Source organism: Python bivittatus, unplaced genomic scaffold (genome assembly GCF_059951505.1).
Source record: "Python bivittatus isolate LINGU-HERP-01145 unplaced genomic scaffold, Pbiv_v1 ctg000330_np1212, whole genome shotgun sequence".
NCBI lineage: Eukaryota > Metazoa > Chordata > Lepidosauria > Squamata > Pythonidae > Python > Python bivittatus.
The window spans coordinates 11,740,141-11,884,319 of NW_028277058.1; the positions used below are offsets into that span (position 1 = coordinate 11,740,141).

At 37.0% G+C, this 144,179-nt stretch overlaps 1 protein-coding gene across 4 annotated transcripts; it reads right to left on the reverse strand.

Annotated features, from left to right (window-relative positions):
• Positions 1-33,350: 33,350 nt before the first annotated feature.
• MDFIC (MyoD family inhibitor domain containing) lies at positions 33,351-101,233 on the reverse strand. Of its 4 annotated transcripts, none has more exons than XM_088141711.1 (5): positions 101,090-101,233; positions 100,632-100,766; positions 82,360-82,491; positions 52,532-52,798; positions 33,351-44,556 (listed from the first exon to the last, which is right to left on the reverse strand). In XM_088141711.1, exons 2-5 carry the CDS (start codon positions 100,723-100,725, stop codon positions 44,315-44,317), a joined length of 735 nt encoding a protein of 244 aa, XP_087997837.1. In that variant the 5' UTR covers positions 100,726-100,766; positions 101,090-101,233; the 3' UTR covers positions 33,351-44,314. The 4 variants fall into 4 exon arrangements, with proteins under 4 accessions (XP_087997837.1, XP_087997835.1, XP_087997836.1 ...); XM_088141709.1 differs by having other exon boundaries at positions 101,057-101,208; XM_088141710.1 differs by lacking the exon at positions 101,090-101,233 and adding an exon at positions 100,940-101,065.
• Positions 101,234-144,179: the final 42,946 nt, after the last annotated feature.

Genomic DNA, 144,179 nt, shown 5'->3' on the forward strand with positions numbered 1-144,179 from the left:
CAGTGCCCCCAATTCCTAATCTTAGCAGACAGTCATGAAACATAGCAATTAATGCTACTGAATGCTACTGAGAGGTCCAGAAGGACCAGGAAGGGTACCAGATCCAAATGTATTAACCATTGTGACAATACTCATACTGAACTTACTCCAGCTAAATATGTGTAAGAATGCAAAAAAAAAAAAAAAAGCCTCTTAAATATATATATTTGTCTTCACTGGCATCCTCAAACCACATTACTAATATAAGACCTATGCACTTAATTAGCTTTGGCCTGGGGACTGGACTATGTGAGAAGGGTGGGCATGTGACACTTCCAGATGTTGGCAAAACTTACTGGGACTTATAGTTCAACAGTATCTTGAAAAGCCACCCATCCAAAGCTACATCAGAAATAAATAAAATATTCACTATACAGACTTCAAATAACAGCAGCCTAAATAATGAGGTATATATCTCACCTCTGCCACACAGAGAGCCATTGGATACATTCATTGTCATACAATATAAAACAAAACTGCAGCCAACCTGAATATCCATTGAGTTCAATTGGTATGAAATACTGAGTTTTCATTGAAAAAAGACTGATGATCATGGAAGTGCCATGAAGCATTAAGTGCCTCTACTTTTCAAATAGGGACTTCTAGAGAACAAAAACTCTTCAAAAAATACCATTTAATAAAAGCGTGTGAGAAGATGTCAACGGACTTGACAAAGTTTCAACTATTTTGTTTCCCAGTATAGTTATCAATAGGAAGCTGACAATTGCATTATTGCTATTTACATATTGGTTCTGTGCTGGCAAGAATTTACATAATGTATTGTGGCTCTATGCTCTAGGGATTTACATTGTAACATATTGGTGCTTAATGAACTCTGAAAAAATTGATTTTCCACAGAGTAAATTAAGGAATGCATTATAGCTGTTAAAGCAATCTTAAGGGAAATCTGAGGCTTCCACTGCAGCACCATGCTTAGTAAGTAATAAATTACATGTTATACTTATTTGCCTTAATTCATGCTAATTTTGTCCAATTAATGTATCACAGTAATTCAGAAGCCTGTCACAGGAGAGCTAATTATTTATTGGATTTTTGTGTTTGGCTCCCTAGGAGTCTGCTAGCAAACAAACTTATGAACGTCTTTCCATTTGGGCCATGGTGACATTCTTATGTCTTATTAGGAAGAAAAGTTCTGTTCTTCAAAATGTGAGCCATTATTCACTCAAGATACCATCTCTTTGTTGTTCAGTCGTAACAGCAAGAACATTCTCCTGTTCTACAAAGGATATGATGCAATGTATTCCTTTTCCAACCAATTCTTTCCTTCATGTATCTAAATCACAATGTACAATATGATCATCAGAAGCTTGAACCTAATTTGCAGAATTTGACAGGCTCGGAAGGAGGGCTGAGCAACGGGATCATAGCTCAGTGGTTGTATGCATGCTTTCTACCAAGATGGACTCACATTCAACCTCTACCATCTCCATTTACCTAGGACCTCAGGTAGCAGGTGATGTGAACATCTTGTATTCTTCTTCTGGTAAAAAGCAGAGCGAAAAATTCTTTCCTTCTGTTTAATCCATCCTTCTTTTCATCATAACTTATATATGGGTCTTTACATGTTATTAGCTGCAGGAAATTAAAAGAAAACCCTCACAAACAATATATATTGGCTCGACAGAAGGAGATTCTTAACTGTGGCAGCATTTTAATTTGAAGGAAAAAGGAAAAGGGATGAATTATTTATGAGATTAATTTGTGTAGTTCATACCTATAAATAAGACGCCAGCTGCTAAATAATTTGCACCGAGTGATAATATGCAGACATCAGAGCGAAAGCAATGAAAGATTTGCCAGCTGTGAGGGACTCCACACTATTTGTTTCTAGCTTCTGATGCACAATGTTTACATAAACTCGTGGCTATTCCATAAGCATATCTTACTGCTGCTTTTTTTCCAAGGAGAGCAGAACCCTTGCCAGATGATTAGCACTTTGTGCTCCTATTTGATAGAAGAACCCATGTTTCTTTAAATCTATAATGCAATATGATGTTACCAGCAAGCTACAGAACTCCTGTGATTCAGCTTCACACAATATGATGTGTGTAATGGATAACCTAATGTAAAGTTAATGTAAAGGGGATAACTTAACTATAGGAAATAGGGTTCAGGAAATAGGTTTCTAAATGATACCCTCACACACACTTACCATTTTCCTATCACTTGGCAGTGATCTGTCCTTGCCTAGAGGCAAATAAATACTTGAAAGTTCAACAAATGTCTGTGAGCAATATAGTGTCTTTATATTTACAACATATCTCATAGTCTCATTTAAAAAGAAACTGTCAAATACTTCAGAGTTTGGGGTGTTGTTTAATACTTTCCATTTCTTGAAATGGTCCTAAAGCCTGGAAAGGTTTCTCTCGCATTTGGCAAATGTTTGTCTCTTAGTGATTTTTCTTCCATATCTGCTTATGTCAATGATTTATAGTATGTCGGGGGCAGTGGCTCAAGACTTAAAAGACCTAGAGCTCCCTGTAAGCCCAAATAAAATTCATGGAAATTGAACAAAACAATGGCATGCTCCCTTCTCATCTAGGATTGGATTTACACTGGCATCTGCAAATCACATTTTCATTTGGATGGCCAGAAAAGATCCCTGTGCACAAGGAATGACAATGAGTAAGCTATTGGCCATGTTGCCCCAAATTTTGGGTAACTTCAGTCCCAACCCAGCTGCTAGAGGTTGGGGAATGCTGGGTAGGCCACTGCAAGCATGTGACTTCCATTGGCACAATGGGTGTCACAAGGGACAGTCAGACAGTGCGAATTGCATGATGTGGTCCAGTGTTTTTCAGACTTAGCACCTTTCCCAAAATTCGCCAGTCCACACATCTTAAAGTTGCCAAGGTTGAGAAACACTGATATAGTCTGCAGTCCAGGCAGTTACGTCAGAATGATTGCAGACTGTTCCTAACCCGCTTCTGAAGATGAGCAACATTGGAGAGTGAAAATACTGCAGTGCAGAAAAGCCAACCAAATGCTAATCTGGAGTGGCCATTGGTCTCACATCAAGGAACCCTTCTTAAATCTCTTATGAAACTCTAAGAAAGTACAGGGACATGTTCTTAGCCTATTCCCAGTCCCTAATAAATTACCCGCATAATTTCACCCTCTTGACCACATCTTCTCTTTTCTCCCTGAACTATTTGCACGGGCTGCCTCCAAAATGATCGCATTGAAAGAAGAAAGGACAAGCTACAATTTCTATTTTATTCTATTACATTGGCAGTTCTACCATTCTTGTTCTTTTAATAACAGTCATTTTTCATGCTTAATATTATTTATAATTTGGTGCAAGTGAGGAACACACACACACATGCATATATTTTAAAGAAATAAGCAGAAGGTTTTAAAATGCACTGATGTCAAAAGGGAAAATGGCACAAGGGCTAGAAAAAGTAAACATTAATTTTGGAGTGAGTGGAACATGCCTTAATAGGTCTGGCAAGAATAGTGGAAAACATCCTTCACTCACAATGTTCTTATTTTCTTTGCTAACATGGCTTAATTTGTGCCAGGATTAATAGGGCAAAAGTAAGTTATAGGAATTGTAGGCAACATTTCCATACGTCTACCACCACCATGTCCTTATAAACTACAGCAGGTCACTGGGGAGACAGATCAATATAATGTGTGTTATAGCTGACATCAAAAAGAATAGACATATCACAGGAAAAGCTCAATCTATTAAAAAATTTAAAGCACTATCCTAGCAATTGTTATTCAAAGCCTTCCTGTGCAATTGTGTTCTTTTTTGATGGTGAAACCATAGGCTTAATTCTGCAGCCTTTCAAAAAAGGTAACACATGCAGCTTTGGCTCTCTAAATGACTGCTTTATAAATCTTCAAGGAAGCAGAATTAGGAAATTCACTGACCTAAAATGCAGAAATTCAGGAAACTTTTCAAAATCTCCATTTCTAAATGAAAGTAAAAGTGTGTGTGGGCGGGGGGAGGGGGAGGAGAATACAGAGAGCTGCCATAGTTTATAATGGTAGGAAATTTTGCCAGCCAGCCAAAGGCAAGATCAGGCAGGAACAGGTTCCTGCATAAAGGAAGAGAATAGGCAGGCTCAATTCAGGGAGTAATGCTGAGGCAAAGACGATACAATGTCCATCCCATTTCATATATAAAAGTAAATTATGCTGGCAGATTACTCTTTCTTCAGTACAGGCTGCAAAACAGAATTCTCCACTGAGCATGATGCAGCATAGCTAACGGAGAGGTCACAGAAAGGTTGAATTGCATGTAGCTCCTGATTTTTGGTAAATATTGCTGGCCCAACTTTTACTACCTGAAGCAAGTGCTTCTCCTTGCATGATGGTATGGCCAGCCTGGAAGAATGGCATAATAGAATGAGTGGGGGAGAGATAAATGCTGGCTGAGTTGCCTATTGCTCAGCTTCATTTCTCTCTTAGGGGAAAAAAACCCCAGGGAATTGTCTCTCTCTCCCCCCCTCTCCTTTGGTAGTCTTTTCTTACAGAAAAGAGCAAGGGAAAGAATTCTTAAACTATATGCTTTTGCTCCAAGTTGCTGGGAAACATTACTGAGCCAGTGCTATTGCTCTCACATCCTGTTCGTTGATACACTAGAGGCAGTTTGCTGCCTGGCGTGGGAAAAGACCACTGGATTAATCCAGCAGGGCTCCACTTAATGTTCCCAAAGCTTTACAACAAGGAGGGTAGGGAGCTGGGGAGTTAGACAGTTATCTGGGTTGGGATGTATGTTTTTAGGCCAGGAGAGGTTTTTTCCATGGGGGAAGAGAGGTAGCAGTTATCCTCTCAAAAGAAATCTACAGATTAATTTTTGAAAGGGTTGTTAACATGCTTTGGGCTTCTCTAAGAGGCAAAGTCAAGCAGAGATAACATGGAAAAGCAGATGGAGATAGAGGAAGTGAGTAAACCCACGCACAATGATGGGTTTGCAGGCTCATCTGTCAGTTCTATTAAAGGTCAAAGCACAGATCAGAAAGGAGAGCTCACCTGAACCAGTTCTTAGCCTGTTCACTCTTCAGACTAAGATCAATTTGTTTTTTTCTTAGTGTTGGTGAATCCAGCCAATTGCAGATCATGGTTTAAAGAGCCATGGCTTAATGCAATGTTTGTCTTTTCTTATGGCATTCTTTAAGGAGTTGGTAATGCTTCAGCATGTTAATAGACGAGCACAATAGCAGCAACATTTTTTTTCTTTCTTTCTTTCTTTCTTTCTTTCTTTCTTTCTTTCTTTATTTCTTTCTTTCTTTCTTTCTTTCTCTCCCTCCTTCCCTCCCTCCCTCCCTCCTTCCTTCCTTCCTTCCTTCCTTCCTTCCTTCCTTCCTTCCTTCCTTCCTTCCTTCCTTCCTTCCTTCCTTCCAAATGGGGGACTCTGGGCAGCACACAATTCATTAAAACAATAAATAAATATACAATTACATAAAACCTAAAACCTGTACAAAACAATTACTAAAAAAGAAAGAGTCCAGGAGGCCGATGGTTCAGAGCAGCAAACACCAGGCCTCTAAGGGGCTAGCCATCCCCACACTTGATGTCTTTGCTTTTTTCATTAACAGAATACTACTTTAGACTCTTAGGGGAGAACCCTAGGTGCCCTTACTTGGGAGAAATTCATTACAACTGAGCAAACAGTATCTTTTGTATATTTTATTTCTGCATCTGTGTCTTCTTTGTTGCTGCCTGCTAGGTGTTAGCTTTCCCAGTATGGTAAGCTAGACTTGGAAGATTTACACATATACTCCAGAAGAGGACAATAGTAAACCAATTCTAAGTTGTTTCCAAGAAAATTACATGGATATGTCCATGAGGTCATCAAGCACTGAGATGATCTTAAAGATTTTTATTCATTTTGTTGTGACCTAATTTGAACAAAAAAAAAAGTGTGACATAAGTAGTAGTTATACAAGATATACAAGATATATGTTATACAAGATATATGTTCTGATGAATGCTTTAGACATTTGTTCTTGAAACTTAGTTTTAATTATGATAAATATGGAAACTATATTTCTCTATCTGCTATAGATACAGCAAAACAGACCTCAATGAATATATTTACAGGCTTGATTTTTTGTATGTTTTTCCTACATGAAAATAATAGTTGACATTACATTTTATTTAAAAAGTTACAGAATGATGCTGGAATAATAGCTTCAAATACATGGATTCCAATTCAAATAGGATCAAGAGCCAAGAACAAAGCTGCTTTCTCTGCTAGAAAAAAAAACAGCATGGCCATTATACAATGTCACTATAGATTTCAATCTGGATCCTAATAGATGTTTGATGTAATCCAAAACATTTTTCATCTTCCCCACAGATGTCCATTTTGTACATTAAGTATTCCTCAATCTACATTCCACAACATTCATTTTCTATAGCACTTCATTTGGAAACTTTATCTGAATTGCGAAACCTAGAAAGAACTCTTTAAAAAAACTGAAAAACTAGTTTACTTGTTTCTCAGCCTACAGCTTCTTTTCATTGGGAATATCTGCTGCACTCAACAGAATTAGCTGGTTACCATCACCTGCATCTTCTGCAAACCTCTCAGGCAGGACATGTACACATTTCATGTCCTTTTACAGTGTGGCTCATTTGGAGAAAAAAGCAAGAGAATTTGTTTCAGATGTACTGTTTCCCTTTCACAGAAACCTTCCAGTTGACTATAATTATTTTTTAAAATTATAGAAGTCAAAAGGGAATTGGAAATCAGGGAGGATAGAAACTTATATATACACATTTCAGAGTGGCATAAGTATTTTTAATTAATTGCATGAGATGGTCAACATAGCAAACTCTTTAATTTTTTAAAAGAATCAAGTTTGAAGCCATTTGAAATTGAAGATACCTACATTGCCTATTACCTAAGATAGGCTGAACAAAAGACTAATCAGACTGGATATCACTTGCAACTAAAACTGCTTGAAAGTATATTAGAAATGGATACTGATGTTTTTTAATATTTTATTTTATTTTAATCTCTTATACTGGTCATTGCTTGGCACTATTTTGTGATTTTGGTATATAAGAACCATTTCAGTAATTCTAATATGTCGGGGCGGAGGCAGGGATTTAGGAATGAGAATTGTTAATGTAATGTAAAGTAATGTAATGTTGTTGATCAACATTTACTTTACGAAGGATGTGCTTCAGATCAGCCAAATCCAGAATCAAATTGGGCCACCTCTGAAAGACTGTATGACTTTCTCTCTCAAAAACAAAAGGGAAAAAAAAAAAGCTTTTTTACCCCTCTGGAATTTTTTCTGACCCAAACTAAACCCGAACCTTTACAATTTTGGGGGAGCAATTAGGCAGCAGGAAAAGGGAAGGCTGAAAAATTGTTCCATATATGGAAAAATAGCTGAACGGAGAAAGGGGAAGAAGAGAGTTGAAGGACTGACAAGTTTACCTTCTAATTAAGTAGAATTGTTTATGAAGCCAGGTGTAGGAAAAGTTTCACAGCTGGAAGCAAAACTTCCTGAAAAATGCAATCTAATTTTGACAGATAATCCAAAAAGTATAGGCAATTTTATTTTTAAAAAAATTAAATGAGCCTGGTATTTTCCCCCCTCAAATGTGACAGGTTTTACTCCTCAGAAAGGTCTATTGACTTGAATTCAATTTGTGACCACTGCTGGATTCCTCATGACAGTCATAAAAGCAGGTTACACTTAATAAGATCCATCATCTGAGTGATCTGCTCCAGGAGCGTAAAGTCTGACATGGTTTGCGTAAAGGAAACTTGGTTGGGAGCTAGGTAGGACCATTTAGGCCCAGTTGCTCACACTAGAGACTGTCAGGAGCAGAGACAGAAAGCAGAAAAGAAAGAAGCATGACTATCATCACTAAGCATTTCAGCTACCTTACCAAGCCTAATGTGCAATAGGACAAGGGGTTGGAGTGTGTATCTGCAGTTGGGTGAAAGCTACAGGTTGGAGATTCTGCTGGTGCACCATGCACCCTGCTGCCTGAACTTTTAGAACTGATCTTGGTGATAGCGCTGCTGCTGCTGCTGCTGCTGCTGCTCTTCCTCCTCTGGTAACATTGACCAAGGTATTCTTTCTGGTCTTCAGACTTAGGTTTCAGATGATAGTATCAGGGGGATTTCTGCTCTTGTCTATGGCCTTTAGGGTAAGGGTGGCACACAGTCTGATTCTGTTCCCCAAATTATTTTGCAACTTTATTAGGCTCAGGTTTGTGGGATTGGATGTCATCTCTACATGGATGATATCCAGATATTATGTTCATTAGGCTGGTGAGCTCCCTGATTGATTCGTGTGTGGACAGATTTTTGTCTGGATGAAGTATAACAGACTGAAACTGAATTGAGACACATCTGAGGGTCAGGACAGGCCTCAAATTGAGAAAATCTTCCCTGTCCCTTCCTATTCTTCCCTTAAAAGATCAAATCCATGGTTTGGGGATGATTCTAGACCTTGTAATGTCCCCAAGGGCTCAGTGTGGTGGCTAGGAACAACAACTGAGAATGATCTAACAGCCCTGCCCCTTTTCTATACACTGGTTACCTTCCAGTTATGCTAGTGCAATGGCATACAAAAGGAAGCCCTTGAAGGAGGTATGAAATATAGCAAGAGGACTCTGTTTGGGATATCCTAGAGGGAGCTTAAGTTTCACAGGTTTCCAGTTACTACCATGCCTCCTGCTTGAAGGAACAGCTCTGTAAGCCATGCAACGCAGATAAAGACCTTCTACAGATGCTGCACTGGAAGGAGAGTCACATAGTCTCAGCTTTTCAGTGATGTTGCCAACACTCTGGAATTCCATCTCCCAGTTTGTCCAGACAGTTTTTTCTTTACTATGCCTTAAGAAAAATCAGATAGAAAGATAGAAAGATAGAAAGATAGAAAGATAGAAAGAAAGAAAGAAAGAGAAAGAAAGAAAGAAAGAAAGAAAGAGAAAGAAAGAAAGAAAGAAAGAAAGAAAGAAAGAAAGAAAGAAAGAAAGAAAGAAAGAAAGAAAGAAAGAAAGAAAGAAAGAAAGAAAGAAAGAAAGAAAGAAGATGGATGGATGGATGGATGGATGGATGGATATATAAATATATGTATTTATATCAATGTGAAACTGAAGTTGAAAAGAAATAGTCTTTCTCTTTCCTTTTCTGAATGCTAGCTCAAAAGCAACAAATAAGCAAAAAACATCTTTTTTCTTAGCTGCCTGGCAATGCCACTTAGGAAAATGAGGCAAAGAATTGGATAAACAGGAGCAAAGACTCAAATAGCATTGACAGAATAATGAGACTGGTTGGAAATACACCGCACTGAAAACCTATGTGGTAGAGTACTCCAGTCTGTACCAGGAAGACTCACATTCAAGTTTACCCTGAGTTACTGAAGCTCACCGTGTGATTCTGGGCCAGTCCCAAAGGTGTTGTTATTGTGTGGAAAAACTGCAAGAGGGAGTGATACATATGCTATACTGTGCTCCTGAGGGAAAGGTAGAATATAACTCTAACAACTAAACAAATGATTTAATAAGGAAGTTTCTCCTTTTTTTCACAACTTTGAAGAAGCTGGCAGCAGAAGCACATTGTACAAAATGCTGGTTTTCTGTAAAAAAAAAAAAAAAAAAAAGCTCTTTCCCTCCTCTTCAGATCTCCAAAGCAGTTTTTCAAAAGGACTTATGGAAACTGTCACAATATTGTGTTTCCCAACTGCATATTGCCATTATAAGTAATAGGGCAGAGCCACATATGGTCACGTTCAACTGGGAACCACAAGTGACACTACAACTTAATTGCATCTCTGGTGCACTGACTGAACCAAGGAATGCTGAGTTTCTTGGCATATACCTTTGTGAATTGTGAATCCATCTCAAACTGGATTCAACGAGGGATGAAGCGCTGCTATGATTTCTGCTATAATTCTATGTCTGCCTACCCTTTAATGTTAACTGTTTCTGAGAAGAGATCTTAAAACAGGAGAATAGGTCTTCTAATGTAAGAATATTTAAGAAATCCAATGGCAGCAAAATGATGCTCCAAATCTCAATGGTTTAAGTATTTGGCTTCTTGATATTGTATACAACCAACATTTTAAAAAATCCTTACCTGGGCTTGTGAATTTTTTTTTTTCTTTGAGGCAAAGGACACTATAGAATTTCCCTCCACTCCACTCCACATACAGGGCCTCACTGTAATGGAAGCTGAATCTAACGTCAACACTGGCAAATGGAATAAGGCCTGCGATCTGTTCTGAGAATATCATACTAGTGTAAAGGGTAAAGAACAGGCCATGTGGCACACAAAACTTTGTTCTTCAACTGAGGAAGGGCACAGAAGAATCAGTTGGGCACACTAAGGCACATAAAGATCAGTTGGGAAAGCTGTCAGTATCTTTCTGCAGGATTTGCCAGTTGCCCCGATCCTTACCTCCCAACCTGTTTATATGCAGTAACACATACATCATGCTATATAGGTAGGGTGACCAGATTTTTAGGACAAACCTGAAAAAGGGGCAAATCTGAAAGAGGTTCATAAGGATAAAACATTGTTTATGTTGATAACTTTGCAAAGGGGGAAAAAAAGAGTAAGAACTTTAAAAAATGGATATTCTAATAAAAATATCTAAAATAAAGGACTGTCCCTTATAATAAAGGATGTATTGTCACTGCATACATATAATCCATTACCTGGATGGTAGGCATCCAGATAAGGTGTGCCATTTTCAGCTTTTCTCCTTCTACCTGGACAAAGCAACATGCAAAGTTAAGCAATCGCCATCTTATCCCTGAGTTCTCTGAAATGGAAAGCATAAACTCTCATCTTCAGCTGTTCAAGCTTTCTGCTGGATAGTTTTATATTCACACTGGCCATATTAAGGTCTGCTAGCTTGTAGAGGCATGGCTTGCTAACTACAGTGTGACCAAATATAAAAATACCATCTTAGTTATCACTTGCTATATGAAAATTGAGGACATCAAGAGCAGCAGTAGAAAATGACTTGAAGACTCAACCTCCTCCCCACCCTGCTGTGTCTCTGTCACATTTTGGCAGAAGAGAATGGCATATTCAACCATCCTGCACACACTGAAATCAGTGAACCTTTATTTCAAGAAGAAACAACATGAACAACTCTGGGAAATATATCCATGCAGACATACAGATTTAAAAAGAAAAACAAGCCCATTGTTCTGAAAAGTTAGAAGAACAACTTGAAATCTCCTGAATGTTTTATGCAACATTGTGCGACTTGACTTGGTTTGGTCAGAATTAAAATAGTAATGATCTCAATCCGAAAAATGTTGTTTGTACAAAATGACAATGACCAGAACTACTCTGAAAAAAATTTAAAAATTACTAACCTGTGGGCAGGGAGAATAAATCTTAGCTATATCTCTTGTAGCTATATCTGTCCTCTAATAGAGGAACATAATAAATTGCAGTAGAGTGAGTAAGACCATCAATCCATCCAGGCCAATATTGTCAACACAGGCTGGACTCCTCTCTTTAGGGCAGGGTTTCTCAATCTTATCAACTTTAAGATGGGTCAACTTCAACTCCCAGAATTCCTCAGCCAGCATGCTGGCTGGGGAATTCTGGGAGTTGAAGTCCACCCATCTTATAGTTGATAAGGTTGAGAAACACTGCTCTAGGGAGACAGAACTTTTCCCTGCCTTATCTAGAGATGTCAAAAACTGAATTTATCACTTTCTGCATGCATAGAATATGCTGTATCTGCTGAGTCTCTCTTATCAGCACAAACAAAACCTATATAGTACAAGTTTAAAAAATATCCATCTACGTGCTACTTCAAAACAGGCTATAGCTGAATGAAAGGAATGAAAACATGAGGTGAAACATCTGTTGGCTTCTGAATCAGGATGGGCTAGTCAGCAACCACATTTCTGAGTTGACAAAGCATCTTCTCTACAGAATGACCTAGTCTATACATTTGGCTAAGCCAACCATGGTCAAACAATGGCTTACTGAATAAACTACAATTTGCCAGGTTTACAAAGCAATACAAATCATAAACTATGATTTATTATGGCTTAGCATGATGTGTGAACCCAGTTGTTCTTAAGTTCTTAATATCTATAGGAACGTATGGGGGGAAATATCATTAGAAAGACAAAGTGCCTAGGTGTGAGGGGGAAGTCAAAAGGCACTTGTGTTTACAAATATTCCTAGAATGAAATGCATTGGCATAACTATCCAGATGGCATTGAGAATCTCACTATTACTGCCCAACCTTTGCAACCTGAGTAAATATTGACTAGGTTCATATGACATACCTAACCATGGTTTATTGAATTAATCAAATTTTCAATATTTACAGTTTCATTGAACTGCACTGCCATTTTTCATTTAAACCCAGTGAATGAACTGCACCGCTCCTTTAAATAAAACCCAAGTTTTCTTGACCTATGGGAAACCCTGTTGAAGGCTTCCCTTAAGAATCCTGCCAAGGAAGCACAAATGACCCATTTAATACATGCCTGCGCTAAATCTGAATTTTCAATAGACAAGACATTATGTTCATTTAGTTTCTTATCATTACCAAAGAGATCAGTATTCATGAGAGACACAGATGGTGTTTCCACAGCTGTTTTGGAAGGGAAATATAGGAAAACCTCTTATGAAACTGAAACTGTCCTTGTGACATGGGTGCCATAGAAACCACAGCCCATGTTCTTCTGTATTGTCAGTTTTACAGGGACATTTGCCACCAGTTGATTACTGCTCTTTTATTTAAATTTCCGGGGCACTCCAATAATTTTTATTTGTATTATCTGTTCAACAATCAAGATAAATTTATTTCTGTAAAAGTAGCAAAATTCTGCTACCTTATGTGTAAGCTTTGCCCACAAATGGTCACCAACAGTTATTGATGTTAGGGGATAATTTTGCTTTGTTTGTATTATTGAATGTGTTTTTATTGGTCAATGACCAAATAAAGTTTCTGTTTGTCTGTCAGATGGCGTTTGGAAGTACAGTAAAATTGTTTCAATCCAGCCATGCTACAGACAGAGCCTGGATAGCACATTTTAGATCAAAACAACCTAACTTTAGCAGCTTCCATTCATTCATTGAGTTGCAATTATTTGTTGTTCATAGCAACTTGAAAATGCATTCCTTCCAAAAGCGTAACAGATTTTCACAAGGGACAACAACAACAAAAAACCCATAGAATGGGTTGGTTAGGATAAGGATGATTTGAGTGATTCTAGAACACAAGAGGGCCTGAAAGAAAAGTACTGCAGGGGGAACTAAAAGTAAGTGCAACTAGTCACTTAAAGAGATGTGAAATTCTCTTTCTCCACATAAGTGTTCCACAAAGGAGTATTCTGTTTTATCTACAGAACACAGTATTTACATGTTTTACAACTTGAGTTACCATAACAACAGGTCCTGTTCTTGAATTGCTGCACCAATATTTTCCCGAGAAGATGCTTTAAAAGACAATGTGTGAAATGTCATACAGAATAGCACTAAATGAAGTGCAACATAGAAAGCATAGAAATAAAAGTCATGGGCTTTTTTTAAGCAGAAGATTTCCATTAAATACAACAAAACCTTTTTACCATTTCTATTTCACATGCAAATTAATTTGTCGAGAGAGTATTTCATGAACATGGGAAGAATATAAATGGGTACAGGAAGAGTCTACTTACAACTACTTTGCTATCTGGCTCTGATGAAATCAAATCATCATCTGTATCAGATTTTTATTTAATCAATTAAGCTTGGCAATAGTTCTCACTCCCCTAGACAAGAACAAATGCTACATTTACCAACCATCCTTCTCTCTAAATGATATATAGAATCAGATCTATGCTGTTGTTGACTGTATGAAAAGAGAATTGGACTTGAAGCTGGATCAGAGTCAAGACATCTGCAGAATCTGAAGAGTTTATCAAAATGTTGACAATGTTGTTGCAATACAAGCTCTACCGCTTATGTACATGGGCCGATGTCATACCCACATACAAAAGGGGCAGACCTTCAATAGCAAGCACAAATAACTAGGGAGATGGTGAGCATCCCTGCTTTGTGCTCCTAGTTTTGGCAAATGATTCAGTATTCCAGAGGTTTATCTGGATCATTGCAAAGGAGTTACCATATATTTAAGAATGCTAATTTGAAAATGTTCCACCAATGTACTCAAGTAGGGTCATTGTAGTCAATCAAAGGCCTAAAAATATATATAAGATAAGAATGGCTAAGAGAGTTAGTATGTTTACTATAATGCAGACAATTCAGAATGCAATGAATCTGCAATCTATCTGCTTTTAATAAATCCTGCTCGGTCAGAGTTTATATACTGTCATGAAAGAATTTAGTCTTCTTGCCAGACAAGTGATGAAAATCTTTAAATCATGATTAAGCAAAGCTATAGGATGATAAGATTCTATCAGTTCTTTATCTTTATTTGGCTATGATTCTGGAATTAAACTCCCTCTTAAGATGGAGATAAAAAGAGTCACTAAATTGGGATTAAGAAATTGAACCTCTGTTAGATGTAACCAGCTTGTAAAAGGCCTCTTAATCAACAAAGCTGAACATAAAATCAGGCTCTATGCAGATGACATAGCCCTAATGTTAGCAGACGCTATCTATGCAGTTCCTAAATTACAAGAGGAAACTTGGCAAAATTTGGCAAAATTTGAGGCTATGGCAGGATTAAAAATAAACTTCTCAAAATCTGAATTGTTATGTTCTAGACTCGAGCCAAAACCCCAGCATAAACATTTAAAACTCCTTGGTTATCCAAAAATCACCCCCCCCCCCCGGCAAAAAAACACACACACACCAATATTTGGGAGTCAGAATTTCAGAATTCTCAGCTTGGTAAATTGAACTTTGCCCTTATAATAAAATCTGTTAAAATGAAAATCAGAAAATGGGATAATATCAAGTTATTATTGTTCAGAAGAATCACCACCACTAAGATGTTTTACTTCCCAAATTATTATTTTTATTTCAAGTTTTACCAATTTCTTTATCTTTGCTAATGCTCAGACAATGGCAAAAATTATTTCTTAACTTTATATTTGCTGGGACAAGATTGTGGCCTTGTAAAAGAAAGCATTAAATTTAAAACATCAAACCAGGGTGGGTTTGGAACTCCAAATTTATCTTTTTTATTATGAGGCTTTCCACTTACAAAATACTGTATTGTTATTAACAGAGATTGAACCAAAATCTGAAATGGAGGCCCGAGAACAATACTGCAGCGATATTAAAAATTTCTTATTTCTACCAGACACTGTTAAAAGGTTTAAAACCAATGACAATCCTTTTTGGAGTACTAATTTTAAAATCAAAATAAAATGGCTATAAACCTTAGCTCCTCCTTGTTCTCCTCTTATTATTATTTTTAGCCATCCTAAATTCCCTACATTCACTACTATATTTTATAAACCAAAGATTAATCAGAAATGATGCATACTGAAGGATTTCTATCATTCTGGTAAACTTACCAGGGTTGATAATTATTGAGTTAACTTCTTCAAAATATACTTGGCTACTTCATTTATAGATTATTTTCCTCTTAATTTAGAAATAAAAACTCAAGCAAACAGACCATTGACAAACTTTGAAGGAGTAGTATTGAATCTTTGAGACTCATCTAATTTCTAAAATACTGTATATAATCTTATCATGGACAAACATACCAGCCTCTAATTGGCTCAAAAATGGCTTGGGAAAAGGATTTCCAACAAGAGATAAAGAATCAAGAGTGGAATAAAATATGGAAATGGAAACCAGTGTCATCATCTTCAGTCCAAATTAAATATTCTTAAATTGTTCCACAGATGGTATATGACTCCTTATAAACTAGTATACATGAACAAAAACGGCCACTGTTTTCATTACTTGTCCCTCAGACATATAATCTGGGGCATATAATCTACCTTCACTGAAATAATTATAATTTATGATCATAAGGCTAACATTTGGGGAGCTGGTAACCAGAAAAATAAACCTAGAACTCCAACCTTTGCTATTTACTTATTTATTTAGTTGGTGAATTTATACGGCTTCCCATCTTAACTGAATAACTCTGAGCAGCTAACAAAGCATAAACAAAAACACAATATAAAACCTACAGGCAACACCAATTTAAAGAATCATCAAGGCTGGTTATATACTATCTGCCAGCATAAAACAGTCATTAACAACCTAGGCCCAATATCTGGGAGAAAAGCCAGGTCTTCAAGAGTTGGGCCATCTCAATCTCAGGAGGGAGGCTATTCCATAGAGCAGGTGCTGCAACAGGCAAGGCACACCTTCTGGGTCCCACTAGGTGACTTTGTTTTCCAGAATCATATGAGATTTGTGTAAAGACTCTCCTGGCCATGGCTGCCACCCGTTCCTTGAGCAGAAGCTTAATTCTGTCTTCATAAGCCATGTTCACTAGTAAAATGACCCTCATGAGATATGAGACCAGGAGTCTGTGAGTTCTAGGCCTCCCTTAGGCATGAAAGCCAGCTGGGTGACTTTGGTCCAGTCCATCTATCTCAGCCCAACCCACCTCACAGGAGTATTGTTGTGGAGAAAATAGGAGGCAGGAGCATTAGGCACTTTTGCTGCCTTGAGTTAACCAAAATATATATTTTTTAAAAAAGCAGGATAAAATAATAATAATAATAATAATAATAATAAATAATAATAATAATAATAATAATATTAATAATTTTATACCAAACCATACTTGCTGAGCTCATACATCATACTAACCCGTCATATGCTTTAATTATGGTTTACAGAACAAGTCATAGTGCCATGATTCACATATAACAAAAGGTAATTTTTTAAAAAAAACCTGTACCCCTGGTGACTACACAGATGCATCCATACAATTTTCTTGACAACAATACGGCTAACAACAGTAGTTTTCCATCAGCTTCAACTTCAGTACTGCTCAGACATGACCCTATCTTGGCTTTTTCAAGATCAACCAAGGTCAGCTAGATGCTGCCACCTGCTATGACCTTCCCATATCACCCCACCATAAATCAAAGTTTGCAGACCAGAATGTCTGTAAACCCAAACCCTTTCTCGTGGCCTAACTGATCTGCTGTTCTGAAATATGTACATTTTCCTCAGTATTCTGCTTAGCATGACAAGTAGAATACTAAGTAATCCTTGTAATTATATGGTATTTTAGGACTGAAATAATGTGAGAATGCAAAGCGTTGGTTGCAATGTTACAGAGAAAAACTACAGGATTTCCTGGATATGGGAAATTTATGGCACTTCACAAAATAATACACTTATTCTGTACTTACTTCTGCACTATAACATCAGTATTCCTGGTAGGGCTGTGCAGCTCTTCAGATTCCGTGACTTTTGAACCTTGAGTGGGTGGGGGCATAAATATCACCTGTCTAATACCTCTTAAACCATAGGCATCTTTTCCCAGAATCAGAGGCTGTGGAGGGAGGCTGCTCTGGTAGAGATGCAGCTTCTAAAAGGAATTGCGGACCACTGTTGTGTTTGCACTTCCATATGTTTTGAAACACCTTTTTTGCTTTTAATTCTGAAGCACTGCATCAGCCTAATCCTTAATGCCAGACAGCACTTCTTAAAATGAGAAAGGTTGAGTCTGACATAGTTTTACCATCACTCCTGAAACCAAACCTTGTAGTTCCTAACAAAATGTCTATGCCAAATAGTTTCATTTGACAATAGAAAGGCTTTTGCTCCTTCAAGGTCTCAAACCTTGGAAGAAAAAACAATTTCCAGAGATTAAAACCAGCTGTTTATGCTTATTTATTTATTTATGCAGGTGGCATGAGTGGTCCTTATGCAGTCAAACAGTGTTTCCAATCAAAGATCCAAGTACTGTTTGCATCTTCATGATTGAATGGAGACCCACCAAAAATAAATTGTGAGATTCTATTTTTATGTTACTGCTTTGCCTTCCTTTGTATTGTTTTATTCTGTAGTTCTCTGCTGAGATCTCTGCTTTTTAAACAAGGTATTTTATTCTTAGCCGTATTTTATTGGACTGTCAACTAGAACTGGCATCCTTCTTTCGATGGATTTTTTAAACTTAGATATATCTTGCTCTAACATGATACTTTAATAATGTTGCCAATCCTCTGATAAGTTGTTCACAGCTGATATTTAGCCCCAGTACCTAAAGCTTGAGAATCCACATTGATTCCCTTCATGTTCAGCCAGATCCATGAATATTAAGTTGTGCTTGCCCCAAAGCAAAAGTATATTCACTAAGATACTTGCTGAGATCATGAGTCTCCGTGCCCCATTTTTAAAACAAAGGCATTAATAAGGAAGCAGAGGAAAAAGTAAGACATTCAAAAACAAGGAAAATGAAAATTCAGTATTTTTGTATTGTGGTTAATGATGAGAAGTCATGCTTCAAAGAATCCTACTCTGAATTACCCTGAATAATGCAAAAAGAGCAGTATTTACAAGGCCGATAAAGAATTAGCTCTTCCTAGTTACATTTTGTGATGAAACTGGAAAGCTACAGTAACAGCTCAAGAAATATTTGTAACGTGGTAAAAGCCTTCATGTAATGCCAGCTAATATATGGATATACCTACCATCCATGGTCAGTGGACAGGTCTTTAGGTCACAAAGCTGTATCAGATTACAGATATCTGGACAAGAAAGAAGTGATTCAGACCTTTAGATTTGTGATTTTTCTTGTCTTACCATCAAAATATTTGTAATAAGGTCAAATAACATGTAACACAAGGGCTAGTTTCACACACTTCACTAAGCCACCAGCTGTTTTTATCATGATTTAAACAGTGTCCTGGTTTCCATATAAGGCTATGATATAAACTATGATATCAACTACAAACTAAATATGCTGTGTTAAGTGGGTTAACACAACAAACTAAGCCAAAGTTCATTTTCACTTCATACAATGGATAAACCGAGTCTCCAGTCTGTCACAACATTCTATGTCCATTAAACAAAGAAATCTACCAGCAATTGAGGGAAGTCCAACCAGGATTGGGGTTGTGGCATATACTTCCTCACATAATATTGGTTCTGAACAATATTCTTTAGCTAGTAGGGTGCACCAGTTAAGATGCTGGTCTAGGTGCAGGAAGATCCAGGTTCCAGTCCACCTTTAACCACAGATTTTCACCTTGTCACCTACTTCACAGATTGTCATTGTGAGGAAAAATAGAAGAACTCTTTGCGCACTGCCTTGAGTTCTTGATTGAAAAGCAGAATATAAATATAATAAACACTAATGCAAAATATAATATGCTTTCACACCCAATTGAAAGTGGCATGAAATCTATCAGCCACACATTGCCAGAATTGAATCTGCCAATCTGGATTAGTTGTCTAGGAGAACCTTCTAAGATTTCTCCACCCCCAGAAGTGAAGGGGGGTGGGGGGGTTGGAAATTAACCAGATGATAGGATTTCTCCATGGTAGCCCCTGTTCTCTGCAATAACCTCTCCACATTAGTTTATTCAGCCTCTACACTCCTAATATTTTGTATGCAATTAAAATTTATATTATTCCAGTGAACCTTCAGCACTTGCCAATTCAATTACAAATTTGTTTGTTCTGGTAGATTTCAGTTTATATAGCATATGTAAAAACAACAGAATAAAGAACTCTCCAAAAACTCAACAAGAAATGGTTCTTGAACGAGCGATTATTCCTGAGTGAACTAGTTGTGGCAATAGTATTGAAGTGGAAAAGCACTAAAAGGTGTGGAGGAGTACTATGCTAGGATTGGTGAAGCTTTATGGGAAGTTATGAAAGGAGATGAAAACGGTAGTACTTAACAGCCATCACGCAAAATGGGATGCATACATGATGGCTTTCAACCTCACTCTTCTTGAAATCAAACCTAGTCTGGCCAACTAGACTTTGAGTTGGATTATGTATAGGCATGCGCTGTGTGTGAATGAAGAATGAGTCAGTTTTTAGTGAACAGTAAAGTTGTAAATCTGCATTTGTTTCCACATGTCCTCAGCTGATCAATAAATAAGAACAAACAACAAATAGCTGTGGAAGCTTATGAACCTCCATCTGACAGTAATCATCTGCATCATTCAAGCACAGGAAGAAAAGAATTACATTTTGGGGGATTGCAGAACAGCTAGAATAGCTGCTTGCAAAACCTGCTGGAGGATTCAAGAGGGAGACATTTCAAGAGCAGATTATTTTTCTGATTATGATTGGGCCAATTTATGAACCACAAAATTGTGTGATAACCGTGGAAGCTGGATTAAAAGTCCAGATACACTCTATTTCTAGAAAGGCTGGAAGCAGGACTCTCATACTATTGTTCTTAGTTATGCCAACTCCAATCCTCTAAAAGGTATAGTCGTTATGACTATAGCTTTTTGAGAACTGTATCCTCCACAAATTTACCTAACTCTTTACAAAACCATCTAAATTGGCAGCCACAAGATCATCCATAATTTAACATGTGTTCAATGAAGCAATACTTCCTTTGGTCTGTTCTGAACGTCCCAACATCCAGCTGATCTGGTGAACCCTTTGAGGCCAATACTGGGTAAAATTGTAGAACAGATTATTAAGCAATTGGTTCATAAACTTTTAGAAAAAAAGTTTCTTAGCATCAGCTAGCATGAGTTTATCAAAAATAAGTAATGACAAACCATCTTTTAGAAGAGAATATGTGTAGCTCAGGGTTGAACTGTGGAGTCCTTGGGGTACTCTGAGCTTGGTTGTTTTCTTGCAAGCATTTCACTACCTGGCTAAATAACATCTTCAGGGCTAGAATGGAATTCTAGATGTTACCTAGCCAGGTAACAAAACATTTGCAAGAAAACAATCAAGCTCAGAGAACCCCAAAGACTCCACAAACCATCTTTTTGATAGAGTGACCTGTTTAGTTGAGCATAGGAATGTGGTGAACACAATGTATCATGACTTCAGCAAACATTCAACAAAATGTGGGTTTGACTACCTTTTCCCTGTTGGCTTAGTCAAGGCTTGGCATGAGTCAAGACCAGGAATCCAATAAACAAACAACAAATCCAAAGGAACAGACAAGAGATACAGGGAGGTGGAATCCAGAGTTCAAAGCATGGCACAAGGTAAACATGACAGAGCTGAAACTGTAAAAGTTGTGCTCAGCATTTTCTCTCAGGGAGGGAAGCCAATAAACCAGCCATGCTGAGCCACCACCCAGATGCACAGCTGAAGTACATTACTCATTAGAGTCTACTCTCCTGCCAGCCTGCTTTCTTGGCCAATGCATCTGACCTGCAGAGCTCAGCCCTCTGCTGTTGTATCTTTAACACACGCTTCTGCTTGGGACTGGGTGGGTGAACCTCAGCATCTGAAAGGCTGTCAGTGGGTGCAGATCATCAGTCCTGGGGGCTTGCTGGATCTGCCTCAGCCAGAGTGGAGTTACTGGTTTCAACATTGCTGGAATAACCTCCTCAAGACTATTATCCCTAGAAGGCCCTGGTTCTATTACCTCCTCATCAGAAGAAGAGCCCAGCAGGGCCATAATGCTATCATCAGATGGATACAGAGCTGGCTGAACAAATATACCCAACAAGTATGCATCAGTGGTTCCAAGGGAAGTGTAGAGTGATGTATCCCAAGGCTCTGTTCTAGTCTTCTGAATTGAAGGAGCAAGGGACAATTGCTTGGATTAGGGGTTAAAAAATGATTCAACAAGCTGGAGCAATTGGCAGAAACCAGCAAGATAAATGACAATGGGTACAAATATAAGGTCCTTCATTTGATAGGAAAATTCAAAAGGCGTAATGGGGGAGATTATATTGGGCAGCAATACATGCAAAAAGAATGTGTGGATCAGCAGCTGAACATGAGCCAATAGTGTGATGCAGCTATAAAAAAAGGCAAATACAATCCTAGGCTGCACCAATAGCAGTACAGTGTCAAAATAAGAGAAGTCATTATTCCTCTCTATTCTGCTTTGGTTAGATCACACCTGGAACACTGCATTCAATTCTGGGCACTGCATTTTAAAAAAGAGATTGACAAACAAGACAGGTCTAGAGGAGAGCTACCAAGGTGATAAGGTGCCTGGAAGGAAAACCTCCAAGAAATTGTTGGAGTTGTTGGGTATGTTCAACCTAGAAAAGATAAGGGAGTGCAGGCAGACACAATAGCTGTCTTTAAATATTCTTTTATTTATTTATTTATTTATTTTTTATTCTGAACATTTTTATTTATTTTATAACATTTAAGGAACATAATAAATGACTGCATAAAGAAAAAAGAGTACTTGAAGAATTGTTCTATAGAAAAGAGGGAACAGAATCGTTGACAGTTGTTTCAGAAGACAGAACAAAATGCATTTAAATTATAAGAAAGCAGATTTCATTTGAACATTAGAAGTCTCCTAATGCTAAAAGCCATTCAACAATGGTACCAACTACCTCATGAGGTGATGGATCCTCCTTCACTGAACATGTTTAAGTAGATACTGGGATGATGTAGCAATGGATCCCTGCCCTAAGAGGTTGATCTATAACAGTTGGCTGGCTGGGGAATTCTGGGAGTTGAAATCCACACATCTTCAGGTGGCCAAGGTTGAGAAACACCAATCTATAAAGTCCCTTCCAACCCTTGATTTCTATGAATCTATGAAAATGTTCTTCATAAGGATTTATATGGTTGCTCTTTTCAGCACCTTCTTTTCTACAATATTGAAGGTGAAGCAGCCAAGGCAGGTCTGATGACCTCCCCATCATTGAGCTATGGTCTGCATGAGTCCCAGTCAACACTGGCCTTCCTCTCTTTAGGACTCTCACCTGCTTTAAGAATGCCAGAGAACTTAAAAGGATATCCAACACCTGCATGCAAATTTATTTAAGGGACTTGACTCACTATTGCATGTGATCTTCAAACCTGAGAAGGATCATCACCTCTGCCTTGAAGGCTAACAGTAGGATCCTGTGACAAAAATGAACCTTGGAGATGGGATATTTGTTAACTTTTCCTCTTCTGGGTAGTTCCTGGCACTTCAAAAATTGCCAAAATCATACAGCTAAATTTTGTGGAAGAGAAGCTATGTATTCACAAAGGCCTTTGTGTGGGATCACAATTGACCCTCCCTTCTTCCTGCAGCCCTCTGCACTCTATCCTTACTGGTCAGGACAGTGTCATAATGCCCTGAAGAGGTATGCAGGGGGAGGGGGGCAGGATGGCATAGCATTGTATGCTGACAGCTCTATGTCCATCAATGAATGGTTTGAAATTATGGAAAAAATGAAATACATGTGACTAGCACAATAATAATGCAGCAAAACAAAATGCCTGGCAATTAAGGCAGAAATCAGTCCAATAGTAAAATTATTGCATATATTTCGGTCATCCTCACTCCATTAATTATATGGAAATTATACTGGCTTTGTAATTACTAGGGATGATGGACAAATTTGTTTTGGTGCACTTTTTGTGTGAATTTGCAGTTTCTAAACTGGGATATATTTGCATGCTGAAAGTCACAGTTTTAAACATATTGCAGCCCCGTTTGCAAATAAAGAACTGAAATAAAGTGTTACATCGGGGAGGGAAAATAACCTGAAAAAATATGTATGTTAGTAACATGCAGCATATGAAACAATTAGCAGCACTGTCCAGCCTACTCATTGGTTTAGAATTATCATGATGCATAGACAAACTAAACCAGTATTAGTCATTTATCAAGGCAGGAAATATTCCCATTCTAGTTTATAAAATGCAATTGCATAATATTATTGCTACGCTATGTTTGTAATTACATCACTTACATGCATTAAATGGTTCCCATAGTTGCTCTCTAGGAAATAATAAATTGCTTAATTTTAAGAGAGACCCATCTCATTAAGATAATTTAAGAGATGCAACAGCATGACACAATTCATAATTTTTAACTCAGATTTTTATATTAAACTAAACAGAGCCCTGCTATGCTTGTTGTAGTAAATACTCCAACAGGAAAGAGCAGCACATAAAGAATTCCCTGCAGGTGATCTGGAAGCCATCACAGAAATAGCTCAAATTATTTTCCAAAGTTCATTGCTGTTGAGATGCAAGTTATCTTAATATATTTCATACTATTGCAACAACAGAACACTAGCATTGCATCCATTTCTAAATCATGCCATTTCAACACAGCATTCAGGAGAACAATTAGACCACATTGTTCTTGGACTTTAAACAGCACTCAAATTTGCCTACATAAACGCCCACAGTTGATATCAAATATATATTTTAAAATTGTGAACCCATAATATATTTTGGTCTTATCAGTAATAGGCTGGCATCTGCTACTTGAACTGGATCATCTTATCAGTGAAATCCTCAAATTATACCTGATTCAGCTAGGGGGCATTAATCTGGTTATTTTTTTTCCCCTATCTTCTAGCTCACAAAAAATACCATTATTCAGTGGCCTCGTTCACCCCCAATGTTAAACTATGATTTATCATTAAGAGGAAGAACTGCTCCTGTCTCCTTTGCTAGAATGGCCATGGGAGGTGTTAGGAACTGTTATTTCCATTTTTGATTAACCACAGCTTTTCATCCATTTAAAGAGTAGAGTAGTTGAGGTTAAACTTAATTAACAATGATAGAAACAAAGGAACTTCAGAATATAGTTATGAAGCTGGCCTGTTTTAATAACTCAGGGCTAAGATTAATCACCACTTAGAGGTTCAAATGTAGAGGTAATCCTCATTTAGTGACCATGATTGGAACTGCCAACTCAGTTGTTAAGCAAAGCAGTTGCTAAGTGAAACCATGACTGTGCTTATGATCTTACTTCAGTTTTCCTTTGCTTTACAGACCTGCGAAGGTCATAAGTGCAAGGACTGGTTGCAAAGTTATCTTTTCATCACTGTCATAACTACAAATGGTTGCTAAAAGAAGCAGTCGTTAAATGAGGACTACCTGTAATGTTAAACTGCAGTTAATCAATGGAACAAGAAGCTTCTAAAGGTTTAGCATTATATGTGAACCTAGCCACTGTGTTAGGGTGGCAGAATTGGTTCTAACTTTAAATATGTTCTGTACAATGAAATTATTTTAGCATTACAACTGCTAACATAAACAGATTCAAGCATTCAGATAAAAGAACAAATGTACCCTGTGTTTTACTACTGAAATATAAGGTAAACAATGTAAGGAAAGCTAAAATCCCCAAACTGTTTAGAACTATATTAGATCAAAATGAATTGCTGATGCTTTAGGGTCACTTCAGGAACATAATGGTGGGGTTGAGAAGAAAAGAATCTCAAAAATAATAATGGGTCTTATTTTGCAGTATCGAAGAATGAAAATAGAAAAAGAATGGAGGAAATGCATTAATTATTGTCCCCAGTGTAGATATATTAATTATCAAGAAAGACTCAGTTAAAATGCAGAAGACAAAGCAGATAGGCTACAGCAGACAAAACATGTCTATTTTTTTTTTATCATCTGACAAAATTAGACTGTTATCGCTTTTTTCCTCCCTGACACACAGTCTTCTAGAAAAGCATGTGAACATGCTCCTAGACAAGTGAGGGAGAGTATTACACAAGGACCTAAGCAAACTATAAAACGATCAAAGGCTGCTTCAATATCATAATGTATAACTATAATGGGAAAGTAGACAAGATGATAAAAAGAAGCAGATGGCTTTGAAATGCAAGTCTGGAAGGGGGGAAAGCTACACTCACAGGATTTTCAAATAAGAACTTGAAATAATAGTGTTTTTTTCACAAGAGCATCTGAGGAAGCAAACATGATATTGGAAAGCTTTTAAACAAGAGACCTGTGTCCTTCTGAGAAACTACCAGAACTCTTACATGGAATCCAGATTATTCAGTTATGAACAGAACAACAGAACAGAGATATAGAGTATCAAGTAGAAACCCATTACAGAAAGGGCATTTAAGTTAATTCAAGTTGCAGGTTGATTAAAATTATGACACAAATAAAAGGTGATGTCCCTATGCAATGGCAGCAAAAATGGAAAAATTAAGAATACTGAGTGTATGATAAATGACAACAAAAAGAAAAGCTCAGCTTTTCCCAAGCAACTTAGGTGGACTTGGGGCCATATTTAATACTTGACGCACGAGAATCATTTATTTAAAACATTTATATCTCCCTTGTCCTCCATGCTTAGCTAAAAATACCCCACCACATAGCCTAAATAAAATGATATGCTGTCCATGTTTATAATGCTCTAAACAACTTAGCACTTGCTTCTGAGTGACACTGCTTGAAATTGCCCTACAAGAGCTAAACCTCTAAGCCAACTCAAAATCTCATAAAAAGCATTGCACAAGAACATTGGCACATCTCATGTGTGCTGACATAAAATTCAGAAACATATATAAGAGTTCAAAACGGGGAAGGCTAGGTATATTGGCCATGCTCCTTCCCACAAAACATGCCCATTCTACTCCAATTATCCCAATTTTCTTTACACAAGAACTGGAATTGAGGTTATGGGGCAAGCATACATGGGGGATGCAGAGGATATAGGAAGTAAAGGTCCCTTCCCCCTCTCTGTTTTGAACCCTCCTCTATTCAAAGGGAAGCACGAAGAAGGTTCTAATGAATAGTAGTCGCTAGATTACTAACTATAAGCATTTGTATGGGACTTACTTCTTCAACTCTTAACAACTATAAAGGTTACAGTTTTATTTCTAAACACAATTCATGCAAGATGGATTTTTATCCCATGTTAAGGTTCAATATGACTTCAATTTTCCTTGTTTATACTGAACAGTGCCCTGATAATTTTATTTAAAAGCAGAGTAGAACATCTGATGAAGTTAGGCTGAAGAATCAAGGGACTCCATTATGCCCAGCCGATGACCTTTGCAGAGAAAAGGGGAAGAGATATAGAGAGAAGACTGGCAATAGCCTAACTAACTAGGACAAGGAAGTTGGACCACAAGGATGAAGCAAGAATCTGCCCAGCAACAGGAATATGGTGGGAAAATAAAATAATAAGCAAAGGGATGTGAGGGGGAAGATTCTACAAAACTGCTATCTTCCCCAATTCCCTGATCAGAGCATTGCCAGGCTGACTGAGGGATAGAATACCTGTATGTGTTGTGTGAATGATTTGAGGTGCATGTGAAGGGAATGTTTCAACTTTGAGTAAAGGACACCAATAACACTTCATTGTTTCTGAATCTCAGTGCCTGGTATTGCTTGCTATAGAAGATTGAGTCACCTATCTGGAGACTGGCAGTCGCTCCTCCATATCAGTGAGGTGCAACCTGTTAACCCAATTATATGAGAAAGCAAGGGCCATCTCATTAGAGCTGAATTCCCATGTAACATTTTTAAACAAGTAATCCACAACAGATTTTGCTTGAAAGATGCAAATTTCCCGTCCTATAGCTATCTTACCAATCTATACCTGGAAGGGCAGCAGAAACTGAAGTACTCCAATATAGGAGGATACCATTTAATGGCTAAATCTTTTTGACATCAGCCAAGTCTGGCTGCATTGTATAAATTCCTGTGTTTGTCAGTGACACAGACAAACATTTCAAATATTAGGAAAGGTAAATGAAAAGAAGGCTATAATGAACATTGACATTTGGGCAAACAACACATTTATTTTTCTTTCTTCAATTTATTAGAAAGAAGGATAAAACTCTGCCAGCAGGTACGAATCTTTCCTGTTTTAAACATAGCCATTCTCACCAGGTATTCCTTTTCTTTGAGCTTATACAAATAGATTTTGGTTTTGTTATTATAATTGTAGGGTTTTGTCCGCTGGTAGCGTGGTGTCTTCTTGCACAACTTAGTAAGATATCCTTGAACTAGAAATAGAAAAACACTAAGAAAATCTGACAGCCTAGGGAAGGTGATACTGTTCTGAACATTTAAAAGATCGAATACAACCATAGCAGCAAAAGTAGAAAAGCCAGTTCACAGAAATTCCCAAATTAAACATTAGATACTCCTGTCATTTTCAACTGTGACAACTGACCCAAAAACATGTAGACTTGTGTGAATTACTGTTATAAATTGAAGAAATGTTTACTGAGATACTTTGACATCAGACAACAAAAAATAATAGATCTCAAGACCAATCAAGGGAATAATTCTGTCCTTGAATCATGATTTTGTATAATAGACCATCTCCATATATGATGAACAAAGCTGCTAAATATGCAGAAGCAATCTGCCACTGCATAAGGAGGTCATTGATTATAAAGAAAGCTTTTGATTTAAATAGAGATGTATTCCAATGACTCAAGGTGTATGTCATTGAAAAGCCCTAAAATAAACATGAAATGAGGTCCTCTGATGCACTGAAAATAAAGAGAAAAAATACTAGTATAAAAGAAAAAATACAAGGAAAAATAGGTTGACTATGTGTGCCTGAATGCATGAGTGTTCTTCAATTTAATTTCAAGCTAAAAGAAGAAATAGCATCTCCAAATAATTTCTGAAGATGGTGACTTGAAAAGTAAAGATATTGAAAAGGAAATGGACGACCATGTCATGTGTCAGATAACAGAAATTAACCAAGAATTCACCCCCAAAAGGATAAAATATAGAGAACCCAAAGGTACGCTTAGGCACTCTCTTCCATGTACGCAGCAAACACTTTAAGAAAGGAGGATGTTTCCTTTCCTATTAATCCCAACTCTCACACCAATGACTTCATAGGGCAGACCAACAAGCAGCCACATGTTCTGTATTAGTGTGAAAAGGCCTACATGTCTGAAGATGGCATAAGAAGTTGTATACAGGGCTCCCAGAAGTGAGGCTAGGGGGCACCTTTTTGATAGGATCTTTCCATGGTATATTTAGTATTTGAACAGACCTTAAGAATAGACTAGAGATAGTATATCTAATGTGTTAGCCATACATCTGATTCCCATTCCCCTTAGAGATAAGCAACGTTATGCAAAGTGTGAGCAGCACTAAACAAAAGAAATTAAAGGCGGTAGTAAGATGGGAAAAAAAGGCTAAATACAGTTTACACTCTCAGCATTCACTAAACCTCTCCATTTCTTTCTATTCTTGAAAATGATCCTTCTTCTACCATGTCCATACACTGCTTCATGTAGATGATTTCATCAGCTTCATCCAGGCATGACTTTTTTGGTCCTCTCCTGCTCCTACACCATATCACTATTCCTTTATATATTTGTTTTATGATTCAGTACTTATTCATTTTCCTTATGTGACAGAACCATTTCAAAGGACATCTTTCATACTGATCACTCATTTTCGTATTCCATTCAGAGAAAGGGAACTTGTATTAGCAATCCAAGATTGCAAATCTGCAGTCATGTTGTCTTTCCAACAACGAACAGCAATCTTTTTTTTTCTTTTTTCTTTTGCTGCCCTTCCTGCTAAATAGGGGGTTATGATTCACCATGTAATGGTATATAATTTTTTTTGCAAATAACGCAAAGGGAAATTCCCATCTTTAAACTATATTAAATCTTTTAACACCAACATTTACCTTTACGTTTCTCCTGAAATGCCCAACTCTTTCATATAACAAAATGGGCAGAAATACACTAACCCAGAGCCAGTGTCATTTTTATGATGATCAATTGTTCTTTGTACCGGACCACATACTATTCACTATCTTTCTGCCTGCATTTGCATGTCTGAAAATTTCCCCGTCAATTTCCCCACCTTTAGTAAACATTCTTCCAAGATACACAAATTCATCTACTTGCTATAACTTACAATCATTCTCTCAATTTTTTTCTATTAAACGCAATGACTCTAGTTTTTTTATGCTTTAATTTTCAGATACATACTCCTTGGTGCATCATACAAGATAACATTCATTACAAATCATTTGAATCCTCATCCAACTACATGCCATTGTCTGCAACAAAAGTACAAACACATTCACATTTCCAGTCAACACACCTCTACTGTAATCACAAGGCATTCATAAATACATTAAAAAACTAAGATATCACACAAGCTTGATGTTGAACCATAGCCCTAGCCAATAAACATGCCATTTATTCTCATCTACTTTACTTTCATCCTTATACCACATTCAGAAACCAATCTTCAATGTCATAATTGCACAAAACATTCTATAATATCATGCTTTTTCTGTAAAGCACTAAATACGCAATAAACTTTCTTTCTTCATTCATGCAAGTTCAGTGACCTAAGCAAAAAGTTGGTCTGGCTATCCCCTACCCAGCATAAAGCTGCAATGTACTTTCCAAATTTTGCTTAGTTTCCTCTCACACATTTTTCCAACTCCACTTGAAGCCTTACCATTTTTCAACATTCACACTGGATTTATGACTTTATTTTCTCAATGTTTTCTGGGACACTAACATTCATAGCATTCACCCTATAACATATGGCTCTAAAATATTCCTCCTACTATTCCCTTGCTTCTCAATAATTTCATAATTGTTATTCTTTTCCCATTCACTCTGCTAGAATTTCCTTCTATAGTCTTTTCCAGCTAATTCCAAAAATTTTTAAATTTCTATCAAAATTACTATGCAGTTTCTCTGCCTTTTTAAATCTTACCTTAGCTTCATTCTTCTCTCTATATATACATATATTCAATATCTTTACCTTATCGGGGTTCTTTGCAGCAGCTGTTCTTTTACATGCATTTTCCCCCTCATCCATAGCCTCTTTCACTTCATTATTCCACCAAACGTATTTTCTACACTTTCCATTGCTGTATCTCCACACATTCCTGTGGTACTTTGTGACATATTTCTTCTTACTATTTCAAGAAGATTCCACATAATCTTTTCTTGTATCCACTTTCCATTCATTCTGTCATGAATTGAGTTCATCTGTCTTACTTCTTCATATAGAGTTCATACTTCTCTTCCTGTAGTCATTCCACCTCCATTCTAGTGGCTTCCATTTCTTTCTTTTCATTCATGTCCATTTTGCCCAAGAATCGTTCTTGTTAATATATACGTATACATATAAACATACATATGCATGCACATTATAATATAAACAGAGACATCTTTAAAATGCAGTACAAAAATATTCATTGGAGTGCTATTAATAAAATGCAGACTGAAATAAAAATCTTCAGAGGCTTCATAAAAATGCATTCTGAGGAATTTGTCCAAACCTCTGAAAATGAATTGCAGACACTGAGGCACTGCTAAGAATACTCTGTTGATTCACAGATGTGGTAATCCAACTTCTCTTAAAGTAATATCTGGGCTTGAACACGTTCATAATCATATGAGATTGTTCCTTGAAAATTCAATATATGTATATTTTTACAGAGAATTGCAAAACCTCCCACTATACTAAATTGTTTATAGATAATTTAGAAGAATTATTCTAAGTCTTCGACAATACAATTATTCTTTAAGTTCAGGCAGCCTGAGTTGTCATCTATTATTTCATTTGCAAGAATGAATTTGCATCTAAAAAAAAAGAGGTACACAAGCTTTGACTATCACACTTGGAGCTCCCTGGCTGTATTAGCTCTTCCACCTACTTTTTTTTTTAAAGCAGAATAAGAATCCCTATGCACTGAAAATCTACAGAGCAAACTCTGCCCTTTGTTTGTTAATTCAACTTGATGCCCTAGTTTCTCAATTCTCTTGAACAGGATAAAATGCACTTAGAGTAGTTGATTTAACCTGTCAGGCTGAAGGGTATGTAACATGTGTATCAGCTCTAATTCAATTGTTGAAAAGTAAGGATGACTTATCTTGACTTTGTCTATGGGGCAGTCAAGGGAGAATTGCTAAATGAGACATGAATGTGAACTTTCAATACCCAATACACCTAGTATTTATTTTAGGTATTGCTGAGTTTTTATACTTTATAGACTTTACAGTCATCAGCCAACTTGTTTATACCATCCCTAGAAATATTTTGAAGCACTTCTGGCCACCGTATTCTTCAATGGCTTTTTCTCATTTGCCCCTAATTTCAGCACAAACGTGCTGCTTTGTGTAACCACTGTTCTGCCATATCCTCATGATGTTGCCATCCCCAGCCCAAACCTCTGGCACCTTAAAGTAATCCTCAGCTGTGCCACTTTTAAAGGAGATTTTGCCCTTTCTCCTGGCACAGGATGTGATCTTGCACCACTGACCATTTGGTTGCTAAGGCAGCAAGGATTAGGATCTGCCCAGGTCCTATTGGTCACTTCAGTTGCTAGGGGCACACTCCCTCCCCTTTGGTTGCTGGGCACTGCTTTCCTTTGCATGATAGCTGTACTGGGTGCCAGCACTGTTGGTGTTTTCCTTAATTTCATATTCTACCTTTGTTCAAGAATATCTCCACGATAGCTAATAACAATACAATGAGTTACAGAAGGGCAGCAGTATAAAATAGATCACAACATAAGCAGAAGAAGGGAACACAAGTAAATAAAACAGCATTCAATTAAAACTAACATAAAGGCAAGCCATGCAGAACTGCAAGTGCTAGGAAAAAGAAAGAAAGAAAGAAAGAAAGAAAGAAAGAAAGAAAGAAAGAAAGAAAGAAAGAAAGAAAGAAAGAAAGAAAGAAAGAAAGAAAGAGGGAGGGAGGGAGGGAGGGAGGGAATCAATCACAGAAGAGGCTAAATGGACTTAAGAACAGACCAATCATTTACGAGAGGAGGAAGAAGGAAACAGAGACTAAGTGCAGTAAAAATGTGACAATGGTTTCTTCACAGGAGAGAAATGAGTCAAATTATTATGCCTCTGTAGTTCTTCTCATTCAGATAATTGAGATACATAGATATGCAATAGCATTGGCTGCTAATGGTTCATACCAATACAGAAGCAAAGTTCTTATAAAACCAAATGTGATGACCAGTCATCTGAATCAACATGAGTACTGTAGAGTCATTGGACTGTATTCAGAGTGATTTCTGTTAAAAATGGAATCATTTGAAAGTGCTTAAGTAGATCGATGAGGTCAGGCACACCCAATTTTAAATAAGGACCAGAATGGTAAACACCATTAGAAATCACTGACAGGTTTTTAAAAGTATACATGCCAATCTAAGGATCAGTGATCAAAATGGAACATAGATTTTTTACCTCCAAACATGTACCTTTGAAGAAGGACTTCGGGAACATAATACCAATTCATAGCAGGTTGATGACAAATTTTTCATGCTAAAAGTTAATTATTTATGATGTTGCCATGATGAACACCATAGAATAGGGGTCCCAAAATTTTTCAATTCATTGCCCCCTTCATGAAATTTCAGATTGTTCATCAACCCCCAAACATTATATGAAATAATTTAATTAGTATAGTTTAACTAATAGTACTACGCAAAATAACAACATTGACCCCTTGGATAGTCCCACTGACCCTTGGTCAATATTGATCACTTTGGAGAACCCTGCTGTAGAGAATATTAAATTACAGAAATAGAGAAAATAGAGATAGGTAACTCCCATAAAAATCATACAATTTTATTTTACAAACAGAAAACATAAAAGCAAATGTTACACCCAGTTGTGCACATTTTCTATTTACAGACTTAAAGAACAATTGTAGCATGGCTCAGTTTTAACTCTATAAAAGCAGTACTGCAGAGCAAGAAACATCAAGAAGATTGGACATCTTTTAATATGCCACAAGGTTGATCTTCTATGAGCTAGACAGGAAAAAAAAATGGAAAAACCTTGGTCCAGCTGGAACACCTTAACAATGGATTATATGCAGTACAAGCATCTGTTGATTTTGTCACTTTGGGCAGTGAACTATCAAATTAATTCAACAATCATAAAACAATGCCACAATATAATTCTGATATAATTCTGATATATATAATTTCCCAGGGTGGGAAATATTCTACCACTTCATTTGAGTTGAGATATATATATGCATGTACAAACCAAGCCCCAAGAAGAAATGCTCCTGGAAAAAGTGCCACAGAAGGTGGTCTTGGTAGCCTCTGACATGCTAACTTCTTTTCAAATTAGCACATGAAGTCAGAGTAGTTGCAGGGGCTAAAACCAAAGGTTCCTTTATTATACTGAAAGAGAGTTTAGCATGTAAATTTTCAATCAGCCCCTGTGGGATATTTGAACTTTAATGTTTTACTGCTCTATGAGGGGACCCTTTCACCACCCCGAGCACTACCGTTTAACCCCCTCCCCTTTTAATAACTTCTTGTATTAAGCAAATTCACTTCTTTACTTATGATGTTTATTTTTCCAGGAAGTTCATCTATTTAAACTATTTTCTCAGGGAGTTCAATTTAGCTTTGTCTTTCAAATTAACCTAACACATATTTTAGCCTTCTGCAGTGGAAATTAAGTGTTACTCAAACAATTATGCCCCAACAGATTCTTCATCGTACCAGTTTGAAGTCATTCTCTTTTCCCCTTGTCATCCTAGTCTTTACAAAATGTCCTTATCACCTTTGTCCATGGGCAAATCTGTCCTTTCAGTGTAACAAAGTCCTTTACAAGTTTTACAACAAATAGGGCTGCTTCAGAGTACATTAGTTACCAACAGTAATCAAAATATTTAAGAAAACTTCCTTACACTATGAAATGAAAAAGTACTCCTTAGGATTAAGCATGGATCAAAAGTGATTTTGAAGAAGTTCTTTGGATCATAAGCCTAGCATTTCTTCAAAGCTGACATGTCAGTAACTCATTAAGGCAGATGTCTCTTTTTTCAGACTCACAGAAAAGCTATATGCTACACTTATATTGTGCATTACGAAGCAACCTCTTCAAAATCATATACACAATCTCAAGTGTATCTGGCCATAATGGTATATTTGGTAGAGAATGGGTTCACAAAAATATTTTGGAGTTCTCCAAACATAAAGTTTTGGTGGGTTTCAACCTACCATCCTTGGGGTGGGTTTGGAAGCAGCCCAGGAGTTCATGCCCACTGTGGCATCATTTTGACCCCAACTGAGGTGAGTGGCCATATATTAGACCTGGTTTTTGTCTCAGATCACATGCAACATGATTTGAAAGTGGAAGATACTAACATCTAACTTTTGTGACAGTGAGATCACACTCATTTTCCTATAGAGCTGAGTGTTGCCATGAGATCTCGCAGGGGGAATGGTCTAATTTCATTGCTCCACTCCAGATGCCTGATGCCTAATGATGCCTCTTGCTTTCAGAAAGCCATTAAGACCTGGGTATCCCATAGAATCTTGGGAGTAGATTTGTGATGAAGGGCCCCTCCTGCTGTGCATTTGGGTTCTGTTGATAGTTTCTTGGGGTCCTGTTGTTTTGTTTTACCCATATTTTTATTCTAATGTTCATAGCATTTTGTAAGATGCTTAGAGACTTGTTCAGATTAGAGCAGCACAACAATCGTAATAAATAAATAAACAAGCAAACACTGATAGTTTTAGTGAAGGTGGCATCAACAACTCTTTCAGAATGAAAAAATACACATAAATACACTTAACAGCTATAGCATGGTCAAATAAAGGTTCCAAACAGGAGTCTTTTTTTGTTGTTGTTGTTGCCCAACCACAGGAAATAACAATCAATAGCAGGGAGAAAGATGCAAACCCAATTGGAAGAAGAGAGAGGGAACATATTATACATGATCACTGAGATACAAACCAGATATGATGTGATATACAGTATCCTAATCACAGATCAAGGTATAGAAATTAACAAAAAAGAAAGAATTTGTTAAAACACATTTATTGTGTACCTCTTATCAATAGGAACTATTTCAACAGAAAAAATATGGATTAATAGAACTAGAATTCATGCCCATTCTTTAACAACTGATATAAAAAAAAGCAATGGTATATAGTTTTAAGACCAGCAAAACTAAGATACTGAATTTCTCAATTCATTAGAAAGCAAGTGTCTCTGCTTGTCAATAAAATAAAACTTGACTTCTGACAGGAAACTGTGACTAGTTGCAGTTGTGCTTACAGAATTCTACACTTGGGGATGGAAGTAGTTGGGAACATTTATAAAAACTTTTTGGATGATTTAAAAATAACCAGTTTCTATTTCTGCTTTAATTCTATGCCTAAAGACAACCCGTTTCAAAGTCTTATTAGGAAAAAAAAATAGCAGGATGCAAAAGTTACATGAAATCAGTGATCATTTAATGTATAATAAATTCATGTCATTTTTTACAATCAAAATACCTGATTTTATAAACTGAGTCTGAAATTTCTAATTCAGTGTTTACATACATATGCTCCCAACTTGTATCAAATAAATAGTAGCACAACTCAAGAGAGAAAATACATTTTTCTTTGGATAAGGATATAAAACAGAGTGCATGATATTCATATATTTAAAGTTTATATATTTATTATAAACTTTAATTCAGCTTTGATTTAAGACTGCTTATAAAGACAAAACATTATCTTTTAAAAATCTGCTTCTAAAGAAAAAAATCAGCTTGACAACTTTTGATAACCAGAATGTATAGAAAATAAATTATTATAGATATGACACCTTTTGTGTTTGTCTTTGGTTCTTAACTTTCAAAACCTTGTTTTTATAGCATTTTTCATAGAAAACACCATTGAATAGCCTTAAAAATGACTAAAGGACAATACTATGCTAAACAAAGCACATACCTACACATCAAATATATTTTAATAAGTTTTGCAAACACAAGAAGCCACAATGATATAAAACCATGTTGATGCATTATGAATCACCTGTTAAAAATAAAGACAATCGAGATTTTTGGTAAATATTTATAGAGCCAAAAAATAAAAAGATGTATAGCAATAAAATTCCTAGTGAAAATGTGTGCAAGTAGATCCATTTTAAAAGGAAAATTCCTACTCCCTGTGTCATACCCAATTAAATTCTCAGGGTAATGACCCCATTTGCATACAGAACAGAACCCACAAGTGGGAATTTTAATGGGCACACCACCCGAGTACATTAATTGAGAGTGACACCACTTGAACTAGTTTTGTGCTTACCCCACTGAAAATTCTACTCATATTATTTTTAATGTCAAGCTACAAGTCAAATTTCCAGATGATGGACTTGTTCTTTTTTAAGCATTGAATTTGAATAAAGGATTGTTTTAATTCTATTATGCATTTCACAGCTTTGCTTTAAGTAATCTGTATGTCTGGTTTTCACCATTGCTTCATTCTGTTCCCAGTGATTGGAATTTAATTTTCTTCATTAATTTGAGTACAATTACATTAAAAGTAATGCCTTACCACATCTAATTTGCTTTTGAATGGGCCTTTAATATATATTTTAATAAGAATGTGTGTTATAGTTAAATGCGTAAAGTTTACTGAAATGTAATTGTGTAAATATGTTTTGTTAAACTTTGTTTTAATAAACAGAACAATTTAAACATCCCTTACTTTACTTATATTTAGAGTCCAGTTAAGAAAGTTATTTGCAACCAAACCTTGTATCTTGGTTACCAACTATCTGATTTCTTCTGCTACAGACAGTGATCGTGACCTTGAAGGTTATTGTAGATTATGAGCCATCTCTTGAAGCCTATTATGTAATCAAGAAGTTTATCCTTCACATCACAGAACAGGTATATTAAGAGTTATATCTTATAGGTACACTGGCAAAACCATATTGTTTAATCATAATTCACTTTACACTAAATTTGCAGTCTTCTTATGCAGCACCAAACCTAAATAGCAGCAGCAGCAGCAGCAGCAGCAGCAGCAGCAGCAGCAGCAGCAGCAATAATAATAATAATAATAATAATAATAATAATAATAATAATAATGGATTATGTACAAGTAGAGTACTTTAAGGATTGGAGCAATACTTCAATGGTTTCATTCTAATACACTCCAATGGATGTTTTTTTAAAAAAAAAGACGTTTTCCCAGCATTAAGAAAAATGCACTGATTTTCTTAAGAGCAAGATTGTCAATTTCTGGGATCACATGTATTCTCATATTGCAACCCTTTTCTCACAGCACTTGGAAATTATTGAAAGTTTATATCTGGAAAAGGTATATAAACAATGTTTGCCAATTAGTATTTTATAAAAAGGAATATTAAATTGTATATGAGAGCCAGTCTAGTGTAGTGGTTAAGGCATTAGGCTAAAAACCAGAAGACCATGAGTTCTCGTCCCACTAGTTCTGCCTTAGGCATGAAGCCAGCTGGGTGATCATGGGCCATCACTCTCTCTCAGCCCTAGGAAGCAGGCAGCGGCAAACCACTTGCAAAATCCTGCCAAGAAAACTACATGGACATGTCCAGGCAGTTGCTAGGAGTCAAGACTCTCGAAGGCATCCCCCTTCCCCAAAGTTGCATACTGTTAAGCTCTGCATCAAAGAACTCTCTTTCCCTTTTAGAAATGAAGCTTTAATGTGGGCATAATATAGCTCCCTGCATCCAAACTAACAAGATTTCCATGTAAAATTCTTCCCTGATGTCAGTCTTACCAGGTAGACCAGACAGGAAACATGGCCAGATGAACTAATTCTACTTTATTGTCAAGTTAGATTAACAAGATCTTGCAAATCTGAAAGCATATTTCTCCCCCCACATCCCCTTTACAGCCCAAGAAACAAGGGAAAGTCCCTTCTGAGCCTCTTGCCCTGCCACATTCCTGCTGCGGGTGAAGTTGCCTTTTATCTGACCATTCTCTTGGCTGCATCTCTTCACCCTATCTCCTAAGGTCATCTCACATACTATTACATCGCATCTGCAGAGTGTTTCACCATTTTCATCCCAGAGATACAACAATCTACATTATAGCCAGAGAGCTTCCCCTAACAACCTCCACAGTCAGGGGCTGAAAAGTCAAGAGAGTGATCACGACTATGAAATACAAGGCCTTCCACTTTTTAATGTGTGTTGCACGCATGACGTGTAAAAATGGATGGGGCTTCAATCACATGGTTTCAACCACTGCCTTGACTTTTTGACCACCTTCACCCTCACAGACATCTCTGGCTTACCCCAGTTTTATCTACTCCGCTACAATTTATACCCACTTTACTTTTAATTGTTTGATTGGACTACAGCAGCTAAATTTTCCCAGGGTGCTTTAACAATTGAAAAATAGTTATTTTTCACCATATTCATGGTGTCCATTTATTACAAAAAGATTTTCATTATAAACTTAAAAGAGTTTAACCATATAGTTCATCATGTCAGATAGCTTTTTTTTTTTAATCCGCACTCAATCGTTACCAATTCTGCGGTGACTGCCTGGACGAGTCCCTGCAGTTGTCAAGGCAAGGTGTTTCGGAAGTGGCTTGCCAGTGCCTCCTTCCTAGAGCAGAGCCCAGCTGGCGAGTGCAGGAGGCAGGGTTTCCGTTGCTTCACACCTTTTTCGGGCGTGCGCGGCTTCCGCGCTACTGGCAACTGCTCCCGTCTCCTTTTGCAAGGCACCGCCAGCATTTTTCCTCCCACTGGAGTGAGAGTACCCATTTATCTATTTGAACTGCTGGGTTGACAGGAGCTGGGGAGGAAGCAGGAGCTCACTCTGCTGCATGAAGCTGGGCTCGAACCGCTGAAGTGTCAACCATTTCTGGCCGGCAACTTTCAGCATCATTAAGCCACTGCGCCACCGCGTCCCCCTCAGATAGCTCTATGTTTAATAAATATCTCACAGCAGAAGTATCAGTCACTAATAAACAAAGCCTCCCATTTAAGAGGAAAATAAAATTAAAATAAGGCACAGCATTATTGAATGATGCCTTATAATTTAAAAATTATTGTCCAAATGCCTTCCTATTGTATGCACAGAATAGCCAGCGAGGACATCTCTAAGACGAAATCTGTAACTCATTCCCCTTGTGAAAAGAATCAAGTATAAAGTCATAAGAGGGCTGCTCCTGATTTAAGGTGTTAAAATACAATTGGTAAAAGTTGCTCTAACTCATGACAGCTCTATAAATGTAACATTACAATATTGCAAGATAAGCAAAATAAAAATACTACTTTGTAAGTCTACACTGGAGAAAAAGCAGTTGTTGAAAAGCAAACACCGGAATTCAGTCTAGCTGTTTCTCAGAATCTCTGAGCACGTGGGCAGTGAGATCGCTGCTGCTACATAGGAAAAAGCATTCCTACTGTAGTACAATACTAGCCAATTCAGCTCTAAAGAAAAGTCAGTAAACACATAAAACTATTAAGAAAATACATGGGCAGTGGAGGGAGGGGGGATGTTTGTGATGTAAATGTATGCAATTTAGGATTGTAAATGGAATGTGCATGGTTGACCTTAGAATGATTTAAAAATATACTTTTAATGAAGTAATCAATGATTTTCTCATAAATGCAGCTGAAGCCTACTTCATCTATTTTCAAATCAAGGACTCCGTTGTAAGCAAAGCAACAAAAGGTTGGCAGAGTGATTTGAAAGCAACTATTACAGGGCACAAAGGCTATGACCCCAAAACACTTATTTTAAACTGATTTTGCATTTCATTTAAAGGTTTCTAAGTACACATTGTGTTTCACCCCTTGGATGCCTCAAGAATGTTTACCTCTAAATAAATGAAGGCTGGCCTTGGTGCAGAAGCTGGAAATAAAGTATTAAACATATAATAGTAGATTCTTCCTTAGTTTTTAATATATTATTGTACAATTTTGTGTGGAAAATACCAGTGCAAAAAAAAAATCACATGCTTTTAAAAAACAGAGAAAGCTTGAAATATAACATTTCTCAATATTTTAGAACTGTATCAAAATTTGGGAGTGGAACAATGATGTTAGTCCATAGCATGGCAATTAAGCACTGAAAGTTCAAAACCATATTGCAATTTGCTGAGGAACTGAGAATAACATGACAGATTAAGACTCAGTTCACACATCACTCTAACCAATAATTTGGTTTGTTTGAACTTGATATAATATGTTTAGTGACCCAAATCATTGTGTTTGTAAACCATAGTGTATGGTATGTAGGTAAATCTTTTCTACTCTCAAGAATTCTGGTAAGTAGGCCAGTCTTTATTTATTTAATTTGGTCCCTTCAAATCAGTGTTGACTCCTGGCGACTGCAGTTTTCTTGCCAAGACTTTTTCTGGAAGTGGTTTGCCACAACCTGCTTCCTAGGGCTGAGAGGGAATGACTGGCCCAAGGTCACCCATCTGGCTTTGTGTCTAAGGCAGGACTAGAACTCATGGTCTCCTGGTTTCTCGGCTGATGCCTTAACCACTACACCAAATTGGCTCTCACCAAAGAATTATAGACCACCTTTACGACTAACACACACTTTTCTCTAGAAAAGCAAGCTTCCCATAACTTATTCAATTATAATACAGTCTACTTTGTTGGTTCAATTGGTTGAATGAGTTCAACCAATTGTGAATTTATGTTAGTAAATTAAGGGTATCATAAGCTTGGTCTATCATTGTGTCATAATTTTGTTAAACCAAAGTTGAAAGGACTAGAAGGAAAATATATGTGGGACATACCACTTCAAGAAATTAACTATTTTTTTTCTAAACTATTACTGAAGATATTTGTCTCAGGCTTCTAAAACTTAAGATACTGACATACTGTAGAAGAGTTGGAGAGATGATACAAAATAATCCTGAGAAAATAAGCAGAATAGTTCTGTTCCAAGTTACAAGAAGTAATACTAAAGATTCCTTCCTTTTCCTCTCCAAGAATGCATGCAGAATAGATGTATATTCCTGTCAACTTCAGTCTTGGCCATCTACCTCCCTTTCAAAGTAGAGAATATAGATTACATAAGATTTTCTACTGTATATTCAAGCTAACACACAAAGTTTTAATTACCTAAGGAACATCAAATGCAATCATGCAATTTTACCTGCCATCCCTTATAAAAAAGAATTGCAAAGTGATTAAAGTGATTATTTAATGCACTTATTACAGATAATTTGAATAAAATTACTGTGTCCAAAACTATTTCTTCAAGATCTTGAAGTTCACAAAGTTATGCTAAATTGTTCCACTCATAATATCCGAGGTTTCCAAAGTGAACAAACAGAATAATCAGTCATGATTGTAACAGAAACCAAAAGGAAGCACTGCCTCCTTTCTTCACAGAACCATCATCATATTCTGAATATTACCACTGTCACAAATATACACGCACACACAAGTTAATAGAAAGTCTGGAGAATTAAACTTAATGGAAACATTTGTAATCCTGTTTCTGCTGAAAACCTCTGTTTTCACAGATGTACTAGGTTCTAGTAAAGAGATATCCATTTGAAGAATACATATGGAAGTATTATATTTAAGTAGTTTGACATTTTAGCAAAATAGATACACTTCCCTTGCATTTGTTTTAAAACTATAATCACTTTCTAAGATGGGATGGGTAGTATATTTTTAATTTCAAAATGACATAATACTCTACAGGGTATGATGCAATTTTGAAATATTCAACAGAGCACGAAATGGCAAATGCACTAGTACCAAGTTGATAAAAACTTAGTCTTAGCAGATAAACATAGTACTAGATTAGCCACAAAAGTTATTTATATGTCTGAATTAACTGAAGCTTGATATACAATCCTATTCTAAACAAGACAAAGCCAAGCAAAGCTTACTGTAGCGTAGTTGCAGTAAAAACAAGATGAGGACATATGTTCTTTTTTTTTCATCTAATGATCTGTAATGTTTTGTTTGGCATTGCTAATCCATTTTAAATAATGAAGTAAACATAATTGTGTGGTGTTAAATAGATGGCTGAAAGCATGACTGCTCGGGGCAGTGTATATTCCCCTTTATCCAAAGATCTGTCTGCTCTGTAATAGGAAAGAACTTCCAATATGTAACAAATCTCTTGCTTGCCATAATAATAGAGTCATATGCTTAAAGAACCCCAAATGAATAACTCAAGGCACAATCCAAATGCCTCTTTCATTTCCAAGTATGGTTCAACCTTTCAAAATTTATAACTAAGAGCCTACGGACTGATCTTATTGGTTTACTCAATTTAAACTTTGTTAAAAATGCTGGCTATAAAATGTTCTTTAAATTCTATCAGTGTAAAATCACTCGTTTGGGTCCAGAGATCCACCTGCATTTTTCAGATATCCATTTAATCAAAAGGTTGGGCAGAAGTTATTCCCGCTCTTCCCTTAACTCATTTGCCAATGCACTAAAACTCAAGGTCAAGGAATTTCACATGAACCAAAGACCAAAGGATAAGTGAAGATCACGGAAAATCAAACAGAGGCCCCTTCTGGGAGTGGAACGATTGTTGCAGCATCAACAAATATGAATGAGAATAGTAACCATTAATAGCTTTTAACATATGCAAGCAGATACATTGAGAACATGTATAAATATCTTAAATTTTCTTGTCAGGAACAACTTGGTAGTAAATATTTATAAATCAGTGCTTCTAATTCAGATTTTAATTTTTATTTCATTTTTATTTACTATAAAGATGGACTATTCTTTAAATGAAAATGAATAGTTGATAATGATTGAGATCAGAAAATACTGACACAAATGAAAATAGCTAAAAGGATCTAAACAGTATATTTAAGCTATTAAGTTCAATAAAAATTCCAAGAAGACATAATGTACACTACAATATTCCAAGATATGGAAAATTCTGTTACTGGTTAAAAACATTAGACTAGATTTTAATTACTGTATGAGAACAATTTAGGAATATTTAAATCAAGATATGCATTATCTTTTCCTAAATATATTCCTTCTCCTTTAAAGAACTTCAAATATTATATTAAATCTATACAGTGTTTTAAAATGTCTTGCATAATGATTTCATATAGTATTTTAAGGTTTTTAAAATTCTACTTAAATCTTTTTTATTCTTTGCATAGGAAAGCATTCTTGTACAGTTAGCCTTATTCTTTCAAAGAGGAAGGAAGAACCAACCCTAATTCTTTATAATATTACATATGGTATACAAAAATTATAGAAGTAAATACTACTTTTAAGACTGCAATCATTACTTAGAATAGATGTGAACAAAAGTGTACTATAAAACATGAACAAGGTTACTCTTCAGACTTTAATAATATATATTACTAGATCAGATAAAGCAGTTCACATTCCAGTTAATATAAAGTATATTTAATAAATCAAGCAAAATGCATTTGTTTGAAAACAGGTTGTTACAAATTTATCTAATCAAGAGTCACTAAAATAATTTTTTTCAACATTATGGTTTGATTGTCCAGCTCTGAAAACGAAGATCAAATAACAAAAAAATTTAATGGATTTAGCCTTCCTGTCTTTTTCCAGATACAATCATCAGATTGTTGTTTCATTTGTGTGAATGATTTGTCCTGCATTTATTCTTATGACCTACTATTCAAAAATTCTTTCCAATGACATTACCAGTGTGAAGAAGTAGGTTGCTGTGAGAACATTTAATAGTGCCTTTTGAAAGAATTTATTAGAAATAGAGATGCACATAAGAGCCCTGACATGAAAAACATCAACAAAAAGACAAAGGATAAATAGAAACTTATGATGGGAAACAAATCCCACAACATTCCATACAGATTTCCAAACAGTCTGCTGATTCACAACAGGCATCCATAATGCCACAGTCCATGTCACATGGGCAGTTGCAGTCATCTCCCATTTCTTCCCCACAGCAGCAGGCCACTCCTGTGCAGACTCCACATGATGTTTGCTCCAGGATGAGGCCACAGAGGGTGACGAATTCACAGAACAAGCAGGCCAAAATACAGTGTACACAGCAATCTTGAGAAAGTAGACAGAGAAGGGAAGGAAGAGAGAGAAGAACAGAAATTTCATGCTACATTCTCAATGTCCACTCTGGAGAAAACAAAACATCTTAAGAGTAAACAAAACCATCTTCATTTCTTCCACATTACATAGTTTGCATGTATTAGGAGACACATTATGAGAAGATATGAAGGAAGCACTTCCAGGTGGCAGCAATCCTCCCTTAAAATAGCCTACTCCTGAAGCAAGAATGGCCCTACTCTTAGTTAAAATCTGGCTTTTTTGAATGGCTTTTGCTGATTAAGATCTATCCATATTGATTAGTTTGTTTTCATTATATTATGTTTTACACTGGTTGGATTTTGTATACCCCCTAAAACCTCTGAAGCAAGGCAGTTTATGAAACAAATAAATAAAAATGGATCAATAAATAAATGCTTCAAAAAGATTTCAGAGGCTTAGCAGTAAAGTTCAGAGGCCCAGCAAAGATAAAGATTCAGTTCTCAAGGAACATGTTGTTATATCACCAAATGTATCCCATTTTATTCAATTTGGACATGCCAGCTACTCATTCTCCATAAGAGGAACAACGATAGTTATTTCAAATAATCTTTTCCTACCAGTACTCCTATTCTGCAGTTTTTTGTGCACATCACTGCACTTACCACTCTTGCTTCAAGACTAGCCTACATGATTTATGGCCCCAATCCATACATTAATGCATCTGCAACACAAAAACCAAAAAAAAAAGGGGGGGGGCAATCTTCTTTCATGCTAATGAAGGAAATGCTAATCATAAAAAAATAAAAATAAAATTGGGCTGAAAAGTGGAAAAAAAAAACCCCTCCAAAAAGATTATTCAGGGTGTCACTTATAACTGAACCTGGTAATGCATGGAAGAGATGCATGTCTGATTCATCCAGAATCAAAAGAAATTAGCCACTGGCATTACATATGCATTTTGCTTTAAATAGCTTTAGTTATATCTGTTATCTCATTTCTATAAATAATGGACAGAGATACATAAACACTTAAAAGTTGAATTAAGAATAGAAAATGTTCATTGCTAACAAAACAGGAAAGAAGAACCAGCCAGATGGGAGAGTGGGAAGAATGCTTACATATATTACTATTTTTTTTTATGAAGAATAAACATACCTACAAGTGACCTTCATCCAGTGCTTAGCAGATATGACACATGAAATGAAGCTGGGGAGTACAAGTTCAGTGAAGAGGACCAAAGCCAGATTGATGGGGATTAATTAGACTGTTGTCATGGAGACTGTACTTGAACAAAACTAACAATTTCCTCTCTGATTTTTTAAAAATAATGTAAATGAGGAACAGTTAAGAACAAATAGGTGTCTAAGTATTGATAATTCAAAATTAGCTTAACTTTTTTTCTCTACCTTGACAACGAATGCCAAATAAAAGAGGAAAAGAATTATTTCAGTTATAAATCTTTCTCAAGTTTCCAAGACACTTTACAATAAATTATAACTACAACTATACAAAATAAAGCAGCCATTCAGTTAATGGCAATGACATTACATGAAGAGAAATGATTGTGAAAATAACGCAACATACAATTACATCATCATCGTCGTCGTCATCATGAGCATTAGTATTTTAATTAGGTTTGTTATAGCCGCCCCATTCCAAAGACTCAATGTGGCTTACAACACCCAACATAAAATTTAAAACAATTAGAAACATAATAGAGCATAATAAACAAAAACAGCCACAACAATAAAACACATACAGAACAGGGGCTCCACTAACACATTAACCCAGGCCCAGGACAATTATTGTGATACAAAAATAATAGTCAAAATAGGTTCTAGGTTTCTAAAAGGAAACCTACTTAGAAAAAAAGGAAAGGAATTCACCTAGCTAAAGAACTGTATTCCCTTGATGAGGCCATCTAAAACAACTATGTCCAAGGTTAGAGGTTTCATTCTAACAGATTAACTGGGGACAGGGCTGCTGATTTTCAAGAATGTCCATTAAATATGAAAGTATGAGATGCATTTATAACTGCTGTCAAGATTGGAAGGTGCTTCTTTATAATCTTTTTTCTTTTTTCTTTCTTACTTGTTCACTATTCTTATTTTCTTTGTTTCTTTCCTAACATTTGTATTGTTTTTATCTGGTTAAAAATTTCTTCAATAAAAATATTAAAAAAGAAAGTATGTTATTAAAGTGATTTACATCATTTACATTATGATCTTTTGCAAATTACATCATATGTGTCAAATTATATCTTTTACATCACTATGCAAATGACATACATTCACATAAATGATGTCATTTGTGTAATGATGGCACCATGCAAATGATACTATGTCATTACAAAAACCTTTTTTTTTTTATTATTCCCAGTTTTATGCACGTTCTATTCATTCGGGTTAGGCTATGCTAAGACTTGTAGTCTGCTATTCCATTTTTTAATTTGAAAAAAAAAAACTGTCATACAGCATGGGACATTTTCTCTCTCTGACATCAGAGAGACATCTCCATGGAAATACTGTTTAGGCATGACAAAAGAAGGTTCTCTTGCTTGGTCAATCAAAAGGCTGAAATAGTTCAGGATCAAGATCATGAACAAAAATGTATTAAGTAAGCATTCAATTCTGGTTAGTTCTTAGTGTATCAGCTGCTTAATACAGTCACATAACAAACTGAATTTTTTTTATGATCTATTATGTGTCCACTTTGTCATTGTTACAGCATAGCCAACCCCAGCCTTTTGCCATTCAGATGTTTTAGGAGTAGAACTTTTAGAATTCCCATGTGAGAATATACTGTTAGGGTAAAATGTAGGGTGTTCTTATCTAGGTATGTAATGGAAATGGGGAAGACCCAATAATATAATAAAATAGACAGTATCCAATATACTATATTAAGAATTCTATATCAAATGGTAGAAATGATTTTTAATTTGGATGGTTAATAAGAATATTTTTAAAACTGAAATTTAATTATTTTTTTTAGCTTTTAATGTTTTTAATGCTTTTTGTTGGTATTTTTTTTTATTATTTGTTGTACTGTTCTTTTTAAACTATTTGCTACCCAGAATCACATATGTGAGATGGGCAGCTATATAAAATTAATTTAATATATTAATTTAATATTAATATATTATTTATTTAATATATTTAACTATGATATATAAATATATATTATATATAAATATATTATATATATAATAAAATAATTTAACATGTTAAATTAATATATTAAATATATTAAATCTATTTATATAATATAAATAATAAATTTAATATAAATTTACCAAATAAATAAAAGATAAATAAGTTCTGTGCTTAAATCTAATAATTCCATACTATAAAAGATTACTCCAACATGACAAGCAAGTTGGGGTTCTAAATGCATATATTCTCTATTTTAGCTGAGCTAGTTAAATGCATTCAAGAATTAATGTCAAATCAGTAATGTTAAATTTTAATATAGCTCAAGGCAAACAATTCCTATTTCTAAAATTTAAATACTTTAACATTAAACAGAATTGTAAAAAGAAAAGAAAATACACGTACTGAACCTGATTTATATTGTTTTTCTTGACATTATCCAATAATCTGAATCTCACTAACTATAAGAACAGAAACAAAAGCAGTTTCTGCTTCTGACCAAGAATACAGCATCACATTTCTAACAATGGTCCATTAGACACTTCCAGAAAGACTATAAAAAAAGCACCAAACCAAAGGCAGTCACACCATTTGGTTACACAACTTTTGTTATTTTAGCTTCACTAAAAAATACTGCTGGTTACTGATACAAGTAGTCCTCATTCAGTGACCAGTTCATTCAGTGATCAGTTTTAAGTTACAACGGCTCTGAATGAGGGAACTTACAACTGTTCCTTATAGTTGCAGCCATCGCAGAGTCCCGCAGTCATGTGATCACCATTCATAACCTTTACTGCCGGCTTCCAACAAGCAAAGTCAATGAGGAAGCTGGCAGGTCACAAATGGTGATCATGTGAACCTGGGATCCTGCAACCACGTGGGATTCACCTATTGATATCAACTGGAACTGCTGAAACTGCCAGCATAAGTTGGTGTGGTCATGTGAAGTCCCGTTTTATGACTGCATCGCTTAGCAACAGAGTTGCCGGTCCCAATTACCAACGTGAAGTGAGGACTACCTGTATATCCTTCATTTATTTTTCCAAACCTCCCTTAAAATAAATTGGGGGCAGTGCATGCCATAACATTTTCCTATCTTCTTTTGTCAACCTAATCTTATTGTCAATGAGTGTCATTGGATGAACCCAGATTTTCATATCTTAAAAAATGGGACATCTATACTTTTCTGGGTACCTTGAATAATTTTATGTATCTCTCCTGTGTTTCAAATTCTAACAATACAACTGAATACAGGTTTTTCCCTTAGGGCACAGATATATATTCTCTTTGAAACCCTGCCAGAGAACCCATAGAAAACAAGCACTCTTTGAGAATCAAGGAAATTGAGTGACCTCTTGATCAGTACTGAGATGTTGGGAAAAAAGGGAAATATAATGTGTTGTCCTAAATGTAATGCAGAGATGAACTGTGAAGGAAGGAGGTACCTGGGTGAAGGATTATTTTGTTTCTAAAAAGAAAAAGAAATTTCCCAATAGAAGACCCATACCTACCCCTCTGAGCATGCCAAAGTGATAGTTATTAAAAATATTCCAGATGGAACTCAAGGTGCTCGTTTCACCTCTAAAGTCCTTCATGGCATATGGACTGGTTACTTGAGGGACCACCTATCTTCCATAGTTATTGCCAACCCTATATAATCGGTCAGAGTCAGCATGTTCTGGGTCCTATCAATTAAGCAGTACTACCTGTTGATATCCAGAAAGCAGGTCTTCTCAGTGGTACCTCCCACTCTGTCCTTATTTAGAAGCGTCCTTAAGACTTGGCTCTTTTCCTAGGCCTTGGGCTGGAATGGATGCTGGGGCCCCTTGTGATCTATGAGATGGCAGTTGTTTCCTCTGGCCATTCTTTTTGCATTGTGCAGATTTTTTTATTTTAAATTTTGTAAACTTTATACAAAGTCATAATAGAATTGGACAATTAATAAATGTAATAATTTTTTTAAAAATACTATATAAGTATAATCCAGAAAGTATAATCTAGAATAATTTCCCACTATTATTAAAGAAAGTGTTAAAGAAAGTGTTATTCTTTACAATTTTTTTTACCAAGTGGTAAATAATTGGTGGCGCAATGTTGGTTTAGCTCAGGAGTTTCTCTGCCTTCAGCATGATTGGAAGCATGGACATGAGGATTGAAACCATGATGAGGTCCTATTACAGTGGTAAACCTTGTCCTCAAGGGCTTTGAGGCAGACAGAATGCAGGAATTGCAGCTTTCTAAAGGAAAGCATAATGCTTGGCCTCCAACCTGAGTATCAAGTAATGATATACACAGAGACTCATAAAATCATTTAATTGTGGAATTGGAAGGGACCACAAAGATAGAAGGAAGCATCTGAGATATAGTCTTTACTCTCTGATACATCCAACTGAGCTCTATGTAAAAGACAGAGATCCCAGAATCTAGGGCAAGTGGAAGGCTGTAGATTTAACAAGCACCTGAGGAAATAATCCATATCTTTGCCAGAGGGGGAAGTGGCAATATTTGGGGGAGGGGCTGATGACTGGAGTGTGGATGTATATCACTGCTTGCTTTACATATTGTCTGCTGGTTGATATGATTTAAAATGCCTATTTTAGCTTTTATTTTAGGTTCTTGGATATATAGGTAGTCCCCAACCTATGCTCATTCAGTCAACAACCATTCCAAGTTACAATGGTGCTGAACAAATGGTGGTTATGACTGGTCCTCAGAGTTCCGGCCATCCCAGCACCCCTGTGGTCACATGATTGCAATCTGGTTGCTTGGCAACCCGTTTGCACTTATAACCAGCCTGCTGGCCTGGGACTTACAATTTCCTGCCAGCTTCCCCACTGATTTTGGTTGTGGGAAGCCGACAGGAAGTTGCCTCACCTTACGATCGTGGGATTCAGTTAACAATGTCAACCGGGACTGCAGAGATTGCCATCACTAAGCAATGCAAGAAGTCCACAATCTATACTTTTTGTTTTAAAAAATGCATTGTACACTACATTTTTCAATTAAATCACAGACATGACTATTGCACTCTAGCAGTAGGAGGTACAATGACACAAATCTGATGTGAGACTGTGAGAATACTGTGAAAGAAATAGGAAAGTGACACTTAAATTACTTCAGTGAATGGTGGAAAGCACCAGAACATATAAAAGAGAGAAGGAAAGTACAAATTTGCAGAGGCTGAAAGCAAGAAGTTCATGCATTAGCATATCATAAAAAGCTACATATAGAATCTAAAGGATCAGAAAGGTGACACATGAGAAGTGAGATGACATAATTTTCAGAAGCAGACAAGAGCTACCCTTGACAAGATGTCAAGAGCTGAGAACAGGCATTTCTAAACAAACAAGATGCTACAGACATTTGATGATCATGCATATGAATTTGTAATCTTACATTTATTTTCATTTTTTAATGTCTTGCAGCATCCTCTGTGATTTATCACTGTTGATTCATAATGTTTTGGAAATCATTTGCATTAGATTTATAATTTGTGTAATATATTTACTCTGCTCTTTCTTAGGATAGTTTTTCCTAACATTTGAAAGCAGAAGTTCTTCCCTCACTACTAAATAAGACTCCACAAGATTTGATTCCACAGACCAAAGTTTAACCAGCTGATTGCTAGCTAGCCAATTTAATTAACATCAGGAACTATGTAACTTCTGTTGGTGAGTAAGTCAATGAAACAGATAGCGCTTTGAGAAGATTGACCTCCAAATAAATGGTCATATTAGAAGCTTAAGATTTGGCATCTATACATTTTTGCAACTTTTTTTTTGCAAAAAGTTTTTCAGCAGTCATATCCTGTGGAAACTGGAACTATAATAAACTAATCAGTTTAATAACATGATACTATAGTATATAATATAGATTTCTGGGGGGAGGGGGCTGGCTTTGTTCCTAAGGCAGGACTAGAACTAGAACTCATGGTCTCCTGGTTTCTAGCCTGGTCCCTTAACCACTATACCAAACTTGCTCTTGATATATGCATAGATGCCAGTATACATATGACAGACTTCATTACACTGGAGTTTTTCCTCTCATTATAATGAGAATTGCATAGATCCTCTGTTCAAGTTAGTTAGTAAAAGCTAGTATAAAGTTATGCACTGTACATTTTTAACAGAGGAGAGAAGGGAACTGCCAAGATCACCTTAACGTGATGAATCTTCCAGAAAAATTGGTCCATGTAATGTAGAATATTGCTAATGACAGAAATTTATGACAGGGGCTAAAAGTGGTATTTTGCCTTGCTCTCCTTTTCTTTTTTAACTTCTATGACTCTTCCTCAGGTACCTCATTAGATTAACTGCAGACATTAAAAATCACAAGAAGAAAATATATTTATGTTGCTGGTATATATAGTATTCCGGGTAGAAAGAAATAACAAGCATTTATATATCAATGCCCAGGATTAGGTTTCTACCCAGAATATGGACTTTTGTGAGTGTACTAAGCCACTGTCAGTGACAAAGTTACAAGTTCTTACACATTCTAAAATATTTGCCTATCTCCTAAAGACAAAGCAATTCAATTCTGTCTTGCCTCTATGATGACACTGCCAGTTAGTCATTTAAAAAACTCTAAGCATATGATCAGCAGTGAGAGTAGTGTACAAATATCTGAAAGCAGGAAATATTTCTACTTTCCTTCAAATACTTGCTGCAATTTCCATCAAACATTTTCCTTTGGGGAAGGAACTGATATTTTACTATAATGATTTCTACTTGCTTCTGGAACACAACTCATGCTCTTCCATTATTTTTAGTTGACTGCTTAATTATTATATTGTCATGAATGAGGTTTGGTTATTCTGTGTTTTGTTATCAGCTTACCTTCAGGTAAAGAACCCGGTTTATGAGAATAAGCAGAGCTTTTCTTACTGCTTTCAGTGTTGACCGACAGGCTGGACTGAATTTTTCTGTGTATTTTTTGGGAAACAGGTGCAGAAAATGTTCTGTTATCTGGCGCATCAACTTTAACTCCGCTGCAAAATCCGCTTCCACTAGTCAGACTTCTGGGACCATTTTGCTTTTTGCTGGTTCCTTCCTTATACTTGTCAAGTGGCAAAGCATTTGGCTGAGGCAAACGCTGAGGTTGTGCTTTAAAGATATTTAAAAAGAAAAAGAGAGAAAAAGAATTAGAGCAGTTAACTGCTTTAATGATGCCTATTTAAACAAAGTTTTCCAACCTTCAGTGAAGCTTATATAACTATGATTTTGAAAGCTGGTCAAGATCCTGGTGACTATGAAATCTCACTAGATTTAAAAATCCTGATTGCAATTCTGACATGTAGATTATAAGTGATATTATCTTTGATTATAAAACCATATTATGCAGGGCAGATAAAGTCATCAAGTGTCTGTTAATATTAGATTATTAACAGACAATCTGAATATATATTCAAAAAACTTGAAATCACCATAGCAATGTCACTGAATGCAGAAAAAAAAATTGATATTGTGCAGTGAAAATTTCTGGAACAAATTTTCTCTAAATATGTATTCCTCCTATTTTAGTTGGATCATTATGTGATAAATTATGCTTTCTGTTGGAGTTACTACAAGCGGAATTTTCATCTATCAAGATTCTCATGGTACATATCCAGGAAGTCTTTTAACTCCTTTTATTTTTAATTTGATATTGGAACCAATGATCTGCCATATTAGACAAACACATTTTGGGTATATATTACACAAATATATTATGGGTATATAATTATCAATATTATATCATCAATATTATATCTTACTGAAATTATTTAATCAATATACCAAAATTTACTGGCATTCTGCAACAGTTTGGCAACTCTTGTGTCACAATTTGAGAACCTGATAATTTATCAGTTTTTTTTTTCAATTAATTGCAGTATGTATCCCAAACTTTCTTAATGGCTTTAATGTTTCTATGAACATTTGTAAAAACTGGGGTTTCGCTTGTTGTTCAAATTCTTTTAAATATCCAGAAATAATTACACTAAAGAAATTTTCTTCATTTGTGAAAGTGTCTATGTATATACATGAATACATATGAAATTCCTTATCTCAAATAAAACCTACATAGATAGATACTTAAGAATCCAAATGTTACAAAGATAACTATTTTAAAAATGAGTCCAGTATTAGTTAAGATTTATGTATGCATTTATAAATATTCCTATGTCAATACATTTAAGTTATTCTAAGCAGACTAATATTAAGTAGTTTTCTATGGGCACTGCTAGATTATTTTTTAATATAAATTAAGAGTATTAGATGAAGATGGAAGTTTTAATTTTCCTGACTTTTATTGTGCATATATTTTTATTTCAATTTCTCTATGAAATAATAATAAATAATAATAATAATAATAATAATAATAGAAGAAGAAGAAGAAGAAGAAGAAGAAGAAGAAGAAGAAGAAGAAGAAGAAGAAGAAGAAGAAGAAGAAGAAGAAGAAGAAGAAGAAGAAGAGGAGGAGGAGGAGGAGGAGGAGGAGGAGGAGGAGGAGGAGGAGGAGGAGGAGGAGGAGGAGGACCACCACCACCACCACCAAAGAATACCTGATCAGGAAATATTACCTAGAAACAAGGAAGATCAAAGAAGCACTGGAAATAATAAAGCAGCAAATAACAGCCATAGCCAAAAAGACCAGCAGATACAAAGCTCAAATTACACACTATAGGCAGAAACTCCAATTTCAGTCAAATCAGAAATGTTTCTGCCTATCCATCAATGGAGAGACTGCAGTGAACAAGTCAACACCTGACAAAGGAGAAACAGTGCAGTTCTGGGCGCAGCTATGGACAACCCAAAGAAATATGACAACCACACAACTTGGATAAAGGAGGTGGATAAGAACAAAAAAGAAGCTGAAATGAAAGAACTTGTAATAACAGCAGAAATGGTGGAGAAAAGGGCAAGGAAGATTAGGAATTGGCCAGCACCAAGTGAAGATGAACTGCATGGTTTTTGGTTGAAACATCTGACTGGTCTGCACCCACTCATTGCCAAACAGTTTAACAACATACTGCAAGGAGGTGAGATTGAAGATTGGTCAATGGTGATAGACTGGGAGAGGTTACTATCAAGAGAGGAATCTTTCAAGGAGACTCACTATCACCACTACTGTTTGTTATTGCACTGATTCCTCTGTCAACGGTACTGAACAAGCCAGGACATGGCTATCAAACATCAAAAACATCTGCCAGGCTACCCTACCTCCTTTAATGGATGATCTGAAGCAGTATGGAAAAACACCATCTAAAATAGAATTGCTGCTCAATACTGTACAAATATACAGCCAAGATATTGCAATGGAGTTTGAACTGGACAACTGTGCCACCCTTAACATCAACAGGGAAAAAATAGTGAAGAAATCAAGATGCCCTAAGGAAATAACATCAAGAGTCTGGATTAAGAAGATCTCTACAAATACCTGGGCATCCTTCAAGCTAACATCAAGCATATTGAAATCAAGAAGACCAGTAGTGAATACATCATGAGACTGAAGAAGATCTTAAAGTCCAAATTCAGTGGCGGAAATACCATCAGGGCAATTAACACCTGGGCAATTCCAGTCATTAGATACACAGCTAGAACTGGACTGGACTCAAGCAGAACTAGAAACCCTGGATAGGAAGACCAGAAAAATAATGACAATGTATCATGCCCTTCATCCACACAGCGATGTTGACAGACTCTACTTACCAAGGAGCATTGATGGGCGTGGAATCTTGCAAGTACACCAGACAGTTGAAGAAGAAAAAAATTCTTCTTCCAGATATTGGAAGAATATCTGAAGGACAGTGAAGAAGATGCACTGAAGCTAGTCCATCATGAAGGCTTACTGAATACTCCAGAGACCAAACTGGCCTACAAGAAAGACTAAATGAAGAATAGAAGAGTCATGGCAAAACAAGAACTGCTGGGACCACAAAACAGACAAAGTAATAGAAAATGAAGAAGCTAAAGTGTTCTGGGACTTCAGAATTCAAACAGACAGGCACCTGCCACACAACACCCCAGACTTAACAATTGTTGATAAGAAAGACAAAAAAGACTGGATAGTGGATGTTGTAATACCTGGAAACAGCAGAAGAGAAGAGAAGAACTGGAGAAAATCACAAAATACAAAGACCTGAAAACAGAAATAGAACAACTGTGGCAAAAGAAAGCGAAGGTGCCTTGGGTGCAATCCCAAAACATCTGGAGCACCACTTGAACACCATCGGCATTGACAAAATCACCATCAGTCAATTGCAAAAGGCAGCTTTACTTGGAACAGCTTGCATCCTGCAACAATACCTTTAACACCATCAAAGAACAACATCTGCCTACCCCAAGTTCTTGGGAAGGACTCGACAGGTGGATAAAAATGCCAAATCCAGTCTAAACAACTTGCTGACTATGCAACCAATAATAATAATAATAATTGATTAAATTCATATGCCGCCGGACTCCCAGCGACTCTGGGTGGTTTACAATTGTTAAAACATTTAAAAAACAAAGAATACAGAAAACATAAAAACAGCACATGACAAAGGGGCAACAATAGCAGAGGGGAACAGAGGGGCATCAATCGTCCTCTCCAAAGGCCTGGGCAAAGAGCCAGGTCTTTAAGGCTCTTCAAAATCCCAGTAGGGTGGGAGCTGTTCGAATTTGGGGGGAAACCTCATTCCAGAGGGCAGGCACTGCTACAGAGAAGGCATGCTTCCAAGGTCCCAATAGGTGGCATTATTTAATTGATGGAACCCTGAATGTGCCAACCCTGCCAGATCGAACCGGCCAGGCAAATATTACGGGACACCAGCAGTCTCTCAAATAACCAGGCCCTCTGCCATGTAGGGTTTTATAGGTAGCGACCAGCACCTTGAATTGCACCCAGAAGCAAACTGGCAATCAGTGCAGCTCACAAAGCAGAGGTGTTACATGGGCATATGTGGTGGTCTTCCAGGGCAGCCCTATGTAAAGTGTGTTGCAGTAGTCAAGCTGTGAGGTGACCAGGGCATGAGTGACTGTCTGAAAGGCTCCCTGATGTAAGAAAGGGCACAACTGCTGCACCAGATGAAGCTGAGCAAAAGCCTTCCTAGTCACAGTTGCCACCTGGTCACTGAGCATGAGCTGTGAGTCCAGGAAGACCCCAAAATTGTGTACCATCCTTGAATGGGGAAGTGCAACCCCATCTAAGGTTGAAGTTGGAATATCCCCAGTTCTGGGCAGTCCAAACACCTAGAGTCACTCAATCTTGGTAGGATTGAGTCAGAGACAGTTCCTCCCCATCCAAACCCGTGCAGCTTCCAGGCACTAGGACAGAACTTCAATAGCCTCACTTGGCCAGCAAGGAGCTGAAAGAAATAATTCAGTATCATCAGTATACTGATGATTCCAAACCCCAAACTGGCAGATAACCTCACCCAGTGGTTCCATGTAGATGTAGAAAAGAAGGGGACAGAGTAGAACCCTATAGCACACCCCGAGGGAGAGGCCTAGGGGACAAACTCTCCCCACTAACCAACACCAACTGGAACTGACCCCAGAGAAAGGAAGAGAACTACCGAAAAATGGTGTCCCCAATCCCCAATCCAAGAAGCCAGTTCAGAAGGATACTGTGGTTGATGGTATCAAAAACTGCTGGAAGATCAAGGAGCACAAGGATGGATGCACCATCACCATCCCTGCTCCACCACAAGTCATCAAGTGTGAACAAAGCTGCATCAGTACTAAATCCCAGCCTGAAACCTGACTGAAACAGGTTTAGATAATCCATTTCCTCCAGGGTTCTCCTCAGCTGCAGACTGACCACCTTCTCAACAACCTTCCCCAGGAAGGGAAGGTTGGAGACTGGTCAATAGTTATCAAAAACTGTTGGGTCCAAGGATGGCCTCTTGAGGAGTGGGGCACCACTGCCTCTTTCAACGCTGGGGGCATCACCCCTCCATCAAAGAGGCTGACATTACTGCATGGGCCCAACCACGGGTCATCTCCCTGGCTGCTTTCACAACCTAGGAGGGACCTGGACCAGTAAATAGGTGACCAAGCTGACAGCAAAGAGAGCCCTCCACTTCCTCAGTAGTCATTAGCCTAAACCTATCCCAGATCACACCACCAGACCATAACCCATGCTCCTCAGCCTGTCCTGCCTGGTCAGAGTCCAAGACAGAGAAAATCTGAGTGACTGTATCCACCATAGCCTGAATAATCTTCACAACAGCCCAGCAGATGTTCTGGGGGCCTCTCCCTACCCAAAAGGGAATGGGTCATCCTAAACAGGGATGCTGGATGGCTATCAGCAGATGCAATAAGGGCAGAGAAATAATGACATTTCACCACCTTTATCACCACAAGGTAGTCCCTAATATGGGCTCTTACCCATGTCCAGTCAGAGTTGCTTCAAGTCTTCCTCCAATGGTGCTCCAGGCGCCTCTTCTGGTGTTCCATCTCCCGGAGGTGCTTGGTAAACCAAGTTGCACCCTGGGAACAGTACACAGGAAGAGGCTGCATATGGGTGGAGCAATCCAAGGCTCCAGCCACCTGCCCATTCCAGGCAGCAACTAGGGTCTCAGCCAAACCACCCACCAGATCCTCAGAAAACCCCCCAAGCTCTCTCTGGAACTTCACTGGGTCCATCAATTGCCTGGGGCAGGCCAATCAGACTGGCCCTGATTAGGAGGGGTGACTCCAGTGAGCCAAAAGGCAACCAGGGAGTGATCCGTCTGCGGCAACAGACTGTCCACGGCAATGGAACGTAAGCAACTAAGTCAAGACACCAGTGTGAAATAAATTAAAAAGTTATTATGTGATCCTTCTAATATCATGGCAATGGCTTAACTCCATTTAGTAAAATCTCAATTGTATTTTCTGCATTAAAGGCTGCAAGGCTCATGTGGAAGATGTTGGGATAGAAGTATATTTCAACTCCAGTCATATGACAAAACTTACACTCCAAGACAATCCCTGTATGAAAATTGCAAGTTTTATTTTAAGTCATGGACCATTAATACTTCATATTAGTTGATTAAAACATCTCTTGATTTCAAATTTGGTATAGCATCTGTCAATACTATCAAATTACTAATTCAATTAATTTTGAATTATTCTCAGTCATCACTATAATAGTGAGTGAATATCAGTTATTTTCAAGAACTCCAGAATAAAGACTTGAAATACCCATATTAACAGATCAGTGGCTAAAAGTCTTACAGAATATTAATATGGTCTTAAGAATAATCCAACCTTTTTTCCCTTTAACATGTATCTCAATAACATTTAAAAGTTGTCACCATCTTTATGTGGCAAATGAAAATGGTTAATATCCATAAGTTTGTAACTGTGAAGTGACTAATATAAATACTCTTCAAAGATGTTTATATATAGTATATATAAACATTTGGAATGTTTATTTATTTATTTAAAAGATTTGTATGGCCACCCATCTTGAAACAACTCTGGGTGGCTCACAACAACAATAAAACTACAAAAACTATAAAACCCATATAACAAAAACTAAAAACTCAGTGTCTCAATCAACTTCCCAGGGTGTCCCAACCACCATCCACAGGCTCCACTACTCTATCCAGTGCCTGGATAAAGAGCCAGGTTTAATGGCCTTCTGGAAGCCTAAGAGTGTGGGGGCCTTCAAGAGTGCTGGAGGGGAGGATGTTCCATAAGATAGGGGAGCCACAGGAAAGGCACGCTTCCTAGGTCCCACTAGATGGCAATATTTCAGGGAAGGGACCTGCAGTATGTCTACACTATCCAATCTAGTGTGACAGGCAGATACTCTCAGGGAGAGGCAGTTTTATAAATAAGAACATATCATCTTATGAAGAATTATGGATCTATCAATTATGAGGAGCAGCAGCAAAAGAAATTTCTCATAGCTGTTGGAAATATAGCAAGACTCCAGAGTTACTAAACAGATCAATGAATCTTTTTATGTAATATAATATGCTTTGTTTCCTTTTCATTTTCTATTGTACTTGTTTTCCTTTTTCCTAACTTTTTAAAAACTAGATTATTTTTATTTTTACTGAAGCACAAATAAATTACTGAGAACAGAATTCTTAAACCAGAATATTTCTCAGTCCAAAAATACATTACTATGTTTATAAACTATCATTCAAAGCAGCATATCATTCTTCCACCTTTTTTTTCTTAAAACAACCTTCTAAAATAGTTCAAAGTCACCCAGTGAGCATCTGTAACAGTTGGCTCCCAGCCCTACAGAGATTCAAGAAACTATTGTGTAAATAACCGGCTACAAACTTCTCTGTTATCAGTGAGACACCCATCTCAATGGCTCACTGGACGGTATCTTAAAAGAATAAAAAAGTTTCCGCCCTAGTGTACAAGGTAATATGTTATCCTAAATTAAAATAGTTCGGTTGCTGGAATTCTTGGAGCTCTATCCCAACCTTCATAATATCTCTTGCTAAAGAGAATTCTGGAGGACTATGCTTGCAAAATAATTTTTGTTTTGGTAGTTTTCAAAGGTCCTGACAGTTTAAAACAGTGTTTCTCAAACTTGGCAACTTTAAGATGTATGGACTTCAACTCCCAGAATTGCCCAGAACTGAAGTCCACACATCTTAAAGTTGCCAAGTTTGAGAAACACTGCTGTAAAGGCTGACTGTGGATTTAATTTTGTTCTCCCAGTATAACCATTATAAGAGATTTACTAATTTACTATAAGAAATTAATACTTTAAGGATTTAAGACGACAGAGATTCAGTCAGATATTCTGAGTCAAACCAAGTTTCTCTAAGCATGGATTAAAAATTAACCTACATTATTCTAACTGTAAGCAACAAGTTCTCAAGGCTGTTAAACTAAAATTAGGATTTTTAAAAAAGCATTAAGACAATATGGCTAAAAGCTCAAAAAATAAAAAATTATTTGACTTATGAAGGCAGAATATAAGAACTAAAAACAAAAACAAGAAAATGACACTAACTAAATGACACTATATTTACAAAAAAGCAACTGTCCAGAAATAATCCAGAACAGATGTATTTTTCCTCCCCTATAAAAAAAAAAAGTCAAGACAGAACTCTGAAGCCACCATACCAAATGCCTACTTTTTATTATAGAAAACGTATGTCAGGAAATGCCTTTCTAGAGTAGACTATTGGTTTTATGCATGTGGAGTTCATAAAATACACTTCCTAAAATAGCTATGGCAGAAATCCTTTGGACTTTCAATAAAGAAACAAACTGGTACTGATGAAAATATTTAAAAATAGGTTTCACGTAGAGGTAGCATATATTCACTAATTTATAAGGACGTGGTGGCGTAAGGGCTTAATGACGTGGGAGTTGCCAGTCAGAAATGATTGGCTCTCCAGCGGTTCGAGCCCAGCTCCGTGGGACAGGGTGAGCTCCTGTCCCTTGTCCTAGCTCTTGCTTACCCAGCAATTCGAAAGCTATTCCATCTGCGAGTAGATAAATGGGTACTCCCGTTTAGATGGGAGGAACCGGCGGTGCTGCACAGGGGGTAAATACCGGTGCTGGTCGAACTCCAAATGCAGCCGGCATGAGCGGCGAGTGGCGAATGCAGCCGGCATGAGCGGCGAGGAAGATCTACGGAGGAGGAAAAGCCCGGATGACCCCCTAGCGACCCCTGCCGGTCACATAACGTAATTAATTGTAGAATTGTAATTGTTGATATGTACTTTGTGAGCCGCCCAGAGTTCCCATTGGGGGGAGATGGGCGGACAATAAATCAAATGTAATAAATAAATAAATAAATAAATTTCTGGATTATACACAAAGTAATCCCTGCATATATTACAGTTGTAAATCCAAGTTACTGAAAAGTAAATGACAGGACAACTGTCATTCCAAATTTTGTCCATTTCAAGATTAGGAAATTCTGACTGTGGGTTGATAAAGAAATAGATTTGCATCCTTTTCTAGACTAATAGGCTTTAATGTGAGGTCTTCAAAAATTTATTTAAGTGAGGTATGATGTGCTTCTAGAAACTTGTTGGTGAGAACTTCACTGTGATGAAAAAAACCAAGAATTGTGAGATTTATACAGGACTGGTTTTTTTTAACAAAGTACTCTTGCAATTGGCCTTTTGAACTAAGGAAGCTTTTTTCCACAATAGCACATTGAACACTAAATGACTATGAAATAAATGAAAAAAGCACTAAATATTATTATTTCTAAATATTATTTAGAATATTATTTCTTCACTGAGACTATATATATTACTAGGACCTATATGAACCTCTGATAACATTTAGTGACAAAGATATGCAAGAATTCTGAATCTCAAAGGAGGCAAATATTTTTTCACAGAATTTTTAATTTCTTAAGAGATTCAAACAGATCTTCCACAAAAAAAAAAAAAAAATCAACCTAGAGCCCTACTATCACAAAATAGATTTAGAAATTTGGCCACTAATATCTGGTGCAACAGTTAGTAACTTATTTGGCCACTATCTGCTTAAGGCTATTCTGAAATTGATAGATAAAAAAGGTCAAAACCATATTTGTAAGAATCCTTGGCTTATATATTCCTTTTCTAATTCTGCATTATTATTTTTATCCTGTTTTGTTTATTCAAGAGAAAGCAATAAGTAAAATCCTGAATCTCCTAAAGTGCCAGGTAGAGACCATTAAGTAAATGAGGTGCACACAGCTGAACATACTAAAGTCAATTGAGCTCATTACCATAAATCAAGGAAGACAACAGTCAAACATGAATTTCCTCCAGCACCTTGCCACCTATCTTCAAAGTCAACTGAAACACATTCAAACAATTGTATTTAATTGAAAGGTAAAATGTGTTTTGCCTCATACTCAGATGTAAATGTATAATCCAGGCAAAATGTATATAGGTGACTATGTAAATCCTGAGAAACTCACCATAATCTATACAGAGGATTCTGCATGTTCATCTGTTCACATCTGCAATAATTTATTTATAATCTTACCATATTCTGTATGACATTGGTCAAATGCACCAATTAGAAAGTGATATATCTTCATCACCACCATGGAATAGTTGTCCAAACAGAATCTAAACTACATTCAGTAGGACTCATCATGTAAATTCCATCTCTTGAGCTATAATCATATTCAGTTGCCCATTAGCAGCAGCAAGTGAGGAAGCCAAAGAGTTACTATACTCTCTTGTCAGAAGACAAATCAAGAGAGTGGCCATGGCCAACAAGATGGCTTGCTATATCTGCTGAAAATTCTCAAACACAGCTGCCTGTGTGAGTAGATAATCTTAATACGATTGCACACAAGTTCCCAAATACCGTAATTCCAAATCATACCAGATAAGGATATATCCAAAGCAAAAGTAATTGATATTTCTCCCAATGATAAATGACATATCCAATACAGAACACCAAACTGAGATGACTTACAGAATGTCTTGGCTTCAACAAACATTAGAACAGATGGTTCTCATGGTGGCCAAGGAATCCAGAGCAGTGTCCTGATGGAGGCTACTTAGAATAAAACCTAAAATCAATTACCTGGAAATCTTCAACATCAACTCAAATCCACCTCCATGAGGTAGCATATTAACCATTAACTGCAAGTTATTTACAATGTGAAGCATTTCCAGAGAGTGGCAGGAAGATGACTACTATTAAGAGAAGTTTCAGGATACTTGGAAGCTAGCTACAGAAAGGTTTTAAAAAATTAAAAATTATGAAACTCTTTTCCTTAAGGTATAACGATGCAAATTCAGGGAAAGGTATAAAGCTGAAAAGCACTCAAAATCTACTGGCAGGAGCTCATATATTAATATTGGTTTTTTTTAAGTATAAATTTAACTATAAATACTAGGAAATCTTAGGTATTGAATCTAGTATTCTGCTTTTTATAGGGGACTCGTACAATAAAACATTTATCCTAACTCTCATAAGGTGAAAAAAATCAATCGCCTTCAGTTCTAATGTATACAGGCAATCCAAGATTTTTCACTGAAAACTTAATTCTCATTTGTAAAAGCACCTTATCTAAAATATTTTTGTATAAAATAAAGAAAAAATATTTGTCAAAACAGTCAGACATGTCTGATGGTCTTCCCAGGAGTATGAAATGCCTCTAGGCAGACAAACACAGTAGTTCTGTAAAAATCTGGTTCCTAGCGTTAATTTAGGTCTCATGGCAAACTCTGTATATGTGTGGGCAGGCAGGCTATTTAAAAGGGAAAAAAATGTTCTCTTGTGGTCTTATTTGCAAGACTGATAACTAATAATTTAATTCAAATTCTAAAGACACAACAGGAAAGCCTCACTCATTCACGGGACAAATTTACAACAAGTACCTTCAGTGATCACAAGTATGCTGGCAGTTCACTGACAAAAGAAAATCTCCAAAGATATTAAAATAGGATAGCTTTTATACAGAAGACTCCTTTTAACATGTGTAGGCAGAAACAACTTACTCAATCATAAGCTCAGATCAGAACTCAACATATCTTTTCCTATGGAAGAGTAACTTGATCTAGTTCCATTTTCATCCTAAGTAAGTATTGATAAAGTAATTATTTCCAGAACGTGCAAGTATCTTGCCATTTAACAGTCTAACAAGGAGCTATATTTCCTGGAATTCCTGAATATAAAACCATATACTTCAATGTTCAATGCCTCAGCGTTGGGAGAGCTATTATCCTTCGTCAATAAGTAAGTGGCAAGAACACAGGAAGAAGTCTGTAAACCTAAATGACAGTGTTATTAGAACTGACAGTGATGCCCTTTAGACTATAGCAAAATTGGAAGTCGTTGTTTGCAACTATTTATGTTTCAATATCTTATTATAATGCATGGCATATGTTCACATTTTACATCTTAAACACTAGCTCCACATTGCCAATTAATGTGCGATATGAAATCTCCAGGAAAAGCAAGCCATGCACAATTATTGTTTTAGTTTAATTTCATTATTTTTATTAGGATCAAGAGATAAATTTTGTTCCCAAAGTAGCCTTATTTCTTTCAACATTAGCATACAACTTTTTAGCTGAATGGCTTTAGAGTATTCACAAATGATATGCAGGTCAAATAAAAAATGAATAAAACCCCCAAATGTATTAGTTATACCAATTTAAATTTATTTTAACTTTATTGATAATTTTTCACTAGGGATACTGGAATCTTATGCTTAAAATGCACTTGAAACCAATTAGGATCTATATGTCTGAATTCTAATATAAAGAACCAAAAACATTTGAAAGTTCTTATGATTAAGCCACAATAATTCAGATTAAAATAGAAATGTTTTCCTTTATTTTTAAAGGCTATGCATAGCTTAAGAAAAGAAGAAAAAGAAATAATGAAAAGCTTAATATGAGGAAACGACACAATGCTTTCTTAAAACACAGTGATACCCAGGGACTCTCACTCTCTCTTTAATGATCCACTACTCTCATTCAGCTGTCTTTCTTTTTAAAAAATCTTTACATATATGACAGCTCTCAAAAGTAGACCATAGACCATCTGGCATTTTCAGAGGTGTAACTTGTGCAAATTCAGCCCTACTGGGAACACAATGCTATCTTCTGCCTGTGTTATAAAAGATACAATAGAATGTAGAACTTATGAGTTGTTTTGAATTATTCATTTTTTGCCTGTATATTGAAAAATTTTTACAAACTCTGCATTTTGTACTACATAATCACATGCGTTAAAGGTACAAAGAAACTTTTTGACACCTCTTTTCTATAGTAAGACGGCATTTTGTTTGATATGTGAACATTCAGTGTCTGCTATATCATTCTAAACAGACCATGTGCCGCTACAAAAGACTCCATTTTGCACTATGCATGAGCAAAAATTTTTTCTTCCCATTCAGTAACTAATGCAATGTCCATCAAGATTTCCAATATTAGATTTAGGAACATTCAGCAACTTAAATCCAGGATGGCACTGGATACCAACTATAGTTTTTAAAACACAAAACAATGTAGAAAGCTGAAATATTACTTATCATGTATTTAAAAGGAAAACATGCTTTCATTGTTAAATTGTTCTCAGGATATCACAAAACCAGTGGATTTGGCTCAGTATTTTGAAGTGTTATTACTAGTGATTTTTTTTTTTTACCACTATTGGATTAATGATTCAATAGAATGAATCATTTCTGACAGAAAAATAGCAAATAATGTAGCCAGTAATAATGACACATGAAACTGCTGCCTGTGGAAAAGCAATAAAAAGACAATATATTGCTGCAGCATATAATCAATTAGCATGTTTCACTGAAGCACTCTTATTGGCCTCTTCATAAGCACACCTTAATACAGTAATCTGTGTGTTACTTATCCAACATTACACCGTAATTTACTTGTGAGGTTACTAGACAGCATAAAATACTTCCAAGTATTTATTACTAAGATTTTACAGACATGAAACAAAAAGCTGATGGGTGTCCCTATTTAGATTTAAAATTCATAGCAATTTCCAGCTGACAAAAACATCTTGCCTGAATACATTTTGTTGTTGTGTATGTTGATATATATTCTCTTTCATTGCAAGTTAGATATGAAATTTTCAAATAAATTTTAAAGATATGAATAAATGACAATAATGACTATGAAATGCACACTTTGCTGTATTCAGTTTTTCAATAGAGAGAGAACTACCAACCCCACACAAAATTTATCCTATTAAAAGGAAAAATAAATCAAGCAGTTTATCAATTATGTTCTTTATTTGGATGAATTATTTTGTGACATACATACATACATACATACATATGAGTGATGTTTTTGAGAAAGCAAATAATCTGCAAGATTGTGCTATAACTATTGCGTAATAAAACAAAGAAATAAGGATTTCTGAGTATTAGATTCCTGCTTACCACATCTGGGCAGCTTTCTTAGCAGCCTTACACAAATCAGCCATAAAATTTAGCCTCTCTATATATTTTTCATAAAAGGTAAAATTATTTTCTAACAAAACTGTAATCAGCAACACATTTACCAAGCATCCCATTCCTTAAAAGATTATCTTATTAATAACAAGGTATGCGGTTTTACATATAATGATAAACCAAAACTCAGGTAAAGTGAAAGTAAATGATGGCTTATTCACTAAGTGGAGGTGGTGGAGCTTTCAAAAATTTGCTCTAGTTCACAAGTGCTTGGGAAGCCACTATATCAGCTTTCCCTCCATTGTGCTTTTGTTTTACTATACCACTTAAATATTATGGGAGATGAAGTCCAGTCCACCTTTAGGTTTGGGAAGGCTATGTGAAATCAGCTTATAGCAGTATGATCCATTCTATATCCTTTAATCCAGTGTTCTTCAAACTTGTCAAATTTAAGATGTGTAGACTTCAACTCCCAGAATTCCCCAACCAGCAAGTGGCTCTAGGTGACTTACAAAATTGCACACCTACCCCCACCCCCAACAGCTAATCATGAAATTCACTAGAAATCTCTGAGCAGTCATTTTATTTATATCAACCAGCCTTATATATTACTGAATTCACTAAGACTCCTAGTATTTTACAGCACACATTATATTATTACAGTAATAGCTAATAATTCTCATTAAAACTATTTGTAAAATAATTGGAGCATCATAACATAACACACAGTATCATCTAATCATTTTCCATCCTGATTCATACGTTGTGCTTAGCCAAACTGTGATCTATTTGTTCCTGGCTTGTGTAAACATAGGCACTATGGTTTATAATCCACAGTTTATGGCTTAGCTCTGGTAACTGGTTCACACATCTATAGCCAAATTACTACTACTATCAGGAACATAAAACATGCTATTCTGTAATAGTGGTTGGACTTCAGGTATTGTTGAATTACAACTCCTTTTTTCCATCTTAATTTACCACTGTAGTTGAGGTTGCTGGTAATTATTAGGGGTGTACAAACAATTCAGAGGGATGCTTCATGAATGTAACAAGGTGGCCCAGACTCTGGTAGGCTTGATGTGACCCTTCTGAGGCCTTTTCCCAATTTTTGCAAAATGTTCCTCCAAATGGTTTCCACAACCCTAAAATTATAGTTCAGAAATATGTGGAAGGTTACATATTTCATCTTCAGACTTTTGATAGAAATGTGTAGAAATTATAGTGATACTTTGACTACAGGAATATATCATATATTTTATTTCGCAGTCTAGTTTAGAGGAGACTGAATTATATTATCATCAGGTTGAGTCAAAACTGAAAAATTCTACTCAATGCCAATAGCACTTCACAAGGCAGGAGTGAAGATTCAAGCTGCTACAAGGTTATGACTTACACCCACCATTCTTCACTTTGTTTATCAATGACTATGAAGCAAAACATCTCTTATTAAATTTTCAGACCACACAAACCTTTATGCCATATCAAATCCTACAGAAGATAAGACTAACATTTAAACTGAACTTGACAGAAAGGGGAAAAAAAACTGGGGTAAACTATTAAAATGAAATTCAACAGAGAGAAATGCAAAGCTTGGCATTTAGGGTACAGAAATCAAATCAAACAAAACAAATAGATGCATAATAGGAGACACCTCACTTCATGGTTCTATACAAGAAAAAAAAATACTTTGCTCAGAGGTAACCTATGTGATATAAGCATAAAAAAGGATAATAATTTTAGGCTACATTAACAAAACTACTGAGTTGGATTTACAAGACTGTATTTCACAAAGAAACAGCATGTATGATAGCCTGAACAAGAGAAATTTGGTGTGGAAATATTATTCTCCTTCCTATATATGAAGGCAAACTTGGGCAAAGTTCTGCCTCCAGTTTACCAAAAAAAAAAAAAAAAAATCTAAATATGCTTCAGTTATTTAGAATGGAAAGGTGGATTCTCTTCCTCAAACATCTTTTGAAGGTGCTCTACATTTAGATGTTCTACCTTGAACAGAATATTACATTACATAGCTTATGGGTTTGTTTTTTAAACTCAATGAAATGTTCATATTCTCCTGGAGATCAGGCTTGTCCTAATCCTCCTGGTCTTTCACAAGGCCTTGAAGACCTGGTTTTGTTATTGAGCCTGGGGTCCTGGAGATATGGGAGAGCCCATTGTATGGTTATATTAATTGCTGTGATAGGTTGGTTCTTTCCCAGCTGCTATTTTTGTTATTTATAATTTTGTTATAGTTTTAATTCTGTTTTTAAGTATTGTTAGCTGCTCAGAGTCGTACCTTTTGAGATGGGCAGCCATATAAATTTAATAAATTAATAAATAAATGGCCCTTCTTGAATTTCAGAGGCAATTCCAATGAGGTTTCACAGGGATCTAGAGACAGGGATCTAGAGCTCAAAAGATAACACAAGCCATTTGTCTATTATAAAAGCTCTTACTATATACAATAATCTCACTAGAGATGCATCAACTTTCTTTATCCAGAATGAACCTCAGGACACAGCTGTTTTATGTACTGTAGAAACATGTCTGAAATTCCATATCATTCAGCTTAAATAACTCTGGTCACAATGAATGCAAGCTATGAATTCTAGAAATGAATACTGAAGTTGCTTTACCAGATCTTAGAAAAGATATTACTCTGTTTGCCTCTAGTTTTAAACATACGCATTGTACCACTAATTTTGAACCACTAATTTTATGACCAATTACAACAGTGATCAACATTTTATAACACTAATTTATAATCTAATATTTTACACACTAGTATTCTTGGTCAGTGTGCTATACCTTCATTAATCACATTATCAAGGGTGTTTTGTTTTTGTCACATAAAAATTTATGAAGTCTCAGAGCAAGGCGGCTGGTTATTCCTCTAAGAATTACTTGTCTTGTCTTCTTTCTTTTTTAACATACCAGAATATGTTGGTTTATTTTGTTTTTTTAATTAATTTGTTTTATGGCAGTACTTTAACCCAACAGTGCCAAAATATTTTACCTGCTAATAGGTATAAATACTAGAGACTACACTAAATATGTCAAAATACTATCAAAGTAATTATTGAAAGGGAATTGTGACATTAAATGTTTACCATTTTTGTTCTGAAGCTTTCAGATTGGGAATGCTTCCCCATCTGCATTCTCTTCATGGGAATAAGACAGACATTAAGAAAAGGATGTATAGTTCTCTGATACAAAAACATGCATAAACTTTATACATAAACTGCCTTTATATATCAGTATGATCAGCGTGAAACTCTGATACGTTTTGTCTTATTTGCCAACATTTAGGGGCAAATATATGCAAACTTTCATAAAATTCAAAAGGGGGCAAATGCTTTTTTAAGAATTGTAAGTGGTGAAACCAACGCTCTTAAAATTTAGGCCATCCAGTACAGCTTTGGCATCATCTACTTGCCCAGTAGTCTTAAGAACAGATTATAGTCTGTAGTCTTAAATAGAAAGAACAGATTATCAGAAAGGCAGCTTAAATGGAAAGTTGTTTCATAATGACTTAGACCATCTACTTTCTAAAAGATCTCATTAGCTCTGCAGACACAGAGAGGAAGGTACCAATGAAGGAACAGTTGTAACTGTGAAGAAGGAACATGACCCATCCATCCTTAAAACCAATGTACCTAACCATTATGTTATTGCTTTTTGTGGTATGTATGTAAATGACAGAAAAAAGATAACAAGTACATGGCCAAAGAAGTTAAAGGCAACAGAAAACAGAAAATGAAAACAGAATTAAATCTTGTTTAGAGTAACATCATTTACTTTATCTTTCCATTTGTTTTTATCCTTGTAAAACTTTCTTGCCTCCACTGCAACCATGCATCGATTTGTTATATTGCCATTGTCCTTTAACCTTATCACCTTCCTTTTTCTGAAGGTATCATCAGTTCCATCTAATTGTTACTGTCTTTTCTTTCCTTCCTCTCAAACCTCTTAACTCGTTTCATTTTTTAATTTTAATTGCTTTAATATTCTTCAAAAAAAGGAACAAGCAAAGATAAAAAGGAGGGAAAAGGAGAAAAAACACAAAGATAAAAGAGGAAAAGGGAGGATGAAGAAGGAAAAGTATTTGTACAGTAGTCCTATTATCACTTAGTATCATTCAGCCTAATTTTTAAAGATATTAAATCCTGGCCACATGGAACAAAATTGATCATTTCATTCCAAGCAGCTGTATAATCTTTCCACATGTCCACTTTCCATTCATTCCACTGAGAGATTAACCTATCATCTAATACTTTTACTGTACATGCAAACTTTGTACTTTCTCTTCCTACAATCTTTCTCTTTTCACTCTTTTTTACCTTCCCCCCCCATGCCCATTTTTCCCTCATGATCTGATACTGACATTAGCAGATAAAGGTCTGACCCACATTCAGAACTTCTCAACTTGTAACCCTCACATAGTTTGTCACTCTTATCATAAAACAAATCAGTAATGCTTTTTTTTATTTCATCCCTTACTGTGTGTATAAATGAACAGATTTATACTTAAAATGTCTGTTCTAAACATACAAATATTTTCCTAAGCAGATATTCATCAATGAACTATTATTCTTTTCATTCTTGGGTCTCAGAACGGCACATTTCTTCCCTTAAATTTTTGTCTCATTTTCACCTGTCCATCCATTTTACCTAATATAATAGCTTTTTCCCCAAATTGCATTCATTCAGAATGTTTGTACATTTCCCCCCAAAACTCATCCCAGTACCTTTATAATCACCGTTCATTAGAGAATAACATGCAACTATCACCAATTTATGAATTCCTACTTCAATATGCATTCACAGCAATCTAGATGACATTTTATATGCACAGCATATATTTCTTTCTTTGCATGTATTAATTTTTTTATCATATATTCTTCTATACATTCAATATTGCAATCTTCCATGTGCCATTGAACACATTAACAGAAGGACCCATGAATAGCTTCAGTCTCCTGAAGCCTAGACCATAATGCTTTTTAAGTATAATGCTGGAACTTGTGAAGAAGAGATCTTGTGCCATAAGGCTGAAGGTCACGTGCCTGTGACAGGAGGAATGAAGGAGGGCAAGCAGAGAGGTGGAAAAAAGAAAAAAAGAAATCCTCCTCTTTCTTGTGTGACAGGAGGACAAATTGTCTTGGTAAAAAACTCTCAGAAATTTAATGAAGAGTTAGGAGAAGATTAAAGATAGTAAGACAAAACAGTAAGAAAATAATAGTTTTCTAATGATGCAGAAGGACAATTAGCTCAAGGATCAATACCTTAAAACTCTGGCAGACAAAAACAAACCAAAATCATTTGTTGGGAGTGGAGTGGAGAGCCCCGGCTTACTGCTGAAAAGTTGTGCATGTAAGTCTTATAAAGTTTTTAACCACTCATCTGACCACTGGAGTTAAAAAGGATTGTCATATAGTATAGGTAAATATGTATATATAATTTTCTGCAGCTGAGTGGCAGAAGATCCCAGCTGAGTGGGATTAAAACATCTATTACTCTTGCGCCCACTTGGCAGTTACATACATACGTATACGTATAATGAGAATCCAAATTAAAACTTTCCAGACTGATGGCTCTCTGGCAGCAGCTTGGAAGTCCACATCTTTGGGTAACTGTTTCTAATGTTTTTTCCTAACATTCAGTCAGAACCTGCTTCCTGTAGCTTAAATCAATTATTCCATATCTTGCATTCTGGAATAAGAGAGAACAGACTTCCTCCTTATTCATATACAGTGGTACCTCGGGATACGAACGCCTCTACTAACGAACTTTTCGGGTTACGACCAGCTCCGGCCGCAAAAATTTACCTCGATGTGCGAACTCCGCCTCGGGGTACAGTCATTTTTCCGCCCTGACACGTGGTCCGCGGCCATTTTTCCGCCCCTGACACGTGATCCGCGGCCATTTTTCCGCCCCTGACACATGGTCTGCGGCCATTTTCCCGCCGCGCCACACAGCGCCCGGCCGTTTTCCCGCCGCGCCGCGCGGCACCCGGCCGTTTTCCCACCCCTGATGCGTGGTCCGCGGACACCAGAACGGATTAACGGTAATTACATTGAACCTTATGGGAAAATTTGCTTCGGGGTGCGACCAAATTCGGAGGGCGGAACGGATTAACTGGATTTACATTGAACCCTATGGGGAAATTTGCGTCGGGTTACGACCAACTCGGGATACGCCCAGAGTCATGGAACGGATTAAGTTCGTATCCCGAGGTACCACTGTACTTGAAGAATGCTATCATATGCTCCCATAGTTGTGGCTGCTTTAGGAGTTGTATTATGAGTCAATTCCTCAAGGCAAGAGTGTTCCCCACCCCAGGCATGGGCAACAGTATGAGGAAAGAGTGGCTACCTGAAAAACAGCCAAGAGATGCTGAACTTGCACAAGGTCCAAAAAACATCTAAATCTTTTGAAAAATACTACGTCCTCACGTTAAGACATTTTACACAGCAAACTAACAATGAAATATGCATTCAGTATTTATAACTAGAAATTTTTAATTTTAGATTAGTTATTAACAAGTGTTTCAACTTCACTAACATAGTGGGAGGGAAATGAGAATTCAAGTATGCTTTGTTTAATAGTAGCGAGTCTTACATGTAATATACATGACATGACAAAGGTATTTTAGCTATGTTAGTAATGCAATTCTCATCTGCCTCTCATACGAATATTCTACTACAATAAAGCAGGAAGAGACCCAGTGTGATGTAGTGATTAAGGTATTGGATGGGCACAGAGAAGCCCAGATCTTTGTCCTCCTTCAGCCATAGAAACTCACTGGGTGACAAGCCAGTTACTCTTTCTCCCCTCAACCCACCTTACGGGTCTGTTGTTGTAGGGAGAAACAACAGGAAACAAACAGGGAAAGGAGCTGAATGAAAAGGTGGGACAGGGCTCCAACAAATAAATAAATAACTGGCCATGGATTGCTGAAAAGTTACGCACTTACAATTCTAAAAATGTTTTACACCAATGCCATACAATTTGGCCACTTTAGTTTTCAACTCCCTAACAGTTGCAGGATTCTTACTACTAGAATATAGGATTATGTCATACTCTTAAGAGGCAGTGTTAAAAGGAAAGTGAATGGGACAAAGTTTCTCATGTTCTCTTGAACATTTGTAACAGAACATTCACAGAGGAGATGGTAAAGACTGCTGTAATTGGAGGAAATTATCCATGCTATTTTTTCCAAGTAAGTTAAAATTCTATTCCTCCTCTCAGTTCACAGAAGATATAAATCTCTATGAAATCATTCTGCTCACATAGTTTCAATATAGCTGAGGCCAGGGGTACTCAAAAGTCCTTATCTTATGGAATTAACTGAATGGGAACCAATATATTTAGACCATTTTCTTTGATCTTCAATATTTTTGGAGAACTAGGGCATTCTTGTTATGCTGTAATATGTATGCAACAATATAGAGATGACAAGTTTCTTCAGTTAAAAGTTGAATGTTTTTTCCAGAAATATCAAGAAAACATTAGAATGGTCTTATTCCAGCTTCTTTGTTGCATATTTCCAAAACCAGTTATCCTTTGTTTGTATTTATGGAAAATGTTTAACAGGGTTCTGATAAACCTTCTGTACTTGCCTCCTTATTTTTACTAGCAGAAGAATTTATTGCTGAAGCATTTCCTACCACCAGAATTCACATTTTAAAGATAAAATAAACATCACTGGACTTTCTTGCAAGGCTGTGGAACCCATACAGGAAGTGACCATTGTAAGATTCTGTACAGACTAATCCCATATTGCACATATATCCAGGTCTCCCGGTTCTATTCAGCTTCCATTTTCTACACCTAGTTCCAAGTCCATGTGAACAGGAGGAGGATAAAACAAGATACAGAACTGTTACAGGGGGCAATAATATATCTAATATTGCATTCAGCTTACTCTCCAAGGTGGCCTCAAATATTTTCTCCAGCACCACAGTTCAAAATCATATATTTTTCATTGTTCAGCCTTTCTGATGGTCCAGCTTTCATAGCCATGTGCTAGAAAGACCATGTCCTTGGCAGTGCATCCCTTTGTTGCCAGTGTGGTATCTACACGCTGTAATACTATATCTAGATTTGTCTTTTTTTTTTTCCCAAGAAGCAGATATTACTTTATTTCATGGTTGCAACCGCCATGCCTGTGGATTTCTAAGCCAAGGAACTACTTCCTTAGTTAACTGATCCATATTCTGTTCTAAACTGTTGCTTCCTATTCAGCATGCAAACTGTTCAATATGGAGATGAATTTTAAGGGCTGTCCACAATTTGTAGAGGTCTACACAGGCAAAAACCTTAGTTTTTGATAATCAATAAAGCAAAAATATATTTTTTTGGAACTCTCTTGCTTTTTCTGTTAGCCACTGGGTATTTGCAATGTGAACCCAGGTGCCTCTGCCTCTCCTGAAATCAGTTTGTTCCTGTGGTAGTTTTGTTGCATGTATTGTTTAATTCTGGACTGCAAATGCTGAGCATTCTCTTACTAGCATGTGAAATAAGTACAACTGTTCAGCAATTCGAGCATTCTTTAGCAGTGTTCTTTGATATTGGAATATAGATGGATATTTTCTAGTAACTGCTATGTCTTCCATAACTACTGTAAAAGACATCAGTTTGCAAACTATTCCAGTATTAGCCTATATGAAATTTATTTCATACAATATAACTCTCATATTATACCTGGATATAAGAACTGCAAGTCTGGAGGCATTTAGAAATATTACCACACATTTTTGTTTCAAATATTTTGTGTTGGAATTCCCCTTATTCTAGAGATAGCTAATGTTTTCTTAACCAGGAAGTAGTAAGGGTACATCCTGTGCCTCACAGTTTTTACAAAATATCTACTTTTATATTTCAAATGCTAAATATGGATAATTGAATATATCATTACCACAGAAAATTGCAGACTACCGCAACGTCAACTCACTCATTATTTCAGGTACAGTGTAGGCAGTTTCTTACTTCTTATACATTATCCAACTAAGAACACAACCAAGGCATTGGAATTCTACTTAAACATAGACCTTCAGCAGTATTTTTCACAAGATTTTTAAAATGCACAACAGAAATGTATTGCTTTAGGTAGCATTTGCTTCAAATATGCTGTTTTCAGCAGTGTGCTTGGAAAGCATAAAAAATTCAGGGATTGTAGATGGTGCTAAGGTGGTAAAAACAAACAGGCAAACCATTAGGTCTCTGGCTGGCTGGCATCTTTCAATCTGTAGTTGCCATTTACTGACCAATTACCACACACATAGTATAATTCTATGCATGCTTATCCAAAGGAAATCCTACTGTGTTTGCTGGGGCTTACTCCAAGCCAGATCTTCACAGGATTGCAAGTTTTAGTCAAGTAAAACCACATAAAAACAACCATCAAATCTTATCCAAGAAAGAAAAGTTATTTTGCTTGTATAACACATTCCCTGTAGTGAAATTTAATCTGCTTTACAATTACTACATTTTGGGGATCCCTTTGGACAGTTAATGGATAGGTAATACTTGCCTCCTCTCAGATTTAAGATCAGCTTATACAGGGAAGACCTTATTGAAATAAAGACTGATATAAAAGTACATCACTGAAATATGCTAATAGTGCTTTCTCATTCAAGTATTGATTTCCAAATTACAGTCACCTTAAAAATATTACACTGTCAATGAATGAAAATCCTATGCATGATTAAAATCACTACCTGCTAACTATCATTTGTCTGATTGGAAAAACTTCACCACAAATTAGCTTTTAGTGAGGCCTCTGTCAACTGTCCCAATAAGGAATCTCTACTAGTAAGAGCTGATTTGCAATAGAGATTTCACAAAAGCAAACTAGCATATTTGTAATCATCATATGATAAAAGATGATCATGTGAAGCAACCTTAAATGATTAGCTCTCAGAAGACAATTCACTAATTCTTGCAGACGGGGACTCTGCAAAAATAGCCACTTCAGTTTCTCAAGTACCATAGAGGATTTAAATTTTTAAAAATGCCATGCTTTACCTTAAAAGGCATTCATTTTAGGCATATCTAGATAGTTAACTAAATTTCTCCTCTTACTGAACAGTAGACTTATAAGATAGTAAAACATGTCCAATATAAGCTTTTTTCCTTCCCATATGGATGAAAATATGCCTTTTCAGAAAGAAAAAGGTGGATGTTTAGTGAAGAAGAGGATAAATTTGAAGCTGAAGTGATGGATGGCAATGACCTTTCTATCTGTAAAACTTCAGCATATAATAGGCTATTTAATCTTGAGAACTGGATTATTATTAATCAATTATTCATGACAGTTTGAATATATGGGAGATGCTTCTTGTTTTGTTAAATATCACAAAGCAGAAGTCCTGTTTGAGCAACAGGAAGATTAAATCTGAATAAGTATACTACAATCTTCTATGTCTACTGCTCCTTTAACTTATAGTATTTACCTGAAAGAAAGACTTAGATCATTTCCCAAATTATTTACTATTATAATGTGAGTATAATCTTAGATTTATTGAAACATGGTAATGAACACAGATGGGAGGAAAGAGTGATATGTAATATTTCTTTTTGGGGAGGGACATCTTAAACTTATGGTTGTCTTCCTTACAACTAAAGTAGCATCTTTAGTACCTTTCTTAAAGTTACAGAACAAACTGGATTGTAGAACACACTCCTGTATTTTTTCAGTAATATTTACTACAACAAGGATAATGTGAGTAGGGAATAACTAATTTACTAAAATTAGCAGTAAATCTAACATCTTGGCAGAAAAGATGTGTTCTTGGAATGAAACCTGCAACATCTTGTTTCAAGGCTTCTTTCTAACACAAGATTATTTAGGGAACTCACATTTCATACTTAAAATGATCAAGTTCACCTTCACTTTGTCACTGCCATTAAGGAAGTATAAATTGATGACAACCAGTGCAAATGTGTTGATTGATTAGCTGCCATTAATTAGCTGTTGACTCTTAGGGACCACATAGATAGATTTTTTCCATGAACAAACATGTTAGTGTTTTTCAAAATCATGCTTTTAACTACAACTGTACATTCTAATTTTTTTTTACGATTTTAACTTCCCTTAATTTTCTAAATAGAACAATCAGTATTTTAAATGAAAGATGAACAAACTGCCGATTTTGGCTAAATATTTTAATAGCATTAATAAAAGTTGAAACTTTATGGCAACCTACTTGAATATAAACATTTCTCAGTATTGGCATCTATATGAATGTCTTTACCAAGTCAATCAAACATCTCATCTAACTAAAAGTACTGCTTCTCTTGCATCAAGAGACACAAAGAAACAAAAACTCTGTGTTCATTATCTTATTGTTTACAAGCCATTCATATATAGTTCCTGGGAAAATCAAAAGAAGTATGAAAGACCATTTGAATCAAAAGTAAGACGTATATGGCTGTATTCCAGAAAGCAAGAATGGGTTGAGTCAGAAAGCAATTTGTGACAATAGCAGCCTAGTCAGGTCTGGAAATATTCCTCAGATACTGAGACAATGACAGGAGTTTAACCATAAAAAAGAAAAAGAAAAAGAAAAAGAAAAAGAAAAAGAAAAAGGAAAAGGAAAGCACTCCAATTTTAATAAACAAAATTATGTTCTTAGACACTGTGATAATGATGTTCATGAACATTTGCCAGTAAGATTGGTCAGAACTTATTATCTTACTGTATAATATAAAAATTGGAAAAAAGAAACATCTGGAAATATTTACAGCATGAAATTTGAAAGATCTGATAAAAAAAGAAGCAATACTTGAAACTATGTAAGTGGATAAACAATCCATTCAGGGAAAAGGAATACTCAGTCATTAATATACCAATAAACAAAAGCAAGATTCTTAACAAAATTACAATATGCCTTATGACCAATTTAACAAACAAAAGCAAATTCCTTGATGTCAACTTTATATAGATTCTTGATTTTTAAAATTCCAGTTTCTATTCAATGGTAAATACATTTAATAAGGAATGATCCATTAAGAATATATCCTCCATGACAACTGTAAACAATCATCCATCCAGAGCTGCTAATTTACAGAGAAATATTTAGTACAGGAGCCATTCACTGCACTCCAGTTCATTTCAGTATCAAAGCAGAAGCCCACATTAACAGAATGTTGGAATGTAAAATGAAGGATTACCATAGCTTATTGTTTTATTTGCATGAAGGAACTACTGGCCAGAATGAAGCAATTATTTCAACCTTCAGTAATTAAAACAACTGTTCCATTCATAGCTGTACCTTGTTAACAGATCAAAAATCTAGAGCACAGAAAATTTGCTTTAATGCTGCTGATTCCACCACTTCTTGCATGTACTGTTTTGGCAACAAAATGGAAATAGTTTGCTATTATCTTCTCCAAGGATTTTTTTTTTTTTAAACTTCCGGGTATATCTACACTCCTGAGATTTTCTGCTAATCTCCAATCCAAGTATTAATCAAGACTATCTATGCTTGGCTTTTTCAAGATCACAGCTAGCTGCTTACTAGATAGTATATCCTACTCAATTTAGTTTGAGTTCAGGCATTACACCTAAGCTGGGTTCATACATGAAACAATAATGTGATTTAGGCTCACAATATTGTATGAACATGGCCAACATGAATTATGCTGTTTATATAATACAGTGGGGCAAAAAAGTATTTAGTCAGCCACCAATTGTGCAAGTTCTCCCACTTAAAAAGATGAGAGAGACCTGTAATTTTCATCATAGGTATACCTCAACTATGAGAGACAAAATGGGGGAAAAAAATCGAGAAAAACACATTGTCTGATTTTTAAAGAATTTATTTGCAAATCATGATGGAAAATAAGTATTTGGTCACCTACAAACAAGCAAGATGTCTGGCTCTCACAGACCTGTAACTACTTCTTTAAGAGGCTCCTCTGTCCTCTACTCGTTACCTATAGTAATGGCACCTGTTTGACCTTGTTATCAGTATAAAAGACACCTGTCCACAACCTCAGTCACACTCCAAACTCCACTATGGCCAAGACCAAAGAGCTGTCGAAGGACACCAGAAACAAAATTGTAGACCTGCACCAGGCTGGGAAGACTGAATCTGCAATAGGCAAGCAGCTTGGTGTGAAGAAATCAACTGTGGGAGCAAGAATTAGAAAATGGAAGACATACAAGACCATTGATAATCTCCCTTGATCTGGGGCTCCACACAAGATCTCACCCCGTGGGGTCAAAATGATCACAAGAACGGTGAGCAAAAATCCCAGAACCACATGGGGGGACCTAGTGAATGACCTGCAGAGAGCTGGGACCAAAGTAACAAAGGCTGCCATCAGTAACACACTATGCCACCAGGGACTCAAATCCTGCAGTGCCAGACGTGTCCCCCTGCTTAAGCCAGTACATGTCCGGGCCCGTCTGAAGTTTGCTAGAGAGCATTTGGATGATCCAGAAGAGGATTGGGAGAATGTCATATGGTCAGATGAAACCAAAGGAGAACGTTTTGGTCTAAGCTCAACTTGTTGTGTTTGGAGGAGAGAGAATGCTGAGTTGCATCCAAAGAATACCATACCTACTGTGAAGCATGGGGGTGGAAACATCATGCTTTGGGGTTGTTTTTCTGCAAAGGGACCAGGACGACTGATCCGTGTAAAGGAAAGAATGAATGGGGCCATGTATCGTGAGATTTTGAGTGAACACCTCCTTCCATCAGCAAGGGCATTGAAGACGAAATGTGGCTGGGTCTTTCAGCATGACAATGATCCCAAACACACCGCCCGGGCAATGAAGGAGTGGCTTCGTAAGAAGCATTTCAAGGTCCTGGAGTGGCCTAGCCAGTCTCCAGATCTCAACCCCATGGAAAACCTTTGGAGGGAGTTGAAAGTCTGTGTTGCCCAGCGACAGCCCCAAAACATCACTGCTCTAGAGGAGATCTGCATGGAGGAATGGGCCAAAATACCAGCAACAGTGTGTGAAACCCTTGTGAAGACTTACAGAAAACGTTTGACCTCTGTCATTTCCAACAAAGGATATATAACAAAGTACTGAGATGAACTTCTGATATTGACCAAATACTTATTTTCCACCATGATTTGCAAATAAATTCTTTAAAAATCAGACAATGTGATTTTCTGGATTTTTTCCCCCATTTTGTCTCTCACAGTTGAGGTATACCTATGATGAAAATTACAGGCCTCTCTCATCTTTTTAAGTGGGAGAACTTGCACAATTGGTGGCTGACTAAATACTTTTTTGCCCCACTGTACATAGTTTGTTTAATATATTCTGTGAACCAATTTTGATTTGATTCAGCATTTTACGATGACAAAAACTGTATCCTGATGAAATACTTTGGCACTTATTGATGACAATAAGTAATAAGATTGCTTTGTAAATTGAGTCCTTCATCACAACTGCTTACAATGAGGTGGATCCAGATAAATTCCTTCTCTTACAGAACAGGTGTCATATTATAATATACAGCGTGTTGGAACAAATAAGTTCTTCTCATGTTCTGATTATGTACATGATCTACTACAGATCCTACAAATCAAAACACTGCTATATCTTCCAATCCTTCAATGAAATTCCATAGTAGGTGTTCAAAACCAAATTCTTTAACTGCCATAATAGCATTGCTAGGACTGGATTTGTTCACCTTCTTACATGAAACTTAAATGGTAACCATGATAAACCTTTCTTAAGATATATTCTTATTATCCCATAATGCACCTGCCCACTCATACACCAACGAATGGGGCCATACTTCATGCAAAGCCATAGTTTGTTTTAACTATGTTTTATTAACAAAAATAGCAGACTGAATCATCCAGAATGCAAAAATATTATGATTTATAAACAATAACGACTGGGCTCACACATCATGCTAAACCACAACCAAACAAGCCCTGTTGCAGCTTAACAAAATGTGTCATCTCAGAAAATAAACAGAACTATATAACACATATTGCTATAATTATGGAAAAGAGCAATTCAGATATTCAGTGGATTCACACACCACTCTAAATTACAGTGTGGTTTGTTTGGTATAGGGTAGCACACTATGTGAACCTAGCCACTGTGCTTTCTAAATCATGATTTATGACTCAGTATAACATATGGCGCAGCGGCTTAATGACGCTGAAAGTTGCTGGCCAGAAATGGTCGACGCTTCAGCGGTTCAAGTCCAGCCTTCGCGTTAGCAGGGTGAGCTCCTGTTTCCTCCCCAGTTCCTGTATACCCAACAGTTCGAAAACTCACGTGAGTAGATAAATGGGTACTCTCACTCTGGTGGGAGGAAAAATGCTGGCGGCGCCTTGCAAAAAGGAGTCGGGAGTAGTTGCTGGTAAGCGCAAAAAACCGTGCACGCCCGAAAAGGTCATGAAGCAACGGAAACCCCGCCTCCTGCGCATGCCAGCTGGGCTCTGCTCTAGGAAGGAGGCTCTGGCAAACCACTTCCGAAACACTTGCCTTGAAAACTGCAAGGACTCATCCAAGCAGTCACTGCAGAGTCGGTAACAACTGAGCGCAGATTAAAAAAAAAAAAAAATATGAACCTAATCAGGATCTTAAAATATAAATTACTGAAAAACTATCATATAGTATAAATCCATGTTTACTCAATCACCAAGATAACTTGTTTGTACCACGGTTTCTCCTCTTTGATGCAGGAGACATACAGAAATAATTCCTGGGAAGAAATGTGATATGTTATTGTTATAACATACTTGGTAACAGTATATTGTAGTACATTAACAGCCTATACAAAGATTACACCAAAACAAACAAACCTCCCCCCCCCAAAAAAAAGGAATAGTAGCAATTAGCTTTGCAAATACTTACTTCTGATGAGATCACCATCACTGCAATTTCCCCAGACCGGCTGGTCCTGTATATCTACTTGTATGTTTTGATTATATGAATGTTCTGGTATCCTTCTCTCTCCTACGGCTGTTTTGTCTTCATTCTTGTTTTCTAAACAACAACAGAGCATTAAGCTATAATTAACATTTTATTTTCTTCTTCCATTTTCAACTTTACTTCAAGAATTTCTAACAGCATTAACAATTTAAAAATGTGATGGTTTAAGGTGACACTAACATGTTTACAATTACCATTTATGTTTCAAAACTCCAAGAAATTTCAATGTAAGGCACGTCTTACAATCATTGGACACAAAGGGTAAAGATGTTGCCCAGCTGCGTTTACTAGATGGCAGTACAAATGCCATACATCCCTAGTATTAGTCTTTCAGATCAACGTTGGTCTGAGAAGAAATGGATCCAGGCAAACATTTACTGTAATAAATGCAGTTTCACCGATAACTTGATAGGTAGATACTTTAGGAATTTATAACTGATACACTTTACAAAGAACAGTTTTTCACCAAAATTCAATTTGCTACAGTTGTTCAGAAATTCAACAGATCTATAATCTATCCACAATCACTTCCTACACACAATCTTTTTCTCATGTGCATTGCAAAAGAAATCAGAAATGTTATAAATGACTTGAGATACCATTTTTGATCATGGGAAGGCAGTTACCAGTTTACATCAATAGATCAACCATTCTAAGACTATGAGAAATTAGAAGGAATCTAAGTAAGTGGAAAGAACATCACACTCCATTAGAAAATGAGTCTGCACTAAAAGACAAACTGTTTAATAGTATATTATAGCAAAGGAGGGAAGATTAACTCACAGGCAAAGTTGTGAATATGTGCAGCCTATAAAAGGAAGATGGAATCACAAGGCTTATTAGAAGATTTCTGACCTGAGCTGCTACATGTGGCATCTTCCTAACCAGTGCCTCATTAGACTGGCTGAGGAATAGTACATAAAAGGGAGTGAATGAGAGAATGAATGGGAATTGATTATTGAAACTGTTTAAATAAACCCATTTCTTTCATTACTTATATTTTATGTCTATGGTCTCATATCTACTGTTGCTTATGAACCCAAACCTTTCAACTTTGATCCCTCAGTGTAACCACCTCTACATCTCAAAGTAAAAAAGGGCACTCAGGTTACACACCAGAATTTTTGTAATAGAAACACCATGCTTTTCAAGTTTCTCCTTCCTTATTTCCTAGCTATCCTTTGCAAAGTTTAGCAATTGTGTGTGCACTTCAGCAATTAATTTGCTAGCAGAGGAATTCAAGGAGCTGAAATTTAGACTTCTGGATACAGCCCAGATTAAAGAAGGCTACCTTATACTACTTGAGGGTAACTCACACTAAAAATAATGCCTCTCTGTGTAGGCATTACTCCTGATACAGGCAACTGTGTCCTGCACCAAGACACCCTGAGGCATCAGAGTACTCTAGTAAGAATGCTTATCTTGGTCCAGATAGGTTCATTGCCAATACACCAGCCTAAACTCAGCAAAGATGTTCCTTGTCACTGATGTTACTTTTGATAAATTGGAATCATAAAAACCACATAACTTATAGAGGCCATTTAGACCATTAAGTTCAATGCTCAGTGCAAGAATCCAAATTAAAGCAACTCTTACAGATGGGTATCTAGCTCTTGCTTGAACACATCTAATGAAAAGGAACCATCTTCTCTCTCAGTAATAGCTTCAACTGTCAAACTATTTATACTGTCAGGAACATTTTTTTCCCCCCTAATATTCAGTTAGAATCTGTTTTACCTTCGACCCATTGTTCAGTGGCACATAATATGGAACAAGTAGAGAGAACAGGTCTTGCAGGTTTTGTGATAACCTCAAGTATCTGAAGAGTCATATAATATCCATCTTCAACTGTCTGTTCTCAAGGCTAAATATATCTATATCCTTTAATTTCTCTTTAAAAAAATTAATTTGTAGTTTCCAGCTCATCTTTACTGCCTTTCTATAAATTTGCCTCCATTTCACTGAATACTCCCTGAATTGTGGTGCTCAGAACAGGACATAGAACTTGAGGCTGGTCTAACTAAAGCTTATCAAAACATCCTGGTCCATGAGGTGCATTTTTGAGAATGTGCCCTCACAACATAGTCTCCATCTTGTTGTGTCAAAGGTGTACCAACATGAAAGTAGAGATTTCCTTGCTATTGCAGCAGAACACTTCCCAGTCTAGGGTGGATAACAGGGCTCCAACTGGCTTGGTAAGTCTGCTATAGGACCATCCCTTCCATGCAGTCACTGGTCTCTTTGCCTACAAAGCCATTTTGGCTACAATTCTGAGACATACACCTTGCTTACACAGCCTATTTCTTTGAGGGTGGGAACCTGTCAAAAACAGGAATATTAACATCATGTAAGACCAAATGCAGGTCTGTCGGGAAGTTGATATTCTCATTGGTAAGAGAAGAAAACGTTCTACAAAAAAGAAATATGAGTACAATGTATGAGTTGCAGTTGTCATTTGAGAAATAACTTCCTTTATGAACACCACCAAAAAGGGACCTTCAATTTTATCCAGTATGCTAATCGTATTAATTTAACCTGAGTATGTGGTAATTTAACCCAAGACCACTCAGAATGGGAGGCAATCAGTAGCTGCTGGTGGAATTCTGCAAATGATCTGATTAGAAACTTTTATCACTCTTTCAGCGACCTTCAAGTGGCACTTAAAACAGTCTTCTGGACCTTATTAATAAGGTGCTTTCCTTGGCTTTTTGACAGCCCCTTTCCTTGGAGCCACAAGCACTGCTGCTGGTAACACATATCATCAAACTCACTGGACAGTCTCCACTTGCTAAACAGAAACTGAGAAGGAAGGAATTTCAGAAAACCAGGGACTGTCTGTGTGCCATGCCCGCCAGAGGTAACTCTTTCACACTCAATTGTTGGTAACATAGGACTAGAGAAGAAAAGGTAGCAAGAGACACACCAATCACTACTCTGAAAATATCCCATGTTACATTCTGTGAGGGCAGCAACGCTCATACCAACATACTTACTTTCCATCTCAAGGGTGGGAGGAAGCATATTACCATTATTGTTTGGAAGAGCCATAGAGTAGAACAGAATGAAACAGTTATTTGCCATGATTTGGAAATTATATTTCTATGGATACAGCTTAAAACTGCATTTGCCTTCTTTGCCACATTACTGTACACTCAGACTGCAACCAAGATCCTTTTTTGCAAATACTAATAGCAAGCCTGGTACTTCCCATCCTGGAACTATATATTGGATTTTTTTTCCCATTAGTGAATAACTTTGCACTTGTCTGTGTGGAAGTTACGATTATCTTCAGCCATTTCTACAACTTCTCAAGCTATATATCCACTTAATTATCATGACATCTAGCCTGCACTTAACTAACTTGCTATTCAACATATCATGCAGAACCCAAAAGTCACACACCTGGTCCTTCAGAGGGATCTCTGTCTCATCCAGTACAGACCATCTTCCTCATTCCCAAGCCTGAAACCACATATTCACAGTTTCTGGAATCTGCTCTCTGGATTGTTTGGTCTGTAGGCTCTCATCTAATCCATCACAGCTTCCAGACAACTGACAAGCACCTACACAGCACTCTTGATTCAGCCAGAAAGGTTTTATAGCTGAGACACTGGCCTAACTTCTTACAAGCATCTCAACCATTTCCTGAGTTCATAATAACTTTAACTCTGATCAGATGCCACCCCAGAATTTTCACGGAATCGGCAATCATTGTGGCTTTTAATTTGAAACAGATGCAATAAACTTCTAAACGTATTGCAAATCTATTACAATAGGCTACTTAACAGTCAGCTGAGTTTGTTTCAAGAATAGCCAGGCCACTGCTCAAGTAGTTTACTGAGGATGCAGTGAAGATGGAGAAGAAAGCCCTCTTGCCACTGCATACTAGTAACAACTAGTAACATGGCCATTTTGGCCTGTGCTCTTGGTCATATTTTTAGAATTGCATCTCATTACAAAAATGATCACATATATACAGATTTGTCATAAGAAGAGAGAGAAGCATGGAGTGGGAAAGAATGTCAAAAGGGAGGTGAGAAATAGTGAGAATTACCAATAGTTTTCATAAATAAAGCAACAGCTGAGCATAGCACAGACTCTAGCACATGTAGCAGCAGAATTCTTGATCTTTAAAACACTATTTTAATTCTTCAGAATTCTGATTCCAGTGTTTAATGTTGAAATCTGATGTTGTAATTCCCTTTCTTGAAGTCAGTGATAGAGAATTCTGGTGAGCTGAAATGCTCCCCAATGGTTTCTAAATATTGCATATAGAAAATCAGACTTGTACTAGTTTATTCTTCTGTATAAAGATTAGCCAGTTTGCCCCATACAATATCTGGTGGAGCACTGCTTATGTGATCTACACAGGAGGATAAGAAATGTGAGCAATGTTAAAGGATCTATTACGACTGTTACCAGAGTAGGTTCAAGGTCAGAGTTGGCATCTGAAACTGCCACGGGGGGGGGGGGTGTCTCTATAACACTGTGCCATAGTCTGTTGTTACTGGCCAGCAACTGTTCCAGATTAGGATATTGTTGCAAGCAAAAGGGAAGCATCATTGTCCAGGATGGGCCACAGATGGGCTGGTGCATTTGAATGGTTTTCACTGAAAACTATAGGCAGTATCATGAAGCCTATATTTTCTTCTCCAGGTTTGTCTTACAGTAGGTTATTCATGGGAATCACTATGGCCCTTCTGATCTGTCACTGATTAGGAACTGTAGTTTAAAAAACACCCAGTTTAAATTCCTTTATTCATTCAATTTTTATTAGCAAGTACCAATAAAACAATATACCAACAAGCCAAAGTAGCACATTCAGGTTTTTTTTTAATAAAAATGTATTAGGTTTAAAACAAGAATAAAATACACAGAGACATCAAAGGAAAAGCAGAAAAGAAAGAAATAGATAAAGAAATGTGAAGGAGAAAGAAAAAAATGGGGGAGGAAAGAAAAACAGAAAAGAAGAAAAGAACAACTTCCGACTTTCTTCGGTACAATTGTAAGTAAAATAATACATTAACTTCTTACTCTAATAATATCAATAAAACACAGTATTTCTATAACAAAAACAATTCTAAATATCTTTTCTAAAAAGTCAAAATTTCATTTCTTTCAGTTACAAGCAAAAATCCCAAAAGTAATTTCTAAATAGAAACAAAGTTAAAGAAATTTATACAAACCTATTATCTCAAGGACCTTACCAACTATTTGAAGTATCAGCTGATCTATCGTTATTAAATACCTGTCTATTTATTTTCTATAACAATAAAATCCATAAACATTATCATATAATCCCAATCCAAGAATAAATTCCAGTATTAGCAATCCAAATCATAACTTGTACATATTAATCTTGGTCCCATAAGTCCATTTTAAATTCCTTTTTCTTCTTTTCAAGGAGCTTAACATTTAATCTTTTCTTCAAGTGAAATCTCAAGTAGTAATTTCTTGTCACTTTGTCCTTTTTTACCATGAAAGATATCTTCAAAGGTTCAATAAGTCCTTCCTGCGCATCCAAAAAGGGAAAAATCTCCAAAATACTCTTCTTTATGGTCTGGATAGTGTCAAAAAAGATTTCTGTGTAAATTTGGGCTTTATAAAAAACTCATTATCTCCAGGCTCAAAATAAACTAAATCATCCAGCCTTCCATCCAAATCCAGATCCCTTATTTCTGAAGATTGCCTTACTTCACAACATGTAACATTTTCAATATCCAATTTTGTTTGCAAATCAATATCACTATCAAAACTGTCCAGTTTTTTTTTTCTCAAAGGCTTCAAATTTAGTTTCTATCACTTGTAAAATTCTAATAGTGAGATCTTCCAGTAAATGTGTGTCTCTTTAAATTCCCTTTCCTGAACTGCAGCCATAATAAGCCTTGCAGACAGAGAAAAAAAAAATGGGTAAAAAGCAAGGTCTCAGAGTACTTTTATTTACAAAGCTCCTCCAGCATCAGCATCACAGCAAAGTGAAAAAAAGCAGCTTTCCTGCCGAAATCTTTAACCAGAAATCTGAAGCTTGAATCTCACAAGTACATATTCAACAAAATTAACTTTCTAAAGTCCAAAAAACAAATTCATTTGTTTTATAAAAAGATGCAATAATTCAGCCCTTCGAATCTTTGCTCAATATATAAATCCCAAAGTCCAAATCAGTTGTTTTTTTTAAGTAAGCATTGAAAATATGAAAAGCACCAAGAAGATATCCTTATCTGTTGCTGAAAAAAACCTCTCTTCATCTGAAAGAGTAATAGACCATTTAAAATGTGTTTTATAAATGAGGTGGTCAGCTTTAGTGTCCTATATTTTGGCTACACCACAGCCTCAAACATGATGGAAAAGCCCTGTCTCCCAGCTGCTCACCACAAGTCAATCACAAAGACTTCTGCTTCGGGGTCTCCTCCCAAGAAACGGCTGTCCAGAGAGCATCTGGGTTGATTTCATGGATTCTCCTTTACATCCAGAGAATTCTTCAGGCTACAGGGATCCTGCTCTAGCCCCCACAACTGTGATGTCGATTCCCAGACAAAGGAATAGTTTAAGCAGCCATTAGTCCCCCACCGGAAGTCCCAATTTAAATTCTTTAGTTACATGTCTCTCAGATAGATCAGAACAACATGGGTGTATCTAAAACCTGACTGCCAGTAATGAATTTTGTGGTATATTCTTGATGGAAACAATAAGCATGTGTCTATACCTAGTGGTCATTTTTATTTTGTTGTTAAGTCCTTATATGTCCATTATTTAGCTTCACAGCAATGTCCATAAAATTAACTTTTTGCACATATTAATCTATCGCAGGTTGATGAATGGAGAAAAGTACTTTGTCCTTGTGGAGCTTTGCCAAAGCCTCTTGTTCATGGGTCCAAATAATAAAAATGTAATAATTAAGTCTTAGGTAACAAGAGATTTCTGTGTGCAAGTGCTGAGGAACTCCAGGCTATGCAAACTACTTGGAAGACTGTAGAGTCCTTGGTGCTCTCTGAGCTTGGTTGTTTGCTTGCAGACATTTCATTACCCAACTAGTTAGCATCATCTGTGATGCACTGATGATGTTACCTAATCAGGTAATGAAATGTCTGCAAGCAAACAAACAAGCTCAGAGACTCCACAGTTCAACCCTGAGCTACATATATTCTCTTCCACTGATACCTGGAAGACATTTCACCTGCTTCTTAAAGAGCCATATCTTCTCAAAGGCTTGACATGACTCAGTTGTGTCTGTGTATCTGTGTATAAGTGTCATCTGTGTATAAGTGTCATCTATGCATGCATGTGCGTGCTTAAGATAATGCAAGGAGGGTTCAATAGTAGCTAAACCTGACTCTCTAAAATTCATCAACGTGAATTTAGAATCTTAAAGCCATGGGAAATACAGAGAAAGCTAGAGTTTCCAAAGGCAGGAATGCTGAAAATGTCAATAAATAACTGCCACTAGCATTTGGCATGAGAGCACAAAATAGATTTTTCCATTAAGCCATAAGAAGAGCAGGAAAAAAAGGCACTTACATAAAGTAAGAGGGCTTAAAAAGAAGGAAATGAAACTTCATCTGTCAAAGGGCAATCATCTATTTGATAATGACTTCAGTCTTTGATTACAATTAAGATTCTTAGCTATGCCATGTTGAATATCTGGGGAGCATCAAGCATGTTTGAGCTAGCTAAATATGTGAGTCTGACATACTGATTCTAGCTAAAATGTTTAAGTATATCGTGCAATATATAAACATAGAATTGGAACTTTCTAATTAGGAGTCAGCTATTGCTCCACCCAAATATTCATACTTTTTAAAAATGTCACATTAAAAAAAAATCCTCTAATTCCAAGTATGTTTATATGGTCACCTTTCAAAATGGTCTTCAGCTCATATACCTTCAGCTACAAATGCCCCAAACTTGAATTGTCTAGATATAATACTGCATGGTTTTTATGAAGTAGCTAAATTTAGGAGGTATATTTGAGATAATACCACTAAAATGTTTATATAGTTTCAGCTCAGTTAAATAATGTACTCCACATGGAAAAGTTGCAGGTGGAACTACACAGATTTCAAAAGCTCCAGAGTAGTTAATACACTGCTAAAGAAGTAAATAATATTTTAAACTGCAAAAAGATGCTTGCCTCTCAAGCATTACAATGACTACAGTAGAAAATGCAAAGGAATATTTGATTTTTTCATTCTACTAAAATGCTGGTTGTGGCCAGAAAAAAAAATCCAAAAAACAAAGATTGTTATAAAATAAGAATGTCTAAGATAAAAAATGAGGTTGCAGGTTTGGAGTTCAGGAAAAATGTATAAATGTCATTGCTACACAAATATTAATCATCTCAACTGAAATTATGTACCTGAAACCAAATGCAGAATTACTTCTTCAGAACATTTAACAGTTTAAGTCTTCCAGAAATTCATAAGAGTATTAGAACAAAGATGAACAATATCAGATAATCAGGATTGTCAAACGGTATTACTGAGAACCCAAAACAGCAGAAGTTAATAAATCTGAGTAATTTCAGTAATTTATTCAAGAATTGTGGGAAGCCCTATTACACTTTATATTAAAACCAGTTGCCAGTACAGTATGATAGAGCAGTGATTCTCAACCTTTTTGAAGCTGCCGCCCCCCTAAGGAGCGGAAAATTTTTCAACACCACCCTTTGTGAAAATCCTGTAATTTAGGGTATGGGGGGGGGGGGGAGTTACTGAATTATAAAAGGCAAAAATTTTAAGTAATTTAATTCGAACAAATCCAAACTTCAAGTACGTGGAACTGTATTGACGACACTTCCCACAACGTGGGAAGACAGCTGACGCACGCACTGCGATTAATCACGTGGGAAAACAGCTGATGCATGCGCTGTGCTGGTTGGGATCGGAGAAGAATCGTAGTGTCGAGTTCTTCAAGGTCAGCCTACCTAGAATACAAATTCGTCTCACCATTCTTAGAAGTGTGTGAGGGCAGCCGTCGCGTAAGTTCGTTTTATTGCTGGTACAAATGGTGTAAACCAGTTAATCAATTTAATAATTTTTTTTGGGAGTTTTAAAATTAAGTTCGAATGCCAAAACATGCTCATCGCCCCTCTACCGCCCAAAACATGCCCACCGCCCCCCTACCGCCCAAAACATGCCCACCGCCCCTCCGCATCCTCCCACCACCCCCATTGAGAACCAGTGTGATAGAGGAACTTGAAAATAAGAGTAATTATGAAACTTGAGCTTTAATACTATCAGCGTACTCATACTGATACCATAGGGGGAAAAAAAAAACTTTTACATTTAGAAAAAATTGTTTTGCCCCCCCAAAGCTAAGTTAAATGAGAATCATTATTTTAAATTAGGATGCTACATTCGTACTTCCTTTCACACTAGCAATGTAAAATGGGATTAGGATTGAAGTAAAATACACCTGCAGGATATCAGATTGTTTACCTTATGTCCCATTAGATGTTGTGCAATAAAATTTCCTTAAAAAATATTAAATGCAGTTATGTATGAATTCTTCCAAAACTGGGAAAAACAGCACTAATTTATCATTCAGGATAGTTTACAACAGATTACAGATCCCTAGCTAAGTGTCTCGATGGCTCTTCTGCTATCTGAAACAATTATTTTTAAACAAACACAGGAACACCCTCTTAGGAGAGGAGGAATAAATAAGAAACAAATACAATTTTAAAAATTGTGCTACTCTACTTCTTTGTTCTAGTTCTCCTGATTAATATTCAGCTCAGGTTCAAATCAGCACTCAAGACCCGGAAGAGAAAACTATATGGCCACACAGCTCACCAAAGCAGTCAGCTGTCCTGTACCATTCTCCCACCCAGCTATAAAGATGAAGAACTATTGTTTTTCATGTCAAACTCTACAGACCTCTATTTACATAGTAACATTTCAACCCCAAGCAGGAAGCCCAAGCCATTCACAATTTAAAATTATTATTATTTATTATTTAGATTTATATCTCATAATTATCCCAAGAGCTCAAGATGACTTAGGTTTTCCTTCATTTTATCTCTGAAACGATAACTATTAGTGAGCTGAGAGTGGACCTGAATGTGGGTCTCCCTAGATCTAGTCTAAAAAACGTCAAACACATCAGCCACCAAAATAAAAACCTGGAAAGGATAGAAGAGCTAGTTAAGTAGAACACAACTTCTTAAACAATCCACCAAAAAGTAAACAAAGAAAATATCAAGGGAGAGTCTTCAACGATTAGTGCTGACACAGAGAAGTCGTGACCTATGTTCCCAGCAATTTACTTGTTTTCATGATGGAACTCTGAAATAGCATATCTAAAATTATAGGCAGATTCATAAGGGAGGCAACAGTCCCTCAGTTATCCTATCAAAAATGTTGAGGGTGTTATACGTAAGTACAAGCATCTTTAATTATGCCTGGAAACTGGCAACTAGGGCAGTTAATAGAAACAACAGTGTATTATGATTAGCAAATCCCACTTGGGATTTGGGAAAATACTGTTGTAGCAGTACTGATCACAAAGCTCCGTAGATACATTTTATTTTTAGTAAGAGAAAAGACAAAACACCAGACCCACAAGCTACAAGGCTATCTGACATTAAATTGTTATTACCAAGATTACTAAAGTTTTTAAAAATTATGCTGACAACTGTATGGAGTTGGCTGGAAGAATTTAGATCTCTTCCACATACTGTAGGCACTAGAAAACAGCAATGAACTTTCTAATGGTGGATAGAAACAAAAAATAGATCAATTTCTCACAAATAAAGATTCTGAGTTTGGTAGTGCCTTTTCCTAGCAACAAATTCTCTGTTTTAGAACAATTGTCCAACAATTTAAACTTTGAAGCAAGACATCCATCAATTCCAACCATGAAAATGGAAGTCCTCAAAGACTTCTCAGATATAAGAGGAAGTAAAGTCCACAGGAAATACAATCAGCACTGATACTATGGAGATCTTAACCAAGCAAACTTTCTCATAACTGAGACGCTGATACAGGTAGTCCTCAACTTACAACCACAATTGGGACCAGAACCTACATCACTAAGTGATGCAGTCATTAAGTAAGTCACACCCAATTTTACAACTTTTGCTGCGGTCATCAAACAAATCACTGCAGCCATTAAGTGGATCCTGCTTCCCCCATTGACTTTGTTTGTTGGAAGCCCCCCAGGAAGGTCACAAATGGCGATCATGTTACCCCAGGATGCTGCAACAGTTGTAAATACATGCCAGTTGCCAACAGCCTGAATTTTGATCACATGACTGCAGGGGTGCTGTGATGGTCGTAAGTGTGAGGACCAGTCATAAGTCACTTTTTTCAGCACCTTCATAACTTTGAATGGTCATTAAATGAATGGTCATAAGCCAAGGGCTACCTGTAAGTCTTTTTGAAAAATTCCATCAAATGAATGAAAAGATGAAGGTAAGAATACCTTTGAACTTTTTATATAAAGATTTAGCCAAGAGGTGGCCAAGCGTAAGTAAGACGCTTGGAGGACATGAAGAAAGTAAGGGAGATAACAATATATCTAACCAGAAAAGATAATGACAAGGCCCTGGGGTATAAGAGTAAAATAAAACTCCACAGATTATAAAATAACCAAATACCATTATTTGGAGAAGAAGAATATTCTAGCAACATATGGGTGTAGAATGCTAGTTAACCAGATATAACATGACACCTCAAACAAAGCAAAGAAGATGCAAGAATTCTCTCAGTCTTTCAGAGAAATTGAAAATATCAGGTCTAAGGTTCAGAAAACTGCTACTCTGGTTCCAATGATGACGCAAACAGAATCAAGGAATAATAGTCAGGCTACATGAAATGAGGGGTTTTTTTCCTCCCATAGAATAAGCAGCATACAACCAAGGTGTTATATTATTTAACATGCTCCATGATTCCTCTGGAATAACTCACTAGCATGCTGGTGGATGACATGACAGACAACACTGGGACAGAACCCCCAGTGGAATCTATGCATGCTGAAGAGGACAGTACATCTGATAAATTGATGATGGTAGTCCAGCACAATACAGTAGCAGCCAATCAGCAGTTTTACCAGACAGAAATAAGACTCTCACCTTAGCCTGAGAAACAGGTGGACCCCCTCTCCATCCTGAATGGGAGTAATCCAAAGTAATCACCCAGATCAATTTACATATTGGTCAAGGCTCAATTCTCAAACATCGATTATTTGATGGTATTGTGCAATATAACACCATAGATACTGAAACTAAAAAATTATTGACAGATAATCCTGATACTCTTCTGTCACCCATGTTGTACCCAAAAGAAATATCTAATAAGATACCAGTCAATGCAGGGCCCAAGAGGGTCAAATGTAATGACCATCTGAGAGAAGCAGATTTTATCATGAGTGCTTGGTCATTAAAAAAAAAATTATTTACTGACATCATCAATAGCTGTAAAAGGAATCCCACCATTAATTCAGTCAATGTACTGACTGAAACCAAAAAAAAGTACAAAAACTTACTGGGGAAAAAAGAAGTAATGTACATTAAAACATCAATGTCTCACTGAATCTACAAACACGATGACTCCTTATCCTTTTGATGCCTTACATCAGGTGCATGCCAGTAAATATGCGGGAGTCACACATTCTTGCCTAGTAAAATAAAAATACATTCCTTTTTAGAGTTAGGCCAATTATAAAGTTGGTCCACAGTTTCTGTAAGCAAGATCAGGCAACTAATTGATCAGGTGAGGCCAAGTAAAGCTCCTTGTAATGACTTCATTTCAGCTGAGCTATTAAAGGTAAATGCTGACTGGTGAGCCCTAGTCTTGCATCATTGTTCACTCACATAAACAGTCAGCACATGTACCAGACAAATGGAGTGTGGCCACTGTAATTCCAGTACAGTGAGTATCTCAGCTATCGCAAGACAAAATATGGAAGGGCAAACAGAGCACCCAAAAAGTAGCCTCCATGAACACGTTCAGTTTCTGTTTATGAAAGACACAAGATCAGCTTAATTCAACCCATTTATTTGCAAATAATACAATTAAAGATGTAATGCCACATTGAACAGAAACTGAACAGAAGACCTTCCATACCAGTCATTCTGCATCAAAAATGGGCTGAATAGCTGGAAGGACATGAGAAATGAGGCCCAGCAATCAGCAGCCAAATTGTTACTGATAATTAAAGCTATTTTGGAACACCAGTATCTGAAGAAAATGTTTCAGAGGTCAGAACATTATACTCTTAACATCCTCCTTCCAAAAAGCCAGTTAAAATTGTTATAATATGCAGAACTGGACTAACTGAAAAACTGCTGGTCAGCCCAGCACACTGTTTTATTGAGCTGTACAAGATGAGTTGGGAAAAAGATGTAGTTAATTCAACTCTACAATTTAGCTCTCCATCTCTCTTCAGCTTTGTCACCAACAACACACTCTAGGTCCCAACATCTCCCCACTGGCTTTCATTTCAACAGATGGAGAGTGTGACTGGCTATCCACTCCTCTTACACCCGCCCCAAGGGATGAATTGGTTATATCAACTCCACTATTTGAAACATTTCTGAGTAGGAACAACTAGGCAGAAAAATTCAGGTTCATAAATCTGATTTTATATGTGTAACCTGTAACTGAACACTTGTTAGGTAAACAAAAGTAATTACTGTAAGCTATGTCTTACTAGTGTGACTGATGCATAGAAACATTAGATGGAGGGAAGGTGAGAATGAATGGAGACTGGTGAATTACATTAAATAATTGTTCTATCTAATATTCAAAGTTGACTTTCTGAGCTTACCCTCTCCCATAGTAACTACATTAACAGGCAGCGTTCCTAGAATGGGAAAGACAATAGAACATGTTTCTAGTAGCACCAGTTAGGAAACAGGCACCTCCCTGTTCCCTTAGTGAGAAGCCAGTGTTGGTCACCTGTGAATACCTTTAAGCAGTCTGCACCATAATTGAGAAGTATACTCAAGGTGCAATTAGATTAGAACTCTGAATCAAAAACCGTATAAAATTGTTGTTAAAAACATGTTGCTTATGTGGCTGGTGTGCTCACTGGGGTAAAAAAAAATCTTAAATTGGCTATAACAGAAGAACTGATAACACAAATGATCCTACAAACTACACATCCGTTTATTAAATATAATTAGCACACTCCATGCAAGACAAGTATGCAGGAAATTGTGCAATTGCTTTGAGGAGGAAAGAATAATTGAAGGTACATAGCCAGGCTTTGGAGAGTGCAGATCCACCACAGACCACCACCTAGTGCTCCAACATCTAGTTGACACACACATGAGCAAATGCAACTTAACGTGATTTGTAGAATTTGTGGAATTCTACAAAGGCAGCTTTTGATTCAATTCTGAAAGCTCTTGTTTGGAAAAACTCAAGAACTTTAATGCTTGACAAAAGATTATTACTATTAGGCTATAAGCTGTATACCAACATTAGACTTAAAGTAAGATGTTGGGCAGTTTTCCAACTTGATCTCAACAGCAAACCAAATAGAGCAAGATGCATGTTGGCTCCATTTTTGTTTAGTGTCTATGTAAGTTCACAGTTAAGATGCTTTCAAAAACTTGATAAAACATGCATCAAAACTGGCAAAAAAGCATCTGCTGCTATCTTGCTCCATGTAGATAATGCCACTATTCTGTCACTGACTCAAAGTTACTTAAGGAGAGCTCTTAAGGCCCTTGTACAACACTGCAAAAACAGCCGGTGGCCATCAGTTATTGAAAAGGTTTTGGTCTTTTCTACCAGACATAAGACTCATAGTTGGCACAAAGAAAATCCACCAATTGAACCAGTTGCCTGTTTCGAATCCCTAGGAGAAGTCTTTCAATCCTCTAGAAGGAAAACTGCTTAATTGAGCCGTGTTTCCTCCTCAGACCAAAAGACCGTAGCGGTTCTAAGATTTCACAGAAAACAGGAACTAGATCTTTGCTGCAGTCAAGCTGTTTGCCACAAAGACAACTGCTCAACTTCTTTATAAAGAACAATTTTGCTACCTGCGAAAAAGTACAAAGCTCTCTTTCAGATACCCAGATGGGTTCCTAATGCAGAACTGAGATTAGAAACTACCCCCCCCAGAACAGAAATTTAAATCTGGCAAATAACTTGGCTACAGTTCAATCTGGTGACTGCAGAGTGGCTTCTCCTTACTGTATCAGACAGGGGCAGAACCTAGTGTTGGGGAAAGATTATAAACAAGTGGCATGTTGATGCATGATTCCTTGGGTAATTGTTAAGACCCAGTTTAGACTAAGGCAAGAAGATTATTAAAGCAGTGGACTGGGACATAAAGTTATAACATGAACTCAACCAAATCACCTGGCTGTGCAAGTCTGTCAGATAAAGTGTGATACTACTCTGTAAATAACCTGAAGTCATTTATCCTAAATATCACTGAGTCCTCTCCAGAGCCTATTTTAATGCCATCCCTTTCAATCTTAGATCTTCAAAGTAGCATCTTGCAAGTACTTACAAGTAATATCTTGCAATATTGTTTAAATATTTATTAGAATTATATGAGTGGGAAATAGACAGTAGTATATAAGATACAAATCTGTGATGAAAAGGTCTGGTTGTAGTTCCACAATGGACTGACACTAAAATACTACACTTTGCTTTTTCTTTTCTCTGAAACCGTTTGTTGGACAGTTTGTCACTCTAATATTTTCATACTGCAGTATGAATCTAGGGTGATTTTACAATAGGCTAACAGTTAAAATGTAAAACACACACATCATAAAAGTAGCATCAAATAGCAGGATTAAAACTGTATCTAATTACTGGGAAAAAGAAATGCCTTTTCCTTACCATCAAAAAGATATTTGGATCAGCATCAAGTTACCTTTCTCAGCAGAATGTTATATAATATCCATGATGCCACCGGCAAGTGTGACAAAATCTCTAACCATGTGCAAAATACTCTTAAGTAGTTGTAACTCCATGGATTTTAAATAAATCAGATAGCCATACATGGGTAGAAGAAAACACAAAGCTATTTATCCTTTAAGACATCGATCTAATTCTTCAAGGATATGGATATATGCTAACAAAATATGTCCAAAGTTGTATCAAGGATGAACTCTTTGTACCTTATTAATGAAGAAAGCATACCATTAAAAAAATCCTATAATCTCTGTAGGAGTCAAGATACTAAGGTATACAAAAGTCTGAAGAACTTCCTTGACAATGAAAATATACATTCCAGGACTTGATTTATGTAATGACTGGAAAATTCAGAGTCTAAATTTAAATTACTAAATATGAAATGAGACAGGCCAAAACTCACTGAAAAAAAAAATCAAATCAGTACATCAGACATAGTAACTCGTAGTAAAAAGATGAAATAGCAGCAAGCAAATAAAGCATAAGAGAAACTATTTTTCTGTTTTAAAAAAAGACAATTAATATAAATCTAAATGTAAGACCACCAAAGGTTTGGTCCAGTGTTCCATAAAATTGGTGCCATCACTACAGAGGCCCTGTTCCTGGTAAATATCAATCAAAACGCAGTTAACATAGGAATCTACAGCACGGTCTCAGAAGGTTAAATGAATCATACTGAAGGGTATGTATAGAAGTTGACAATCTATAGCAGTATTTATCAACCTTGGCAACTTTAAAATATATGGACTTCAACTCCCAGAATTCCCTAGCCAGAATTCTGGGAGTTGAAGTCCACACATCTTAAAGTTGCCAAGGTCGAGAAACCCTGGTCTATAGGATAGGCTACTGAGATCCCAGGCCATTTAGGATTCCAATAATGTAAAACAACACTTTAATTAAAGCCTGAAGACATTACTAATGAAGATTTAATAAAACCAGGGTAATAACCCACTTTCAATGCCTAAGCAGGAAACATTTTTCACTAAATGAAGTTTCTGAACATTTTTTATATGTAAAGGATTACCCTTCCTTCCCCAATCCTGATCTGAACTAAAATGTATTCCCTCAATGAAAGACCAGAGTTCTTGTTATGGCAAGAACCACTAATTGAAATATGGAGGAGAAGCCATTTTCATCAGGATTCCCTGCACTTTGGATTAAATTTTAAAATAACCCTTAACCACTGCTACTATGTATGTGTGGAAAAGCCAGCTGCATTAACCTCTGCAGCACTCACTATGCCAATAATGGAATCCTATGCATGTTTTACTTGGAAATAAGTCCAATTGTGTTTAATAGAACTTACATCCAACTAAGGAAGTGACTTTAATTTTATGCTTACTTAATGTGGATGGATGACCCATATTATACAGTGGGTCTTCCTCTAAAATAGCTCTTCAGAAATCAAGATGGCAAGATAACCCAGTTAAATGCTCACAAAAGAAGAAAGTGTATTATCATCAAGCATTTCATTAATTCTTCTCCATGATTATCTTGCTGCTACATCACTATCACCCAAGGAGTTTTTTACTAAACAGTTGTAGAACACTGTAATTCTTTTCTCTTCAAATGCAAGTTGCACCATTTAGTATCTTTTAAATCCAAGCCAAGAATAAAATAATGAAAATCAATATAAAACACAACAGGACTCAAAAAGGAAGAAAGCTTAAAACCCCTTATTTCATTAATAGAAGAGCTATCTTCTTGTGGGTTATCACCAGGGCACTTACTATACATAAGATGTTATCAGAGGTGAGTCCTCCAACCATTCTTGCTTCACCCGTATCAGTGTTTAACAGACAAAGTTAGCATCTAACCCAATAAAAGAAATCCAACCACTCACATTTATTTCAGTGCACAAATGCTGCCTTCTGGAGCTGCTGCCTAAGCAAATACTTGCAGGAGGAAGGCCAGGGAGAGAAAAAAAGCGCGTCACAACTTCCCACCCAAGCTGAGTGATTAGGTGAGTGAAGTTTCATGTACTTCTGCATTCCTCAGCCTGCCTAGGAATGTGGGAGGCTTCGCCAAACAGGCAATAAACAAAAGGCCAGGAAAGCAGGGCCGAAAGGGGAACTCGACTTTTCTGGACGTGCATCTGGTACTTCGAAGTGCAAAAGAAAAGGCACGCGGAGAAGCGAAACGTGCAACATCAACCGGTCTCGTGACTCGAAGAGTCCCGCACTTTCTGCGGGACGGGCAGAGGCCAACTTCAGAGGGCCAGAAAAACTGTCGCGGCCGCCCGCACCCGACCCCACTTCAGTCCGTCAAAACCCGGGCGCCAGGTCGCCACACTTCCAAGGAAACTTTCCAGCAACTCACCGCGAGGGAGCGAAGTCAACCAGCTGCTTTCCGCCGAAGTAGCGCGCTCTGGCCCATCAGGCCCCGAAGGAAGAGATTCGCTCGCTTGGGACATCTGCCAGCCCCCTCTCCTTTCCGCAAGGCTAGCGCGCGACCCTGAAGGCATAAAGAAATGGAGTCTTTCAAACGGGTGCCAGGCACCCAGACCCACCACCCACCTCTCACTCGTGGGTAGGCAAAAGACTGGGGAGGAGGGTTGCCGCCCCAAAGACCCACCGCCCCGGCAACTTAAGGGCAGGCGCGGGGTTTCCCACCGACTTCCTTCTCACCAAACGCGCAGAGCCAATACAAAGAAGCACCAAGCCGCCTAGGTGCCAGGCCCCTGTGGCGCTAAAAGAGACACTGAAAAGAACCATCGCCTCCCCAGAAAAGCCGATGTGAACCACCTTTACCGTGACATATCCTCGGGGACGTCTCACCCTTTCTCTTTCTCTCTCTCTCTCCCCTCCCCGGTTGGGAGGGAAAAACTTTGCGGAAGCGGTTCTTCGCTTTCTCCCACCCTGCCCGCGTCCGCCTCGCTGTGGCGGCTCTTGCAGCCCGCCTCCTCCTCCTCCTCTCAGGCAGCCTCTTGCAGGAGCCGGGTGGGCCCAGACGCAGCCTCCCGGATTGGAAAGTCTCTGCAACAACTTTTGCTGGAGACTAGCATTTCTCTTACCTCATCCCAAAATAACGTATGTAGAATCGGGAAGTGCTTTTTGGCTTCTTTCCTGGCTCCTTCCCTTGTCATTTCAGCCTAAGGGCCTGTTTCGTCTGTGGGGCAGCTGTAAAGAGAAGTGCTTGTGTGCATTTTATGCACTGTCCTGTCCAGAAGGCGGCCATGGCCCACTGCTTCTGCCTCCTTGCTTGTCCTCTCACTCCAGGATGCGGAGGAAGTGCAGCCCAACTATCTTTTCTTCCTAAAGAACAAGATGCTGATCAAGGCTACTCCCAGATGGACCAGTTCCTACCTTATTACAGAGGGCAGCCAAGTAAACCAAGGCCTAATCCACACAGCTACCTCATCCTTCATGGGAAGGGCTCATCTTCCACTTCTACAGCACATGTCTGCCAAATTACACCTCACCTGCGATCACTGATGTCCCATTATTGGCTGTTCCAATTCTTTAATCCATGAGCCATAGATATCCTTATGCTGACTTTTAAAATGTTATTTAGTTTTTGATGGGAAAAGGATTTAGACTTAATTTCAAACATCAAGCCCATCAAATATATTAATACCTTGAGTTTGGGGAGGATGGATATAAGCATTGCATCATATTCACAATTACATTAAACCCTCAGTTTCCTTTATCTTGGTTTAGGAGACACTGAATTCAACCAACAAAATGTTCATCCAAAGACACCCCCCAAATAAAAGACTTGTCTATTATTTGGTGAAGCATTCCAGACACTGCTTGCTGCTTCTCCTTAAAAATGGGTATGTGATTTCTTTACTCCCACTGTGGCTTCTGCCCTGACCAACTTACTTGCTGACAGAGCAATGTGAGAAAAAAGATCCCTTCAACTGTCTCTAAGGCTGGTGCTGAGAGTGATATCCCCTAGAGAGCTGTCTTTGTAGTTGGCTGGAGTGGACCTCCAGGAAGGAAGAGAAGGAGGGGGAACCCTCAAATCTAAAAAGCATTTGGATTTAAGAGTCTCCCCATCCTCCCAAACGATCTCTCCCCCACAAATTGAGGTTTTATTTGTACTAGAATGTTAGACAGTTGCTTCCAGCAACCTGAAAAATTACATCGGCCAAAAATTGGCCCTTTAATATTTACTCTGTTTTCAATCGGTAGGAATTTTTCAGTAGGAAAAGGGGGAAGGAATACAGGTAGTCCTTGACTTACGACCATTTGTTTAACAACCGTTTGAAGTTACAATGGCAGTGAAAAAAGTGACTTATGACTGGTCCTCACACTTATGACCATTACAGCATCCCTGCAGTCATGTGATCAAAATTTGGGCACAACCAGCATGTTTTTTTGACAGTTGCAGCATCCCAGGGTCATGTGATCATCATTTGCGACCTTCCCAGGGCGCTTCCAACAAAGTAAATGGGGGAAGCTGGATTTACTTAACAGCAGCAGTGATTTCTTATTGACCACAGTGATTTGCTTTTGCCTGTGGCAAAAAAGTTGGTAAAATCGGGCACGACTCACTTAACAACCACATTGTTTAGCAACAGAAGTTCCAGTCCCAATTGTGGTTGTAAGTTGAGGACTACATGTAGAATATATGTATATTCAGACATGAGTATCAGAGATGGCTATTTGCTTTGAGGATATGAATACTGCTAACATATTACCCACTAAGCCTCTTTCTGCTATCTACCTTTTAAGGGATCTATTGAGCTTGAGTTACAAACTGTATTCAACTTTGGTATCCTAAGGGAGTATGCATTTCTCATTTACTGCCTTGTCTGTAACTTGAATTCTTGAAAGGAAATTAAATTTGTAACTTAATTAAGTGCCTATTTGAACTCATTCCTTCATCATAGTAATACAGAAAAATAAATATAGGACAGAATAAAGAGCTATTTTGTCATTTCCATATAAATCTTACAATGTATCAAACCTGTACAACCATTTTCTGTGTTTCTGTTTTTATTTGCTGAATATATAGACTAAAGACAAAAGAAAAATGGGGAAAAGAGAAAAGATATTCTTCAATATTTTTACAGCTAGCCTAATGAAATCTCCTACTTTACATCATTGTGAAAATGGTGACCAAGCCTCTCAAACAAAATAACTGAGGACATTAGTATTAGCTAGAGCTAGTAGACAGATTATAGGCACAATCAAAGGATTTAAGCATATATTTTTAGATGATCATAACTACATTAAGATGACAAATGCAAGTTGGGAATTATGTTTACAATCCTACACTTTTAATAGAAAGTAAGTCATATTGTGCACTATCTTGTCTGAGTGTTATGAATCTTTTCAATTTGTGCAATCTGACGATGCAGAGAAAATAAGGCCTCAACAACAAAAGCAAAGAACTTATTGTGTTTATTAAAATGTGCATGGAATCAACTCTAGCCTGGAACAAAAAGGAATGTATCATGTTGCAAGGAACATGCAGTTAACATACCCATAACACAGAGAGGTTCAAGTTTTGATAAATACCTACTTCCTTCCTTCACAAGGTGTATTATTTGTTCCTTAAACTTTTTAAAACCTGATGTTTGAAATCAACCAGGGTTGGAATGAGTATTTCAGTCTCAAAGATTATCAGTGCTTGTCCGAGAAATGATTCAATTCTTGCAGTTTTGAAAGAAATTGGGGAGGGGGGGAGCCAAATTTAGATTTTACAACATGCTGAATGTCAAACTTGGAACGTAATGCTTCAGCAAAGTACTCAGTTATTTGGTGGCTTCTTAGTTCCAAATACTGCTTAATGGTTTTATTTAAATAAATAAAACCATTAAGCAGTATTTGGAACTAAGAAACCATCAGATAAATAAGTAAACATGTTACCTACTTTTCATTATCACTATAATAATCTCAGAGCAGTATCTAGATCTATTTAAGACTTTAAATTTAGATGTAGGAAGAAAAGCTCCCTGGTAACTCTGGTGATTTACATCAGGGGATGAGATGAGGGCAGTGCAATCCTACCAATTCTTCTGAATCTTTCAGTGTCTTCAGTACCAATGTTCCCTTCTGGACCACTTGTCTGAGCTGGGTTTAGAAGACAGAGTAGTTGCAGTTTCATGGTAGTATCACTTCAGAAGTTTCTACCATATGGCCATGAGCCTAGAAATAAGCAGAAATAAGCAACTTCGTTTTATGATATTTTCTTGAATATTTCTTTTAAGATTTAATCATGCTCTAGGATGCTTTTAGAGTTTCAAAATTGGAAACCACATGTTGACCTTCCTAGCCAATGTGTCCTGCATTATTCCATCATGTGCTTTTCAGCATCTACATAAAACTATTGGTGGAAGTCTTCTGAAGTTTAAGTTAAAAACATCAGTATGTTTATGTTACTCAATTTTCTCTGCAAGTACATTTGTAGTCCACTTCAAAGTGCTGGCACTTAGTTTTGAAGCTTTAAACCATTTGAAACTACATTATATGAAAGGCTGTATTTACCCGTCATAACTTGAATACTTTTTAAGATCAAATACAAAGGATCTTCTCTCTTGCCTTACTAAGTCTTTTACGTTGCCTAAGTTAGTAAAAATCAGAGGTCCTAGACTTATGGAATACAGTGCCATTTAGGATTCTTCAGATTTTTCCAAATGGTTAAATATTCATGAGTCTTATTATCAAAACCAATCTACATCTCAATATGGCCTAAAGATTTGTCACCACCAGCACTCCTGGAAATAAAACACCTTTTCTACTATATGCTGTTCCAAGAACTTGCCACGAATACAAAGGGAATAAATAATGACTTTCCAAAATAGTCCATAAAGGAATTTGTTCCACTAAATTTTCATTCCACATACTTATGGCTGATAAAATATAATCCCAATGATATTTTGCAAATGACCTAAATTAAAGAGATTCCTCAAATAGTAATCTCAATTAAGCAAATGAAAGCCTTGGTGGGCTACTACTCCCAAATTTCTCTCTATTTCCTAAATAACTTATCAATCTAGTGAAAATATTTATTTAGTATTTACACTGGGATGCTTCTAAGGACATAAATCAAATGGAGGACAATATTTGTTATATTAACATTAATTTTACCCCACAGACATAATGGGATCTAAATCCATCTATTTATATCCAATTCAATCTTCTCTAAAACTTTCAACATATTTATTTCCAAATGTTTAGAAATATTTTGGGGAATATAACATCCCAAGTATTTAATATAGTCAGTGGAAATCACAGTACCCAACTCTTTATATAACTATGTTGATACGTTAGACCCTAAGGGAAGTGAATAAGATTTGTCCCAGTAATTTAATAACCAAAGTACTTTCCAAAATACTGTACTACCTGTATAAAATTAGGCAGAGAAGCAGAGTACTTACTCAAAATTGCCAAAATACCATTGGCATATAAAAATAATTTGTGCTCACATCCCACCCAAATAATACCCATAATGTCCAAAGATTACAGCATTAGCTAAAAGTTCAAGGATCAAATTAAATAGCAAGAATAAAAGCAAACAGCCCTGCTGAGAGCCATATTGTAACTCAATAGACTGAAATATTACCTTTTAGCAATTATTAATAAGTACAACAACCAGTTTTACAATTTGTTTTCAGATTAGGAGCATTACAGACTAAATTCTAGCTATGAGTAATGCTCACCTACCTAAAGCACCATCATAGATTACACACGCAGACACACACAGACACACACATGAGAGAGAGAGAAATAGGTATAAAGAGATTCTGACTAACCTTTGTTTATAAGTAGATTTCCAGCAAAGTAGATTGAATGGCATCAGCATGAAATTGCTGGTGGAAGAGGAAGCACATGAGGAAAGTACCAATCAGCAAATAGTAATATCAGCTGAACAAAAAGTGCTCTGAGATGTACAGAGTAAACAAACTGAATAAATGGAAACAATTTTATCACACTAGTGTATTTCAATTACTGTAATTTCAGATGTTATTTGTACATATAATAGGAAAAATACAACTGGGAGGAAAAATGAGATTTTTCCAGATTACAGTATTTCATTCAGTTTGGTAAGCAAGTGGTATTTTAGCCTAGTGTTATTTGATATCTATATTTTATATATATTTGTAGAGGGTTGTAAGCAATCACAGCATTTGCTCAACAGTATTAAAGTAAAAATCTGTTGATAGGTGGTGGTATCAGAGGTTTTTTTTTTATGTTTTCACAAAAAAAATGATTTCCATATAAAAGACTATTTTTCTGCTGCTTTCTAAATAGTAAAATATCTCTGTTGCGCAAATAATGAATAGCATGCTAAAATGAATTCTATCTCATGTGCTACCTCAGTAGGGCAATGCCTCCATTAGGATCAATTAAAATGTTGTGAAATTTTAAGCACTCCAGAATTCATCATTTAGCTGAAGCACACACCCCCACCACACACACACACAAGTGGAGATAAAGAGGCAAATGCAAAATAAATTAGTTGAGTTATTGAAGCTATGATCTCTGCATGTAGATTTAGTATTATTATATAGATTAAATGACTGACCATTTATTTTCAGGTACATATGTTCAGGTTAAGCCCTAGACTCTAGAAGGAAGAAAGAATGATTTACTATGATTTGGGGGGGGGGGGGGGAATATATTCTTACCAGAAAAAGAAACCCATAAAGATTCAGCCAAAATGTGGGTTATATGATTCTTAATTCATGCATCTATAATAAAAGTTTATCCTGAACTATTATGGTATATTATATTTTCTACAATGATAGATTCATTAAACATCATACTTTTAGTTACGTATTATGTACTATTCTTAATACATATTCAGAGCATATCTTGTAACAGCTCCTTGGAAAGTTTGAGCATGTATGCTGTGAATACATATTAAAAGCAGAATGTGTTTGCATATTATGAATCCGCTACATTGAACCATAGGTACATCTTTTATATGTATAAAAAGAAGTTCCTATACATGCACACAGAAGCTGTTCAGTCATGCTTCTACAACCTTGTGGGATTCAGTTTTATACTATCTAAGCGATTCAAAAAAGGGGGGGAAAGGCCATATATTTGTAAGAAATTCAAGGAACCATTATTTCCTCTCTAAAATGTCTCTAAAAGATCCTCTGTCTAATTCACCTATTTTCATAAAATGCAAGACTTGGAATTATAGATTTTTGGTCTAAAAAATCATTAGAACCAGAGCTTAATCTGCAGAAGTTCTAAGAATGGCAGTTTCAGAGGGATTGATAGGTTTTGGGATATCAGTCCTTCATGGGTACATGTAATGGTATGTAGGAATGTCCTTGGGAGACAGGGAGAAGAGATGCTTATCCCACAGCAGGAATGTGGACAAGGCAAGTGGTTCAGAAGGGACCCTCCCTAGTTTCTTAGGCTTTAAAGGGGATGGAGGGAGAAATGTACTTTCAGACTTGCAAGGTTCTGTTCATGTAACCTTACAGTAAAGTAGAATTAGCTCATCTGGCCGTGCTTCCTCTCTGGTCTACCTCGCAAGGCTGACAGTAACAGAGAATAACAGAGAATATACCAGAGAATAAAGAGAGATAGCTGCACAATTAATGTAGCAGCAGGAGAAAGGGCTGAAAATCATGTTGCTTTACACCATGCTAAGTATAAATAGGGATCAAAGCAGAACTTTGGGTGCCCTAGGTTGAATTGTACAGTGCATTTCAATGAATCCTTAAGTAAACTAGCTGACAGTACCTCTCCATAACTACAAGTTAAACATTACATCTTTCTGCAAATTTGAATGTATGCTTACAATTTATGTGCAGTTGCTTCCAGATTCAAAATTCCATAAAGACCAAAAATCTTCCAGGCCCTGAAATGCGTGGAGGAGCAAATGATGAACTGAAGCTTTCACTGCTCAAAAACACCATTTGAAAGCATTTAGTAATCTTGGTATCACTTCATAGACACTAAATTAACTGAATTCTTAAATGAACTCATATTAATGGCAATGTGCCAAAATTGCCAGAGTCTAACATTTATAAACCTGTAAGTAAATATGTTTCGCTGTCTAGAGAATTAATGGTTTATAATATAGTAAATAGATTCAGGAAGGTACCTAATGAGAAGTAATCCATAAAAAAAAATTCCCCTCTCACCTCTATAGGTGGTATGTGTCTTCCTCAATCTCTGGTCCTCTACCAGAGGCCTGGGAATTTGAGGGTTCTGCGCAGTATCTTAACTGTTCCTAGCACTGCACTCTTCTGGACAGAGAGCTCTGATCTTGTTCCTGGGATCTGCTAGAGCTACTCTAAGCTACTCTCCCAGCTTAGGAGTCTCAGCCCCAAGTGCTCCTACCACCACTTTGGCCTTTACTTTCTACATCCTCTTTAGTTCTTCTTTCAGGCCCTGGTACTTCTCCAGCTTCTCATATTCTTTCTTCCTGATGTTGCTGTCACTTGGCACTGATACATCTATCACCACTGCTGCCTTCTGGTCCTTGTCTACTACCATGATGTCTGGTTGATCACCCAGTACCTGCCTGTTCATCTGGATCTGGAAATCCCACAGGATCTTAGCCCTTCTTAGAAGGTCCCTCTACAACCTTCTGTGGAATCTGCCATCTGGACTTGGGGGGGTCTAGCCCATACACTGTGTAGATGTTCCTGTACACAATGTCAGCTACTTGGTTGTGCCATTCAGTGTACGCTGTTCCTGCCTGCATCTTACACCCTGCCACTATGTGTTGGACTGTCTCTGAGGTCTCTTCGCACAATCTGCACCTTGGTTCCTATCTAGTGTGGTAGACCTCTGCTTCTATGGATCTGGTGCTTAGTGTCTGTTCTTGTGCTGCTATGATCAGTGCCTCAGTGCTGTCTTTTAGTCCAGCTCTTTCCAGCCACTGGTAGGATTTCCCAATGTCAGCCACCTCAGCTGTCTGTCAATGGTACATCCCATGCAGGAGCTTGTCTTGCCATGGTACTTCCTTCACTTGAACTTCCTCCCTTGTCTGCTGCTGCCTCAGGCATTCTCTCAGCAGCTCATCTTTGGGTGCCATCTTAGTGATGTACTCCTGGATGCTCTGGGTTTCATCCAGGACAGTGGCTTTGACACTCATCAGACCCCACCCACCCTCTTTGCGGCTGGTGTACAATCTCTGGGTGTTGGACTTGGGGTGCAAACCTTCGTACATTGTGAGGAGTTTCTGGGTCTTCACATCAGCAGTCTCCATGTCTTCCTTTGGCCAGCTCACTATACTGGCAGGGTATCTGATTGAAACCTTATGAAAAAGGGTTCTCAGTTTCTCTCATCTTTATTTCCTTACATTTGGGGAGCCAAGGGATGACAAGGAAACTAATGTTCATGAACCTTCACACATTTCTCTCCTTTCTGTTATTGTTGAAAGACATTGGGCAGACATCCTGTCTCCTTAAGTGTCAAGGCCATAAAGATATGGGAGGAAGTGACCCCAATCTGATAGCCTTCAGAACACCCTTCAGCTGCTCTGGTGATGCCAATAAATATCAGAAGATCAAAGAGGGTGCCCCGAACTTTGACTGGCAACCAATGGGTCATCGGCCAGATAAGTTTCCCCCAATAATAAGGAAGATCCCGAATTTATGCCAATTTTAGCCAATCAATTTGTTAATTACTGTATCTCTGTGTAAGAAACGTGTATAAAATCTTCTTTGAGTGTGATCGGGGTGCTTCTCTGCCTTAAGGGGAGACCCAGCTGACTCTATTGGCTTGCTTTCAATAAAACTTCAAAATCTCAGCTGGTGTTTTTGTGTCTGATCTTCTGCTGGACGGAATCCTAATTGGGGAGAGTCAGGAACTCTCAAATTTTGCTAACATGATGACTGGCGGGGCATACGTGTTGATGCTGGATCTTCTTCTTCCCATTGAGCTGGCTCTTCAGGACCTGTCTTATTCTTTGGTGGTACTTGGGTGTTGCTGTCTTCCTTGCATCCTCATCGTGGTTCCCATGTGACTGTGGGATACCAAGGTATTTGTAGTTGGTCTCTATGTCTGCTATGTGGCCCACTGGTAGTTCCACCTCATCAGTCTTAACTAGCTTCCCTCTCTTTACTATCATTCGGCTACACTTTTCCATTCCAAATGACATCCCAATTTCCTCACTGTAGATCCATGTCAGGTGGATCAGTGAGTCGATGTCTCGTTCACTCTTAGCATACAGCTTGATGTCATCCATGTAGAGGTGGTGGCTGATGGTGATTCTACTCTTGAAATTGTACCCATATGCAGTCCTTGTGATTATCTGGCTACGGAGTTAAGCCTATGCAGAACAGCAGTGGGGACACTGCATCACCTTGGTATATGCTGCATTTGATGGCCACTTGTGTGAGCTTGAGTTGATTGTTCTTCCAGGTCTGCTTGAGTATAAGATTTTAAAGATTTTTTAAAAGTAAGATTAAAAACTAATACAAACTAATATAAAATAAGAAAAAGAAAAGAAAAAGAAAGAAATCAAAGAGAAAGCTAAAAGCGCAAGAAAGGAAAAAAGTGAAAGAAAAATAGAAAAGAAAAAAGATACAGAGACAGAATACCGTACTTGCATTCATAGGAACATGAATACATGTTCTTCTCCAGACCTCCTGCCTCAGTGCATTGAGGTTGAAAAGGCAGGGTCAAGGGCCAGACTGTGTCCCATCCCGTTCTTACCCCCACTCCAAACTCAAGGTAGAATGAACATCTGAGTGGCGTCTGGAGCTTCTTTCCTGCAATTATTCAGGGGAAGTATTTGATAGTTATGAAGTGGATGTTATTATAATGATTGAAAATGGTCTGGAAGATTAAAAAAAAAAAAGGACACTGATTTGTTCTTTTTTGATTGAAGTCATTTATTTGGGTTCAAGTGTTAAAAGTTTTTACAGCATTTACAAAAGAAAGTTAAACACTTTGTTATAGCAAAAGTTATATCCAGTTTTAGTTTTGATGAGTCATGTGTCTATGTGATTGGAAATGACAGCTTACACAGCAGTCATGAAATGACCTTGATGTATGTTTAAGAGATGGTAGCAAGCTGTAAAGTAAAGACATCACTAGATAAGGGGAAATGTTGGAGTCACTTTTTTTTTTTTACATTAGAAAAACTCCCCTCAATTTAGATACATTGCTGACCTACTTACGTTATTCATAGAAACTAATTTCTTCAGGAAAAACACACACTTTACTTTCTTTCAGTCATGTTGCTGAAAACAGTCGCCAAATTGTTACTGGCTTATTAATATGAAAGGATCTGAAATCTTTCTGTCTGAAGATAAGAAATAGGGAAACTCTGATTCTGTCCCCTGGTACAGGGTTCTAAGAATAATTAAAATGTAACTATTTTATTACAGTAGTGCTAATAGACATTTCTACTGGAAAATTAGAGAAACAAGTACACATATTTCTGGTTGTATTTCAATAATAATGAATATGGTCATAATTAACTCAGGTCAACACTAACTATTTCACTAGCTCAATTCAGTAACCAGCTAGTTCAATAATTAATATAGTCATAAACTGAGTGACTTGGTTCACCCATCATCCCAATAGCTAAGCCATAAATTAGGAATATGTGAAAGCTAAGCCATTATGGCATAGCTATAGTTAAACATATGAATATATACATTCATTTGGAATTAACTTAAGATGTACTTCAGAAAAGTTAAAAAAAAAAAAAGGAGTTGTGAGTGATTCCCATGAGATTTGTGTAGAGAGAATGACAAAATGTGGGCTGGACTATGCCACCACTAGATGGGTACAAAGCTGGTTGAACAATCATATCCAATAAGTATACATCAATTACTCTGTGTCAAATTGGGGGAAAATGTTCTGTGGCATACCTGGCCCTGTGTTATTTAACATATTTATAAATGACTTGGGTAACTGTGCTGGACAGTAGTACATGCAAAAAGGAGTTGCACATATAGGTGGATCACAATCTGAACATGAATTAACAGTGAATGCAACTGTAAGAAAAGTAAATATAATCCTAGATTGCATCTACTGAAGTATAGTGTCAAGATCAAGAGAAGTCATGGCTCCTCTCTATTCTGCATTGGTCTAAGTCATAGAATATTTCATCCAGTTTTCAGCACCATGTTTTAGGAAGGACATTAACAAAGTGCAATATGAATACAGAAGAGTAACTAAGATGACAAAGGACCCAGAAGAAAACACTTATCAGGAATAGTTGGAGATTCTAGGTATGTTTAGCCTAGAGAACAGAAGACTGCAGGGAGATGCAATAACTGTTTTCAAGTTTCTGAAGGACTGTCATGTATAACATGGGGGCAGAATTGTTCAAAGTTGTTACAGAAAGAAGGGCAGGAAACAATGGCTTTAAATTACAAGGAAATTGTTTTTCATTGAACAGCAGGAAAAAATCCATTAGAGTAAGAATGGTTGAACAATGGAACAGGAGGTGATGGACTGCCCTTAAACAGTATTGTGTTTAAACAGAGAATCACCACCTGTTATGGATGCTGTAGTAGTGGGTTTCTGGACTGGACAGCGAGTCAACTAGAGGATCTCCATCCTTTAGATTCTATGATTTCTCATGTTTCCAGGTCATGTAGAAAACATTGATTTGAAACAGACTGGTTAATGAAATTTGGCAAACTCTTTTTTTTAAGTCAGCCTAGGATCAGTTGAGGTGGCTATTTAAATAAATAACCCATGTTATTATTTACATTACTATTGCATCTGGTTCATCCTTTTTATTATCTAGGACAGTTCATATATAAATGTGTAATATCTCTAAAACTTATTAATCTAGTTTGATTAAGGGATAATGCTCATGGTGGAGAGAAATATATGAGGCAATTTATGGCACTGGAGAATGATTAAATGCTACTCAGGCATTTGATAATTGCAGAAGCTGTTTATTACTCAAATATTCCAGCCCTCTGAACATTAATGTCTATAAACCAACAAGGTAGAAGGAATTTTACCAATTATTCAGATACTTCAAAAAAAGTTAGATCATTCTGCAGCTATTTTCTGAATCGTCCCACTTTTTTCACTCACACATACACACAGAAATAATTCTCAAAGAAGATCAGCTTAACTAGCATCTTGAAGTAAAATAAAACCATTTGACTAACAAGCTATCATGCATTATTTAGCAAGAATAAACAATATCTAAATTAAGGGAATGTTAACTAGAAGGTCAAACTGCTGTTTTTGTCTATTAGCAGCAATTAGGATCATTTCATTCATTTGGAAGGACAGCAAAAACACTGTTTTATAGATCCACAAGGAATTCTTTCAAGTTGTATTTACGTTTATTATCAGTTCTACCAATAAGGTTTTCTTGTTCTAGTTTGTACTGAAGATTCATTCTGGATTTTCTCTTCTCAAAATGGGCAAAAGATGCAATGCAAAAATGAGATATGCTAGGGGTAGCTGTCTCTAAAAGCAGATTGGACCAGCTGCACCATCATATTATTTGGAAGTCAGATGTTCCCTGTTCCTATAGCAGATCGGTTTCTTTCATTTCAGGGACAGGAGCGTTATTTCACTGATGCATGAGGCCGACAGCTCATTTTACATTGATGTGTTCCATGTAAAACATATAATACTGCTGAATCTTCTTGAATACCTCTTGAAACAATAAAGAGAGAGAAAAGGTTTTAGGTACGTCCGCTAGGCACTTTGTATCCAGTCTATGTATTTAAAGTTGTGAGCCTTCTTGATGCCAAAGCCTGAGAGAGCCTAAGAAGGACACCCAATTAGAACGATATTGACTTATCCCAATGTATCTGAAGAAAAGAGATCAAGGAGTACAAGAAAATATCCATTCGTTCATGATAGTTTGTATTTGGAAGCATTCCACTGTACTTTAAAATATTTCAACCATTAATTGGGAAGATTTTTGGACCAGAATTCTTGGACTGTATCTCACCACAGCTTCCCAAGCTGTATATGGCACAGCTCATGTAATTAAAAGCTGATGACATTCACACGCACAGCCAGTGCAAGCCTGAGGGAAAACTATTTTCAGTAAATAAAATTGTGTGACCAAGCAGGGGCTAAAGGAAGAATTTGACAACTGGTCAGTTCCTCCCAATTCATTCTCAAAAGAGAAGAGTTCAAACTGCAATTGCTTTAAAAAAAAAAAGTGAAAAATGTCTCTCTGTGTGTTTGTGTACACACAAACAATTAAATTGTAATATTTGGTGAAGTAAAAGAGACATGCTATACTCTCTGCCATCAGCCAGGAGATCTAGGATCATTGGGAAGTGATCCCTTGCTCTCAGAAATGACACTGAAGTAACTGGAAAACCATCCTGGCCTTATCCATCTGCCAATGAAAGAGCAATTCATTGTTTCCTCTTCATTCCTGGTTTCTTTCTCCTTTGGCACTATACCTGTTAGGTGAAGAGCATGAATAGGCCAAACTTTTGACATCAGTTCAGTGCTTGCAAAATTATAGATGCTTGGTAAATATTAAACAGTAACAGCAAAACAATAACCTCAGCCACTGGAACAATAATGTATCAATGTTTTCCATGATTTTTATCATGTGTTTTATACACAACCTCTTATGAAAGATTGTTCAGTCATCAGTAAAAACAAAAATAATCACTTCTTTAGTGTTTACCAGTTAAAATGTTTAATTTCAGTTTGCTATGGAATAGAAGTTATCTTTCAAAATGATAAGCACTTTGTTTATAATTATACAGAAAGACACAGAGAACACAGGTCACATTTGAAGTTAAAATCAGCAGATACAGTTTTGTAGTCATGCTTCATTATTTATCCAAAAATTACACAGTGTTTTCACCATTTGCCTTAAAGAATATTTGTTCCTTTTGACATATATGCAAGGGCTTTGTGGCGGTAGGAATTAGACAGACATGGAATACACAAAGGAGGTGTATTACATGTCTTGAATATATAGCAGAGAGGCAATGGCAAACCACTTCCGAAACACCTTGCCTTGAAAACTGCAGGGACTCGTCCAGGCAGTCACCACAGAATCGTTCACGATTGAGTGCAGATAAAATAAAAATAAAAAATAAAACCAGTCACTACCTGGTGATTCCATTGGTCCTCAGACAGGCATGTTCTTCGCTTGCATTGCCCCACACAGAGGAAGTAGCATCCATGTCAGAATTGCATATCCCAACTATATTCAGTGGCTAGAATTGTAATAGATTCAAAATGGGTTGTAAATTCATCAGTTTATAAACATTTTTTTAGTCTGCCTGCTATTTTTTTCACAAACAGATGAAATCATGAGGACATTTCCTTGCAGAAAAATAGTGGCAATATTATTTGTGTCTAAAACACATCTTAGTGGAACCAAATCATCTTGACATATGTGTGCATGTATATATGTATTTCCAGTATTTCTTTATTACCACAATTATACATCTTTAGGTAGTTTGCCTCCACTTGTTTTCTCCTGTCCAAACCCTTATACCCTTCAAACATTGGGTAAGGATCTCCATAACATTTACTATTTGGTTCCATGAGGAGATACATAATTGGATATCAGCACCATAACAATGATGCTTCATCCTGAACTGATGTATGATCTTCCCCAATGGTTTCATGTAGATGTTAAATAATGTGGGGGAGAGGTTCAAGCCTTGCTCCACCCTATATGAAAGGAGCATAGACCTGACTGCTCGTTCTTCTCCATTACTCCATTACTCTCTCTGAGTGTTACCCACTCAGGATGGAACAAAGCTCCTATAAAATAGTGTCCCCAATTTACAGTTCTCATAGGTGGGCCATAAATCCCATCACTCAAGTCCCAATGGAGGTCATTCATAAGAGCAACCAGTGCCATTTTTGCCCCATACCTGGGTCTGAATCCTAACTGAAAGGGATCCAGATAATTGGCTTGATATAGAATCTTTGCAGCTGAAGATGCATTACCTTCTCTAAAATATTCCCCAAAAAGGAAAGATTGGGAATTTGGCAAAAATTATATAATACTGTAGGGTTGGGAGGTAGTTTCTTCAACCACCTATTGAAATCTAAGCAGATCTATAAGGTATACTGTGGACTTTTTCTATGGAACTATGTTTTGCATTCAGGCAGAGGTAACAACCCTTCTACATGTATATCAATTTTCCCTAAACTGTCTCTTCCAGTGTTGACAGCAGAAACAACAGAATCCCCAACAAGCATGGCTATATTCATGGAGAATTTTAAAAGAATATCAATACATTTGGAGGGCATGAGTGATCATATGATCATTCATTCTTATAGGAAAGCAGAATCAGCCCTGTCCTACATCTCAGGCAGCGTCTATCCAAACACTAGCTGAAATCACATCAAATCAAATCATCACTAGTTGAATAAACCACAATGGCTGGGTTCATGCAACATGCTAAGCCAAAACCAAACATTATTATGCCAAGTTTCATGCACTGTACTAATCATAATGTGGGTTTTGTTTAGGTTTTTGATTTGCCATGCTGTGTGAATCCAGCCACTATAGCTTATTGTCTTTGTACCAAAAAAAAAAAAAAAAAAGACTTGTCTCTAGTGAAAATTCTCTGCTCTGCTCTGCTCTGCTCTGCTCTGCTCTGCTCTGAAGGAGAGCAACTTTATAATCAGTGACTTTTTCAGTGATTCACAATTTATATTCATACTGCTACTATCACCTGGAGAAAATGCTGAATTTGCCATTATTAGGTGATGTAGAAGCCACGACTGAGAGAACATTAGCTGTGTCACTGCACTGAACCAGGACCAACCCTCTAAGCTACTTATTTAGCAAATGAACAAAGTCTTCAGATAGAACAGAAGTGATATGTGCTGGGATTCAGAGACAGGACATGGAGCCAAACATTGGCACTTTGTGAATAATCTCAAAACTGTTCCTACAATTCCTAATGCATGCTCAGAGCTACAATGAAAAGCATCTGCCCTGTTTTTAGAGGCAGATTGGGAAAAGCTGCCCAGCTTCTTCTCTGTTCTTGTACCACAACAGTTGTAACTGAGGATAGGATCAGGCTGTGAACACATACACACACAAAACTTCTGATGCATACAGCTGTACAGCTGCAAAGAGAAATGCACCAAGGAACACATTCAAGCTGAGAAGTAGACATCTGGATGAAACATAAAAGCTTCAAGCATTTGCAGTAGCAAAGGCTCTTCACCATTCACAAAGGCTGCCAGAAGAGTAGTTGAGTATTGTGTCATTCATTTAGAGTGTGTTTAACATTTGGCTTAGACTTTGAAGGATCCCAGCCAGACCTGGAATAGCACACTCTGAATGACTGATCCTTGCTCCTCTTACCTGCAGCATCTGCAGCCTGCGTCAACTGCTATTACTCCTTTAACAGGATTACAGATGAATTGCAAATAGTTCAGACTACACTGTGTAAATGTCACTTAAAACCCCTTAAACATTTCAGCTTTCTCTCTGCTAGTGCTTTCTTCTCTCATTCTCTCTTTTGCTCTGTGTGTGTGTACAGGGGAGAACATTATATAATTGTAAAAATAATTCATACTCCTTTGAGGAAAGAAATCCTAAATTGTTAGTGCTGTTGTTAGGGGAGACCAATGTTCTCAAGTAGCAGAGCCTTGACAGTTTAGTGAAGGGAGAGATGCATCCATGATGCAGTCCTCATTAGTCAAGGCGAGCTGATAGATCAAGGAGGAAGAATTGTATCATAGTAACAGCCCTTATCTGTGGCTCAGAGCAGCCAGGTTCAGTTTTGAGTTTTTGTATTATGCAGGTCCTATAAAATGTTTGCCAAGTCTCTTAAGACCACGGGGGCAAAGCACATTCTTTCTCTTATGATAATATGGAAAAATAATCTTTTCTCCCACCGAATGTTTGCCTTTTCTATTTCAGCACTAAGCTCTTTAGAACTATGTCTGCTTTTTCCAATATCCTTGCATAGTAATTACCATGCCAGTCTTTCCATCTCAGTTAGGGTTCTACATCAGGTGACTAATTGAAAACATCAGTGGTGCTCTATTGAGTATCTGTTGCCCTGCAATTATTTTTCATCACTCAAATCTGCAAAATAATAGAGCAAAATCAACATTTATAGGTGTAAAAATTAATCCATGTTACATTTATACTAAGGTTTGTGATACGTGGTCCTAATAATTAAGAAGGTGATAAGTTCATCTTTATTTCAATATTTAGGTTTTTTAAAAGCCACCTATTTGCAGATGTGGCTTCTAACCAGTGTTAAGGCTTAGCCCGGTGAGATCGACATTTGGATCCTCCCATGATTATAGAGCTCATTGGGTAATTTTGATCCATCCTACTGTTCACAAAACTGGGAGCCCTTTTTCATAAGGTTTCACTACATCACTGAGTTGTTGTTCAGCAGGTAAAACTAAGGGAGATCCTATGTAAACCGTCTTGAGTACTGAGAGGAAATGTAGATTTTTTTTCAAGTCTATTTATAGTCTTTCTTAGCAATGCACCCTATCCACAACAGACAGGTTGCCCCATTTCCAGAGTCCTAGACTATTTTTTATAAGATGAATGTGGCATATTGCAAGGTCATCTGGGATTCATTTGAATCTGTTGAGACTGCAAGGAAGTGGATAAGTTCTTTGTGGGATGAACTCTGGACTATATCATTTGAGCTGCCAGGAAGGTATGTACTTCTGGATTTGAGAATGCCTCTGAAAATGGGATGGTGTCACCTTGAATGAGGTGGTGCTGTGTCCTTTCCTCAAGGAGCCATCTTTCAGTCCAGCTGTTATGGACAACTTATGCCCATATCTAAAATTCCCTTTCTAGAGAAGATGGTGATGGCAATTACAGAGGACCCCAGCAGATTATCTAAATCCCTTTCAATGTGGGTTCAAGTCCATACATGGAACGGAAACTGCATTGGTTGCTTTTGATAGTGACCTGCAGCAGAACCTGGATACAATAAGTTCAGTTCCTGCTGGGTCTTTCAGCAGCATTCAGTGCCATCGACCATGGTATCCTTCTGAAGTGTCTCTGGGACTTTGGAGTGAAGGGCACTGTTTTGCAGTGATTCCATTCCATCCTGAGTAGGTAATTCCAGGAGCAGGAAGAAGTCAAGCCATGGGTCACTCCATGGTGGAATGCCTCAGTGCTTGGCCTATGAGTTTCTGCTTCCAGACTGATAAACAGACTAGCAGTTATCAAATCAAAGAGATGAATCAGGCAGTTCTACCTTTACAAAAGCAGCTGCCCTTGTTCTGCATTTCAAACCCTTTCTATCATAAAAGCATGAGAAAATGGGCAAGACTGCAACTTGTACAGTTATGAAATGATTACTCTGAAATACCTGCAAGAATAAGCACAGCTATTTCAAGAGATCATAAATAAATATATCAAATCTTTGTTTTGTTCCAATACTACTGTCAAAATATCTCCCACTCTATGTTCAAATGACACCAATATTAGTCACCCTTTGTCATTATTGTCATGGACTACATTAGCATTAATGGTACTTTACTATCATAAATTAAAATATGTTGCAAGTCTTTTAGCACTATTCAAACAAGTGAATACAGCTGGTAAGGACATTGAGTAAGAGGCTACTGCAAATCTTTTTTTTTTTTTAAGTATAGCAGATTAGATGGCTGTTAATTGTTGCTGCATCCTGCAGATTGCTAACACCAACCTAGCTATATTTGCAGCTATCCTTGAATCCTGATCAGAGAGATGTTGACATTGGGAGAGTTTCAATGTGGATACTATTAACTTATCTCAGGTGTCAACATAAAAAAAAGACAGTATAACGTGTGTCAAAGACGCCACTACCCCAGCTCTGTAGGGGCAAATTCATAAAGGATCTTCTCATATCTACCTTTTACAAAAGATGAAGTTAGAACAAACTGTAGAATTGCAGCAGTATAAAGGCTCTGAGAATTAGACATCACAAGCTGATCTAAGGACCTGGATGATTTAGAAGTGTTAAGTCACATTGCAACCATTGGGCTTTAATGCTCCTTACCGAGGAGCACTGATCATTGCCAAAATAAAGATTGTGGGGCCAAACCTTTTGAATGGAAATTTATTTCTAACCAACAGATATGATAATGCAGAATTTAATTTCTACTCAGGCCTGCTTTATATGTTTGTAGTGCACTGAACCTGGTTTAGATTGGACAATTTCAAGAACAGCAAAATTAATGCCTGAATCTCATGAAGGGCCACACCTTGTTTTCAAATAATTTTATTATAACCAAATTTTAATAGAAAAAAGATATAAAGGCAGATGAGCTGAATTTGGCATTACAAATAATGCATGCAATATCAGCTGTGCCCTTTGCACAGAGTGAAAAATTACTGCTAAGACCACCTGACCTTATGTCCTTTCAAGATTTGGTTAAAATAACCTAACCATATTAAAGTACATCCCTAGACTCCAAGTAACTTCTCTCGTCTATCTCAAAAAGCTTCATCAAGCTTGAAAGCCTGTCAAAGACCCTCTCTATTTTAACCCATACTTAAGACAGTCAAGGTGGAGTTGGGTTGAGTTTATTTCTTATGCTTTCTACTTTCCAGGACTCAGAAATCTGTAACGGTTTGTCATATTCCTCCTCTTATATGAGTCAATCACAGTCCTTCACACATAGATACAATAGATTTATTTCTACAATGAAAATAATTTAAATTTGCAAAGTGTGGAGTTCCTTAAATTGTTGTGGAGCAATATGCAAGCACTGAAAGCCCCCTTGCCTCAATTAAATTGGTAGAACTGCTTCTAAAAGAATCACTTTCACTGTCTGTAATTACCATTATGCAAAAAGAAATCAAACGTCATCCCAAAAGTCTCATAATGTAACCCCAGGTCAGAAGACAGTGCTATTGTTACTGGGGGAAGAATGTTGAATTTTCACAAGTTCTTGAGGTAATGATATGGCCAGAACAATGTGTTCAATAGTGGCACTATCCATGACCAAAAACACAAGGAAGTCTGGTCCCTGTTAATGCCAGTATTGAATGTATTGTGACTATCTTATGGCAAGTTGTAACAGTTATTCAATGAAACATGCTAGAAAACAAAGTGGAGAAGACCAGCCCAGTTAACCAAGGCAATTACAAGTGTAGGTTGTGCAGTGGACTATGAATTATTGGTGTCAATATATGCGTTAAATTTAGAAAATTAGGAAGTAGCTGTGCCACTAGATTTGACCTGAAAGACATACAACTAGAGTATAAGATCATGTAAGGAAGAAATTTAGAATGCTTGCATGGAAGAAAATCAGGGGAGATATGGGAAAAGATAAGTACATTGAAAAAACTGAAGTGGAAAAAGATGCTGAAATTTCAAAAGGAAAATAAACAGTTGGCTTTTGAAACAAGTTATTATGATTGCCAGGTAAAAACTGTCAAATACTTAGGTATGATCTTCCATAGTTCCACTAAGTGCAGTGCACACCACAATTGTGTTATCCAAAGTGCACAGAAAAAGTGGCAGCTATACAGTCTTTTCACTTTACCAGAGGGGAACAGTGTATCCGAGCAGCACTAAAGCTTTACTTGGCCAAAGCACATATACAATTACTGTTTAACAGTCAGGTCGGAATTTAAAGCTCTTTTGCCCCACTGGAAAGGGTTCAATCGAAATTTCTAATAGCTACATTCCAAATGGCCCCATTAATTCCTAATGTAGTATTAAAGGGGGAGGCAGGTTTGACCAATGTTGGAATGAGCTCATGGATTTGCATTATTGCAATCTGAAATTTTCAGAACATCTTGGTTCTTACCTTATTGAGAACAATTACGAATCAATGTGGAAGAGGGCAATTATTTGAAAACTGCAATATTCTATTTTCTCTAGGGAGGCTTTTTAAATTATGGGCTATGACTCATGGGACTTAAACAATGTGCCCAAGATCTGGATCAATCTGTCCTACCCAGGAACATTTTCATGAACAACCAGTCCTCTTTCTTTAGGCCAGTGAGGCATCTACATTATTGTTGTTGATGTTATTTAGGTTTATGCCACCTGATTCCAGAATAACTCTGGGTAGCTTACAGTTGGGGGGAAAAAAACAGAAGAATAAAGACAGAATCTGAAGTCTCTGGACAACCATATCCCATATACCAAAAACCCACCACCAGTAGAACTCCACAAACACCTTACTTCAAGGCCTGGGAGAACAGCTAAGTTTTTAAGGACTTCCAGAACATCATCAGGGTGAGAGCTAAAAGGATCTCTGGGCAGGCACCAGATTAATGTCCTCTGTACTGTGGTTCTTGAGAGCAGATATTTTTTAAAAACCCTTATGATCTAAGTTTGTGCCCTTGTGGAGAAGGGTCTATTGAATCCACAGTCCATGTCCTGTTATATTGCATTTTTATAAGGATACAAGAGTCCACTTTATAAATCCTAACAAAGTACACAGGCAATTTTGATTTATTCTATGTGCAGCTGCAATTATCAGACTAGTATGATTCAGTTTCTATGAATGGGGCTAAATTTTGCTATATGTTTGTAAAATCAGATACACTTTTATTGCATTGATAACCTTGCCATAAACTATACTGTTGTTTTGCTTCACCAGCTGTTACCATGTTGAATTCTGGTCAGTATCCATAAAAAGTTAATACAGTATGATAGCCAGGGAAAGCTAGAGAATGAAAACCCTGGGCAACAAGGAGAATGTATGACAATTGAATGCCAACTTTCAACCTCAAGCAAGAAAAGACAAGGAAAGATGACTCAATCAAAAAGGTCAACAAATAGGAAGCAAGAAAAAGAAAATGAGTGATGATTTTAAAGACAGAAAAGTTGCAGAAAAAAATATAGCTAAGGACAAATAAGGACAAAGCTAATCATGGAGATCTTTAGAAGGAAATAAGGTTAGAAGAGGACAGAAAGATTATAATAAAGCATTTTACAAATGGGATTACAGAACGTTTACAGAAACATTTCATAAAGCATATATTCAGAAACCAATTCCATTAGAACATAAGGTACAATAGTCCAACTGGCAAATAAGAAAGCACTATGTGCAGATGAAATATTCACTAAACTTTTTAAAGCGGGCAAAGAAGAAGCAGATATAGTGCTAAGAGTCCTATGTCAATAAATATGGATTAAGACTGTATGTCGTAGGGATTGAAAGAACAGCGAGTATATCTGTAGCAAAGAAGGGAGATGCAAGAGAATGTACAAATTATCAAACCATTTGCATTAGATTTTCACTCAAGCAAAGTTTGGCTTGGGAAAAGAAGAATACTGTACTGCTACAAAAGCTGGTCATTGAGGCAAAACAAAAGAGAAAAGATAGGTGCTTCTGAATTATAGATTTTGAGACAGTTGCTAAGAGCTCCATCGGGTTCAAGAAGAACTACTCAAGTGGTCATAGATGAAATAAAGACTTCTAGCTTGAGGCAGTGATCACCAGGCAGAAACTACATATTTTGGACATATGTCCTTGGAACCATATTTTAGTGCATGTTAAAATATAACATATATTTTCCCAGGTGTTGATGCTACAATGTCATTATATTCAATACAGGAGGGTATAATAAATTTTATACTATTTAGTATGTTTATTTAAGCCTTTGAATATATCAACAAAATAGTACTGGCTGGTAAAAATGTGTGGTGTATAACCTTGCAATAAAACAATATTTCCTTTAAATTAATTATGGTTTTATACTATATATAACAGAACACCTGGAAAAACATAACCTTGATTGCTTGCCAAAACATTCCTAAGGAGTGCAAGATATCAAGAATATTTAATAGAAGGCATCTACACTGGACAGAATGCCTGATCACATAACATTCTACAAAGAAAATGCCCACAAATATTTATTTTAAAAAAAAGAACTGAGAATCCCAACAACAGTTGTAACAATAGAACACACTCTTACTATAAAGATACAAGGAAGCTTCATAAGCTATTGTGACAGGTTTGTAACAAGAAGTGCTCAGCTAGAGATAAAAGAAATGAGAGAATACTGAAGTATGATTATTATGACCATTAAGAACTGCAAATGAACAGGAAATATTCAAATACTTTCTGGAAAAGCACTAGATCAAAATGAACATATAATTTGCTGTTATCTAGGAATCTTTGTTGTAGAACAGAATTATTCAGTCCTATTCCTGTCAAGGTAGCAGAACAGAAGAGAAGTAATTGGAACTGCCAAGTGAAAAGAAAACCAGAGCAGAGGTATTTCCTGACATGCTAGCAGTTCAGACAGCAAGAAAGTTTGGTAGATATTGGGAATGATGAATTTATACTACCTACTCATTGACAGTTCCATTCACAATCCATTATTCCATTATAATCATGGAGCAATCACACCAATGTCACTGGGATTTCAGTAGGAATATTCCAGAAGAAGTGGGTTATAAATTGCTTAAAGTTCAAGTACAATGCATTTGTACTCACAGTATGCATTGCTGCCCACTGAGACCACAGAAAGTCCAGTTTCAGCACTGAAGCAATTCTATATATGATGTGAAAGATTATGGTGAATGAAAGACATAAAATGAGAGCAATCATCGGAAAGCTAAAATCCACATTACTTCCTTTCTTAATGTGAAACCAAGGCTATAGGTGAGAATGTAGGTAAGTTCTTTCAAAATAAACCAGAAAGGAAAGCAACTGTTCCAGAATATGAATTCATCTTTTTGGAAAAGACATAAAGTAATACTCAGCTTCGTTTGATTCTTTTTGATATAATTGTTAGGGAGGTAATTGGTATAGGATGAATTTTATAGATCCAGATAAGTATTGGCAAGAATGTCATTTGGGATTCTTACAGTAGGACATTCCAGTATGCATCAGTAACAGAAATGGTAGCTTTCAATAGTTACAACGTAAAGAAAATGAAGTAGTACCTATCTAGTGAACCATGCTTAAACAATCCTTTTAGGTGCCAATCATTTCCAAAGCCAGGCAAACCAAGGGCTTATAATTATCTGATTCGGTTCATACATCTTCTATTTTATTTTTTCAAATTGTACACACAGCCTTGGCAATCCATAGCCTGTTTAACTATGTGTATTGAACAATCCATAATTGGTTGGGTTCCCATAACACACAAAGCAAAGATCAAACTAACTGCAATGTGGCTTAGCAAGTTGTGTGAATCATCATAAATAAAAATGTAACTTTACATATTAATATATTGATAGATACCTCCAGTAACATGCCAAGTTACAAGTATCAGTTAAAAAACAGTATTTTCTTTTTTAAAAAGGCTTAGTCTTTCTTATACAAGTATCACTGGTAGTGTTCACATTCTCTAATTTAGTTCTCACAACTATTACATAATCATGTCAATTTTCATAGAAATTTTAATTTAAAAAGACATTCTGAACTTTGAAGATTGAAGCAGGTGATCTTCAATGGTTGCAAACCTTGTCTTTTGTGAACTGTTACGAAGTCTTGAAATAATGAAATTAAATACAACTCCTGTCTCCCATTTTGATAAAAAAAAAAAAAGGAAAATAAAATATTCATGTTATATGGAGCATCTCAATATGGAAATTGGATTTTTATAGCCAAAAGAAGGCAAACAGTTCTAGAATATTTTTTCCTTGCCAGAAATACAGAATAAGTATTACCTGACTTTTTAAATCACCTTTGATTTGATTTCTTACCAGACTACAGTGAAATGTGAAGTGTAGCTGTAAGGCCTCTACCAGAACTAACAAGCTCCAGGTGTATGGCAACCAGTTAATTGCTTCTGAAGTGAGCAAAGAAGATCCTACTCTAAAAACCTGTAATTTTTGTACAATGTGCAACACTCAAGAATTGTGTTCCCTTGGTTCTTGTAGTGAAAATTATTCACTTTCTGTTCAGTCAATAAGTTTAAAATAATGGGAGTTCTATGAAAATATACAGTTAGAGGAGTTTAACTTACATTGGTATTTAAAACTAGTGTTTTACATATTTTTATGGAGATAAACCCAGGTGATAAAATTTGTCTCTGTATCCAAAAGTTCCTTGATTGGTTGAAGTTTAAAAAATAAATCCTGTTTTTTACCAATGTAAGGCCCATTTCTGGCTTTTGATTTAGCTTAAACTGTTATTTTTAGCAAGAGATCTAGAATCTTGTACAAGGTTCTATAAAATTAAATTGTTTCCTAATGGTGATTTGTCATGGTGATTTGTCATGGTGATCTAGCCTGTTTTTCAAGCTCTATATCCTTTTTAAAGTGTGTGTTTTTATATGATAATGCTTAATAATAATGTCTGCATTAATAAGTATACGAATGCTTTACTATACTTTAACATAATGCAAATTGCTAGGTGCTGATTTCTGACAAGCCATTGCAACTAATAAGTGCTATACAATTTTGTCCCATTCTCTCTGGTGATGATTACATGCACATATAATTTTTTTCTTAAAGTAGCTAGCATTCACTCGTGCAAAACATTATGGGGTGTTTTTGACTCTCATTAAGCTGCTCCTGTAATATCAAGACATGCTCTGGACAATCAAGACTCTCATTGTTCTCTTACTGTTTAATCCTGTTTATTTGGAAGCAATACTGAGTTTCATGTGTATTTACTTCCTGCAGATGTGCTGGGATTATATTTCCTTGATTCCCAGCCAGACCATATTGGTGAGAAATTCTGAGAATTGTAGTCTCCACACATCTGGGGACTACCAGCTTGAATAAGTCTCATTTAGTAAAGACTTTAGATTGTATTGTACTATGGCACATGTAATATGTTAGTAATGATTTTGAATTGCTTGGCATAAATATGTATGAAAGATACATGAGAAAGAACAATGTTTTAGCTGTAGCTTGAATCTAAAATATAAGGCTTGAATGCAAAGTAATGGTGGGAGTGTAAATAAACCTGTCCTTACTAGATCAAGTATGTTTTTATGAGGTCATTGGCTTCTATGCTTATAGGATTAGCACGCCGCTGTAAAATATCTGTGGCACATTTAAGAGATGATGTACTGATTTAAACATGACCACTTGATCCAAAAGACAAGGTAATTATTTAACACACAAGCATCCTGTGCTCTAATATCTACAATCCATAAGTCACATATAGAAGTGGTTGCAAAGACATTTAACTGGAGTATGTCAGAAGGGTTCATAAATATCATAGAGCAGTTTGGCATGTTTTGAATTCTATTAATGTAGAGGAAGAAAATTTATAGCACACTGTTGCACCATCCTTCACTATTGGCCAAGTTGGCTGACCCTGCTTAGTGTTGTAGTTTCAGCAGGACACAGGTGCCCTGCTCAAGTAGCATTGCTGCTATCAACTCTGCTCTTTCAGCTACAGCAGCGCTGGGAAATATTGCGCCATCCCCAAAATGCAAATGGTGCTGGGAATTGTAGTTAAAAATAACAAGTTCTCCATTTCTTGGCATCAGCAGCAATCCGTTGTTTGCAGGTCGGATGAAATCATCTATGTTTGTTTCTTAGTGGTTAACATTCCGCACAGCTTTTATTAAACCAAAAAGACAGATAATATTAAAACATTCTCATTTTCAACATTGGGGCTTGAGATGGATGTTCCTGTTGTGCATGGTTTCTAGCTTTCTAATGGTGAGCTCTAATGCCTGATTAACATATCCATATATAAATGTGAAGGTGAATCAAATGTTATAGTGCTTATCTTCATTGTTTTTAAACATTTATTTTGGCAAGACTTGGAGGATTTCTGTGAAATTGTATCTACTTGCAGAAGACTTTCTTGGTTTGATTTCTTCACTTGACTTGTCAAACTAAGTTCAGGCACTGGTGTTCAAATACTGCAGATGTATTTTGTGGTTATTATGTCACCTATATGTATGTACTATGCTTTCATTGTCTGCAACTTTGAACAAGTCTTCCATTCCTCTTGTGTCAAAGGCCTACTCATAAGTCCAAGAAAGCAAACACAACACTTCGTTGGTTTTGGCTCCTTTCATCACTGGGTGTTTCATTATTTGCAGGGGAAATATCTGGGGCTTAGATTTTTTCCTAATCCAAAATACTCATGTGCACAATTAAACTATCATTAAAATACTTTATTTTTTATTTGCAAATGTTGAGCATAAAACACAGCTGTATGGTGTTACAGTGTTCTGATGGGCAAGATATTAGAATATATATATATTTAACCTCTTCCTCTCTCTCTTTCTCTCTGTATTAGATAATCCCAACTGGATTGTGCGTTGCAGATGCATGTGTGTTTGTATTCATGCAGATGCCATTTTACAACTGGGTTAGGATTAGAGAAGTTGACAGATGGCAATTCTCAGTTCTGCCCAAACCTCATAGGTCCAGGATTATGAATGAATGAATGAATGAATGTACACACACAATACACACACATGCACACACACTTAAATATAAGTTGTAAGACAGACTGTTTTGGAGTGGCAGCTATAATAAATAAATCCTCATCATCATCACATCAGTATTTATTTTATCAGCCAATCTGATTGTACAATGTCAATAGGATAATAAACCAATGGGGGATGGTAGCACTCAATTTTAGCTACTTCTTTCTTGAGTTAAATGTTTCACTTATTTGCTACTTTGGAGCTATATACAATGTCCCTCCCTTTGATGCAAGCAAATTAGGTAATGCTAACATTTAGTTAACATTTTTGTAATGTTGCAATACAAATTCCTTTACTGTATATCTGGAAGATGCCAAGTTCGGTATTAAGTTTAAAAATATTCTCAGGCAAAAAATGTAGTTTCATTGAAATAGTCTCCTGTGTAAGGTCCATGAAAATGAATAGGATTGGCAGTAGAATCAAATAGTATTTAGTTTTCAAAACTTCCATTTTTTTCCCAGTGGGCTTGTTCAGGGGAATCATATCATTTTGGTATATCACTGCTAACCAGCATTTTTCTGGTTGTGACTTCTGTGTCTTGTATAAAGTGATCTAGTAAATTGATAATCTAATGAAGTCTGTCAGCAATACTGTTCAAGTTCTGAATGGTCTGGGCAGTTGATGCTATTGCTTCTAATCATCCCCTTCCCTCTAGCAAAACCAGCCTCTAGTTTATCAAGTTGCTGAGAATGAGGAGGCAGATAAATAAAGGGCTGAAGTACAAAGCAGAAATTATCAGAGTGGATCAGATAGAATACTGTGCAGCTCATCTTATCATGCTATGCCATGGCAGTAGATACAGTGAGGAATCATCTTTTTGCTTCTATTGCTTCTATCAACACAAAGCAACTCTGCCATGCCTTTTTTATTGTCCTCCAACAAGATGTTGGGGGAGCAAAGACAGAACAGTTGAAAGATCATTATGAGCAATTTTCATTATTCTCCAAAGACAAAATCAACTGGATATCCTTCAGTGTTTTCAGCTGTGAGGGAGGTAACATTAGCAACTGGGTGCACTATTCGTATGGATTCTTTTCAGCTTGCAGATTTCAAGAAAGTAGACAAAATATGTGGAGAGATGAGCTCTACCACCTACTTGCCCAATTGTTGCCCCTCCTGTTTGAATATATACCCAGGACAAGACTGACCTAGTGGGTAAGAGAGTTTATGCTTTCTGTGAGAATAGGACACAGTCTCATCCATTTAAAAGGAGCATCTTACCTTCTGAGTAAAGTGATTACAGTAATAATGTGGAGGTGTCACAGCTCCAGATACTTCTCAATGAAATGTATGAACTGGACCATTTCAGTCAGAGTTTCAAATGGGATATAGTGGTGAAGCTGCTTAGTCAGGTCCTGTAGATACTGAAGTGTCCAGTTAGTCTACAGATTAAGTGTGAGCCAGCAACGCATGCAGCTGCCAAATGAGGCAATGCAATCTTGGGATTCATTAACAGCAGTAATGATGTTGAGACCACGTGAAGTTATTGTTCAGCTCTACACCTTTTTGATCAGACTGCACCTGGAATACTGTGTTCAGTTTTGATCACCATAATGCAAGAAAGATGAGAAACTAGAAAGAAGGCATAGAAGAGGAATAAAAGTGGTGAGGACTTGGAAGATGTGAAGATCGGTTAAAATAACTGAGTATCTTTAGCCTAAAGAAAAGCAGTCTTCTAATACCTGAAGGGCTGTCACAGAAGGAGGTGTGGATTTATTCTCCATAGTGCCTGAGGGTAGGACAAGAACCAATGGGTGGATGCTTTACAGAGAGAGATCCAAATTAAAAACAAGGATTTTCTGACTTTGAGAGTTATTAAGTAGCAGAACATCCTTCCTCCTGGAGTTGTGGATATTCATTCTGTCAATGTATGTTTTCAAACAAAGGTTGTACAGTCATTTGTCTGAGATGGTCTGAGGATTCCTGCCCTGGGCAGGGGGCTGGGCTAAAAGACTTCCAAATTTCTTTCCAACCTTAGATGTGCCAGCCATGAAGTGTTTTATAGGTAAACACATGCATCTTAAATTGTACCTGGAAGCCAATTGGCAACCAGTGCAGGGCCCACAGAATGTTGTTATAAATTCCCAGCGCTGAGAACCAGTGAGTATGTGGGCTGATACTTTCTAGACTACTTGCAGTTCCCAAGTAGTCTTCAAGAACAGCCCCCTGTAAAATGTGTTACAGTAGCCCAATTGGGTGATAAGGAAGGCATCAGTTACTGTAGAATGGAGCTCCTGCATCAGGTAAAAGTCCAATTGGTGCACCAGCCAAATCTAGAAAGCCCCTCTAGTCACAGCCTTTGCATCTTGTTCAAGCAGGAGCTGCAAGTCCAGAAGGACCCACAGATTGTGACCATGTTCCATCATGGATAGTGTTTACCCATCCAGAGCTAACTCTGGTGGTGTTGACAGAGAACCCCAATGTACAAACAGCAACTCCATCGTATCTGGATTCAACTTCAGTCTATTCCCTCCCATGCAACCCTTACAGCCTTCAGACATAGAGACAGGACACTGACAGCATTTCCTCCCAGCCCAGAGTGACAATGTAAGTTGGGTATTGATGCAGTTGACTAAATGTGTTCTTGTCAGTTTTTCTGGATATCGTGGTGGCTTTAAATAGCATTGACCATGGTATCCTTTGGACCCTGTAACAAAGTTTGCCTTGGAGATCCTAATTTGTGGTGTTTCTGGTCCTTCCTGTTAGGGCATGTCTGTAATGTGGTTCTTGGACTATTTGACATCTAGGGCATTGTTCTATGGTTTCCCATAGGATTCTCTCATTGTTTATGCTGTTTAATTTCTACATTAAACTGCCATGAAAAGTCTTTCAGAGCTTGGGGGGGGGGGGTGCTATCAGTGTGCTGATGATACCTGGTGTCACTGCTCATCGCTGTCTAACTTCAAGGAAGCAATCAGTACTCTTGAATATTGCCTAATTTTGGTAATAGGTTGGTTGACAGAGAACAAGCTGAAGTTGAATTGAAATTGCAGCTGGTACGAAATGCATCAACTAGTCTATTAAACAGTATAACAAACTGAGATAATGTAATACATATATTGAAAACTTTGCTGACTGACAACTGTATACTAGTATACATATATAACTGTATATATGATGATGGTGCTGACCTTTAAGCCTTAAATGGCTTAGGGACTGACAATTGGAGGGACCACTATATATCTGCCCAGTTACTTAGATCAGCTGTAGAGGCCCTTTTAAATATACCCCTCCCTGCCCCACCAGAGGCTCATGTAGCTGGTAGGTGACAGAGGTCTTCTCCTGTGAGATTTCCAGGTTATGGAATGTTCTCCCTAAGAAATTGCTCTTGTGCCCCCTGCCCCCAGTCTTTAAAAAAGTGGCAATACCACATCTCTTTCACCAAGCTTTTACCAGTTAATTTTTTATTTTATTAGTTTTTAAACTTCCTTGAAAGCTGACTGGAGTGCATATATATTGATTTAGAGGGTATAAATCCCATAAATAAATAAATGTACAATGAAAAATAATATAAAAGGCAGCAAATGACATTGGAGAATGGTTGTGAAATAATAGATGCCAATGAAACTGTCTTATACATAACTGACATGGCATAATGACCTAATATCCTGATTGAAGAAAGGGATCCAAATCTGAATTATTGTCCAGTTTACTACTTGCCTCTTCTGATGTTAGTACTGGAGTGATCCAATTAGATGAAACTGAGAAAAATATATCAGACTTTCACCTCTCTATCAGTATATGATAGACAGAACTTCACATACTCAGTGAAGCACATGGAAAGGGGCTGATTAAATCTTTCCATCTGAATTTGTAAGCTCCAAAACCTTGTTTTCAGTTTTTCTACTCTTCCAAAACCTGACAGTTCAACGCCCACTCCTTAACTTCAACTGATTCTTAATGTGATTTAGAATGATATGAGAATGTCTTTTAACCAATGAAATATGTACCAGTTTTATCCTTTCAGTGAAAAAGGAATTTTGGACACATCATTATGAAGTGTGGCTCCATAATAACTAGCATATAATTAATACTCTTCCCAAACTTAAATTAATAGCTATAATTAATACACACAAACTTTGGTATACACAACCTAGAAATGTACAACTATATCATCTTATTGTTTTTACTGAGGCAAACTAAGGGCTCTGTAAGAGGGTTAGTGTTCACAATCTGCTTTTACTGGGTAAAAAAACAAAAGCAAAAATAAACCAAATCACAGCAACAACACTGCAAGAACACTTTTGATAAAATCTATGGCTGATGGTCACGGAATATTCAAAAAGTCAATTTGTAAAACATTTACTTATAATTTCTATGTATAAATTATTCTGTATGGACTGAAAGGATCACAGAATTAAATGTCAGCAAATAACTTCCTGAATATAAAATATCCTTGTAGTTAAATATTTCATTTCTGCATGAGTGTTCATGAACATCTATGGATTTACTAGGTTTTTGTAGCCTATATAAAAGGATAATACAAGACCACCTTTTTGAGTGTATTGAGTTTTATGACATTTAGATAAAGTGAATCAGAATACAATGGAAACTTTAAACAACTTGCATCTATTTTATTATCTATTAAAAGACCCATAATGTAATTTATTCTCTTTTCAATACATTAAAATACTGCTTGTTTACAAATCTGATCACATAAGCAACTTTTCTTAGAGATGAAGAGGTTGTATCATGATTAACCTGCTTATGTTTTTACTACCAATTTACCTCTGAAATCAAATGAACCTTCTTTTTCATTGTGCTTATCATTTTTCTTGTAGTTTCCTCTCTACTTCCTAGCAGCCTGCAGTCCACTGAAGCTTTTATACATTACACAATTCAGTTTCTTCAGTTCTAAAAGAAAAGATGTGCCAAAGCAGCCATGATCATCATTAATTTTTGGTTAAAAGTTAATGATTAATGATTGGTTAAATAACTTTTGGTTCTTCCAAGATGCTAAATTTCATGTATCCTTACTTCCTAAGTGAGGTTCAAGTCTGTCTAACAGGGCTGTAGCCCCTACAGAGAGAAATAGATGATTTACATATAGCTCTTTACCTCTTTCCATTTATCTGAGACTGGGAGAGGGAGATATTTGCCTTAAAATATATTTTAAGATATTTAAATGGCTTCAACATTTTATACAACCCCTCCCATTTAAGATAAATGAAAATAATGTGAATTCTCCAAATGGATCTCCATATTGGGTACAGGTGTAACTCCTTTGCACATATATCTGGCTGGTAACAAACCATAGTCATCAAGTTATGATGTCCATGAGTTAACTACAGGCATTTGCTGAACAGAGAGAGATCAGGTCAGGGCCAGATGGTATTGTATGGATAAGGCAGGAGAGGGAATCTGTTGCTATCCAGAAAGTCCTCAACTACAATTTCCAGCTATCCTGCCAGTGTGGCTAATAGGAAGAATGTTGGAAGTTGTAGTTCTTTTTTTTTTAATTATTATTAATTTTTATTAAATATTTTTTACAGAATAAAAACATTTAAAGAAAAAAGAAAGGAAAGGAAAAGAAAAGAAAAGAAAAAAGAAAAGAAAAGAAAAGAAAAGAAAAGAAAAGAAAAGAAAAGAAAAGAAAAGAAAAGAAAAGAAAAGTGGTGAGAAAAGAATGAAATGAAAAAGAAAGGAGAGAAATAGAAAACAAGAGAAAAGGAAAAGAAAGAACATGAAGAAATGACTTCTGATCTTCTTTATAGCAGTTATAAATGCATTTGAATTTTATCCTAACTTTACATAACTTAACTACCTTCTTTCCACAACTACCCTTTCTAATCAAGTCCATAAATCACAAGTCCATTTTTTCCCGTTTTCAGGAAAAAGTCCACAAAGTGGGAGTTGTAGTTCAACAATATCAGGGAGGCCATAGTTTGCCCATCCTTGGAATAGGATTTTTCGGTGGAAATGTATACTGAAGGTACTGTGATGGAATGGAATTATGAAGGCCAGGCTCGGGGAGAAAAACATTTTCTTTCATCTCCTGAGGAGCGTGGGAAATATAAGAGGATGAGACTGGCACCTCCCTGAGGAATTCACAATGTTGTGGCTGGCATTACTTGGGAGCTGGGGTTTGAGTCTGGGAAGATTGATGTCAGGCCTAGCCCAAGGAACTCCAAGAGACCATGTAAATTCAGTCCAGCAATGTTTATTAGCTACAACCTCTAGCAAGAATCTTCCCAGACTGAAACCCCAGCTCCCAAGTAATGCCAGCCACAACATTGTGAATTCCTCAGGGAGATGCCAGTCTCATCCTCTTATATTTCCCATTCTCCTCAGGGGATGAAAGAAAATGTTTTTCTCCCTGAGCCTGGCCTTCATAATTCCATTCCATCACAGGTATGTGTATATTCCATTGTTTCTGTTTCCAGTGGCTCACAAAGCAATGTGAAATTGCCTTGTAAATATATTATTTCTGTCAACCTTAAATTATTTATCTATTTAAATGTATTATGGCCACCCCCTCCAATGGATTAGGGATGGCATAGAGTATCAAAAAACAATTAAAAAAATTAAAAACATAAAACAATACAGGCAGCCTGATCATAGCAACAAGAAGAAACCACAACATATGCTCCAAAAATACTTTAACCCAGGCCTGGAATCAAGACCAAATTTTAAGAGCTTTCTGGAACCCCAGGAGAGAGGACGCTGTCCATATCTCTGGAGGGATGTTGTTCCAGAGGGTGGGGACTGTGACAGAAAAGTGACGCTTTCTCGGTCCTGAAAGATGACAACATTTAATACAGTATTGTCCAAACTTGGCCACTTTAAGATGAGTGGACTGGGGAATTCTGGGAGTTGAAGTCCACTCATCTTAAAGTGGCCAAGTTTGGACAACACTGATTTAATAGAAGGGACCTGGAGTACACCCACTGTGCTGGATAAGGAACACCATCAGTCAATCAGACCTCCATTTCTGGTAACCAATACAAGAATGCTAAAATTGTCATCCAATCAGTGCCCCATCCTTTGAATCACCATTGCTCTTGTAGGCCCAAAAACCCCTTCAGACCCATTCTACACATAAGGAAATTGAATACTAGTGCTTTGCTATTATCAGTTCATGCTGTATGCATACAGTACATCTAGTGGTTTGCAACACAATCTGAGCAACTGCTGTGAGAGAAAATTTTTAAGTTGCCAAGTCAGCAGTTCTCAGTGGCATTTAAAAGCCCCTGTGAGTTGTGAAGGTGAAATGATAGGATGGTGGCAGTTTTGCGACCAGACACTTCTATTCACAGTAACCATGGTTGCATGTTGCAAATGATCTGAATTGGGAAAGGGAGGCCATAAGTTATAAACATTGCAATACAGACAGACAGGTTCCATGATTCTCTGGAACAGAAGGGAAGAAAGTAAGTAATAGCTCCTTTGCCTTTTGTTCAAGGGCTAGGAACTGGGTGTATCAAAAAATTCCAACAAATAGGAACATGTACTACTTCAAAGTCTCTGGAGCCAAGCAAAAAGGCCAATTCTGCTGCAGTTCAAATATGCAGGAGCAGAGCCAGCAGTAAACTGAGTCAGCTCTTCTAAACAGCCGATATGAGTTTAATCAGGGTAAGAGCTGATCCTAGAATGGTGTAAAATGCTCGTGTTGAACTGTCTTGAGTAGTAAAAGCTCTGCGATTTGCTTAAGTTGTCTATTTTTCGTCACAATTTCTTGCTTCTAGTATCTGGAAGGAGAGGCAAAGAGAAAGAAAGCCACCCTCACAGTGCTCTTGCATGCAGGTATACGTGTTTTAAGTCCAGTTGTGCTCAGTTGGGAAAGGGTGACACAGAGACTGGCATAGCTCATAACATTTCTTTTCTTTTGCAACTATTCATATTCTTTAATACCTATTATCTAAAATGATGGTGCATTTAAGTCTTGAGAAAAGGTAGAGAGTAACAAAGGTTAAAGAGGTATTTCTGACTCTTTTTTTTAAACCACAGAACGTGACGATAAGTCAAACTGAGATAGCACTCAGCTTCGCATTATGATTAATGCAAGGTTATCTTCATTCATAGATAACTAACTGACTTTTAAACTACACAGTCTTGTAACTAATGACAAGGAAAAACTGGGCTGCAAAATGCAATCAGTTGTTTGACCTGTTAAAAGTCATCAGCCTGATTTAACTCCCCCAGAATATATTGTCCTTGCAACAATAACTGACCATGAACTCTTCTGGGCAGTCTTCTTGACTGCTGTGAATCTTTCTGTTTTAATGTAAGAATATTCCTGAGGTGTCATAGTCTTCAGGAAAAACCTTGTGCTTAGCGATTGAGGTGTGACAAGTCAGCATATATAATATGAATTACACATGAAATGTTTCATTTGCCTCTCTTACAGTGGCAACACAGCTTCCTGTTAGGCATGAATTGGGTTGGGACAATGATTGGTTACACAGTCAGAAAAATTTCAAAGGGTGAGCAAGGACATAACCCTGGAAGTGACCCAAAGTGAAGATTCATACTGCAGACAAGCGTAGGAAGGATCTTGTGGCAGCAGATGAGTATGTGAGAATAAAAATGCCTTGAAGAATTCATATAGAACAGCACTGTGTTTTGAGGTCTGACATCTATAAGCACACAACATACAGCCATTCCCATCAGCTGGGATGCCTATTCAGAAGCATCGGGCAGAACATTGGCTTGACATCATGGCTTACATAGAATAAAGATTTTTCTTTGTTCTTTCGAAACATCGCAGCCCATGTGATTGCACTGAATTCTTACACGTCATATAAAACATAATGGAAAAAGGATTGCATTTCACCACATTTGGCTGAATTCAGAAGTTAAGCAGGATTGGACCTGGTTGTTATTTGATTGGGACACTGCAAAGAAATCCAGGTTTATAGGGTAGGCTGGGAACAAAAGACGGCAATGGCAAACCCTTTCAACGTTTTTGCCAAGAAGACTAATATTCTACCACAGTTTAGATACGTTTCTTTGTTTAAAGCATTTGTATACATTCCTTTGGTCTGAAAGACTCCAAGAATTGGGAGCAAGGGCATCTGTCACATATGTTGCAGATCTAAAGTGCAGATTAACAGTGCCCATCCGAAGCATGTTACAAGATATAAAATTCTCCAAAAATAGGATGCAATTTGATAAGAAATAGTGCTGGAAGTGGTTGGATTAGACAGGGAATTCCACTTTGAAAGGGAGACATGGACAGAGTTCTCTCTCTGAGGAGCAGGTACATGTTATCAAAGCATAGCAACACAGTTCTTTAGATTGAATACGCCCTCTCTTCTTCCATTTCAGCAAATTTCCAAAATGAGGTAGTCTGCAGGAAGATGTTTACATATCTTTCAATGAATATCTGCCAAATTCACTTTTATTCCAGCTGATGCACTGCTCCCTTTAGAACACATACCAGTTTTTTCCAGTGTATCATTTCTGTGTGTGGCTCTTCATAGCTTGGCATAACATAATACTATATACTATAAAAAGTGAAAAGTTTGAACCTTAGCGCATTTGACTTAGGAAGGCCCAAAGTTTATGATTACAGTTATGTTTGATACTGCAATGTATTAACATTTCTCTGCTCCTTTGCTCCATAACATGAAAAGAAAGTGTATTATGGGATGTTGTTCAATTATGCTCAGCTCTTTTCCTTTTCTGCCAACCACTGGTTCTTCCTGGCCATGAAGATTTCATTTACCTTACATAGCCACCATTTTGATACCAAGCAAAATTTTAACTCTCAAAGTTTTTCAAAAGCTTTTTAACTTTTTCAATTTGGTGAGAACTCAGGTAATATATATCTGCTAGAGGAGCACAAACAAGCCATAGGCTCCATATGACAACCCATGTTGATTTTCCCAAGGTTGCCCTTTGAAATTTAGCAGCAAAATGGCTATTTTGGGCATTACAAGTAGTCCTCAACTTACAACCACAATAGGGGCTGGAAAATTCATTATTAAGTGGTGTGGTTATTAAGTGAGGCATCACATGACCACACCCGATTTTACGACATTTTTTGCAACAGTCATTAAGTGAATTACTGTGGTTGTTAAGTGAATTACGCAGTTCCCCACTGATTTTGCTAGTCAGAAGCTGACTGGGAAGGTCGCAAATGGCGAACACATGATTCCGGGATGCTGCAACTGTTGTAAATACATGCTGGTTGTCAAGCACCCAAACTTTGATCAGGTGACTGTGGGGACACTGTGACAGTCACATGAGGACCATCATAAATCACTTTTTTCAGTGCTGCCATAACTTTGAATGGTCACTAAATGAATGGTCATAAGTCGAGGACTACCTGTATAATGGTTGGTGGGGTTTTTTTTAACAAAATAAAAGCTAAAATAGGTATGTTCCATTAGATCCAGTATACACCTATTTTTCCGTTAACATCTTCATGCTCCAAAAAAACTGGAAAAAATGGTTGGTTAAGATATTGGACAAGGACCAGGGAGATCCAGGTTCATGTATATGATCAGCCTTGGAAGCTCAGTGGGTAACTCAGCTATTTACAATTTCTGTTAGTCTCTGTGTCTAGCATATCTGCAATTTTCAGCTTCCAACTCTCACTTTCCTTTTCCTCACTCCACAAAAAAGTTGTTTTTGGGGGAAAATCCTGTTCCTTTTTGTTATTCATGTATGCCTGTTTTGTTTTACACTGAGTGAGATTTCATTGTGTGAATGGGTCTAACCTGCTATGTTGACTATTATAGTAGCCTATTTCTTTATATCATATTATATTTGCAGTGGTATAAGGCACACACTGCTCTGATTTTCTAAAAAGAAATTATTGTACAAGCATCACATAACACATAAACTCATAAAGAACAAACTTTGCCAGTGAGCAGTGTAAATAAGCCTGCTAGTCCAGATCAGCAATCAACTGAAGGGTAATTGACTATTTGATACAGAAGTGTTCCACTTTACTTCCATCCCTTGGAGAGTATCTAGTACTGCTTGTTTTCATTTTGGTGGGGGGGGGGGGGATCATTGCTCTCTTTTTTTTTGCTACCTTTTGTCTTTCTTTGACTGGGCCTTCCTTAGGCCAAATCTTAGCTCCTCCTTCCCCATTTCTAGTCTTTTGTGACTGTTGTAAGCAAGGAAGGGAAGTGCTTCAGTTTGCTCCACTGGAAGAACAGAAAACACAGAGCTTTCCCCCGTCCCCAAAAATAGCAGGTTAAAGACCAGAACCATCCTCTGCCCATATCTAATCAATTAAAGAAAATACATGTGGAGCAACTGCTGTTGCCACCTGAGTCCAGAACATTCTTTGTTTGCTTAATGGTTGCTGAAGTGAGGAGTAGGCATAGACTCAAGTAGCTGAAAAGATAGTTTATTAGATATTCTTTGCTCTGATCCTATTACCTCCTATGTTTATGCTCTTTGTTGCAACCCAGTCAACTCTGAACAAGAAAAAGCTCCATACTGGAGATGGGGATTGCTGGAAGAAATTATAGGCAAACCCACTGAAAACGTTTGGACCTAGTGGCTCTCACACTAAACATTGTAGGAGATAGGGAAAGTCATTTTACCATACATTACAATCTATGTATACTATGTATATTAGAAATAAAAGAAATACAAGAGGGCAGTTGCTGTCTACTGGCAGGGTCTGGGAACAAGTCAGAAAGTTTTTTTCTTTGCTCGGTGGCTGCAAAGGAGAGGGGTAGACTTTTCTTGTGGCTCACAAAAGGGAAATGAATGGGTCACAGAGACAGAACTCATTAAGCACATGAACAGGGCACAAGGACAAAAGGGAATGGAGTAGAAGGAAATGGAAGTTGCTGGGAATACAACACTGGGCATGGTAGTGAAACAATAACTACCTACCCTCTCATGGGTCCACCTATAATTTCTCAGCATCCTCTTCCTCACAGACCCACTGGCATCAACTGTCACTGCTCTGATCTTTTTTAAGAAGAAACCGTTCAAACCTTTTTGGGAAGTTTCTGTTTTTAAATTGAATTAGGGCACTTTCTGCACTGGTTTTGCACAACTACTCTTTTAGCTTTTTGATGGGCAGTTTAGAGGCGGCTCTGCTGACCTTTCCTCATCCTTGCTTTTCCTGCCTTAGAAAAGATGCAGGAAGGAATATGGATGGAATGCTTTGACGTTATCCAGCAGGATTTGTGTTGTTCAATCTACTAGTCCTTCTATTTTCATCCTATTCTGCCAAAATAATGGGCATTTTGGTGCTGCCCATTCCAGCCTGTGGTGAAGTCTTTTATTGAGTGGAATCTTGAATCACTTTGAATCAAATGTTGTTGTCTTTTAATCTGAAACCTCAAACTTAAATCAAACTTCCTACTGTTGAATCTCAAATTTGAATTGGTCTTGGCTGCTTTGCATACCACAATAATTGAGAATCAGGCTGAAAAAAAGTCACACAGTTTGGGTTAAGAGTATCAAAGATGGAAGAAAATAAGGTCTGAGGAACTCTCTGGGTGATTTTTGCATCCTATCCATTCCAATTTTTAAAAATTCTGAGTTGTTCTTGATGTATTCTATTTACCTATGTTCTCTGAAGGAGGAAAGTAGTTTGATCTTATCCAGAATATTGGTAAATTTCCTTCATGCATTATAGTGCCCTATGTATTTAAGCATAGTATTTTGAAAAATCTCTGAATAATGGACAGTTGAAGGTTTGAGAAAGTAATCCTTATGGACTGCAGCCAAATCATAGGAAACATGCTTTGCTTGTACAAAGTCCTACATTGTCAGCTGCAGTTTTCAGATTTTTGAAAAAGAGCTTATATGATGCGTCCTTTGACTTTGGACAATAAACAATCATGATAAATAAAAACAAATCTGCTTGATGTAAGACAGATTCTTATGTTCCTAAGAAAACATAGACTATTTGAATGTGTAGGTCTGCCAAGTTGGTCTGATGATTACATTATTTGCTTAGCCATTCATTAATTATACATTTTCAGACAACAAAAGGAGATCAAATATTAACCCCCAAGCCCCCCATCACCTAATTTCTAACTACAATGAGTAATTCCATGTTTTATTCATGAGATTACAGGATAATGTTTAGTTTAAAAATAGCTTCATAAATAGGATAATAAAAGCAGAAACCAACACTTTTCTAAGGCTCATCTCATGATCAGATTAATACAGAATTCAGAGCAGAAGGACATTTTCCATCACAGAAAGAAAATATTTAGCAAACTACTGAGCAAAGAAGTTTACAGGATACTTGAAACTATGCTTGTCTAATTAGGATGGAAAAATCTGAATTGCCTTAGTGTGACAAAATATATTTCATATATACGCCCTTGGCTTCATTTGTTTCAGTTAAAAAGCTTTTTGCAGATCTGCATTGCCAATGTCCTAAAATACCCTTTATCTGAAGGTGGACAATTATCCCCAAACATCCTCTCTTGTGGTAAACAAAAAAGTGTTTGCTTACATTGTTAAACAAAATGAGCAGCAGTGGAAAGAACAGAGTTGGTGGAATCAAGAGTGAATTAGGTAATTGGAAGACTGCAAGGTGATAACTTTAAAATTAACATCTAATAATGAAACATTTCTATATGAGTGCCTTATTCTTTATATGAAACAATATGCTAATGTCATTACATTAGGAGTAAAGATTAAAATTAAATTTAAAATTATTCTAAAATCACAGTTCTATCTTCAGCTTAGATCCAATGGATAGGATCCTTTCCAAACTCTTTGATCTAGTCAAAAGGGGAAAGTTATTTGAGGAAAGGAAAGGAAAGGAAAGGAAAGGAAAGGAAAGGAAAGGAAAGGAAAGGAAAGGAAAGGAAAGGAAAGGAAAGGAAAGGAAAGGAAAGGAAAGGTGCAGCTAAGCACTTCCATCTCAGCTGGTGGCAGCACCTAGCTAACTTTGGGCACAGGGCCTGATTACTATTTTGAAGGGAGACCTCCAGAGAATACCAGGCTGAAGGAAGTGTTTAAAAAATCCTGGAAGAAGACAATGGGAATTTTTTCAAATGTTACTACCCAAAAACTATATGGATGTGTCCATGAAATCACCAGGAGTCAAACTGGATTTGAAGTACAGGTAGTCCTCACTTACTGTCCATTCATTCAGTGACTGTTCAAAGTTACAATGGCACTGAAAAAATGGACTTGCAACCAGTCCTTGAACTTACAACCATCGCAGCATCTCCGTGGTCATATGATAAAAATTTGAGCCAGTCTGCATTTGCGACTGCCTCCCTGCTGACTCCGCTGACCCCCAGCTGAACTTTGTCATCTCGGCCTGCCTCCCCTCTGCTGGGCTCACCCTCCTGGCCATGCAGTGGGGCTTGCTGGCATGCTGCAGCAATGGGTTTTTTTGCTACACCGTGGCTCTAGGACTTCTTGCCACACAGTGGCTCTGGGGCTGCTTGCAAGCCAGCCCCGCCACACCTTGACAGCCACCCACACACCTTTCCCCATCCGGCAATAGCCACTTACCTCCTTGCTGGCCTGCTTGTGAGCTGCCTGGGACTTGCAACTACCTACAGGCTTCCCCACTGACTTTAATTGTTAACGACAGCAATAGGGATGGCAGAGATTGGTGTCACTAAGCAATGTGGTCACATGATGTGCCTTACGACTGCCTTGCTTAACAATGGAAATTCTGGTCCCAGTTAACGTTGTTAACCAAGGACTACTTGTACACTTTAGTTTTAATGGCTTTCCGTTCTGAATAGCTTTCAGCCAGAACACCTCACTATCTGACCTCACACACGTGTAAAATCACTCTGTCACTGAATATAGCTTTAGGAAGCATTGTGAGGCAAACCTTAAGAATTATTGTTTTCTGAACTGATGTTTTCAAGTTCATGCAAGATTTTAAAGCACATTACAAGGGCAAAGTTGATTTTAGACTGCAAATTCATCAAGTTATTTATGAAGAAGTAAATTATTTATAAACAACCAAGAACTGTGTAGATTAGGACATTTGTCCTCTCATTACTACAAATGGTATCAACAAAGAGTAAAAAACAGAACTATCTCCCCCACTCCTGTCCTCACCAAAATCCACAGTTTTAATCACTAAATCAGTTCTAAAATAGGCAGTATCTCAGGGTCAAACAGTTAAATGCAATGTTTGAAATGTGCCATCTCTGTCTCAACACATGCGCGCTCTAGTAACAGCAGCTTGAATTTGGACTGAGACAACTTTAAAGAGAGCTAGGGGGTTAACTTTCTTTTTCAACTGCTTGCAGTAACATAGTAAAGATTAGACACTCTACCTACATTGGATGATGCTTCCCAAAGGGACTACAGGTGATGAATAGCTAAGGGGTTCCCTGGCTTTTGGCACTACCATGTGGAAAGCCATGGATATGCTGTCACTGAGAAGACAATGCCAGCCCGTGGATTCTTTGGAGATTGGCATCACAATAGCTGGGATTCATGGCATTGTTTTAGGGAGAAAATATTGCAAGAGCCCTTCAGAAGATTTGAAGAACAAGATGTGAATACTAGACAATGCATTCATGACTTGTATGAGAAGCAAATAACCAGGAAAACAAAGACATTCTAGTGAGTTCTCTGACCTTACCATAATGCTGTAAAAGAATTTCCTTGGTCAAGTATACTTGTTAGTAAGACTCTTTGGAATATACTAAAATATATATCATATCATATCAAGAAATGATAATACCAAATCTGAATCTTCCATACTAGACTTTTGTTTACCTTAGCAATTACACCTTCAGTGGGAAAGAAAACCCATCAATGGAGCCTGCACAATAGTTGTTGCTGTGGTGGTGG

What these genes read in the sequence shown, in the direction of transcription:
- MDFIC (XM_088141711.1), bottom strand. Translation starts at nt 100,725, where the DNA reads ATGTCCCAAGCGAGCGAATCTCTTCCTTCGGGGCCTGATGGGCCAGAG. An exon ending in GTTGACTTCGCTCCCTCGCG is followed by an intron (nt 82,492 to 100,631) that starts GTGAGTTGCTGG and finishes GTTGTTGTTTAG; the next exon opens with AAAACAAGAATGAAGACAAA. An exon ending in ACCGGGTTCTTTACCTGAAG is followed by an intron (nt 44,557 to 52,531) that starts GTAAGCTGATAA and finishes TACTTTCTCAAG; the next exon opens with ATTGCTGTGTACACTGTATT.